We start from the raw sequence: 144,179 nt of genomic DNA, 5'->3' as shown, positions 1-144,179 counted from the left end.
CTGGGCAGCCCATTCCAATGGCTGAGCACCCTCTCTGGAAAGAAATTCTTTCTAATATCCGACCTAAACCTCCCCTGGCACAGCTGAAGACCCAGCCCTCTTGTCTTGCTGATGGTTGCCTGGGAAAAGAGACCAACCCCCCCCTGGCTCCCCCCTCCTGTCAGGGAGTTGCAGAGAGTGAGGAGGTCTCCCCTGAGCCTCCTCTTCTCCAGGCTGAGCCCCCCCAGCTCCCTCAGCCTCTCCTCACAGCACTTGTGCTCCAGACCCTTCCCCAGCCTTGTTGCTCTCCTCTGGACCTGCTCCAGCCCCTCCATGTCCTTCCTGAACTGAGGGGCCCAGAATTGGACACAGTACAAACACTCTGGACTGATAGGATCGTTTTCCCAACATCCCTGCCCTTTTTGGTACCTCATGTAAATGTATTAATTAGCTCTGCTGCTACTGTTGCCGTGTTCTAAAATAACAGAACGCACAGCTTTGTGCAAGCTGAGGCTGTAACACATCCCAGCCAAGCTGACACATTGGGGTGTCAGCTTTCAGACTGTTCAGTTATCTCCTGTTCTTGTGATAGCAAATTTTGTGGGATTTTGACACCTTGTCTTTCAGTCTCTCTCTCACTCTCATTCTTTTTTGCCTTTTGGGAATGAAGAAGAAACTTTGCATCCTGTGTCTCTGAGCAGATCAGAGCAGATCTCTGAGTGATCCCCTCAAGACAGCTCATGAGTTCTCTGACAAAGGAGGAATGAATTTATGTGGATTTTTTTTCCTGGTTTAATATTAAAGGGGCAATAACACATTTATTTATATATCATCAGCAAAATTCGTTGACTTCATCCAGATTTTCTATGTCTTTTCACTGAACACAGCTGCTAACCCCAAATAGTATTTGATAAATCTGTTCTTTTAGGAGATGGTATTGTCTCCTAAAAAGGATATTTATGTGCTGTCTTTGGCTCTCATTATGGACTTGAGAACCTGATAAGGGTAAAGATCATCAAGCGTCAGAGCTGCAATAAATCTGTTATTTTTTTTCACCAAGGAAATTTTTGGGAGATTTGTAAAAATGCAGGGTGAGCTCTGGCCTCTGGATCATAGAACAGTTGAGGTGGGCAGGGATGCTCCTCTGGAGATCATCTGGCACAAACAGCTGCCCAAAGCAGGGTCAGTGAGAACATGCTGCTCAGGGTGTGGTTGGGTGGATTTTGAATGTCTACGTGGATAGAGACTCTCAACCTCTCTGGGCAACCTGTTCCTGCTTTTGATCATCTGCACAAAAGAAAAAAAAAAAAGAGAATTTTCTTAGATTTCAATCAAATTTTCAGTTTTTCAGTTCATACCCATCATCTCTTGTCCTGTCATTGAGCACCATGAAGAGGAGTCTGACTACACCTTCTTTACTCCCTCCCATCAGGTATTTTTACATACTGGTGAGATCCCTCTGAACCATCTGTTCTCCAGGCTGAAGAGTCCAAATGTCTCTTCATGCAGCAGATGCCCCAGTCCATCCATCCTCTTCATGGCTTCTTGCTGAAATAGGTTAATTCCAGGGATCTCTGGGACACCAAATCAGACACGAGCTAAGGTCACACCCCAGGCAAGCTCATGTCTTTCTCTGGAGGGAAAGGGACATCCTTGGAGTTTTTTAGATTGCAGGGGAAGGAATTTCTGCATTGGAATAGTTAAGCTTTTTCTGCTAATGGTTTCCAGGTAAATGCTGTTCTCAGAAAACAGTGATTTATAATCTGATAGATGACTTTACCCATGTTTTCCCCAGAATAAGGAGGCACAGATTTGGTAGCATTTTTACTAATACCATATCTGATTGTATTTTAGAAGAATGTAAGCAATTTTCCCTCCACACAGTAGAAGAACAAGAGATGAGTGGCAAAGCTGGCTTGCAGGGGTGAAATATGCTTCAGCTGACAAATGAGTTGGTTTGCAGTGTTCCCAACTAAGTCATGTATTGATGGCAATAATGATCTGTCACAACATACATCTTCAGAGTCACTTCCCCATACTCATTCAGGTGTCAGAAACCTAACACAGAAAGAGAAGGGATGAGTAGAACAGTAGACGACAGAATCCCTTACACAGCCCAAGCTTTCTGACCCTTAGTCTTCCACATGAACACTGTTCTCTTGTAGGCGTTCTTTGAATTATTTTTTCATAAATAATGTTAGTTAGATGCTTCCTGAATACCCAATTGCGTTTTCCCAGCTCCTGGGCTGCAGTAAAGAATATTCCTTCTCCCAGGCAAGGCTGATAAAGAATGCAAAAAGGAGGCACATCTCAATTCTCTGTCACTGCTGGCTCCTTGAGCAGGAGCTGACACACACCATGGACTTTGAAGATACAGTGATTGAGTCTGTGCAGAGTGGAGGGAAAAAACATTGGGATTCTATAACCTAACATTGTCCTTAGCAGTGACTAACACAGGACATTGAAATTCACCACGGATGAGAACCCACCATTAAATGTGCTGAAGTTGTTTTGTCTCTAAAATGTGTTTTATAGGATTTTTTTATAAATAATAACAGGATACAGCATAAAATAATGTTGCAAGCCAGTGTCACTGTACAGTGGGAAGTATAATTGATGCACTGTGACAGAGAAGGCAAAAAGTACGCCCAAGGATAAATTTCTCACTAAATTGACTAAAGGACAGCAAAAGCCATGGAAAAAAAGCTGGAAATACTGTTTATCAGAAATATTTTATTTATATTCAAATATGCTCCCACTTTTGTACTTTCACTAAGCTGAAAACGCACAATATTTGCAAAACCATCTGTTTCTCCCAAACTTCAGCTCAATATTCTTTATTGCTATTTTCTTGTCCTCCACACAATCAGTAATTTTCATTATTTCTATTATCATGTACTCAGCTAAGAGTTTAGTTTCAGTAGATTAGACTGAATCCAGTTTGCTTTCACTATTTTCTTTTTGTTCCACTTACTCCAATTTTTTCTCTTTGGTAGTCATTATTTTTCATTAAGATCTTTGAATCCTTACCCAGCAGTGCACATATTTAAACTAAGTCTGTTTTCAAAAGTTATTTTATTCCTTTAGTTTTCACTGCAAAAAAACAGAGACAAAATGTCAACAAGGTTTAATTCCTCTGTTCTAAAACCTAACACCGGGTATCACTGGGGGAAGGGAGTCATCTTCCCTCTTCATGCAACTGTTCCACCATAATCATCTTTTTTTTCTTCTCCTCTGCCACAGTATGATTTTTTAGTATTGGAGATACTTGCCAATCTTATAAAAAATTAAAATTCCCAATTTAGCTGCCAGGTGTTTGGGGTTTTTTTTAGCACAACCCATTTGTTTCAGTCTGTTTTATCAAGAGTTTTACATCTACTATTTACAGCAGAATTTAAACTACATAGGTTATTTGCTTATAAAATACATTTTGCAAAGATGGATCCAGGGAGGCTTTGGTGATAAATACTGGGTTGTTGCTTATTCTCATTCTCCAAGCACTGAAACTTTCCAGAAGGTACAGAACTTATTGCCACTGAGGAGAATTGGATGGATCAGTGTGGTCTGAAGAGCCAGGCGTTGTCATTAACCTGCAAATTTCCTAAGTGAGTCAAACCAGCTTGTGATGGGCTAATTTACAAATGTGAGTTTTTGACAAGGCATCCAACTTATGTCCCATAAACTGTGACACCAGGCAAGGAGAGAAACAGATGAGAAAGGGCAGGAGGGAGTCTTTTAAGTTTCCATGACTCTTTAAAGGGGAGGAAAGGGCAATTTAACTTTGAGAGTGTGCTAAGAGGGTTAATTCAAGAGAAGTTCTGCAATTTATTCTCCTTCTCCACAACGTTGGACCTTAGGGCTTAATGTAATGGAATGTGATTTAGAGTTCTGAATGTGCTAATTTTGTAATTCAGGTGTCCTGTGGAGAGGCTGTGTTCATACCAGCTGTCTGGGGAATTAAATGCAGCTGATTTGTGTTGGGGAAAATGTGTGGTTTGCTTCAGGCCAAAATTGTTGCAAAATTTAAACCGGTGTATTTTTCTCTCTCCTTAATTTAAAGTATGGGATACAGGTGGGCCTGAGGGGAATTACCAAGGGCTCCCACATTACTTCCTGGTGTTCAGTATAGAAAATTCTCATATTGTTAAATTATAGCACTTGATAACCAGCATAAACCAGTTTTGTTTATAACACTGCTCTTCTGTGTTCCTTTCCTTCTGCCTTGCTTTGGGTTTTTCATCTTCATCAAACACTAATTACAGCAGGATTTTGAGTCTCATGCTCTCTGCAAGCATGAGTCATCAACCTAATGGCCAATTTCTTCAGAACAAACTCTGGTGTTAAGCAGCAATTTGATTTTCCTCCGTGATAGCAGGTCTGGGGTGGGAAAGTGGTTTCCCTGATGTTCTTGAGTCCAGGGGAAGATTTACCAGTATTGCTGTGCAAGGTGAATAACACAGCCCTGGGTTATTTATTTGATTATTTTAAAACATGTCCTGGGGATATTACAAAATGTGGCTCTGAGAAGAACACGAGCCCGTGGTTTTGTTGATGTAAATCAGAGTTGTTCCATTTGGTTCAGCACAACTGTGCTGGTTTCTGGCAGCTAAAGAGCTGCCCCACCCTTTCTTGGGCTACAGAAATGCTTTTTGCTTTACAAATGGCTCTGCATCTCGATGGCATTATCACAACACCTGACCTCAGAGGTGAAATTGGTTACTTTTCTTGAAATCAAAACAGTTATATTTCTGTCTTGTCTGGTTTCCTTGAGCTGCCTCGGGAAAACATTTCAGGAGAGCAGGAAGGTGAAGTTGTGTCTTCATAGGGTTTTGCAGGAGTGCTGCCTTTTGGAAATACAGCAAAGACCTCTTAAACAGAAATGATGGTGAACAGAAAATAAGAATGTGCCTGAATTGTTTTTTTCTCTATCTCCATCTTAGTCCCTTTACCATTTCTTTGTGGAGATAAGTGTGGGTAAAATCTCTTAATATTTCCAGCAAAATGCTGGGAGGACAGAAAAGTCAAAGATGCCAATAGAGAAGCACAGTGAGTAAAAGGTCTACCCAAACCAGCTTATGGAATTGTGGCAATCCAGCCATTCAACACATAATAATACTTATGTCCATCAGACACAACATTTTATGACGTGCTTTTGGGTAGCAATATTCTGTATTTGTGGATTTTGCCAGAGGGGAGATGGAGTTTGCAGCAAATACGAAGGAAGCAGTGTGCAGAAGAGACATATGTGCTTTGAAGTAACATTAAAAACAATTTCTGTTATACACAGAATATCTACAATATCTAACTTTCTTCTGTTTAAGCATGACTTAAAATATCTCCTTCACAAAACCATTTTGAGATGCCAGTGTGTGTGTGGTGTGAGAATGTGGGCACATAATAATATTCCACTGATATCTGACAGATAAAATTTCATTTCTAGAAGGCCAAAGCCTGACACCGTGATACAAACACCTTATTTCAGGGTGGATAAAATAGAAGATGAAAGTTGCCCTTAATGAAAATCAAAATTATTTCAAATTGCAAAACGATGACACTCTGACTTGACCATGCTTCAAAGCTTTGCATGTTGATGCATTTAGTTCCTGCCCTTATTTTTATTCAAAGTTCAAGAAATTTGTGATGATTCATTCACTTCCTCCTATACTGCCTGTGACTGTTGGACTTGGTATTGGTTTCAGGTAATCTGTGTGTAATCCTCTGGTTGTCAGTTCCTAGTTAAATTATCCAGTTAATAGCTAAAAGAGGTTTCTTCACGTGTCACATTTGTAAAGAACACCTTTCCCTGTTTCTAAAATGTCCTTGTAACCCTTTCCAAGAAGTGAGAAGTCAATCAGCCCCTATTGAATAAGAACTTATCTACATGATTACCAGAAAATTAATCTGAATTAGCCATTTAAATAGAGGAGCTAAATCACTTTAAGACCTTATTGTGGACACTTGTATTCAGAATTAAATTAGTGTTAATTTGATTTGATTTCATTCACTTCACAACATGATAACACTTTTTTACACCACTTTCTACTGTAATCCTATCAGGCTTTCTAAATGGGCAGAGAAATAAGCTGCAGGAAGTGGCACCAGTTATTCAGTGAGCATCATTTCAGTATCTAATTGTAATTAAATTAAAGATACAGGAAAGTATTTTGGGGTAATGGGCTATTGAATATGAAAATGCAAAATGAGAAATTGAAGTCTTGACCACTTTGCACAAAGGTATGTCCAGACTACATGTCTTAGGTTCTATTGTTGTTTCCACTGGAGAATAGTCTTGCCACCTTATTAAACTTTGGTGGATTGTTTCTGAGTGTCATACCAGTTTTATTTCAGTTTGTTATTATCCATTCTTCCTTGTTTGAATGGGTGAAATAACATTTGTAAGTCATTCTTGTGTCTTCAGAAAAAAACAGCTACAGAAGTACAAACTCTTACTTGGCTTCTTCCAAGGTGGACACTGGAAAAATAATCTGGTAAAGGAAAAGACAGCCTGTTTCTGACATGTGAGTTCATCACAATGTAATTGTGTCACATGCTTCATCTGCAAATCAGATCAGAATTTAATCCAAGCCTTTTTATACCAGCTAACACATTTTGCCTTCAGTCAGAAATTTGCTGTTGCTCCCACTGGTTATGCCCAAGGATTATTAATATTTGGCATCAAGTTCGATTTCATTCGGTGACTCTAACAGAGATCAACCTTGTTTGATCCCTTGCTTTTTCTTTGGGGAAATTAATTCCAAATGATGCAGCTGAATTGAAGAACTGAGAATTTAAATTTATCTTCTCTGCTGGGTGAATGAGGATACATATTTATAACATGAATAGTAAACTCTACCTCTTGGCTTCCCATATTTTATTACTTCCTACCAGTAGGAAAACTTCATACTCTGAGCAACAGCATTTCTAGTAGGTTTTTGGAGTATTTTTTTTTAACTCTCATATTCAAGAGTTAATGGTTCAATGACAGAATTTGATAAAGGAATAGTCTCTTGTTTTTAATAAATTAATTTTATCTTGAATGTTGTTATAGATGGTTGAAAAAGAAATGTGTCTTCTGTTCCCCATTATTTCTATCTGTTCTTCCTGGCTTTTTCTTTGAGTGTCTGGGCTCTTCAAGTGTAGTTCATGTTCTGTTTCTTTGCTTTGTCTATGTGCCAGATACTGATACAGAATTCCTTCATAAACTTTTTAAAAGCCACTAATGAAAAAAAGACAACAATGAAAATGATTTGACAGTACTAATATCGCTGGCTGGAAATATCAAGGCTGATTTGTTCAAGGCTTTCTACCCGGAAAACCAGAGAACTTTGTCTTCTTGTGAGCTGCACCAATTGCCTTTGGGTTGGAGACTGATGGGGTCTTCCACTCATTGCCTTGCTCAGCCCCAGAGAGCCACCCCCTTTTCTCTTGCCTGTTAGACTGAGTGACACAGAACAGCCTCAGTCTCTACTCAAGCTAATTAACTTCCTTACTTGCTTTTTGTGACTCTTAGAACAAATAAATGCCTTCACCTTCATCCCCTACTCCACGGTTAGGCACATAGTAAGCACTGATGTTCTAACTTCATGTCACTTCTCCAACACAGCTTCTGGAAATGTCCTGGAAATGTGCCTAGTGAGGAAAATATGCCTAGTCAGAAGATCTCTTCCTTCTAATCTATCTAGACACATATTTTCTTTCCCACAAGTTAGGATTAGCCATAGGAGTGTACAGTAGAAGGCAAAGTTCCTGAGCACAGTGGGACAGGAGTGCCTAGAACAACTCCCAGGCATGATGGTTCTCCACAGGTCCCCTGCCCATGGGTGTAGCTGGAAGAGAGAGGATATAATTCCTACAAGAAAGTTTATCCATGCAGAAAGAGGAAAGCCAGCACCCTGGTGTGTGCTAGGTGTTACTAAAGGAATTGTGTTTATTTCCAGCTCCCTTAGCACATTCCCTTTTCTTCTCATCCTAAATTCAGTAAGCACAACATTCTGTCCTGTGCTGACTCACCATAATTAGCTGCACCAGAAATGGAAATCAGCAATGCATTTAGAGAAAAAGTTGTTACTAATGATTAGAATACTTTCTGCCACCTCCTGGCAACATCATGGGGGGAAATGTAGGGTTATTTCAGCGCCTTTGACATGGGGCTTCTGCAAGAAACTCAAGCATTCTGAGCAACTGAACCCAAGAGTCCTTTTTTTTCTGCTTCCTGGGCACGTTTTGGTCATAACTCCAAAACATTTAAAATGTCTATAAAATTGATGGGACATTAAAATGACATGTTTCCAGGGTGTTTTTTACTACTGTGCTGTGTCTACCATGGCCATGCCCACCGTGTCGTAGAACTGTTCAGCAGATCTGCCCAGATGATGATGATGCTGCTTTTTCAAAAAGCACTTTGGATTTGGAATAATAACCACAATCTGCTACAAGACAAATGTTGATGAAAAGGGGAAGCCAGCACCAGAAAATGTGGCAGAGCTGGAATTCCTGACAGCAAAGCTGTGTGTGCAGCAGTGTTATTCACACTTGGAAATGGGATCTCCCTCGGACAGCTCTGCCTTCTGATGTGCAACGTGGGCCTGATCCAAAGCCTGTTGAAGTCAGTGGACTGATTCCCAATGACTTTTATGGGCTTTGGATTACACTCTAATTGCACTGATGTTCCTTTTAGTAAAGCTCTTAGTTATAATGAAGCTCAACAATGCTGTTTGTTTTTCCCTCCTTTCCAGGTGTTAATATTTTCTCTCTCTCCAGCTAAGCAAAGCCTCAGTTCTGAGGATGTAGAGCCTCAGAAAAAAGCCCAAATTTTTCCCCAGCTGCAGTGATCTGGTGCACAGAGATCACTATTGCTCAGTGCTGAGTCACAGCAAAGAAGGTGATGTAAAGGCTGTTAATGAAAGCAAAAGTGCACTGGCATTTCAAGCCTGATTTGACAATAAATGTCTCCATGTGTGAACGACCCCCTCCAGTGAGAGAACCCAAAGCACCAATGAAATAGGAAGTGACCGAATGTGAAATGGGAGCAGAGTTCAGAGAGAGGAAAGATCTTCACAGAATCTGGGAGGGAATTTCTTTTCTGCTGTAAAAACAAAAAGAAAACAACTCATAGTTCATGGGGGCACTGAGGCTTTCTAGAACTTTTCCCACAAAAGTATAAACAACAAAAAACCTGCCCTGGAGTGCCTGTTTTGAGCAGGTCTAGAAAATGCTGGGGTAAATTGCCCTTCCCCTCCCTGGGGGACAGATCCCACAAGGACAGGACTGTCTGTCCTTCCACTACAAGCCAAGGGTAGATACAACGTCCTCTGCCTACTGCCATGATGGAAAGCAGGATTTGTGGCAAAATACCAACATTTACACCACTAAATTCTCATCTTACCTGACAACATCTCAGTGCAATGTTCCTATAAAATCCCACCTATAACTCATCTTGGCACCTTAAATTAAGATTATTTACCTACTTGTGTGTGCCACACCCTTTATGCACCCAACCCTTCAAATATTAAGACAACCTTGCAATGTTGTCACTCATTTTAGGTGTCACTTTGGTATATGATGCAGGACAGGAATTAAACTGTGGGCCCTAACCTAACTAAAGGCTTCAAGACAAATCTATAGTTCAATTTTTGTTGCAGACTTTATAATTTCCAGATGTTTCCATCAAAAAAAAAATTAAATTTACTTACCATGAAAATATTTGTTCCTAGTCCTGGGTCTAAATATTCACTTCTTCAGTTGCCTCCTACTTAGCCTATAGTGCATCACCAGATTTTTTTTCTGACAGTCACTTGCTTTCCCATCCATGACCTGCAGCACTTTATTGTCATTTGTGCTCACATAAAGTGCACCAGTGGTGTCTCTTGCAGCTTCTGAATAGATAATTTACTTTGGTCTACGCTTGGCCTGGCAGCTTTTCTCTTTAAATGCTTCTGTACCAGTGGAAGCTATGACAAATAATCAAAGGCTTTCTACATCAGAGATTACCCAAATCTTAAAATTATTTTAAAAGCATGAAAATATTTAGTTTGGTTAACATCGATAAGCTACATTTCCAGCAACACTGAAATGAGTAAAGGGGCTGTGGTGAATCATACACTGTTGGTATGGTTTTTGTTTGATCTTGGTCATGGAAGTATTATTTTCTTCTGAAGTCTGACTGTAATTTATTTGTCAGGTTGAATGGTCAGAGAGAAAGTTGTTCATTGACCCAGAGAAATGTATGGTGTCTTCATGATGATGGAGAACATAAAAGAGTCTCCTTCTTGGGAAATATTAGAGTTGATAGGGAGTGTTTGAAGAAGAAAGTGTCAAAGAGACTGACAGCAACACGGACAAAAGGAGGAAGGGAAATAGATGATGAGAGGCTGAATTTGTTCTCTTTGGGATTTCACATTTAGGAATTTTAACAAAGGAAGGGTCATTATCTGGGCAGCATAACTTCCTGCTCCCATCCTCTATCTCTTCTTGTCCTTTCATGTAACTGGAAAAAAGCATCTTTCACACAGACAAACAGTAGAGGAAGTGGAAGAAACACAGTGGACAGAGGAGAAAATCCCTCTGGCACCCAGCTTTTCAGTGCTCCCCGTGGGGTGGGATGTGGCAACCTCTCACTTGCACCCTGGGTTCACTGCTCTTTGGAGTCTCCCTGTCCCTCTGAAGCTGGGAATTGTTGGTTGTGCTCCTTTAGTGTTCTTTGGTTTTATTTTGGTTTTTTTACTAGTTGCTAGGCTTCTCGAGAACTGTATTAATTCTTTTCACAAGCTATTTGGTCTGAGGCTACTCATTTACCAACCCAGCCCTACTTAATCAAAGAGAAATTCCACCTTTTATTCATAATCCAATCGTAATATTATACATTAAACCAAATATTTGCTGTAGTGTATGAAGTCCATACAGGTTTGCTGTTTGCTTTCTTTTCCATGGATGGGGTTATTGGATTGTACATCCCAGTAATACAAGCTGTGAAAGGCAAATAAGCTCTGAAGTTACATAATATTCTGCTGGCATTTGATTTATTATTTCTCTCCTTGGCCTCATCCTTAACCCTACCCACCTTAAACCTCAGATTCTTAACCTGGTCTAATTCAAATCCTCACCTCTTGCCTGGCTTCAGTCTGGTGAATCCCTTCTGACTTAGCACAAAAGAAACAGCTCACATTAGACCCCTGGGAGTGGGGCTGTCCTTAAGCAGGGAACTTGGCCATTGGAATAAAAAAAAAAAGGAGGAGGTGAAGGAGTTATGAGGCTAACAGGAGGTCTCCAATGAAAATATTCAGAGCAGGAATGATGAACTACATAATTAACTCAGGTTCTATCCAATTTCACAACTCACTTTTGCAGTCCTTATGATTAGCTGTGGGTCAGTTGTCTAATTCTGCCACCTTGTTGTGCATCTCTACAACAAAACAGAGTGGGGGTTTTTTCCATGACCCTCACGATTGTGCCATTTTTATGGAGCAAAGTATACACTCATAAAAATCCACAATTGTAACAGCAAGCTTTAATAGAAAAATAATGATATTATAAATGTGATGAGCTGCCCTGGAAGCCACTGGAAAAAGGGACTGGTGAATCCAAGAGACAGGGGACTTATCTTCATCAGAACAAGAGCCTGGGTGAAGGGTCTCCTCTAAAAACAGCTCCTGTAGGTTGGTTGGTTGGCTTAGAAAACAGCAGTTTGTGCTTCATTTAGAATTTCTGGAGTGTCTACCTTGGCAGGAAGTTACCAGGAGAAAAATACATGAACAGATGTAAGGTGTGTACATATATATGCAATTAGGTATTTGTGAAGTTTGCTGTACTTAAGGATTGTAAAAGCCAAGAAAATGAGACACAAAAGAAAGGCTGTTTCCCTTGCAACTTTCCTTTGCAAATATTTAATAACTGTGTAATAAATCTTTACTAAAGAAAACAACAAGCAAAACCCTACTCTGAAGTTTACTGTGCCAAATTTAGAGACTGCTCAGCCATTAAAGTGTGAAACAAGGGTATTTCAGCCTTGATTTAATTGCAAATCTCAGCCCAATCTTAACTAGGGAGTCATTAGCAATACACCATTATAAAAGAAATAATTCAGTGTATTTACAGTGCCTCAGTTTTCATGCCATCCTCCCACCCTCAATTGTACCATTCAGCAGGAAGGAGAGTTTTCTACTTGATAAGGCTCTGGATAAAAGATGTTACTGGCCAAAATCCAATCCTACCATTTATAGAGGTTATAGATGAAATTCTCCTGTTTCTTCCAGGTATATTTTTAACTGCTATATATATAATTCATGCTGGCAAGTATGTAGCATTTATACCTACTGTGTACCCTTAGAATGACCAATATTTATGCAAAAAGTAATACAATTTCTTTGAGTGTGTGTGTGAAATGCAGGCTGGCTTTGCTACAACAAGTTAACAATTCAGAAATGCCAGTGACAGGCAGATGTTCAGTTCTCTTTTTGTCTAAGGTTTTGGCAGATTGTTTTAGGGCAGTATTTGATTTTGCTGCATCTTTAAATTTAGCTCCCCAGAGCTGAGGAATTCAGGCATTTTAGTTTCTGGTCCAGGTAAACAAGATGTGTGAGAACTCCCCTGACTTCCAGAATTGCACTTACAGATCTTTTCCTCATCTTAGCTGATCAATGAAGTGCAAACTCTTCTGATTGACTGCAAGTTTCCATTTATACAATGGTCCATCATACCCTTTGTGAGGGTCTTGACTGTTTGTATAGGTCAGTCCAGATGGAAAGCCAGCTTGCATGAGGGCAAGACTTAAAACATAGATTTTTTAGTTTAATGCCCAATAAATTTCATATGAAGCCTTAATTGGCTCTGCTATAGTTCTCAGTGGATTGAGGAGCAGTTTCAAGGACTGTTCATGAAATAAAAAAGAAATACTTTGATGTTATGAGAGAGAGGGTCTTGATCAGCAATCTGCACGTTCCAGCCCTGATCTGATGTACATGAACGCTCAAAGGTCTTCCATGAAAGTGCTTTTGGGGCTTAATTATCTCTTACAAGGAGCTAAATATGGTATCAAAGCAGGATGGTCCCAGGCAAGGCAGGTGTAAGCACTTAACCTCACTCTCAGTTCAATTCCTGGGATTCAGCTCTTGTGAGCACAGAAATACCATTCTTGGAAAACACTGGGATGAGGTAATTCAGTCTCCCAGGCTGCAGGGTTGAGCTCTGAATCAAAGTTTACAGAAGAAATGTCAGTACTAGTATCTATTTCCCATAATACATATATATATATAAATATAAATATAAATATATATATATATGTATAAGGGAAAGCGACTGAAAGGTGTGTTATCATTATTTCAGTGTTACTGAGAAGAGCTGTGAGTAGAATTAAATAGAAACTTAAGGTAAACATGTTGTGTTCCTGCACTGGAATGTAGATTTTGGCTTCTTTTATAGTCAGGTTCATTATTTGAACGTATTTATTCATTTTTAATCAGTGTGCTTCATTTTCAAATAGCTTTGTACTTTCCCTGCGTGCCAACACTTTATGCTTTATTTAAAATTGCATGATAGAAGTGAATATCTGATTATGGAAGCCCACTGCAAAAAACACTGTCTGCTTACTCATTGTAAAAACAAATCAAACATCCAAACATGATTTTTAATACAAGCCTGAGATCAAAGGAGAAAGTTGCTATGTTCTTCAGAAAACAGCAAAGAATCCTTATTTTAATGTATTTGAGCAGGGCAGGTGGCACTAGCAAATTACATTACAGTCCTTCACTAATGCAACAAGGAAAATAAGCAATAAAAGACACTTTATTTGAACTCAGGGCTGCAGTGAATAGTTGGATTTGTTTTCAAAAGCTCTGTCCTTGTCAGGGTACTGTCATTACAGACAAAACATTTTTGGTGCTTCCTCACACCTTATAACCTTTTCTTTTCAAATAAGGATCCTGTGCAGCTGCATCATATTTATTTATTTATCAGATTTATTTATTAGCAAGGCTTCCAGGTAGTCAGTGGATCACAGGCAGTGGTTTCTTACAGGCCCCTGAACTGATTCAGGGAGTGAATTTTGACACGTGACAAGGAAGGAAATTCTGTTCATTTTGTTACAGGCAGAGCTCTGTTGGGAGACTGAAGGAAAAGACTAAATTCCTGTGCCAGGAATCAAAACTCTTCATGTATTGGAGAGGCAATGGGTCCAAATAACTGCAAGAAATTAGTGTTGGGTTTGTGGGGGTTTTTTTGGGGGGCAGGGAGAAAGTGGGGAAGGATAAGAAGGCATGTCAGAGTTTCATGGCATTCCTACAGTTTTTTTTACTGGAAATATTAATGCATATTCCTTCATTACTGATCTAAAATTCACCCACATATGCAAGATGTGCTGCAAAATAGTGAACCATAAAAATAAATAAATAAATAAATAAATGAATAGAAGTCAGTAACATTGCACTTGATAAAAATGAACTAAATCCAGAAAAATTTAACTTGACTCAGAGCCAAAACACTTCTTTTCTTTGGAAATAGCTCCTAATTGAAGATGAAAATAAACCAGATGCTAGAAATGTCAATTAAACACGTTTATTCAGTCTGGGTTTTATAGTTTTTAGCTCTTCATACATAGACAGACTTCTGCTTTCAAATCATTACTAGTCTTTATTTTTAATTTTTAGGGAAAGGAATTATTTTTCTCTCATGGAGCATGACAGTGTATGTATGATTAGTATGTTCTTAAAGGCTGTTTTGCATGTCATTTTCCAGCATTCAATAATTTCTTTTATTTAGTCGTAAAAGTACATTAGAGATATCATTTTTAAAAATTTCTACAGTGGCTAATGCATATTACTGCTACCTTTACTGATCACCTGCTTGCTGCTGCACTATAAATACAAATTATAGAGTTAGACCCTGTGATAGCCTCTATGAAGACTCATTGTAAGATGAGAACCTGAAGTAGTTACACCTGAGAGACTTCAAAAATTTCATCTACTTTTCAGTGCTTATTCTGTCTGTTTTCAGTTTTCTTGAACTAAACAATATGACCTGGGAAGTCTGGTTTATTGTTCACTTCCCTGTTACATGCGTCCTGTGAGAAAGGTTTGCCAGAGTTTTCTCAGGAATTAATATACGTCAAAACCTTGAAAATATATACAAATTGCTCTCTCTTTTTGTTGTTGATGTTGTTTTGTTTGTTGTTTGGTTTTTTTTCTAAAGAAAAGGACTCTTGCAAAATGTCACTCAGGAACTGTATTTGATCTTTTCATCTGTCTTCAGCCGTGCCAGGGAAGGTTTAGGTTGGATATCAGGAAGAAATTTTTTACAGAGGGAGTGCTCAGCCATTGGAATGGGCTGCCCAGGGAGGGGTGAATTCTCCATCCCTGGAGGTGTTTAAGGACAGACTGGATGTGGCATCAGTGCCATGGGCTGGGAACCACAGCGGGGTTGGATCAAGGGTTGGACTTGATGATCTCGGAGGTCCCTTCAACCCAGCTGATCCTGTGATTCTATTATTTTCCTTAAGGAATGGTTTCACTTCTTTGATGGAATGCTTTGAAAGGTTTGATAATCAAAATTTTTACATTTTGGCAGCTGATTGTGTAAAGATGCAGCTGAATTTGGTGCTTACTTGTCACAGGATGGGAACTGTGTGTGGTCTGGGGTGCTACAGGGAGGGCAGGAGCGACTGCACGTCCTTCGTAGAATCATAGAATCAGCTGGGTTGGAAGGGACCTCTGAGATCATCCAGTCCAACCCTTGATCCAACCCCGCTGTGGTTCCCAGCCCATGGCACTGATGCCACATCCAGTCTGTCCTTAAAAACCTCCAGGGATGGAGAATCCACCACTTCCCTGGGCAGCCCATTCCAATGGCTGAGCACCCTCTCTGCAAAGAAATTCCTTCTAATATCCAACCTAAACCTCCCCTGGCACAGCTTTAGACCCAGCCCTCTTGTCCTACTGCTGGTTCCTGGGAGAAGAGACCAACCCCCCCCGGCTCCCCCTCCTGTCAGGGAGTTGCAGAGAGTGAGGAGGTCTCCCCTGAGCCTCCTCTTCTCCAGGCTGAGCCCCCCCAGCTCCCTCAGCCTCTCCTCACAGCACTTGTGCTCCAGTCCCTTCCCCAGCCTTGTTGTTCTTCTCTGGACCTGCTCCAGCCCCTCAATGTCCTTTCTGAACTGAGAGGCCCAGAACTGGACACAGCACTCCAGGGGTGGCCTCACCAGTGCTGAGTCCAGGGCAAGATTCCTGATTCTGATCCTGCTGCCACACTGTTCCTTCCACCACTCCTGTGGGGAAAATGCATCGTGCTCACACAGTCCACTACAACACTCTGCAGCTCAGGAGAACTGTCCTGGAACCTCAAACCATTATTTGCAACTTGATTGTTCACAGCTGGAACAGCCACGGGTTTGTTGTTCATAAAACCCCCACGAATTTCACCCCGAGCCTCTCTCGCAGCAGTGAAACATCTGTGAGTCCAACTGTTCCCCAGCCGTTCACTCCCTACCTGCAGCCACAAGGATTCCCAACAACAGGGAACAAACAGGCTGCTGCTTCCAATAAAACCTTCTCACCAGTGGCTGGAGTCAGTGTTCAGTGGCAGCTATCGATATTTTAAATTTCAGTTGTTTCTTTGCAGACCACTCAGAAACACAAGAGGTGTTTTTCTTACCTTAAAAAACTAAGAAAAAGGAAAAAAAAAATTTCCATTAGGAAGGGGGAAAATGAACTAGAGGCTGTGGAGAATTGAATGAATATCCAACAAAAGTTGTTCGAAGCTTATCTTCAAATGAGCAAATCAGCTCAGAAGTCCTTAATAAATGGCCTTATCAATAAACCTCAGAAACTATAATTTCTTTTTACAATGTGGATATATTTTAGGTTTTATTTAAAAGCTTTTACTGATAACCAAATCTTCACAATCAGTTACTTATTTTTAAGGAACACATCACATTTACAGATTGGTGAAAACTATTTGCAGCTTTATTTGGTTGGTTCTCTGTTAGACAAGGACAACAGAAAAAGAGAACAGAGACTAACCAGTGACTTCACACCTGGAGAGAATTCCTTGGCTTTTCAAGAGTACATTTTGTTAGTTTAAACTACTAGCACAGGATATCTGAAGATTGTCATGTTCAGATAAGAATTCTGAGACTTAGGACCTTTCCCAGGTTTCATCCCAATCTGCCCAAGGTCAAATCTTATTGCAAAATGCCCATGACTTTTTCACGTTTCATCCTGTAAGACACAGGGAAGTACTTCTGTTTTAGAAAGCTTAGGCAAAATTAATTGATCTGTGCTGTTTTGGTCAGAGAAATACGTGATTTGCCTCTATGTAATAGAGAACTTCTAGTCCCTCCATGCCTTGGAACAGAAAGTTGTAATTTTATGATGAGAACTGCCATGCCTCAAGTGTGATGGGTTCTTACTGACTTTAAGGGGGGTGCATTTGACAATGATGGAGTCATCATTTTCTCTATTTTCAAGAGATCTGGAGATTTTATCCAAGGGAGGAGCTCACACTCTAAATGTTAATTCATGATTTGAGCTCCTCTAAATTTCTCAGGTGGCAGCGACAGTGTAAAAGCAATTAGTGCATGGAAAGGTGGAAAAAAAATCCACTGTGACACAGTTTTGGAACTCCATTCCCAGTGACAGCATATGATCCAAGAAGAGGTTTCAGCCCTTAAAAAAATGACCAGCTGAGTAAAATCTACCATGGTGTCATTTTAGTTTGAATTTAAAAAACAAAATCAAACAGAAACCCTCAGTGTTTTTTATTTTATTCTAGCTTTGCTGTAATTTGCCTTTGGTATTAGATTGATCTGATCACCTCAGATCATCTAACAGTGAAATGGACCTATTTATTTACTTTGAATTGATCATTTATTTCCTTTTCTTTTCCATTCTTCGGGTTTATGTTCTAACCACCCCCAGCTAAAGGTGCTGGATGGTTTGGCTTAAGTCCTCTCAGGAAGTTTTTAGATCAGCTTTTGTATCAAAGGCAATACAGACAATTCAAATCACTTTTGTTTCAAAGGCTTCTCAGCTAGCTAAAATATTACATTGGGTATATAAGAACACTTGGCATTCATGTGTTTCATTTTTCCCAATGAATTAATGAGCATTTCTGTCCCCTCCATTTAGAAGGTGAGGATTAAGAGGAACATCATACTGCAGGTGTTATTAGACAAAAACAATGGATATTAAGCCATTATTTGTGCATTAGCAAGTTTTCCCCAAGTAGGTTTTATCATTTCAAGACATTTTGTTTTGTGTTGTTCTTCTTTTTTCTGTCTAATCACCTCTAAAATTATGAACACTCCAAGAATAAAACATCCTGAATAGCAAAGCAGCTTGAAATATTCATAACTAAGAATGCAACTGGTAATGCTCATAAACAAAGTTGTTTGGAGACCCCTTTATTAATTTTTAATTTATTTTCAGTCAATTCCTTATTAGTTCCAAATTCCTGTAGGGGATTCTGTTAATTAGTCATGTGTAAAATATTCATTAAAAACAGCTTCCTATTTTCTTGTTTTATTGCAAATTTACATTTCTAATCTTATAACCAAAATAAATGCCATTGGGTAGAGAGACCACATTAATTTTGATCAAACCCTTGAAATAGAAACCCAGAGAATAAAAGATATGGTAATAAAATCATAGTTACATTGTGCTTCCAACTCACTAGAAACAGGTATGCATATTTCAAACTGTTGTCTACTTCAGATATAAAAAAGAGATATTTTAGGAATTATTGCTAGGGGAGGAAAAAAACCCCAACAAGCAAAAGGAAAACCACAGTCTTCCACTGGGGCTTTCCGTGGGCATTTCCCCTTCAGAATTTGATGGGTCTGGTTATAAAATAAAGACACTGCTTTTGAAATCTGCCCCAAAATGGAGGAAAAAAATGTTCCCAAACAAAGTTTTTCTCCAATCACACCTTTTATCTAATGATTAAACAGAGGAAATGTGATTTCCTGTGCTTTAGCTGGATGACTGGATCTCAGAGGTCTGAACTCAGCTTTGCTCCTGATATCCAGTCACCTCCTGGCAATTCAATCCCTCTGGACCTCAGTTCTCTCCGGGTAAACCCTGACTCGTATTTCTGGCCCTGTGAGTTCTTTGGTCTTGTCCTCAACTTTAAATGTGTGATGAGGCCACTGGAAAGTTTTGATTACTGTTAGAAGTAGAAGTTAAACGTGCACAAATATTTCTGGAGGCAGAATCTTTGGATTGTCTGTTCCAATGTGTAGCAAAAGGAGAGGCTTCTGTCTTTCAACTGTGCCAAGAACTGCAGAACATTACTGTGTTTGGACCATAACCTTGTAATATTATGTTTATATTATGTTATTCCATTTATATTATGCTATGCTATGCTATAGCTCACTTCTATGGAGGTAGGGATATACCAGTATTTCTTCTTTTTCTCATCTACTTTGGTAATTATCAGCATAAGCATAGAGGAATAGTTCCAACAAATGTAAGCATTGATGAAAGTTCTGTGTGCAGATCAGAAGTCAAGCCCATAGCTTGGCATAGATCTCCATAAAACCAGGGACTATTATTTTCTCTCAATGGGGCACATCTCCCACTGATGTCAGGCATATGGTTAATTTGCTAAAATAAAGCCAGCTTGGTTTCTTTCTCTTTTGTTGTCAGGATGGCTGATACTCAAAAAAAAAAAAAAAAAAGGATATTATTTTTCTTCATTTTTTCTGGAGAAAAGACACTAAAAAAGCAGGGGAGAAATACTCTGGAAATGGTACCTACTGTTGAGAAGCAAACTGTGAATATAAGTCATGGCAAAATATTGTCCAAAGTCACAGTCTTGACTCTTTAATCTCTTTTTACACTAAATACAGAGAGGCTGATACAGTTCCCTGCCAGGAAGACAAGACAGGAAAAAGTAAAAACACGTCCTGTTAGAGGGATGGGAATGCAAAAATTTGTATATACAGAGGAAAAATCTAGAAAACATTGGACAAGAAAAACTAGTATTCCAGTCCCAGCAGATCTGGACTGGAAGTGGGATGACTGATTTCTGAGTGAGCACACTGAGGCAAATCAGCATAACTTTGCTACTGTCAGCATTTCTGGTTTGAGACATTTCTTCCCCCATCAAACCAATCCAGCTGAAGGAAAGTAGGGCTGGTAGGCTCAATGGCATCTCAACTAGGGCAATCTGCATTTCATGTTGAATTTCCATTTCATGAACCGCTTCTCCCTTTGTGATACCATTTACAAAAAAAAATCCACTGGACATGAAATGCATAGTTTGTGGGATTCTAAATGTCACCAGGCAATTTAGAATTGCTTTGAAGCTTCTCTCTGAATTGGGAATGTTGCTGACCCGGATTCTCCCACTCAGTATTGCAAGCAGTCTGTCACGCTCCTGGAATTAGTGAGACACTGCAAGTGCTTCTGCTTGGTAGTGTTTTCTACTCAGCTCAAGCCAAGTACACATCACTATGCAGTAAGCATAGCTTATGTCCCCCTGTATTCATCCCAGGAGTAACTTGGCTTTTCAATGGCCATTTTATGTGTACTCTTCCCCTACTCCATCCACTTTATCCCCATCACCGCGTTTGTAATAATTTTCTAAGTAACACTTAAAAAATTGTTTTATAAATTGTGACTCATCATCTCTTCCCTTCCTTGACGTGAGAGCTCAAAACTGCTGCTCCATCAATACCCAGAGTCCTCCTCAGATGCATTTAACGTGTGTAACATTTTATATTGTATTTCTAAGGCAATAATTATATATTGCTGCTCCAAATTCCAATAGCAGATTTGATCAAGACCAAATTAATCACTGCCTTAAAATCATTGGAGATTATGTAGCACGGTGCTGGCTGAGCTGAACCATGACTCAGCCTGGTAATACTCTATCTGAAAACTAATCACCATCCACCATATCATCATCTTGAGCCAGCAATTCATCTCCATTATCTCAGTGGCTCTTCTGATTGCAACTAGATCAAAACATCTTGCTGAAGTCCAGATTAATTTTACCTCATCTTTTTTTTTGCTCAGCTCAGTCTGTGGAAAAAGTCGATTGGTGATGTTAGCCTGAGTTCAGCAAACGCCAGCCAACTCTGCTGAGATGTTTTCCACTCCATCAGTTCTCATAAATTAATTCCTCTGTGATCCTCTCAAGTTCTTCACCTGGAACAAAAGCCAGGTTAAAAGTTTACATGTCCCGGTCACTCATCCTTTCCACTCTGCTTAAACTCGAGCACCACATTTTGTTTAACACTTGGGGAGTGGAGCCTGGTCTGCAAAATCTGTCACATGCCCCCAGTTATCATCTCTGCCAGTCCCTTATCCCCAGGCAGCAAAGACCTTCAGATCCTGAAGTCTTCTTTGGTTAACTTAAGTGTATGTTTACATTCCCTTCACTGAAGATCAGTTTTATGTTTTCCCTTTGTTTTCTTGGATTTTGCATCCAGTGCATCTCTGCTTCTGATTCATTCCTATTAAAAGTGTGAAGAGAAGTGTTTACACAGTAATTTTGCCATGCTTTAGACCTTGGTGGATATTTCCCCTTCTCTGTCATTCAGAAATCTTCCTTAGCCTTTTGTTTTCCTTTCCCCTGGACATTTTTGAAAATTCTGTTCTTTTTTTTCTTTAATATTTCAGCATAGAGGAGTTCATTATATTTTGAAGCATCTCATTTTCCTCCTTCAGTTCTTGACTGCTAGAATGCATTTCAAGTGTGTTAGGAGCATTTTTAATCGTGCTCTCTCTCTCTCTCTCTCTTAAGAAGTGTTATGCAAATCTGTTCTGTACTTAATACACTTCTGTTCTGAAGGAGAAGGGTTTTAATGTTTCAGTTGAAATTCTTCAAATACAAAATCCACAATACTGAAATGTTAAATAATAAAAAGTGTGACTTTCCATCAGAGCAAAAGTTTTAACAAGGGACTTCCACAGGTCTCAATGAAATAATTAGGAAAGGAACAGTGAAATATATTATTCCTATGGCAAAGTTACAAAGTACATCTCTTTGGAGACATTGTGTATGTATTTGTACAGAAACTGAGACAATTTCCAATTAGGCTCATGTTTTGATTCTTTTGCCCTGTTAATCCAGTCAGCCAGTACAGGGGCAAGTTGGTAGGGTTGAGTGCAGGAATGGCTGCCTTAATTCTCTCTTTGGGGTTTGGTGAAGATTCTCAATTTTTAATGTTTTCTGTGTATTGCTGATTCCTTTTACCTACCTCTTTATTTATTCTTGATTTCACACTAGTGTACTAGGAGGATAATTGTGCTAGGAATTTTATGCAACACACATGTTAATTTTTTTTCAAGGATATTGTGCGTTTGCTGTAGGCTATAATTGTTTTGGAAGATTGCACTGAATTAGAGAGAGCACTTTGGTTCAAAATGAGATGATATTGTGCCCTCTAGGACTCTCAAGATGTATATTTAGATCCTGCCTTGACAAAGACTCTCTACATAACCTTGGCATGTCCCCTCATCTCTCTGTTCTTCATGTTTCCAGCTACCCAGCCAAGACAGAAATACTCCCCACCTCTCATCTTTTTGGGGTAGATTGGAGCATGCCTTGGTGTTTTGCCTGATTTTTCCCCAGAACTTGATTTTAGTGGGATAACTCCAGTGCACAAAAACTCTGCAAAAGGCAATCTTTTCATCAGATGTTTAAGAGGTTTATAAAGCTTTAGCCAAAATAATTTTAATGCTGTGTGACATATGTCATGTCCAAGAAAACACTAGACAATTTTCTAACCAGTATGTCCTAATTAAAAGCTGTAGTTGAATGATGTCATGCTCTGAAACGAAAACTATCTGACAATTTTCTTATGAAAAGGTGTAACTTTTGAGCTTTTCCCCCTGTAAGTTTAATTCTCTTCCTTCAGCCCATAAGATCACTGCCTAGCTGTTTTCTTTCAAAAGTGTATTTCCCTGTTAGGAGAAGACATGTTATTTCTATCTGAAGTGCTTAATATCCCATATTGTAAAAACTTTCCCCAAGAGAATCAATCTTCAGCCTTAAAGGTTATTTCACTTTAGTTCGCAGCAAACCACAATTTCTGCCGTTTGATCCCTTCGAGCCGGGGAGTTGGGAAGATTATACATGGTTTATACTGCATGGATTTTTAATGTTTCACACATTAGCTTTTAAAAATTGCCTTCGCATTCCCTGTATTGATTTTCCGTGGCTCCCAACGTACGGCACCCGCTGAGTGGCTTTACCAAACCCTCCCAGTGAAAAGATGAGACAGGAATCCTCAGCAGGGGCAAAGACAACCACGGATTAAAAAACCCAACATCCAGTTGACCGTTTTTCTTAAACCTCATTGTGAGCTTTTTTTTTCTGTTTTGGGGTTTTTTTTTATTTTCTTTTTATGATGGCATGCACAGTATAACTGCCTAAGGGCACGCTTATTATAGACTGTATTTTAAAGCTGATTAAAAATAAATTCTCCATGCCTGTCTGAAACTTATTCCACAGAGAATCTTGTTTCATATCAGACGAGTAAAAGGATCTGTTGCTTATGTTCACCTTTTACCTCAGCCTGCATTTAAAAACTCGTATCAAATTTCCATTCCACCCCGTTCATTATCCAGTCTTTCTGCTTTCATCAGAGAAAGCATTATAATGACTGTGACTTTGAAAAGTTTTATAATTAATGTGTGCATGGGCGCATATATATTTATATATTATTTTATTTTATTTATACTCCACATAAGAATTAGGCTATCAAGGCTGACAGAACGATCCTGGTACCATAATAAACACACTTCTCCTGGCAATCATTCTTCAGCACACAGGACTTGGCAAACTGTCAGATGGCAGAAGGAAGAGGTAAAGCACAGAATCTGCAAATTCTGGCCATGCACGTGGGAATAGGTTCTGGACTTTCCAAGAAACTTGTGGAGCAAATGAAACCTGGCAGGATCCATGCGGAAATTCGTTTCATCTGTTTTCATTTTGCACTGTCTGTCATCTAGTTTTTGATCACTAAATGGAAAAGAAAAATGAAGTTCTGCCATATGCATTCTATAAATTTCAATTTAGCTATCAGGTGTCACACCTGCCACAATTCTGCTTTTTTTTTGCTGCGTTTCAGACAACAGACATAATCATTTGTTTGTGTTACCGACTCTGGCTTGGGAAAGTTTATTTATGGTAGTGTTTGCAGTAAATCTGCTCATTTCCAACCATTGCTGTATAAACCTACCCCTTGAAATATAGACAGATATGTCAGCTTGTGGAGGAAACATATTGTACAATGTTAATTAAATGGCAATATTTATAATCTCTGCTCCTCCACTGCAATGCCCTGAACCCTGAAACTGGTTGCTGTGACATTATGAACAAAGCTTCACACTGACCCCACACCCACAAAGCTTCAATGCATCTGCTTTTTAACAACTCACTCACTGTTTATTTAATATATCCAGACCTGACTGTTCATACCTCAGAAGAAGGACCCTGTGCAGGGTAAATTTATGCTGTTATTAGCCAGCAGGATTAATAGCAGCAAGTTATCTCTCCATGAGCTGTCAAATATATTTATGCTGGAACCTCTTCTTCCCCAGTTGTGGTTGTTTTGGGTTTTTTTAGTAGAAAAACATAAAAAAATAAACTTGAAAAATTCATAAATAAATTAATCTCCTTGCCAAGTCTCAGGAGAAAGCTAGGTCAAATTTTGTTGGGAAACACTGATTGGGTGGCAATGAATTTTTCCTTGGCTCCATTTCAATTTCTCTGAATTGTTTTTGTCAAGAAGAGATTGATGGAAATTTAAATAAAAACCGAAAGAGAAGTTAAAGTGCTTTGCTCTGATTCAATATCTTGATATTTCAGTATTTCAATTTGAAAGGATTTTTCTACTTGAAGATTTTTTTTCTTTGCAATTTTAATTTTTCAACTGCTATCTTATGTTTTCAGGTAGTTCATGCTTTCTCATTTTGACTCAGGTGTTTTGGAACTGTTTCAGGGGGTTTTGGAATTGCTGGAAAATCAAAAAAGGTTCATGAGGTTCTACACAAAGTAGAAACATAAGTCTATTGATTCAACTTTTTTATTTCCTCTTTTCATATTATCTCCTTTAAAGAATAAATCTCTGAGCTATAATGCGAGACCAGGTATGCAATGCAAAATGAAAGACCAATCTATTAAATATTATTCCAGTAATAAAACACAAGCCATATAGCAGTAATATTAATGAAACAGTATGATACCATGAATCATGATATATACCTGAGTATTGTTATTTTGGATTATAGGATCATGAAGTCTTTTTTTTTTTCAGTTGGGGGTAGGAGGAAAGATTGACAAATGCATTCCAGTTCAGCTTTAATTTATACCATAATTTTTAATGACACTTCATTGCAAGATTTTATACTTGCCCTTGGATAGATGAGGAGTTGACAGGCTTTCAATTAATTACAGTAATTTTGAAAAGTTCAGATTTAGACTCTGATAAATGTTGGTCCAGGATCTGAGAAAAAAAACAATTCACTTTGAGAAAATAAGCAAGAGGATTCATAGGGGGACAGAGAATATCTGTAGGGTGACTTACTGGATATGTAATTTTAAAACTAACTGTTGGACGTATCTCTGGCTTTTTTAGAAGCTGGCAGACTTAATCAATTAAACTCCCATGCTCTATTCGTGGGTCAGGTCTCTTATGGTACAAAGATTTGTGTTCCAATTAGTGCTTGCAAAAAAGTTTTCATCTTAACCTGGTCAGTGATGTTCCCCCCTCCCTGGTGTCTGTCCTATTCCATGGAGACTGCAGCCATGTGTCAGCAACAGCATCTCTGGGACCTTCTAATTGAACCAAACTCTCTTAGGCTTCCTTGGAAATCTTGAGGGTTAGATTTAGGCTTAGGGTTAGGCTTAGTTTGAGGCTTAGGTTTAGGTTTGAGAGAGTGAAAGAGCCCAGAGCCCCAGGATACTGGGGCTGGAAAATGCACGCCAGGAGGATCAAGGTGGGCCCCAACATTGCTGTCTCCACACTTCCTAGTCTGGCTTTGTGTTAGGGTTAGGTTTGGGTTTCAGAGAGTGAAAGAGCCCAGAGCCTAGAACCTCTGGTGGCAGGGGGATCAGTTTCTTACTGTTTTCGGAATATATTTACAAAAAAAACCTCTGATATTTTCGTTTTGTGCTGTATAAAGTGCTTATTTTCTTGCAACACTTGCTTATTTATGTAGGCATATTGTGTTGAATTAACTTCAGCTTCTTTGACTTAAAGTGCCTTGAATCCACACACAACTTTCTAAAGAGAATTAATTGGCATCATAGGTCCTTTGTAATTAATCCTCCTTAAGGCTGAGGTAATGCAGCTTTGCAGCAGGTCTATCACTTACCCAATTACACACTGATTGCTGTGCTCTCTAGTCCTCCATCTGGACATCTGTAGAGCTCTGGGACTCAAAGAGCTGCATGCTCAGTCCCATCTGGAGGGGTGTCACAAAAGCAAATGTCTACAAGATGTTGTTGTAGTAAATAAAGCCGAGATGGTAATTCCTGCTCCTGCTCCCCGTGCCAAGTCCAAGGAAAAATGTTCTGTGATAGTGACTGAAGACAAGACAGGACCGAGCCTCAGTCAGTGCTCCCAACACCTGCCTGTTTCCTTGGAAAATGGAGAGCACTTTGGCAAGGCATTCTGCAGTGCACACATACAGTGTGCTTCCAACACACAGGAAAGTTTCTCAAAAATCATTGTATATAACCAAACAGGAACACAAGAAAAGCTGACAGATTCCCAAGATACCATAACGAGAGGAAAACACCCTTTCTGCATAAATGCTGAGATCCGACCAGGTGGAGACTCTTCACAGTGATCATAAATTCTATGACCTGGCAGAAATTCTATGACCTGGCAGACGAGTGAGAGCTCTTCACACGGTCATTTCTGTGTCTGTGTTGTGAAGCTTGGAAAAGTCAGGACTGGAATCTGGAGCTGTGGGTCAGTGCTATGGTGCAGAGACAGAGCAGGGGGACCGAAACGCTGTGTGGCATCCTCAGAGCAGAACGTGTAGCTGTGGGCATTGATGGGCTAATGTGTGAACCAGGAGCACTTCTAAGAAGTTTCAGTAATTCTTAAAACATTGTTTATGCTGCAAAGTGAGATGTGTGGGTGTTACAAAGGACAGCCCATGGCAAGGCAGCCAGCTTGTTTTAGTGTGCCCAATTTCAAGACAGACTTTATTTTGTGAGTTGTCTAGGATTTCTTCCATTTGTGGGCCATTCATTTCTCACCCAGGGGCAGACAGTGTATTACAGACCCAGCTTAATTTCCTTAATGCCTGTACAGAACATCCATGCTACCAAGTACACTCCCTGCTTCTGGTTGCTGCCTTTCAAGTTTTTCCCTCTTGGGTATTTTTGGCAACGAGGGTATCCCACTGCTTGAAATTATAGGGAGGAAAAGGTTTTCATGTGGATATTCTGTAGCTTTAAAAGAGGACCAAACATCTTAGTAGGATCATCACCTTCTCCAGCATAAAATTCTTCAGTGCTTTTCCTCCCAGGATTTCATCCTACCAGGCATTGACAGCTCGCCAAGGAAAGCACTTTCTGAACACATTTGCAGAGAGAAGCCTCCAAGAAAAGAAAAAAAAAAAAAAAAAGAAAAAAAACCACCAAAACACAACAAACCACACACTGCTTTTTTACTTCATCCTCCAGATTTCCTGCTCCTGAAACCATAATGTTGCTCCTCCAAAGCTACAAAGCCAAATCCATCCGACCGTGTGAGTGCCAATACACGACGTTATCCTGTTTATATTAAAGGCTGCTGCAAGTGAGCAGTGTGTCTTCCAGGCTGCTCTCATGGCAGTTTAGAAATAGAGCTGGCAAAATACAGCTAAGTTATGGCAGTTTAACACAGCCAGTCTCAGGCCTCCTGCCAGTTGTAGGAGGCGTCTCGTAAAGAACGGCGAGAAAAATCACGGGGCTGAAGTGCAAAAGTTTGCAGGGGGGAGTTCCTTGCCAAAATTGCCAGCTACGAAATCAAACAAATAGAACCTGTAAATGAAATGGTTAACATGGGAATTTCTGTAAATCAGCTTTAGGAAGTGGAGTGGAAGCCCCTGCTTCCGTTTGACGTAGCCCAGCACTCACTTCTTTGCCTCCTTTTAAAATTCCCATGTAAGCAAGCCTAGTATGCTAATAAAATACCAAGAAAACTTAAAGTTTAGAAGGCATTATTTTTATCCAGAGTAGCTTAAATCAGTTTCTTTTGGCCTTGTATACCTTACATCAGAGGGCAAGAAATATCAGACATTCGTTATTTCATCCAGGGTCTTGAACACACACATAATTATGTATTTTAAAGAAATGCTTAAAACATCTTTTTCTTGTAATGTAGACCAGTGGGAGAACCCAGAGAAAAGAATAAATTACAAGCATGCATAGCAACCACATGTCAGTTTAAAAACCATGAAATAACCAAGCATGAAAGGGGGAGTTATGGGATTACATGTGGAAGAAGTAACTCTAAAAATTGTATTATTTTAGGTTTTAGTCCCACCATTATCATTATTTTTAATGGTGATTTTATATGCTGTTGAGTAATAGTTTGTCCACATCCTGGCTTTTATCGAAGGAACTGCTTGCACAGCAATTGTGCTGGCAATAATCTCTAATACAGTTATGGTCACTTAATTAAACAATTTGGAAGTTTACTTTAGGTGACATTTCAAATTGAAATCTCAAGTACGTTATTCTATCATGTTCTCTCTTAGTATTGTTCAGTAAAATACTGTATTCAAGGAAATCCATGAAATTACAATTCAAAGGCTGTGATAAGAATGGATTATTTTTCTGGCGTTTTTAGCTCTCATTACAACGTTTGTTGCAAGACTAAGTCTACAGATTGAGTATAAAGTATATCAAGCTTTAAATTCAGGGATAAGTCATTGTTAGGACGGAGAATTTTGTGATAACACAGGCAGTAGATTAATCCACTCTGATGACAGCCTTGCAAGTCTATAAGGAACAGAACACAGAGCAAGATTTATCCATTGCACTGACAAGGACAGTGAGGGGAATGGGAAATGGAACAAAATTAGTCCATTTGCATGACAGCCTAAGACTATAATCATATGGTTCCACTCAAATCCTACAGTAATGGAACATAAAGAAAAAAGCATGAACAAGGCACATCATTTAAAATTACATTGTGCTCATCAACCTTTCCAGTGCCTGCAGAAAACATAATCAGGGAAGAAAAATTAATTTCAGTCTGCTAAATTACACTGTAAATACAGAGAGGATACAGCAGAATTGTTCAAGCAAACTTATTCATGCAGCTTTCAGAAGTTTGGATAAATTCATGCTGCTCTGTATTCACTAAGATGAGACTATCAAACTAGATCCTCAGCTTGCATAAAGCAGCAGAGTTCCCTCGACTTCAGTCAACTCAAAATCTTAAAATCTCCAAGGAAACCTTCTCCTTGATAGGGAGGCTTTGAAAATACTGAAACAAAAGATAACTCCAGATACCTGGGGGAGAATTTTAAAGAATGAAGGTTGGCAAACAATGTGAAATATAGAATAGCAAATGTATATATCCCTCTAGTTCCCTGAAACACACTGCATCCATTTGTGTGCCCAGATATTTCTAGGATCATGGCTGTGAGGCTGTGGGGAAGGGATTAGTGAGCTGAAGTCCAGCATATCTCCATTTGAATTAGTTAAAGCAGCTGTGATAAGTGTAAGGGTTATAACACATGTAATATATCAAACATATACTATAAATCTATAGTTGGTATATTCTTTAAATAATGCAAACTAAGGCGTGGGCACCAAGTAAATATGATGTCACTATTGGAAAGCTCTTAAACGCTTTGTCTAAGGGTCAAAGTCAGAATTGCATTAATTTAGTCATGAACCTTTGCACTTTCTCATCTAAACAATAGAATCTCATTTTAATTTCCTTTCTTTTTCCACGTTAAATACAGGCATTTCTGCGAAGGAAGTTGCATATGAGTATCTGCACGTCTCCTTTCCTGCAATCTTATGAAAAAAGCTCTGTCATAGGGTATAATCAGCACTGGCTGTGCCACACACATATAGCAGCAGCGTGTTCTGAGAATATTTTAAATATTTAATCTGAAAACATCTGAATTAGTAAGTGAAGACTTCAATGTAACAGTCCAACCAGTACATAAATAGACTCATTGTATTTTAGTTCTTTTAAAGAGCAAACCCTATAGCTGTGCATAAGCAAAGTTTCCACCAACTTTAGCTTGCAGGCAGGAGTTGCCTGCCACACCTGGGGGTTCACATAGACAGCTATGTCTGACTGAGGCAAACACGGATTTCTTGCTGCTTTTTGAGCATTGCAAATTATATTCTGTTCTGTTTTCGTTGTTATACCTACAAGCAGACCTTAAAACAATTCAGGCTAATCTCCCAAAAGGCCAAATGGTCCTCTGTGAGTGTGTGTGAGAACTCTGACGTTGTGTTCACATGGAGCTTGATGTGGAGCATAGATCTGAATTTACTGAAACAGCTGACAGGGCTCTTTTTCTTATATGCACACTTAACATAGTATTGATGCCATTTAAAATTAATATGGAATAAAGGATGGGGGCAATCAAACCAAACTGCTCACCAGCTACCTCTGTTCAATCTTTTGGCATTAGGAAGACAAATCAATTTAGTCACTCTGCTACAACAATGTTTCTTATGCATTTTTGCATTTTTGCAGATTCCCTGCCTCATTCACAGGCTTTGCTTCTGTTTTCCCTTCCCAGCATCTACATGGATTCCCAAGACAACCTTGATCTGGGTTAGCACTGCTGTGCAATGCAGAACATTAGAATTTCTAAGGGACTGGATGGATTCTTAGCTGCTCTCATAAAAATAGCTCCTTCTTTTGTGATGGTGATTTATGACACATCTCATTATGTTGTTTCAGAAACACACAGGGCAGTGTTTAAAATGCAGTTGTGAGCAGTGCAGTCCCTGCTGTGTGGGTAAGGGACACTCTTGATTCTTGAATTGGCCGAGGTGGTCAGGGACCCGTGGTGTCACATGCAGGTGGAAATTCTTGGAGGGATTATTTGTAAATGGGAATAAGATGTGAATATCCTGGATGCATTTCCACCAGTAAATCTTTGGCACTCAGTTGTTTGCAGAAAGTGAACGAGGGCTGGTCACGAGTGCTGTGAAAATGGAATTTGCTTTTAACTTCAAATGAATATTCATGAATAATTTCCTCCGCTATTTGCCTACCACTCATATTTAATGATATGGGAAATGGAATGAATAACAAGGTGCTGAAATTTGCTGACAATACACAATTATTTAAGTTAATATAAACCAAGGAGCAAAGTAAGGAATTTCAGGAGGAGCTAATAAAACCTGGGTGACTGACTAACAAGATACCAGATGAAGTTCAATGCAGATAAGTACAAGATAATGAACATTGCAAGAAATAATTTAAACTACTTGTGTGTTTTGGAGGGGTGTGAATTAGCTCTAACCTCTGGGTTAGGAAGGATGTACTATGCTGCAGAAGTGAGGGAGGAAAAGTGCTGCAAGCCAGGGGCAGGATAAGCCCAGATCAGAAAGACATCTTCAGTCCTACTGCAGCTGTAAGCAGGGCTAATGTAAGATAGAAATAGGGACCTCTAGAACTGTGTGCAGGAGTGCAAGCTGGGGGGAAAAAATCACTAGATTTATTTATTTATAATTAATTTCTCTTATTGGAAGTGGAATTTCATCAATTTAAACTAAAAGGCAACTCTGAAAGGACATAATTAAACAACTCAGGAGAAAAGGGTGAAAAGTGGTCTGGAGGATGCAAGATAAACTTGTAAGTCTACTTTCTAAGTCGAGAGAGCATCAGCATCACACAAAACATGCAACTCTGTAGTGGGCATATTTTAAGCTTCAAGACATGCTGAAGTCCAGCATCAAGCATTAGAGAATACACAGAAAGGTTTAGCAATGGGTTATTAGGCTTACATTAAGATGTTAACAATTTCATTGAAGCAATTGAGATCAATTGCTGTGGTGGTCTCCAGCAGAGGGTCAAACCAGCAAACTACTGGCTTTAATTTTAAACCACAGCAACAGGACTCGCCAGAACTCAGCCATCAGTGCTCCAACACCACAGAAACATGAGCCTCTAGCCTGAAGTGGGTGAGAACATGGCTCTAGGTCAGTGTTCTTCTAGCATGAAGTGGGTGAGAACATAGCTCCAGGTCAGTGTTCCATGCAGCAACAAAGCCTGAACTTTTCTGTAGCTGCTACAAACTCTCTGCCGTGCACTATCAGAGTCCAGAGGAAGCTCTTTGTGGAGTCAATCCCCGTGAGCAATGCACTTTACCAAGTGACTGGGATGATAGAAAAGCAATTAGATAATAGCAGGTTTGCCTGAGGACCTGTCCCTCCTGTTCCTCCTCTCTGTCAAGGCATTATCTGTGCTGTCACTGAGTGGAGAGACTTCACTTGTGCTCTGTGAGGTACTGCCAGCTTTCCTCCAAACTTTACAACTACCATGTTCCTGAAACCTTAAATGGAGGAGATGATATCACAGAGGAAGAATATTACAGAATAATTCAGTTCTTGGCCCATGCATCTCAGAGAACTTTCTGCCTAGGAGGGGATAATGCAAAAAGACAGGTTTTGTATGGTTGTTGTTTGTAATGCAGGTGTTTGGGTTTGACTTACAGCACTCTTGGCAGTTCATATGATGAACTTTCCACTCTAAGTTCTAAATGATCATTCATTATTTTCTTCTTCTGGGTATTATTTTGTTCCCCGCCCTGGTCCTCAAGCATTTTTCCTTCTGCAGGAGCTCTCGGATAGGAAATGCACACATTCCTGAGGAGTCACTGGGAGAAAGGATAAAGGGATGCAGCTGGGGGAAGATGGTAAGGAAGGAAAGAGGGCAGGGGCAAGAGAGCTCTGGCCATGGCAGGACAGTGAGAAGAGGGGCAGAGCACAAAAGCAGCAGAGCACCACCAGTTTTCTGAGCTGTGATTCAGGGCATTGCTGACTGTGAGGGACTGAGAGGATGGAAAAGAGCATCTTCTCTTCCAGCACTGTGTACACCTCATCTGACCACAGTCCTCTCTGTCCCTGTGGCCACATCTAGCTGGTCACTCCTCTTACTCTGCTCCCTTTGACCTGCATCTCTGCAAGATACAACCCCAAGGTTCCTGAGAAGTGCAGGACCAAATCCTGAGATCCTTGCTTAGGATCTAGTCACCCCTCAATAGATACGGAATTTAATTCGATAAGAACCCAAACCCATATCATAATTTAACCATTTTTTTAGAGTGTTTCCTGAGGAGAAAAAAATCAGAGTGGTTTTTGTGGAACATTTTCCTGCTGGAAGACTGACTGTAATGTTGTGAGGGTAGGCACCTGGACAGGTCAGGCCAGCACTGTGTGGTAGGCAAACAAGAAGTGTCAGAATTCTTCTCCCATGTGGAAAAAAAGAAAAAAAAAAAAAAGATGTAGTTGTGGTCTTGTAGGAGCCAGTCTGGTTGTCTCGTGGTTCACATATTAGCACTGCACTGTAAGAGCACTTTGCTTCTGATGCCCTGCTGTAAAATGAGTGTACTAAAAGCAACTGGTAGTCTGGCATTTCATTGGTGTAATTATTCATGGAGTTCACTCTATTCCTTCTGCAGAGATGTGACTACTGTTACAATTCCACCATAGCATGACCAGTCCCAGGAGAACACAAACAGACATGGAAACTGAATTACTTTATCCCTTTTAGCTGTGGGGATCTTTATTCTCGGTCTGTGCATCTCTGCTGTATTAGAGCAGAGGCGGAAACAGAGCAGAATTTCAGGGTGGTTAATCTGGCTTTCAGAAACATTGCATTCACTTTAAATTCCCTCATTTCATGACTTCATCCAGGGCAAAACAAAGAGCAGAAAGAAAGTGGCTCTGAGCACTGAAATGTGCCATTTCCTTGAGATGGACACAGCCACGCAGATTTAGGAGGATGTGTGCATGCATATGTTTATGTGAGCTGCTGTGTTTATTGCTTCAGAATTGCCTGAAGTTACATCATCCCAAGAGGTATATTCAGCCCTGTATGCTCAGGTGGAATATGATGTTTGCACATAAAATGATAAGGATTTGTGAAGCTCTCAGACAGGAAGGTGAGGTGACACAGTTATAAAACAGACACTGGCACTACTTTTGGGCTGGAGTCCTCTGAGGTAGGCTGCCCTGTGAGAGACTAGTCTGTGTTTGAAAGATATTTTCAAATTTTAACCAATCGTGGAAATTCATTATTTTATCTGACATTTAAGTACATTTTCAATTTTATCCAGATTTTAAGGACTAGACAATAAAACCTCAAACTATACTGGCTCTAGCAACAAGGATAAATGAAACATTTCTGAAGTATTATAAAGACCATATGAATTCTTGAAGAGATAGGATTTGGTTTGAAACCAATAAATAAATTTGATACATTAATAAAACAGCAAACATCATAGAAAAAGCTTTATCCAATGCATTTGTGCATCCTCTGTTTTGTATCACACGTTCCTTTTGGCAGCAAACTTGGTGACTCAAGAGAACAGTCATTAGTCAAAAAAAAAAGCAAAGGCTGACAGATCTTGACCATATTTTTATTATTGGCATTAAGTATTTATCATCCCAATTCAGCCACTGATACTTTTACATGCCTATGTGATAGAGATAAATGTGTGTGTGCATGCACATGCGTGTGGCTGTTCGCACATGCAGAGGGGATTATATTGGAGCACCAAATTTGGTGAGATTCTTTGTTATATATTGTGCAAGCAGTTCAAATTCTCACCAAAGGAATTAATATCTTTAATACAGTAGACCATTCATTTAAAAGAAACACACCTCATACCAGCTCTATTCAGGTTTTGCTCCTTTGTTGGCATCATAGGCAGTGTCTGGAATGAAACCTGTTGCTCCATATTTATCTGTATTTATTTTTTGAAAGCTACTAAGACTGAGCTCTAGGAAGTCATCAGCTGTGGGTGTTAGCTTCATAGCACTGTCTGCACAATCAGCATCCCACTTACCTTTAAAATCATCACGAATAAACACATTTTTTCATGATGCAAAGCTTGGAAATATCCAATAATTTATAAAAGCAGGATGATGTCTTCCTATCAGTTCACCAGCAAAAAAAACAACTTTAGAATTCTATAGTCACACGTAAGATACTGTAATCACAGTGATCAGTAACCAAAAATATGTGGTTTGAAGTCAAGCATGTTAGTCTGTGTATATTCATTTACTTATGCCCTCCTGACTCAGTCATGCAAAGATAAATGAGCCCATTTATAAAATGAACAACACATTTAAGTATAGAACTGGGGCTTTGCTTCCCATGTAAGAATGGAAAGACTGTCTTTTGAAGTGTTTCCACAAACCATTTATTTTTAATGTTTCTTTATTTCAAGGCAAGCAGACATGGATTCTGCAGTACTGACTTTCCACATTCTTGTAGCCATTTTATTTAGACTTATTCTCCAGTCTTCCAGGAATATGTATGTTTGTCCATGTCCCTCTTCTCTGCCTACAAAGACAGACACCCATCAATACTTCAGTTTTGTGACACCTCAATATTTTTTTCTCAGCATATTTTGAAAATTGTGACAGCACAAATTTGAAAGTGTCTGCTTTCTCATGTGTTCACCTGCTCATCTCCACTTGTTTAAATCCTATCCCTGTGTGCCAATAGATATTATCAGTAAATCCTCCTGGTTTAATCTCCAAAATGTCTCAGAAATCTCTCCTTTCCTCTTCATTCTCCCCATAAAATCTTTTTCAAGTCCATCCTTCTCCACATCCATGTCTACTGCGACCTTGCTGTCCTCAGCCTCTAAATGACACTCACATTAGCCAGTTTTTAAAGTAGTGTAATGCAAAAGTAATCCACTGCTCCCAGTATTGAGATCTCATTAAGATATTTGTAAATCCCTCTTCTTCTCTGTCTCCCTATTGCCTTCTAAATCTGATCGAAGCTCCTTTTATCACCCAGAGTTCCTCCTGACCTCGCCTACCTTCTGCTGTCCTTGCTCTGTTCTTCCACATCTTTCTTCTTCATGTGCTCCCTGCTCCATTGCCAGTCACAGTGTAAACCATTTGCCAATTAGACCTGTGCACTGCCCTCGATGCCATCCATGATATCTGGGAGTGGAGTCACTATTCCAGATGGAAAGTATTCCCATATCATTGGCATAGTCCCCTTTATAAGTCACCTTTATAAGTTTGAATCACTGACTACTAAAAAAGCAAGTTATCACGTGTTTTCCTAAAAAAAGGAAAGGAGATATTTGTCTTCTAATAGTAAGAATATTGTTTTTTTCTGAGTAATCCACAATTTCTCTTTAGGCCTTGAATCAGAAAATGAATTAAAGTTTTTACTCTAAATTTACTATCACTGTGATTATGAATTTGCTCTCCAAACAGTCTATCCAAACACCCCTTGCAGAAAACTGATGTCTAAACCATATTGAAATATTCATCTCTTACTTTTCAAAAATACGTTTCCAGCTCTTCAGACCTGAATTTTAGGTTGTAACTTCCTGCTCTCTCCTCTTGCTTACTATTAAAACCTTTTAGCCTGGGGAATAAAAAGCCACAGGGCGATAAGATATAATTTCTGCATTATGGGTTTCACAGCCCTTATTAGTGCACTGAAGTTTAGCAGCAGGATCTGTCAGTTAGTTCAGTCCAGCCAAGTTTACAACACAGCACAAGGGACAGGACGTACAGATCAAAGCTCTGCTCAGGTCATCTGATTTTCTGTTCCTCTGTCTCCGTGCGTTAGATTACGGGAAAACTTAACAAAACAAACTAATTCCTAGTCCCTTCCTCTCTTACCCTTTAAGTCCTGTCCCCCTCACAAAGTCTTCCTACACCTGCACCCTTTGTTCGTTTTTCTGCCGTTCATCAAAAATTAACATCCGGTTCCTGGAGCTTCCTCTCTCTTTGCCAAAGTGCTCCAGGGGTACCTTGTGCCAACCAGACCCCTACATGCTGTTCCTGCACCTCACACCTCCCTGACCTGAGCAGAGTTTAACCCACTGAACTCCAACCAGCACTGATCACGAAGCTGGAAAATGACGGAAAGCAAATTGTTCCTAAAAAGTTTAGAAAAAATGTTACCACATCCACCTCCAGAGATAATTCCTAAGATTGGGCTAATAATGCTTTCCCACCAGGTACCTGCCAAAGTCCCAGCCTCAAAACTCTCCAGTCAGACATGGCATATTTTGCCACAGTGACATCCCACAGCCTCAAGTCTGTTTTATTTAGTTTAGAGAGATTCTCCACTCTTCCAGCAGTGTGCCTGCTTCACCAAATTGGTTATATTGAATATATAATAATAATAAATATAATGAATATATAATAATAAATATACAACTATATGAATATGTATATATTAAAAATATATAAATATATAAAAATAATAATAAATTGGCTATACTGAATATGTCCTATTACACAACACCCTATTTCAGTCCCACGAACTCATAGAAATTTGGTTCTTCTTGGGCTCCTGAGATTTCTGGCCATACAATTGTCTTCCTGCCTCTTTCCTCCCTGCCTATATGTCTTTGTTTTCCTCCTGAAGTGGAGTTCAGTGATTTCCTGTACCTCCCTTACAGCCCATGACCCTTAAAGCAACACTGCTTAGCTGCACTAAGGATCCATCTCAAAACTGAGGAAAGCCATGGGAAGAACAACTGCAGTCAGTCAAGACTGAACCAAAAAAAGGAGTCCTGGGGCTCACTCATACTCCTCTCACCAGGAAAAGGTGGAAGGAAGCTTGTAGACCGTTACCTCTGAGGTCATAAACTCTGAGCAAGTTACTAATCTCCTCCACCTCTTCCTCACCCTCCCTCATCTGCTGCTCCATTCTGCTGCTGCTCCTGTACTTCTCCTGCCAGCAGGCTGCTGTCACCCCCTCACCCCAGCTTCATCCTCCCCCTGTTCCAGACCCGCTCTCCCAAACAGCTCCTTTACCCCGTGCTCCTCTAACCTCCTCAACCCGAATCTTCCCTGACATCCTCTGCAGGCTCCTGTTTCCCTTTGGCTTTCTCATTGCTTTCCTACTTGCCAGAAGAGCAGGTCCTCAGCCCCTCCTGACCCTTCCTGTCCTGCCTGTTGAGCCTCAGGAGCTTCTGGAAGTGTGAAGCCTGGGACAAAGGGCAGTGTTGGGGCTGCGCCTGCACCGGGACATCGCTCTCCTGACGGGCATATGTGTGTATTTTGCACATGGTCAGATATTTTAAGGCAGGGAGGTTTTTTCTGTGACACAGAGGCTCTGCACCAGGCACTGCACAGCAACAGCATCACCAATGAAACTGCTTCCATTCCTAGGTAGGTGAAATCCCTGTCCCCGGGGAGCGAGTGGCAGATGAGAAGGGAGTGGGATCTGGCAAGGGGAAATCAGTCTATTGGGGATGGTGGAAACTTGGGGGATACACAGGACTGAAAGTCCCCATAGCTTTGATCAGTGTTGCTACTGCGTTCAGCAATTGCATGGTTAGCATCATCCCAAAAACCAAATCCCACAAATGCCTGTCTTTATCTCACTGTGGGTTTTGTACTGTAAAAAAAAAAAAAAAAGAAAAAAAAATTGTGGGTTTCTGTGGGTTTGGTTTAGTTTGGGGTTTTTTTCCTTCTCTCTCTCCATCTGCTTGGGAGATTTTTAGATTTCACGTGCTATAAACAGTAAAATGACAACAGAATCCCACAGGTTTCTGTTTTAATCTCTGTAAAATGTTCTCTCAAAAACACAGGGAAAAGATGAAATTGGGTGATACCTGAATTTTGTGTGTATTTTATAGTCTCTTGAATTCTCCATGAAATTGTAATTTGTCCAAGAAAACAATACCTAAGTGAGATTTCATGAAGCAATTGATCATGCAATTGTAATACTAGGCTAGCAAATATCCAGAATAGTATTCAGGTAGGGAAAAGCAGAACTGCAGGGAAACTCAGCATCCAAAAGGATCTTTGTGTTCTCCAACTTTCATTATGTCCTGCTAACAATTTATAAAGTACAAAGTAAAAAACTTACTTTCCCTTCTGAGCTAAATGACTTGTTTGTAACCTATTACAGGGTGTGTATAATAATTGTGTATAATAACACAGTAAGCCATTAGTTTTCTCAAAAGGAAAGATTCCTTTTTTTTCTTTGTGTTGAAAATCATATGCATTCGTACAATTGAAAAGTACTTATGTCATTTAGGAATCATCTAGGGGGTGGAAAAAAAAAGAAGACAATGCTTTAATAACAAGGAAATGGCACTTTAAGGGATTAAATTTAAATAATTTGGATAAGTTTTTAAACCACGCTGTCATAATGCTGTAAATATGCAACATATCATCCTAATCTCTCAGACCACGCCTATGTGTTAGCTATAAAACTGCTTAGAAACATAAAAAGTCTGATCAGGGGAACCCTCCTTGATGTTTTTTCCCTTGGATGTGTAGGGCAGTTTGGATTATACTCGATACATAATTCAGAGTGCAAATAAATGCTGTGTTTTACCGGAAAGGACCAGAGAGCTTTGAAAGCCATCCAAGTGTTTTCCCCAGATCACTGAGTAACTTCTGTGTTGTTTACCAATTTTATACCGGTTGAGAACACACACAAATTCTCAATCTATGGTGTCTGCTGCTTTACCAAAGAAGCTCCTGTAGTGGTGGCCCTTGGCCCATCCTGCAGCAGAGCTGAGTCTGCGATGACAAGTTCACAGGAATACACCCATTTCGTGCAAATCTGTGGCCCAGATCTTGTTTTAGAGCTCATGAGAATTATGTTTTTAGAGAATGAAACAAGCCTGATTTTCCTTTTGTTGCAGTTCTGGTTTCCAGTCTGCTGGACTATGGCTGCAGCTCTGCCAGCTGTAACATGACATGCCACAAAGATGCCAGGTGTGAAGTCCAGGGTGGCACAACGGGCTGCTACTGCTCCCAGGGATACACAGGCAATGGAATAACATTCTGCTACGGTAAACAGACTTTACCTATATGTATTTTTGTTATGTGCTCGTTTGAAAACCTGATTTAAGAGCCCCTTAGCTCAAGGGTTAAACTTTATGTCACGACAGCATGCACTAACATGTTTTCAAAGCCGAAATCTTCAAGGTTTTCTGAGAAATTCTACAATTTCCTCTCAGCATACCACACACCTCAGCTGAGTATGACCCGTTTTCCAGCTCTCCTTTCCCGTGACAGTTGCTAGTGCCATCTTTGCTGATTTATCTGCAGCAATTTCACTTGTGACTCAGGACTTCTGAAGCTTGGAGGTGGCCCAGTGGCTGCTTCCCAGCCCTCACCTCCCTTTCCCACACATGTAGCACTCAGCCACTCTTCCCAGTAGCTGATCATAATCCAATAACACAGTTCCTGGGCTGCTCCAGGAGGCTGAGGAGCTCTGTGTGTGCCACAGAGACGTGCCAGTGATGATTTTTCCACTACAGCTGTTTGCAAGAGAAATATGCCAGAAATCCCGTGAAGAGGTCTGCTTTTGGATGCCTCTGTCTTCCATCCAAAGAGAATGATATTTTTCCTGCCTTCATTTTTGAGTTGTTCTCTGCTATGAATAGCTCTAATGTTTATTTCCACTGTCAGGTATAGCTGTGTCCAGATGCAGACAGGCTGAAATTCATATGAATCCTGTCAGTTTTCAGTATCCTGAGAAGTACTTATGAATAGTAACCATCTATTTGCTCAGTTTCTGCGTTTCAAGCATCTTTGGAAATTTAGCAGTCAGTGCTTAGCAGGTTTGCTATGAGCACAGGTGAGCAGCCCACGTGTAGTTTGGATTTTTATAGCTCATTTACCACAGTGTACTTGGAAGTGTGCTTGTTTAGCAAAATACAGAATGCCTTTTTCCTAAGAGAGCTGTCTATCCTTTAAAGAAATATAGCTGGCTAAACCAATAAAGAATAAGGAATCACAAAATCACAGAATAACTTATTTTAAGAGATTTCTGAAGGTCATTTGGTCCAGCTCCCCACTCGGAGCAGGTTCAACTTAGAGAAGGTGGTTTGGGGCCTCATCCAGCTGAGCTTTGAGTATCTCCAAGGATGAAACCTGTGCCTCTCTGGGCCCTTGCTCCAGTGTCTGATCATCATTATTTTGAAATTTTTTTTTTCTGATATCAGTTTGATGTTTCTCTTGTTGCAGCCTGTAACTTTTGCCTCCCATGTGCACTTACTACTGAACATTTCTAATAATAGTTCAGCTTCATCTCCTCTATAATCCCTGCTGACCTACCATTAGGTAGCTGTAGGCAGCTATAGTATTTCCCTTTTGCCTTCCCATCTTAAGTCTGAGCAAACACTGTTCTCTCAATCTCATCTTTGCATCGAGTGTCATGTAGTTTCTAAATATATTTCTTGAATTTAGGGCTCACCTTGCCCTAAATATAGGTTAATCATTATTTGCCTATCGAAAATAATCTATCTCTGGTCAAAAGAGAATAAGAAGAAATGGCCTTCAAAACACTAATATGGCATTTGCACTGGTTCAATTTTACTACCAAAAAAAGTTGGCTGATTTGAAAGACAAGTGCACATTATGTTTGCAGAGTCAAGGGCCTATACTTGTGAAAAATACAGAAAAAAGCAAAAACCAAGCCAATTTTAGCAATACTTCCTGGAACAAATCAAACCAGCACTTACTTATCTAGCATCATAAGGTACCCACTACATTATCTGTACTTTTCTAGAAAGCTGTGATTATGAATCATCATTTAAATTTTCAGTAAAGATACCTATTGTTCTCACTGACGTGACTGATGTTCTTAAATCCATCCATTATATAGGTACCCGTTATAATATTATGAAATCCACTTGGGTGAGGACAGATTTATCTTACCTTCCATGGCTTTTTGTCTCATACAGCACCTTTTCCTCACTTTCTCTTTTACCTGTATTTTCTTAGGGAAACCTGCATTCAAAATCCAAAAAAAAAAACATTTTTGAGCACTTAAAGAAAATTCAGCGCAGTGAAAAATGCATTCACAAATCTTGTGATTAAATTAATTGTTTATTAATAATTATACTCAGCGTTTGGAAACTCAGTCTTCAAAATAACATTTCCACTATCGGTCCAGGCAAACAAGATACCAGATGTACTTGTGGTGCTTTGCAGTTGAGTGGCAATGGTCTGAAGCAAGCCTCGTGTCAGGAGACCAACTTTTTCTCTGGTAAAATACCTCAACAACCACCAAAGTCACTTACCCTGCAGCTAAGCAGCAAAGCTCGTGTCAGAACTGTGTGGCTGCTGGCCCTGGAAGAGGGAGGATGTTTCTCTAGGGCAGCGTGTTACACGGTGCATTATTAATATTGTGCAGCAGCCCTCTAATAGCATAAAAAAGTAACCTGAATTTTAATTGGGTGGGCTCCATAAAGGATTAGAAATATAGGCTACACCCCATCATAAATAGTTTAAAGCTATGAAAACGTAAGGCAAAGCCTGGGGTGTTTAATGATGTATGAGATCGTGCTGTTCTGTGTGGAGAAAGCAGCAGGTGTATCTGCTGTTCTGGAGATAGCTACCCATTTTTATTCTGTTAATAATCTTGGGCTTTTACAATGATAGTGCAGTCACCTTCAAAAGTGATCATCAATTATGTGCTAATACAGGCATTTTCTAAAGAGTGTATATAGCACATTGTGTTTATGTGTTTGCCCTCTTGGTTATTTAGACAGGTTGTGAAAGTCGTGGGTACTGTCAACAACATCAGTAATTTTGCAAAATGTGGAACCAACTTCTTCATTGTGCTTATCCTGGTAGACAATTAAACCAGAGCAGTCATTGTTTTGAGGCTTTACTCTGGAACAAGCAATTCAAATTCTTTCTCCTCGTAAAAATGTTGAACAAGAAATGCTAGTTTTCAGGTTAGTCCTCTTAAGCTTTTATAGATTAGAAACTCTTCCTTTTTATTTATAGGTACATTCTCACTGTTTTTGAAAGGTTTACATCCGCTTCTCCACTTTCACTTGCCTGTAACACCTCTTAAATACTTGTAAATGTTATTTCTTTGCTAGCCCTGTCTTTTCAATGTGACACACTTAGACATTTTCCCCTGAGTTTACTGTGCTGCAAGAGGCAATAATGTCCTGTTACATTTATTTCCTAGCACCATTATTGATGAATCATGAATCACTGATGTCAGCATACCTTAGGAATGGGGTTTGTTAGTTTTGACTTTGCTCCCTTTGCCAGCTGGCTAAGTGACTGCAGAGAGCTCAAGATTATTGGATTTGCTGTGTATAGATAAAGACACATAGATATGAATTTAATTTCCTGGTGTCAAAGTCATGGCTTTTAAAATAATTATCCTCTTACAATCTTTCCCACAAGATTTCAACCACTTTAAATTAGGTCATGTTTTGGACTTTCTGAAGGCATACTTTGGCCAGTCTAACAAAAAGCTAATCCTCTTCATAATCTTGTTGTCTTCAGTAAGAATATGTGCAGGAATGCACATAGTCAGGAGAAAAACTGATTGTGGTATCTGGCCTCTTTTATATATTGGAATTACAACTTACATAGCAATAAATTCCTTCTACACAGTATCTTCCAGAAAGCCATAAATGAGTCACCTTGTCAAGTTTTACACCTCTGAGGTACAAAATATATAACAGTCTTCTTACTCATTCTTTTGTATTTATATTTCTTGTTTTGTGTAGTATTAGATGAGAAAGAAAGACCTCTGATAACAGAACTATTTTCTTTTTAGGTACTCTGTTCTTGGGCAGATGTGAATTCTGTGAATATAATCAGTGAGGTTTTAGCTTCACATTATCATACACCTAATTGAAGCAACATGGGCTAAAGCTCTTGGCATAAAAATAAAACATAAAAATATATCCAGATAAGACTGATTTATGGACAAGTTAACTTCCTTTTATGCAAAAATACCGTGGATTTTTTGCAGTTAAATAGCACTACATTTGCCACTTTTGTAAATGCATTGATATAAAAAGAGTCGGACATATCAATTGGGTGTTGCTCACAATCCCAGCTTTCTTCCAAAAGAAAATTAAAGGAAACAAACAAAATATCAGATCTTTTAGAGAAGATTGGGGTGGAAGTAAAACTTCGCTGAAGCCAACATTTTATTTTTAAAAAACAAAGGGGAAAATGAGTTGGCATCAGTGATGCTTTCCTAAGCAGCTCTGCTGTTTCAATACTGGCTGCTTCTTGATTGCTGCCTGCCAATTTGCTGCTTTGCTGGCACACTGCAGGAAATTAAAGTAAACAGCGTGATCACAGTGTTTACTTTAACTTTCTAAAATACGGAAGGAAAATGAAGCAGTGCTGTTTGTTCCAGGAGGGTAGGCAGGCAAGCAGGAAAAAGCCTGAACACAATATCCCTCCCAGATATCCCTACACAATATTCCCTTGTAAATGTCACTCGCAAATTATACTGCAAGACTAATCAGTCTGACCTGTAAAATAGTTACAGCTCTTCCAGAAATACTGAGCAGGGACTTAGGCTGTCAGGGAAACTTTGTGCTGAAGCTCTATTCCTAAAGTGAAATGTAGGAAGATTTGTCGTTTTCCAGAGATAAAAAAATACATCAGTGTAAAGTGGTATTTTATATCAAAATACAGAATCCTTCTTGGAACACAGGCCAAGTGGTGTAAACTCTGCTGAAACAAATTGAAAGCCTACTCAATATCTGAACACAAACACATTTTCTTGTTTTACTGAGGGTCAAATGACCAACTCTCTGGCTTTTGCCTATATAAAAAGGAGCTTGTCTGTGAGAACTCAGTTCCTTGCTCTAACATGATGTCACTGTGTCTCACCACTGGCTTTTATTGCAGTCACTGAATTTGGTTTGATTCAGTGGTGTCACTGTTGCCATTCTGTAGCACCCAACTGGTGTATAATTTTGAGGGAATTTTTACTTTCAAATTAACATGCTACTGCATACAATCATTTTATTCTATCCAGAAGTGTTCATCAATAGAAAATGATCTAATCCAAATGCTGGTTCACCAGAGGAGAATTTTTTATTATTATTTTTTTGGTACCAGCAGGCATACATCACTGCATGTCACTTCTGTGTTTACCAAATAGTCTGAAATCACTGATACGGAAGATCCAATCCACACACTTCCTAAATTCATTTCATTGCTATCAGTTACCACAAGCTATAAAAAGGCAGATTGCAGCTGTTCTAGCATAGCACAGCAGGAGAAAGATATGCCTTAGCCAAACACTAATAACAGGGCTCCACTCAGTGTTTGACAGCTTTAAAACCTCGGGATGTGCTATGCAGGAGGCCAAAGCAGACCAGCAGTTCCCAGCCCTTTTGCTCCTATGCTCCTCATAGCCTCTGGGTTCATCTCACTCTTCCTTACCCTTTCTACTTTTCCCTTCTCCTCCTGTATCTCCCAGTCTCTGCTGGTTTGCCTCTAAATTCTGCTGGAGCATTTGCATGGTTTCAGGGTGGAACATGGTAAAAGCAGAGCATGAGAGGGCAGGAATCATCTTCAAACTCAGAACTCCTACTGCAGGTTTAGGTGTCTGCTTTTCAGTGAGCCCAAGAATTGCTAGGAAGGCACCATCCTGTTTGTTGCATATATAGGTATTATATTTAATTAAATCTATGCCTTCAAGCTTCCTCTCCAGGGGACAGAAAGTTTTCTTCCCTCACATGACTTCTTTGTTCATAAGGTAGCGGAATGTTTTTCTACTTTTCTTGAAGTGCAGAGATCGACTGCTGAGCTGGGAGATGTTACCCAGCTGAGGTATCTTGATCCCATATTCCAGGTTAAACCTGTAGGCAGATCATGGAATTGAAAAGTCTGGACAAAATAGCTGGGAGGATTTGACATTCTGGTGCATGACAGGCCATTAGCCTGGGAAAAAGCGTGGGTGTTAACGTCAACAGAGCGGGTTCCTGCTCCTTTGGGGACCTACAGCTTTATGTATGGCTTTTACCTTTTCATGTGCAAGATGTCACACTTTGCTGTGAATCTGGGAAGGGCTTGATGGCTGTGATGTGTGCAGACTGCTGGGGACTAACCAGCTGCTCTATGGTTGCCTTCCAGTGGCAAAGGACAGAGCCACGTTTCTGCTCCCGAAAACAGCCATGCGCTTGGCTAACAGTGTTAGTCAAAACAGCTTCTGTAGGCTTGAATTTAATTTTTAAAGCTGAAATTGCCTATTATAACTAGCTACTTTTGAAATTTTATGTTTCAGTTGAAACATTTAAGAGCAGAAAGGGGACAGAGTGCTACAGCAGTGCCTGGTGATGCATGAGAACATGAGTCAGGCAGAAAACAGTGCAGGATGTTTGCAGCAGCAATACAATCCTGCTGAATAAGACACAGCAGAGGCTGTCTCATTCCAATTCTCTTACCTCTGTAAATGGCTGGGTCCATAAAATTTGGACTCAAAGTGTTTTATGCATCCAAAGTGCCAAATCCAGTTTCCTCACACATATGAAAAAAATCCCTCCCACCTTCTCACTTGAATGAGATAAAAGGAATCTTCAGAGGGTCAGCTCTTCTCCTCACTGCCAGAAAACACAGTTTGCTTGAGCCGAAGATATAGCCCCCAATAACCATTTGTAAGATTGACCCTGACTTTAAGAAGCATTGGACAAAGTCCATTTTAGGGACTTTTTAGATAGAGTCATTACATTCACAGATTTGAGAAAAAAAAAAAAAAAAGTCATTTCTATTCTCTATCTTTTTTTATGGGTTTTGTTTACGTTTTCTTGAAACGATACTTGGAGCATGACTAAAATGCAGTAATGCATTTTTTGAAAGGACCAGAAACAAACAAACTTCCCCTTGTTATATCTTTAATCATATCCAGTCTCTCTTTTAAATCAGTCCTGTTTGTGTCTAAAAAGAGTTTTTAAAAAGTGTGTAGATGATGTGGTAGAAAAGAGTTATTTGTCTCTCTCAAAAATGTACCCAAACTTTCAGGCTGATCAGCTGTACACGGATGGTTTCTTACTTGTTTAATTCAAAATGTGTTTTAACCCTTGCCAAATAATGCTAATTTCCTTTCTTGAGAAAATACTCCTTTCATCCTGTTTTATGCTACTAAGAATCAATATGTTACATGTCTAGAGGATGTGGGAAAATTCATTTAAGGAGCTTTAAACTTATAATTTCAGAGTCTGCTTACTTTGTGTTTACCAGAGATATGATTCCCTTCCTGTGTCTCTAACATCTGAAGTGGTCCCAGAAGGTCCAACAGTAACAATACAGTCTTTTTACTTGCTGGTCTGAAGTAAAAGGATGGAAAGTATTTCCAGAACATGTATACTCATATAGGTATATTAAATGCACACAATTGGGTACACATGGACCTATGTATAAGAAGGCATGTGAATAAAAAGCAGAATATTCTATTTAAAAAAGTGTAATCCAATCTCAAAATTGTCAGTTTTACTCATTCTGTGGTCATATAGTTGAAATTAGCTTTGTTAAGGAAAGACCAGGATTTATTGGAAAGAAATTGCTTCCACACATTCCAGTTTCTTGAGACTTGCACATGGCAGAGACCACTGCACCCATCAGACTCTGCAGCTGCCTTTGGGGCTATGAAGTCAGTGCTACCCACGTAACAAGGGAAGTATCATCAGGAATTGCACACATAAGAGATGATGTCATTTCTGCACATATAATATCCCAGCAATCTGCTATAGTCATTTTACTTTTGTCTCTGTAACTCTATATCGAATTCACAGAGTTCAAGAGCAGAAAAGTGTTCTCTTTGGGGCCTTTTTAATTTTTTTTTCCTTATTTTAATTGCTGGTTTTTTTGTTTTCCTCAGCCAGAATAAACTAGCCAGGAGTGGTGAGGTTGTATGTTACCACATCTGAAATGTGTAATTTATCTGGGATGATATGCTGGTGCACAATTTTTCAGTGTATGACTGAAAAATTGCCAACTGAGCTGTTGGCAGAGAGAATATCAAACCCAGCTCAGCCCTGTGTGTAAGAAAGAGTTTAAGAAGGTAATTGACACTTTGGGCCTCTATTTGCCAAAGAAAGAGATAATGACGTTCTCCAAGAAGATTAGAATCTAACCAAACATTGTGCTCTAAATATAGAGCACAAAGCCAGGTGATGTTTGTGAAAATGCTGCCGGGCTGCCGGAGAAGGAGGGGGCTGAAGGACTGCAATTTTCGCACTGTATATTTTTTTAGGTACACAGATTTAATTTAGAGATTGTGGCTCGAAAATGAAATTTACAGTAGGTGTGTTTTTCGGCGATAAGAGATTGATTTTGTGACCCCGGTGCGCGCTAATTGAAATATCTGGCACCGCGTGTTGCTGAGGTTAAAGGAAGCCCCGCGCGCCTGGAACCGCGCTCTTCCTTCACCTTGAACCGCGCCGTTAATCACGGCCGCAATCACGGGCAGGAAGGAAGCTGCCGTTCCGCTGGGGTACAAGGAAGCTGAACAATCTCTGCTCATTGTCTAAGGGATGGGTTGTTGTGTGATTAGTCCAGGCCGAGTTTAGGAGATGCACGATTAGTTTAAAATGGAGATTTGAGGTTGGAGTTAAGGTTTCGGCGAGCACCAGAGGCCGGAGCCTCAACTGCTGTGGTGTGGCCAGAGCAAATGCAGGGGGTTATTTCATCTGCTCACCACAACTGTGGCTGCTGCTTTGTGCCTTGTGCCAGTAGATGCAGAGGGACCTGGAGAGGTTGGAGAGCTGGGCTGATTCCAACAGGATGAGGTTCAACAAGGCCAAGTGCCGGGTCCTGCACTTTGGCCACCACAACCCCCGGCAGCCCCACAAGCTGGGGACAGAGTGGCTGGAGAGCAGCCAGGCAGAGAGGGACCTGGGAGTGTGGATGGACAGGAAGCTGAACAGGAGCCAGAGTGTGCCCAGGTGGCCAAGAAGGCCGATGGATCCTGGTCTGGATCAGGAACAGTGTGGTCAACAGGTCCAGGGAAGGGATTCTTCCCCTGGACTCAGCACTGGTGAGGCCACCCCTGGAGTGCTGTGTCCAGTTCTGGGCCCCTCAGTTCAGGACGGATATTGAGGGGCTGGAGCAGGTCCAGAGGAGAGCAACAAGGCTGGGGAAGGGACTGGAGCACAAGTGCTGTGAGGAGAGGCTGAGGGAGCTGGGGCTGTTCAGCCTGGACAAGAGGAGGCTCAGGGGAGACCTCCTCACTCTCTGCAACTCCCTGACAGGAGGGGGGAGCCAGGGGGGGTTGGTCTCTTTTCCCAGGCAACCATCAGCAAGACAAGAGGGCTGGGTCTTAAGGTGTGCCAGGGGAGGTTTAGGTTGGAGATTAGAAAGAATTTCTTTGCAGAGAGGGTGCTCAGCCATTGGAATGGGCTGCCCAGGGAGGGGGTGGATTCTCCATCCCTGGAGGTGTTTAAGGACAGACTGGATGTGGCATCAGTGCCATGGGCTGGGAACCACAGCGGGGTTGGATCAAGGGTTGGACCTGATGATCTCAGAGGTCCCTTCCAACCCAGCTGATCCTATGATTCTATGATTCTCTAAGAAAACCGCTAAGTTTTAACAAAAGCCTTGGGCTGACAGAGAAAAAACCTCCATCTAGAGTCCAGACAAGGATCCATTGATGTCACGGGTTTGGAATGTCCTGCCCAAGCCCGGAGAAACCATGCCCTGATCTCATCAAACCTGTGCAGAAAACCTTTTGTGTTTTATCTCTCCCTTTGTGTTACCTGTTCCACCCTGTAAAATCCTCTGAGATAAAATGGGTTTTTCCCTATGAGGTAATTCCTAAGACCCCAAGATGTGTTTTGAGGGTTTTCCACTTACCTCATCTTTGGAAGGTCCCCAATTGTAATAGAATGAACATGCAAGCCCCCTGCTGAATATGCAAACCACGAACCTTTTAAATATGAAGTCGTGAATCCAATAAATGATCCCAGTTTTCTGTCTCCCCTGGGATCATCTTAGCTTCATTGGCCTCCTCAGGACTCTCCTGGTGGGGTTTTGATTTACTGTGTCTGCTTTATTTAGCTAGGTTTGTCTTAGCTTGGACTTGCACAACTGCGACAGTCTGAGTTGTCTATAAACTTGTGTGTCAGGGTGTCCCATTCTTTAGCTTATTACTTAATCTTACACATTTGTTAGGTTGGCACGGGATCTTGTTTTTCAAAAAAGGAAAATGAAAGCTCCTGAAAAGCCTTGACAATAAATGGTTATTTGTTCAAAACAGCCGAGTCTAATCTTTGTTTATGTTACTAGGCTTCATGTAATGGTGTGGCAATAGAGAAAAATAGCTCTTCGGGATATGCACTGGCTTTTATGTTTTATTTGTAATGAAAGCCATGCACATAGGCAGCAATCTACATAAGTTACAGTGAGGGAGAACATAAGCAGAGATGGTGACTTGCATGTTTATATATTTACTTTTTTTTGTGGCAAAGTATCTGAATGTCAATTTTTAAAAATGTTAAATTAGGCCGAGGTTTTCATTGGCAGAAATTTACCAGTGGAAGACTAAGAGAAAAGGTGAATTCAACCTCCACCAGGAGAGCACCACAGTTTCTCTCCTGCCCCATCTGTGCAGAGGAGCCACTTCCACAACAATTGTCCTATCTTCTTGTGTTCAGTCCCCAACTGGGACAGAGTACAGTGATCTTCACTGCTCTCTTAATGTTATAATGGGTTTTGAGCAACCCCAAAGCTCAAAAGGGCTGAGGGCAACAGAGCCTTTGCTCATAGGTTGCATCAGCAGTGTCATGGAGGGCAGGGAGTTATTGCAGCAGTGATCTGTGCGTCATATGATGGTCTTCATCGCTGATCTCTGGAACATCAGAGGCCCCAAAGAAACCCCAGAGAAACTTTAGGTTGTTGGCATGGACTGAAAGAGAAGTCCAGTTAAGCTCTGTGGGCCTAAATAGGAGCTCTGAGCCCTGCTTTGTTCTTTGTGGTGATGGGAAAGGAGTAGGTGGAAAAATGTATTACAGTAAAGGCTGTGCCTTACTTTTTCTCTTTAATAAATCATTTTAGTGGGTAGCATTGATCCTGAGGAAGCTCCACCCTTTCCAAAATCAGGCTGCAAGAAGTTCAGAAGGGAGAGGAAGCTGGAGGCACTCAGATGAACAGTTTCAGACCCTTTGTTCCTATCCAAAATATTCCATTATTTAGAGCTATGATGAAGCATGCATCAATTCATAAATCTGACCCACTGTGCAATATAAAAATGTCAATATTTCTCTCCCATTGTGTAAGAGATATCTGGTGCATACAGAAAGAGTTCCATCTCCTTAGCTACCACAGAGAAAATGGGAAAGGCAAATAGCCTTCAAAAGTGACTTGAAAGCAGAGATGAGGAGAAGTTTCTAAAACTTAACACAGCTTTTCATCTGGGCAGATCAAAATAGAAACTATGCAGGATTTGCAGTTGTAAATGATGCAGAGCTATGATTTGGCTTCTTTTTTTTAATGTTGTCATGCAAATCTTGGTGCGGTGATTCCACAAAACTTTTAATCATTCTCAGCTCCGTTGTTAAAACCTGGGAAACCATAGAAAAACTGTCTTCAGAAAACAAGGTCGCTTCAGGGATGCATCATGCAGCATCACTGGTCTCAAATAAGTAAAATATTTGGTCCTTCAGGTGTCAGGATGCAGCAGAGGGTCACAGAAGTGTTGAGCTCTGTTTGTATCATTTTGCACGTGAGGTCTGAGGTTTAGGCGGATGTCAAAGGAGAGGCTGGGATAATATTTACACAGCTGTAGGCTGCAGAGAAAGGAACTGTTAGCTGAACTTTTTGTATTTCCTCTTGAAGAAACGGGTGCTATGCTAATGCCACCAAAAGCTTCTTGCTGGAGCGGAGAGACGTGCTAAAAAACCTCTGGGCTTTATTCTCTATTCTCAGAGAAAGCTATTGCAGCTTTTATTGGCTGTAAAGTGCACTTGAATTATTACTCACATTTTGGCCCTAGACTGATGAACATTCAGGAAACTTTTAACCTGACAATGCCACATTACCCTCAAGGAATGCCACGCAGACAGGAACATTCCATTTTGAGCTTGATGTTCAATCTAGTCAGGGGTCTGTGCTGCAATATGGACACCTGGCTTTGAGTGCTGCAAGAGAAATCCAGAGCAGGGCTAGTGCTGCTTTCACTGTCACTGTGGTAAAAATAGACCTGCTGCCTCTGTTCTTGTAGCAGTAAGCAATGACACGAGCACGGAGGAGTACAGTGAGGTATTTTATTATAGTTTCCTGCAGGAGGGGTGATGCTGATGACATTCCTCCGACAGGGAGGTGGGTGACTTACGAGTGAGTCTGGCAAGCCACAATGGCTGTAGGACAAAAAGCCACAGTTAGGGGTGGATTTTCCAAAGAAATATGTGTTCAGCACTGTTGAACTGTCTGGCTCTATCCTAGGTGCCTAAAGGAGGACTGAGCTGTTTCAAAAGAATGCTCCCAGTTGCGGACGCCGAGCAATTGAAAATCTGAAGTGCTTTTTATTTTCCTATCATCTGTTGTCAGTTTGGGCTTTTGATTGATTTATTTCTTTATTTTTAACTCTAAAGACCCTTTAATTAGGGAGAGGAACTATGTGAATGAGCTGGAGCTGCTGGTGGTAGCAGCTCCTTGCCATCAGAGATTCGGTAATTAAATAAGTAGATAATATCCTCCTTATTGAGAAGATTTAGAAAATCATAAGGACTTTGCATTATTACAGTGTTTAACATCCACAAATGGAGTAAAAAAACCCATAGTGGCAATTTTCATTAGTTGCAATGCATGTGGAGGGCTCTTTTCTTCCTTCAAACAGCCAAACACTAAACAATTCCTAAATCCCTCCTTGTTACTTATGTTTTCTTCTTGGTGGTTAAAAACCTCATAAAGCAGAAATTGAAGACTTGCTATTAAAATACTTGCTGACAGCTCCATTCAAAACATCCTTCCAAATAGTGCTATATCCCATCACGATTCATTTGCTATTCTGATATAGCTGCTTTAACAAGTACCTTCCTTCTTGGTTAGGGCCCATCTCTTTTTACCGGAAAATTCTTCTTTTAAACACCTTATTGAATCTCTGCTATGAACAAGTCCTTCTCTGGTGTGGTACTGTTTGTGTTACAGAACACATGTAACCCCTAAAAAAAGCACAGTGACAGGCTTATCAGGGGTGCAAAATGAGAAAACAGCCAGAAAAAGAAACCCTGGCCTTTGTCACCTCCTCACGTGCGGTGTCGGGGTGCGACCGCCCCGTGCAATTAGAGCAAATCGGGATTTCTGGCTCAACATATTGTCCCCACATCCCTCTGTGCCCAGGAGGGCACACTGCCCTGCAGAGTTGGCACACACCAGGGCACTGCTGGGCACGACTCTGCCAGGGCAGAGGGTGTAAAGCAGCACAGCTCCATCGGCACCAGAATTCCGCTTCCACCAGCCCGAGGCCAAACCCAGGAACATCCTGGGGATTAAGTGGTCCCCAGTGAAGCAGGGTGAATTCGCTGTTGAAGCTTGAAGTTAGAATTATTTACAGTCACTTTAACAGGACAACAGCTGCTCTTTACCTAGAGATGAGCCAAGAGCACTGAAAGAATTTGGATCTGAATTGCAGATGGATGGATTTCAATTTGATTCAAGTAGCTGGACTGCCGTGATTCTGTACTGTGAGCTCTCAAAGTCAGAGCTGGAGAGAAAAATCATTAATTTGGAAGCTGATACTCCGAAAGACTTTTATGAAGCAATATATTTTCATAGCAGACACAGATCAATTTAAAAGTAGTAATCAAGAGCCATGTGCTACGTGTTCACGGACAGAAAATGTAGGGAATCCAGCCAGAGCCAGACACTTAACATTCCGAGCATTCAGACTAGCACTGAAGATATTGCCTCTATGGAAAATGGTATAATTCAGAATTAAAGTTATTGTGAATTTGTGAGATAATGACAATGCTGTGCAGATACAAAGATGCTGCCAGATTGCTACCAGAAACTAGCTCAACATAACTTTTCTAGGCAAATTTGGGTTTAACTTCTGTAGAAATTTTGGTGGAAGGAAAAGTCTCTGCAGATATGTTACAGAAAAGATGTGTTCAATTCTTGAGACAAGAGAGAAAATTGTAATATAATAGAACACCTTCAAAACACCTTTTACCATATTTGAAAGACATTCTCTAAATTCAAAGTAACTATACCATCTTTCGTCAAATGCAAATGAGATTCAGGCCCAAGGGTTTTTTTCCTTACCAGTCCTAAAAATTTTGAGATGCAACGTTCCCTCAAAAAAATAAAGCAGTCACACACTACTGTTTTGTATCATGCAAGTAATAGCATTGCACAAAACCAAAATTTGTATTTACTTGGATACCACTACAACCAAATCCCTCCTGGAAATTTTTAACCTTGCTCCCTAAGTAGTCCCTTTGGGAATACTTAAATGACAGAGTTGTAGTCACCAGCAGTGGTAGGTATTTCAAAAGGTTGATTCATTTCCTCTCTTATGGCAATCATTGACAGACTCTGCTCTGTGCCATGGCGTGTTTGAAATCAGATCCTCAGACAGTCAGGATTTGTACTTGGAGCAGACATGGTTTTCACTCCTGTGCTGAAGTCATCCTCTGTCATGACTTGAAGTAACCTGAAGACACCTCCATGTGTGCTATGTACAAACTCTTAAGTTGATTTTTCTCCAGTTTTCCATGTCAGTCTTTACCAGTCAGGAAAGAAAGCAGGGAATAATGAAGCCTTCTACCTGATAGGGTTTTCTCTGTGTCATGGTTCAACTCCAGCCAGCAACTCAGCCCCACACAGCTGCTAGTTTACCTTCCTCAGTGGGATACGGAAGAGAATCAGAAGGGTAAAAGTAAGAAAACTTACTTGATCAAGCAAAAGGCAGTTTTATAAGTAAAGCAAAAGCCGTGCACACAAGCAAAGCAAAGCAAGGCCTTCATTCACTACCCATGGGCATGCAGGTACTCAGCCATCCTCAGGACAGCAAGGCTCCACTGTGTGTGACTTGGGAAGACAAAAGCCATCACTCTGAATGCTCCCCCTTCCTTCTTCTTGCCCCAGCTTTATATGCTGAGCATGATGCCATGTGGCACAGAACATCCCTGTGGGCAGTCAGGGTCAGATGTCCAAGCTGTGTCCCCTCACAACTTCTTGGGCACCCCCAGGGGGGTGTGAGAAGCAGAAAAGGCTTTGACTCTGTGCAAGCCCTGCTCAGCAATAACTGAAACATCCCTGTGTTATCAACACAGTTTTCAGGACAAATCCAAAACATAAATCCCCATACTAGCTACCATGAAGAAATGAACTCTATTCCAGCACACCGTGGGAGTGACATCAAGGTGTGATGATCCTCAGTACCTTTTGAACTCTGCTGTCTTCCATTAAAATTAAATAAATAAATAAATAAATAAACCCTCAAATATACTGAAGAATCCATATGGAAGGGTAATTCTGCTTTTGATAGAGCCATGAAAATAACTTAACCTTGGCCTTGCATTTCCCCAGCCACTAAAATCAAACAAACACAAGACATAAAATGGTGGGAAGCCAGGTTTCAGGCATTACAGGACTTGTGGAATGTTCTGTTTGCTGCTAGTATTCAGAAGCATTTTTTATGTGAGTTGTTCCTTTCTATTTTGCTTGGCTTAATTTTGAGAAATATAGAGTCGAAGTTTTATTTGAACTGAAGAGTCTGAGTAGACTTACAGTCTATTTAGATTTTTCTGCTCCTTGGGCTATACAGTAGTAGAAAAACACTCTTTATAAATACACACATATATATAGACCATACTGTCTATGTACATTGAAACTATCTGAATTTATTTAATCTGTATAAAAGTTCCAAAACCTTGATTCACAAAATTTATATCCATAGCCAATTCGTCATCTACAATGGATGAGAAATAAATAAAAGTATGCTGTATTTAAACACTCTGCACATGGTATCACTAAAATGGATTAGGACAATGGCATACCTTCACAGGTGTTTCCATAGCACACAGTGCATAGTGCTCAGAAAAAAATCTTATTTTTCATGAGCAGCCTGATTTAATGAAGTGTCCCTGCCCAGAGCTGAGGGGTTAGAACCAGATCTTTAAGGTCCCTTCAGTCCCAAACCGTTCTCTGATGATTCTATGATTCTGTAACACAGGATCCATCAGGCAGCTGCAGAACCTATTTTTACTTTTACACCTCTAAGCAGATTCCATTTGGGTGGATTGGGCTGCTCGTGGAGAGTGAAATTCCTGAAAGAGCTTAGTGACTCCGTGTTAGTTTTTACTAATTCTGTTCTCTTTGTGTTAATAGTATACAGGTACAAGGCATACAGTGAAAATGGTGAGATTTTTACCACTGATTTCTCCTCAGAAATGAGACATAATATATTGCTGTGAAGACAGATGGCTTTGTATTACATTGTTGTCTGCTACTCTGTAGCATGAAACTTCATGTATTTTGTGAAAAACCCCAAACATAGAAATTTATTGAGACCAGAAAATGAGAATTAAGATGTGGGATCTTTGGGGGAAATGTTATCATTAATAATTATCTCCTAGCTGGTTTTGCTGTCATTTCTCTGCTCCAGCCTTTGACAGAGCAGATTTAAATGGCTTTTGTCTGGTGTGTCAGTGGCCTCCCATTATTATCAGCTGAGACATAAAACCCTTCCTCACATATTTGTATAAGTAAATCTGGTCACTGACTCTTACCATTCCCATCCTCTCTGCTTTCCCTCTGTCCAATATCTCTGTCCTCATTGGTGTTACCAACATCATAGTAACTTAGTATCATCCACGAATTTCAGTCTCAGAATGCTCATCTCTTTTTCCAGAGCATTAATAAACGCAGAAAATAAAACTGGGCTTAATATCAGCTCCTGGGGAAACCCAACTGGATGTCTCTTCACAGCTCAGTGCAGTGCTGCTTGTCACGACCCATTATCCTTTGTTTACATTCCTTCAGCCAGTTTTCAATCCACATGGCAGCACTCTTACCCAAGACATTACAAATTATTTTTCTAATAAGATTTTATGAGCCATTGTATCAAATGCTGTGCTACAGCCTGCATATATTGTATTACCAGCAGTTGCTGGTATTCACACCTAAAGTTTTAAGGCAAAGGGGGTAGGAAATTCCAACTTTCAGCAGTGGGACATCTCACATGAGCAGTGCCACCAGAAGACAAGGAGTGGTGGAGACATGGGACCAGCTACAGTTTGGGAGATACAGTCAGAAGGAAGGGACAGAAAGGCCTGGCGTGGTGGATAGCAGGGGGAGGAGGGCTGCCATCATGGTCTGAACAGAAGAAAGGAGCAGGAGAAGTCAAAGAGAGTCTCAAAACTGGGAGTCACTTTGACAGGGGAGTTCTGCAGCTGGCAGTTCTAGGGGAGGATCTCTAAGCTGTCATTCATTCAGTGAGTTTGTCTGGTGCTGTTCAAACCAGGAGCCATGCCTTGCTTTCTTTCACAGTAATTCCTGTGGTGCTGTTTGCATCACACACCACTTGGGGCTTTGGAAAATAATTAGAAAATAATCCGAAAATAATCCAGTTTCTCTGAATAAATTCAGATGTAGGCATCATGGGTGTGCACTGTGCAGTTTAAATCTGTAGCCCATCTCTTCTCATGCCATTTGGGCCACGTAGATTAGTGAGGATAGGAGATTTTGCTCTCATAACCCCATGTCTGGGGCTTGTCCCTTACTCAAACAGAAATACATGGACAGACCTTGCACTGGCTTTACCAAGAGCTGTTCCTGCCTGAGAATGGCAAGATCACACCGAGGATCAAATCCTCTTTGTGAAGGGATTACATTTCCTGCCAAATATGTGACATAGTTCAGTTTCAAGCACACACAAAATAAATCTGTGTCAAGACAGACATTTAGCAATGGCTTAGTATCCAGGACTGTCATGGGAGACAGCTCTCAGTATCCAGTCTAGCAAGATCTTCTGCCCAATATCTGCATGACCTTGGGATCTATCTCTCTTAAATAATTTCTAGGGATGGTATCTAATGAAGCTTTGGTACTAATTTACATATAATGCACAAGTGTGGATTCAGACATTTAAATTATATTGGGAGACAACCTCTGAGAAGCCATTTCTAAAGAAACTGGTTTTCCTTCCTGTCAACTCTTGTCACTGCTTGCAAATCTTCTCTGTCTTTGTGTTGCTCACCCATGCTTATCCTTGGACTTTAAAAGGCATTCATCAAAGAGATAACAGATTTCATTTTGTGCATCACCAAGGATTATCCTGTGAAAACAATGCTACCCAAAGTACGTGATGGCTGATTTGTAAGGAACGTGGGGACACTGTACATATCACAAAAATGTCAGTCCAGCTCCTGGAAAAAATAAGTAATGTGAATTTGCTCAAGAGATTCCTGGTTTTGGCAGTGCTGGGTGCTCGCTTTGAGAGCTCCCAACAGTCATACTTCCTGTGCTGGGACAATCAGAGGCAGATGCTGTTACTTCCACCCTGGAAATTAACTGCTAATGCAGTTAATACCCTGTTCAGCCTACTCACTTAGGAAACTATGGGTAATAGTGTAATGAGATTAATTTTTCTTATGTAAAAATAAAAGAAGAAAGAAACGAAAATAGAAGGATGTTTTAAACCAAATATGACAGCCTTAAAGATTTTGCACCAGCTTTGTCCTCTGGAATTAAAGAATGTTTGAAGCAGACTAACTTGAGGGGTGTTGGCATGGCTATATGACCCCAAGATCCAATCCATAGCTCAAGATTGCACCAATTGGAACAATACTCTCATCAATAAAACCATGCAGGATAAAGGGTTATTTATGATTTCTTTTCTCAGTAGATTCTATCTATCTTGTAACACAGGCTGGCTCTCTGGAATATCAAGCACTTCAAGGAACCTGTTAGAAAATTAATTACGTCATCCAGCCAAAGCAATATGAGAAATGTCCTGGAGTCTACACTATCCTAATGTTGACTTAAAATCATATATTCATATTACCTTTTTATGTCTAGTAAAGCAATGCGATAGAGACTTTTTTTTTTTTTTGCCAAAGTTGTATTATCTCATTTCTCTGAGTTAGGTAAACTGTAATGTGTCTGCTTTACAGATGGGTAGACTTAGCATAAAGAGAAGGAAGCCACAGTTTTCAGTCAAGAGTGCCTAACTGTAAGCACTTCCATCTATACTGGTCAGCCACAGTGACGGTGGCTCCTAAAATGAGCCTTTTTCCATTCATTTATATGACAGATTATTTTACTTTAAACAATTCTTGGATAAAATACATTAGGCATCCCTAGGGCAGGAACCTGAAATCAAGATTATGGCATGAGACATTACCTGCCTGGCTGGAGAGATGTGCTCGTGGGCTCAGGGTGATTGAATTGCTCTTGCCAACTGAAGCAGCTTCAGTAGGAAGGATGGGGTGCAGTTCTGCTCAGGTACTGGGTGACTAAGGTGCTTTCCAGGTTTGTTTGGGACTGCCCCTAAACTCCTGCATACTAAAACAGTGCTAATGAAGAGGGCATTGCCACTACCTCCTTGTCTTTCTCTTCTTCTTCTTCCTGTGTTTGAAGAAAAGTGGCTGCAGCTGCACTGATCATAGCACAGGTTCCCGTTGGTGTTTGTAGGACCCCAACCCCTTGGCAAAGAGTTCCCAGTGGAATTGAGGCACCACTGAAAAATAGAGACTGGTCTGCTTATTGCTGGCAGGGTCAAGACAGCCCGGGGCATATCAAGGAGCACAGCACAGGAATTTGTCAAAGTGCTTTTGGTGCCAAAATCTTTTTGTCATGTGATTAAAGAAGTGGCCACAGAGCAAGTCAGTAGCCAGTCTTTTCCAGCCAGCATTTTGAGAAACGTCCTATGAATTATAGTATAGCATAAATTATAGGCATATAAATTGCAACTAGTAGTATAGAATATTGGACCTGCTGGGGGTCCTAGCCTGCATGTATGGAATAGTCAACATACTGTTTCCATCATTTTAATAACCTTTATAGAGCAGGTGGCTGATGCAGTTAATGCTGGTATCATTTTTCTTTCCCTATGTGATTTGCTGTGATGACAGGTCTGTCGTTTCATTTTGAGTATTTAAGGATATTGGGAAGCATTTTTAGGCAATCATCTAGTATAGGTATTTTCAAGCATGCCTAAAGCATTATAGGGAGTCACACCTTTCACACTGCATATTTCTAAGTAAGTATATGATGTGTTCTGTGTTAATCTGTGGAAAAACTATGGACAAGATCACCAGCTGTGATAAACTGTCTAGCTTAATTTAGTTAGGTGGAGTTATGCTCTTTTGTTCCAGATGGAGATCAAGTGCAACATCTTACAATTGCAAAGATTTCAAAGATGTGAGACATTCCTAACATCACTGAAATGTATATTTTGCATTTCAAAGATAAAATACAGAAACCAATATGTCATCAAACCATTTAATTTTCTTCCAAGTTTGAGAGTGAATTGACAAGAGATCAGCAATTGGCAGGAGAACAAATGAAACATATTGAAAGAGGCAATTTGGGAGTGTCGAGGGAGGCAGATGTGTCAGTTTTACATCTGCTCAAGCAAAGTCCTTGTTGCTGTTTTTTTCCCCCTCCACCTTTCAAAAAATATTTCATTATCTAAAGGTTTCATTATTAGATAATTGAATAATCCTTTATAAATGGCCAAGGAGAACTCTGTTCATTGAAGGGCCTCTTTCATTGCCCTGCTGTGTTTCTGGCAGTTGCAGCTCGTTTGGGGAAGTTTCTGATTTTTTTTTTTCCTCAGAACTCGTCACACCTGACACACACACAGGATTTCAACTGCAGCTGAGTAGTTTCCTGGGCCCCAATGCTCCTGATGCCAATCTACTACCCCTCTCTTGAACTAGCTATTAAAAGGGAAGGAAGTGGAAACAGCATTGAGGTTCCCACTGACAGTCTGTTTTGGGGTGTAGGCAGGCATCATGGCAATGAGCTGCAGCAGCAGGAGGAAAAAAAAAAGCAGGAAGGGTAAGTGCTTCCGTGTTTTTAAATGCAGAGAGCAAGGTGGGACCGTCACACAGTTATTTTCTCCCTGGAGCAGGTAGGCAGGTATGAGCTGAGTCTGTCAGTAGGTGTTAGTCAGAGCTGCAAGTCTGAAGTGTGGCAGCAGCTGTTGTTTGAAGAAATATGGACAGATAATGAAATGAGTATTTTTCTGCCCTTGACTTTCCCTTGACTGTTTGCTGGTCTCTGTTTTCTTTATTGTTAGTTTATCATATGTCAAATCCTTGTGAGGGGGTTTTCAGAAGTGAATTGGAGGCAGAATTATTTAACTCTTAATATTTTATTAATTTTCAAGAGATCTGATAGGTGGTATGCCCAGGGTATGTCTGCAAAACTGGAAAACCAAAGAATTTCACGAGAGAAGTGGTAGGACCACTGGATTTGCAGAAGCTTCTTTTGCCAAGTTATTTATCTGTGAATCAGATCTCATGTGTGCATGTACCCTGCAAACAGAGAAAGTGGAAACATGAAAATATGTGATTTTCTTTTATTTGAAATATATGCTTTCTGTTGCTAGGAGTCTGATGCTTGGGGTTTGGTTTGGTTTGTATAAGCTTGAAGTATTATAGTTGTTAATGTGATTTCAGGAGTTAAAGCTTTAAGTAAAAAAAAATACTGAATATTGTAAAAGCATTCATTTCATACACTGGAGGAATTTCTAAAGACTGAGCACTGTAGCCTTGAGGTGCATAAAAATAACAAACAATTCTGCTCAAAATGCACTATTACAACCCTCTTTTTGTCTGCAATTTTTACCTTAAATTCTATGCTATAAAAATTTTTCCATAGGAGAGGAAACTTTGCTTTAAGTAAGGGTTCAATCTGCCTGGGAAGGTTCCTGCAAGGAGGGCTGGGCTGACTGGGCTGGAGGAGCTCCCCTCTGTGTCTCCAGATCCTCTCCAGTGCTCAACAGGGGAAACAACAACACAGGGCTTAGAGACAAGTACAAGCAATGTGTAACTTCTCTGCAATATCAAAAGGATATTCAAGGTTAAATCTCCCAACCACTTGAATCCACGACAGAATTTCCTTTTTAACTCTGCTTTTTAATGGGGAAATAAGGTACCTTTCTAACTGTGCAACTTAATCTTGCACCATCCTTCGCTCAAAGTAAAAACATTCCGGAGAGCAGCGTTTGAAAGGAAGTTTCAGTTTGTTTCATTTCTTAAGATTCATTATGTGGTTTAAGCTCACCCCAAACAAGATCAAGGTGCCAAATGAGTTCATATTGCTATCAAAGCAAATGTGACCTTTTGGGGTTTGAGCCTGTTTTGTTTAAATCAAAACAGACAAGGTAAACGAAAGGGTTTTGTAGATGGGGAACCGAGACAAAGGCAGGCTAAGTGTTTCTACAGGCTTCCACCCATGGTCTATGGGAATGTCAATAAATGAAAATGAAATCTGTAAGTCTCTCAAGGTCACATATTCAAGGGTGCATCCAGCTCACAACCTCCAGTTGTGGAGGTGGCTTGAGGAGCATGGATGAAGGTGGAAAATGAGGAAAGGAGACTGCTGCGTAAAGGAAGGGACCAACCTTTTGTATCTGGGAGTTACCTGGGCACAGGGAGGCACAGCAGGGAGAGGTGTCATGTCCAGGCTGATTCAACATCAGTGAAAATGCCTTGACTCTCTAGAGACACATCGCATCTGTAGAACTGTGAAGGTCAACAGAGATGCCACTATTTGCCAGAAGAGTTTACACTTGCTTACTTTGCTTTTTGTTATCAGGGGCAACCCCTTGCTGAGCAGCCACCAAAGATGAGATTTCCTGTTGGGCTGATGACTTCTAATTGCGCTGTTCCCGTTATCACCCCGACAACATCCCTCAGCAGAAAGTGCTGTGCTAGAGCCACGAAAGATAGGGACAGTGTTTGTCATGCAGTCCACTGGAGAGCCCAGAGCACTTCCCCACGTTTAGTATAGATGGGAAGTCTTCAGTAGCAGCTGGTAAATGTTGAATTATTAAATTATGTCTACAGCACTTCATATAATTATTGCCCAAGTGATAGTACAGCGAGATAAGCCCGGTGTCGACAAGCAGACTTTTCCACCTTCGCAGTTTGGTTAACAGCCTTGCTTTTTTGAAATTCAAGAAAAGTCCACTCTGTCAGGAGGAATTTAAATAGAAAATTAAATGGGTTTGCATATTGCTCTGCTTGAGAGATTTTTTTTTTTGTTAGCCTTCAAAGTCTGCATGATCTAACCAAGCATGTGGAAGCCAGATACAATATTTCTGATCTCTATAATAGTTGTTATTGTGGAGAATCATTAAATACAAGCAGTTACCCCAAATGTTATTTTAGTTCACTAAATATTCTGTGGATTAATAGTACTGTTGTGGAGGCAGAACAGGAATAGCTGAAATCATTTTTGGGTGCCTTCTCAGCTGGCTGCTTTCAGAGGGAATTCACTCTGGTGATCTTTTCTTCCTCAAGGAAAAGAATTTAAACAAGGGATGGCTCCACAATTTTGCCTTGACCAGAAATAACTGCAGAGGAAACTTTGTTGGCTCTTCCCATTTCTTTCTGATAAAGTGCAACTGGTCCAGCCCTTGCCTGGCTCTGTGAGGTGTTGGGAGGCAGGGGTGTTGTGGGGGAACACAAGCTGCCACCACAGCCCTTCTCTAAACACGCGGTGGAACACGACAGCTCTGCCCTGGTGACAGAAAACATCAAAGCAACAAAACACAGTTTTATCTGATGGGGGTAACAATATCTCAGCTAATAAAATGGCTGTCATCCCTGCCCATTGTACAGATAAGGAAGCTGAGGACGTTTGGATGCTCTTTGTTGGTACGCCAAGTTGCAATTATCCTACGACAGAGCCCTCCTGGTTGATTGATGAAATATTTTGAGGGGGAAAGTGCTTCAATAAGTGAATTTCATTGGATTTGATGATGACATTGCTTGCACAATGGTTGGCAAAAACAAAAACATTTTGAGTGGAACTAGGAAAACATGGCCTTATTTAATCTGCCTGGGATGTCCTTGCCACATTCATTTATTTGTATTTTATGTTGGATGTAAACAAGTCTAATTCTGAAGTTCTTATGTTGACCTTTTCTGGCACTGAGATCAAAGTACTGTCTGCAGTAAAGATGAGAAGACTTTAAAGACTTCAGTGGCTTGTCAGAGTAGAGTATGTTTAAACATAAAATATCACAACAGAGCAGCCTTTGGCTAAAATGAAGTTCTAAAGAGATTTGTTGCTCCTCAAGAAACCCATCATTATCTTGCAGCTTAATGGCCTAAAAGTAGAGCCTGCTTAGAAAACAATTTTTCCTTCTTTCCTGAGCTTTAACTCACAGGGTGACTCTGCCACTTGCCTCTAACAGATGTAACATGGATGTCGCCAGAAAAGAGGAAAGACATGCCTTTTCTTTACTCAAATTCCTAGGTAGATTTGAGGACTGGTAAAACCCTCCTCCAAACAACAGTCAGACCTCTGTAAAATATCAGCCTTTCCAAAGCATGGCATGCTGTTCCATCCCCAACATGCCCTTTTCCCTGGCTCCAGCTGTTTCTTATCCCAGATCTTTCAGTGGGTCTCTGGAGGAGGTCCTGGAGGTCAACTTTGCAGTGCCTGATCTGGAGCCAAGGCAGCTGGAGTAAGAATTTGAGCTCTAATTCGTTATTTTCTTATTTAACATCTTGACCATTTGAAAACAAATGTCTTTTTAAACACTGCTTTTCTGTGTCCATAGTCTGAACTTAGATTTGAGAAGTAAACCTACTCCAAATGAAATGTTTAATGCTTGCTATAACGTAAAGTTTCCAACCAATCCAAGCACAGAGAACCTTTCCCAACAAAGAGAAACTGGAATTTTTTAGTGCTCTGACTGAACTAGGACTCTCAGAGCAAAACTGAGGATATCCTATAGAACTGCCTGTGCTGGCACGTTCAGAGACGGGTGCAGAGGACAAAAGGCAATGACTTCTTTTGATGAACAATACGTGATGTAATAGTTTTCCTGGATTAAAAACAAAGTAACCATCTTTACTGCAGCTTGCAGCACTTTTCCACTTTCCTAATAAACAGCCCAAATTTCAGGGATACTTAAAATGCTGTGGAAATCTGCCCAATGTTTCTACAAGTTCAGTCTGTTTGATAATCAAACTATTTATCTTGATTGTGTTTTCTTGAACTTAGTTTTAGTCGCTTGCTTTGAGAGGTTTATTTCAATAGATGAAGGGAAGTTTATTTTTTGTGGGTTTGAGTGATTTTTCTCAGGAAGCAAGTTTATGCATTTCCAGTTGAGACTTTTGCAGCTGAATAATGCTCAGCAAACAACACTAATGGAAGTTTGTGCAGTGCCTCCCTCTCTGACAGATCCTCAGCATGGCACTCTGTGGAAATCTGTTGTGTTTTATATGCCTTTATTCAGCACCTTATGACAATCCTCCTTTTCTGTGGCTTCTCTCATCTTAGTATCTCCAGTTGCTGAAAGATACACAGCATTTATACAACATATCTACACCCTCCCACCTGTCAGTACTCCCAGGCATAAAATGCACATAATAACACTTTATGTGGCAGGTTGTATTATGGCAGACAAACTTGAAAGTGTTTTCAGGCCTGACTTGTGCCACATTTCAACCTTATTCCCTGTTATAAGTATTACTTCTGTCCAAACTCTAGATATGTTTTTAATGGAACTTTTATATTTTTGCCTACTAAGTGCGTTTTGTATCTTTGGGATAATAAAGTCCTTAGCCCCTGTACCTAAGAATAAAAACCTTCACTGGAAAATGACAAATTTGTGTAGACAACAGTGATTATGAATAAACAGAATATTTCAACCTAGGATGTAATAACTATTGAACAGGGGAGTTGTTAGTGTAGTCAGCAAGGGAAAAGTCACTTTAAATTGGTTTGGGATGCTTTGTACTCCCCTCACTCTCAGAATTCATTAAGGGACCTGAGTAGGTTAACTCATTCTGCCATTTGACATGAAACTAAAGTTTTCCAGATTGTATGTCTTAGAAATAAAGGTCCAGAAAGAGCTATCAAGACCATTTGGCCTGAGGAGACCACAATTTCCATCACTTCAAAGCTGCAGGTTTCAGGAGGGAGAGATGAAAGAGGAAGTGTAGCCTTAAGAGCACTCTGGTTTTTGGAAGACATTTCTACAGAAAGGAGGAGGGCTAGATGGTTTCCAAATTAACAAATTCCACTAAGATGATATTTGGTTATTATACAGGAAAATTATTATTATCGCCCAAAAATCTGCAGCCTTTTACCTGAGCAGAGCAGTAGCACAGACCTAACTTCTCCTGAGTTTTATAACCCCTAGTTCCACTTGCATCATTACATTTAGCTTTAATTCACATCAGAAGGAGGAAAAAAGAGGGAGGATGAGGGGGAGTATATGACACTAAACCCTGTATGATTTTATAGTGATTTTTTTTTTCCAGGAATGATCCACTGGGGTAAGTCCCTGACAATATCATTGTCAGTAGTTAAGATGTTTTCACCATGGAGTTAAATACTTGCAGCATTGACAGTAGCTGGAAATACTTCAGTGGTTATTGTTGTAGTCATTATTCTAGCTGAAGTAATGCTGGCATGTTTTCCCTCTGGGTAGAATTCCTCAGCCTAATTGTCTCCTCCTTGCCAGACCATATTTGATATCTTCAGGTTTGGAGACTGGATATTTTCCAGCAATTAATGGCTTTTCTCAGTTATAGATTGAAATTATTTCCTTTTGTGATTTGGTCTCCTCTCCAGCAGTGAAGCTATTGAATTCCAGAACATTTAAATGGGATAACTTACAAATAGGCCTAATATGAAAAGCACAGTCAACAAGCTACATGGAAGCTCTGTGGTCCACTGTAGAAGATGGATAGTTCACATGTAATTTTTGACACGAATGAAACAGTATTGACTTTAAAAATAAAATAAATAAATCCACTATTTACTATTGTGCTATCTTCTTCTAATGAACTAACCTTAATATTAGCTTAAGGCAACATAAGTCCATGTGTCTCACAGAGCAGCATCAGGTAACCTCATCTAACCTCCTGAAGAGTGCTGGCAATCAAATTTCATCAAGCTACTCCTGCCTTTAGTCCTTTAACTTGGGTTTGACCAAAGTACAAAGTGAACTCTTTATCTCTGATGCCCAGACTGGACTCCTTAAGGTACTTTGTCCACTCAGAGCATAATTAGCCTGTGGTTTCAGAAATCAATGAATACTGTTCTACAATGGAAAAAGCTTCTGTAGCCACTGTTTTATGGCCTCCCATGTTATTTGAGCTATTACTTCTCTCAAAGCAATTTTACCACATCTTTTATGGTATTCTGCTTTTTAAATCCAAAATGGAACGTAGTACACAGATCCCAAAAGCAAGAATTATTTTTTTAATACTGCTTCAGATATGTACAGGAAATTATCTTCAATAAACTTTGTCCTTTGAAAACTAATGTGGTAGAATGGCAGCTGCACTTCATAATGTACCACCTATTTTTAGGTAGCAGATTCAAAAGCATAAAGAGGGACTTCTAGTTGAACACTGATGAGCCCATTTGTCCTTTCTACATATGGATCTGCCCTTCTTGACCAAATGAAGACATGAAGTCTTTATTTTGAGCTATTTATTTGGGAGCTAAGGCTCTCAAATCATGATTTAGCAAAACGTTTTCAGTAGAGTTCAGTTCTTCTTTTCCCTTCCAAAAATGCTACTAAATTGGTAAATGTAAATGTCTGTAGGAGACATGTATCTGGTAGCTGTTGGGATTTAGATATGGACAGAGTAATCCTGATATGCTTATATTTTCTTTCTTAAGATGCATTTAACATCTGTTGGATGCAGGTCAGATGGATCACAAGATGTGGTCCGTGGAAATGTACAGTTTCTTTACAAAAGAAAGGTTCTCCTGCTGGAGAATTATGTCCTCTATGAGAAGAGTGTTTATGGTTCTGGTTTAACATGCAAAAAAAATGTGTCATACTGAGTCTGTGTATTTTAGAAAGTTCTGCAAACAGTTTTGAGAAGTTAGTGTTAGAAATAACAAGAACCAGGTGCATTGGGAATTGAAAAACTTTGAGTCTTATTTTCCTGAATACCATTATACAATGTCTAGTAGAGTATTGGAGGGATATGTGTACACAGCATAAATAAATATGCATTATTTAGATGAACCCTCATGTTCTGATACACCTACTTTTATGGATGGTGCTGATTCTATGCCAGCAGTATGGTAAACAGAAAATGTAATGGGAAGTCTGCAAGAATTTACAGTGCAGATATTGTCTGGCTATAATTTGGTTTGATTTTGGTTGGATTTCGGTTGGATTTCTGGTTTTGTTTGTTGGTTGTTTTGGGGTTTTCTTTAATTCAGTTCCATTTGCAGTGTCAAAACAGAACTTCTTACTTGGGCTGCCCATTCAGTTCTGCAGGGAGCATAGTTACCTACTGGCAAAGCTCTCTCAGCAGGGAAGTGCTGTGTTACTTACTTTCCTTTAAGCAAAAATATTCTGATTGTACATGTGCTGTCTTACTTTTCAGTTCAAGGGTGATTTTCAGTGAAAACAAACAAGTGAGCAGCAAAAAGGAAAGCTGAATTGGGAATTATGTAATTTAATAATGGGGAAGTTTCTAAAAGCCTTCTACTGGTAGCATTGAGAGAAACACTGACACCTGCACACTGCCAGGAGCTTGAATCCAGCATATCCCCATTCAGCTGCACTTCACCTCCTATTAATTCTGTGTTTTTGAAGGAGGCAAACCAAGAAACTAATGATGTGTCTCAATTACATTCTGTCTAATCCTCGAGTGGCAAACCTGACACAGAGCGTCTGCCAGAATGTTGAGGTCAGGTTTTTGTAATTTGATCAGCGTGGGGTAAAGAAAGGAAGAGCAATGTGATCTTCGTTCTTGACTTCTGCTTGTTTCCATGCCTTTAACAACTAGTTCTGCGCCTGAAAAGTTATTTTACGAGCCATGACAGAGTTCCAAGTACTCACCCATTGGTGAGCATTGCTGTGTGCTCCCTGTGCAATGGGCTCTCTCCTCCCAGTGCCACTGACATTAAATATGTGACCCTGCCCTTCGTGCTTTGCAGGGGCTCCCAGAGCAGCACGAGTGCATCTGGGTGCTTCCAGCCCTGGCTGTGGGAACACAGTGCTGCTGCTGCCATGTGACATTTAAGACCCCAGGGTGTAGTTCTGTTTAACTGAAGGATGACGAGCCCATATCCTGACACAGAACAGCACCATTTCTTATCACAGCCTTTGCTGCATGTGTGCAGTGGGTTTGATAAAGCTGATCAGATCATGCTCAATGTTCCTCTGCCTCCTTCAAGCTGTGTTGTCTCTCACTTGCACCCTTCTTCACATCTTGTTTACTCACACCATGATGGCACCATGGTGGGTTTCATGTATAAGCTGTAAAGTGGTGATGTGTTTCCTGTCTGTGTTTTCTGAATAAATATCTTTCTTTTCTTTTTGTTTTGTGATTTGGGAAAGTGTTGCCAGGAAGTTTTTCTTCCCTCTTAATCAAACTGTTTGCTAAGGTGTTTTCCTTCTGTCTAATCTCTTGCATGGGACCAAAATGTTTAGATTTGAGTGGTGACGTCTTACTCATTCCCATCCTGTCGGCTGGGAGCGTTGTGTTGTTTGAGTTCACAGCATATCCAACTGGGAGCTGTGTGCCACTGGGATTATTTTTCTATCCCATCCTATTCAGTATCTACTTGCCAGTTTTCCAGAGAATTCATCCAGTCGTGACTTTTCACCTCCAAAGCCAGTCTTGGAACTCCAGAACACCATCTTCAACCTGTTGGGTTGGGGTTTTTTTCCATTTTTCTGTCTCTGACATTACTTTGCTGCAGTCTCTCTCCTTCTTCAGCCTTGCATTTTAACAGCTCATCAGGCCAGGTGCTCAGCTGATGAATTAGTGCCATGTTCTTGGGAGAAAGCAGCAATAAGGCCTCCTTGGGGGAAGTGATGGGAGTGTTGATTCTCTCTGCACTGCACACAATCCCCTGCTCTCCAGAGGTACCAGGGAAGCAGTGCTGGGGAAAAACTGGGACAGGGCCACTCAATATTTATTCCCCCCTTCAATTATTTATTCCCCCTTTTCCTTCTGTTTCACTAATTTGAGCACCTTACAGATGCTGCTCTGGGTAAATGGTTTGTTTCCAATCAAGGACTAGTACTTTCAATGATACATTCCCCACCACAACCCCATTCTTCATATGAGTGATCCCAAATTATAGATTTTCTTTTTTTGATATTTCACAAGTGTTGAAAAGGCAGGTTGTTCTGTATGGCTAAACAAATGAGAGTTTCATCACTGGACTTACCCAATAATAAATTCTTTTCATGTTTAATTTATAATGTCTGGAAACACCAGCAAGAGATGAGAGAAATAGTTTAGATAATATATTAACCTGTCTAAACCTTGTCCAGTCTCTGAAACTCAACCTGAGTGTGATTTTAATACGTAGGGAAATTTCCTTTCCTCCTTCTTTTACACTGTTCTGCCCTGTTCCTTAACCTGGGACTAAGGGATTTTTCTTTTGTGAGGACCTGTAGTTCATCCAGACATGAAAGAACTGCTGATCCAAAATCATCTCTGCATATCCACATAGCCTATGAAGACTGTGAGAGAAAATAATTGTTTGCTCTACTAATAACTTCTAGGAGACTACCTAGCTGCAGACCCACCAAGTTCAAACCAGTTAAAAACTCCTGACAAACTATGAAAACATCCTGAGAAGGCAATGTGAAAAGCTCTTGCAATGGGGTAGGGAATTGTGAAATCTTAGCCAGACAGGGCTTGCAGTGGCAAGATTTCCTATGCAGCAACTGCATGGTTCCCTGCCCTGGTGTAGGACTAAGATGAATCAGGCCCATTATGAAAGAAATTCATATTTAAATGAGATTTCCAGCCCAGTTCTACAGCCTCAAGTGGTTATTCTAAGCGTCTGCTCTTTCATGCTGATTTAGACCAAGCTCAAATGCTGAATCTTTAGAGAATCATAAATAAATTGTGTTAAATTGCCATTAATGGAAACAAATCACAAGAAAGGAGAGGCAAGGTTGTTAATGGTATGGCTGTTCCTAACTCGGCCTTTGATGGCTGGGGATGCACAGTCCTGCAGCACAGCAGTGCTGTGTGTGAGCTCACCCACTGCTCTGAGGCCTCCAGACAAGCTCAGCACAGCAGGGTGAGCAGCACTGGAATTTGTTTTACAGGAAGCCTTTCATTTCCTCGCTTTTGAGGGGTTAAGTGAGGCACTTCAAGCACTGTTCTCCCACGAGGGTTGCACTAGGGAAGGGTAGTTCTCCTTTCCCCCAGGGGCTTCATCTCAGCTTTGGCAGCAGAGGCTGCTGTCAGAGGAGAGCAGTCGGATGCGTTGAATCCTTGTATTCCCCAGCCACTCTGGATGCATTTCCTTCCCACCCACTGCTGCCCACTTTTCAGGTTCCTGTGTCCTGAGCTGCCACCACTGATCCTGGCAGACGGTGAACCCAAAAAATCCGGTATAAAGAACTGCCCAGAGGCTTTTGGTCTTTGAGCAGCAAAGGTATTTATTGACAGCACTGGGAGCAAGCCAGCTATTGCTGGAAAACCTTGCTCGAAGGCTTCACACAAAATCAGCAGTTTTTATACAATTTTTGTGTATGATTAAATGCATATTCAAGTGATTACATCTGTCTATACATATTAATAACAGGTGGAGTATAGGTGGAGCTCAGGTGGGGCTTGGGGCGGTGCTTCTCTTGGCCCTCAATCTTGGGGGTAGTTCTGTCCTTCCTCCATGGGTCTGGGGGCTTAAACTCATCTTCCTCAGCTTGACCTCCCTTCTCTTCTATTGTTCTCAACCAGCTCACTGAAGCTTGGAGGAGGCCTTGGCTCCCAGCCTGTTTCTTCTATTCAAATGTCTACTTTATCTTACTGCATCTTAATTTATTACTTCTAGGCCTATTCTGTGTTTCTTTTACCATTCTCTTAAGTTTTGGTCCAACAGGTAGAACAGAGCTACAGATCATTTGGATGTTCACAGCTTGTTAGCAGGCCCAGATTTCTTAGTTAACTCTTTTGGGCCTGGCCTCCTGTTTGAACAGGTCTGCCCCAGAGGCAACCCTGGTTTCCACAGATCCAGATTAGGGCAAAATTAATCATTAATGTTTTAATTGCATTGTCTTATGTCATGAGGGGAATGCACTGAGTAGAATTATATAAGGGCTGCTTCTAGTCCTTATACTGTAACATCAAGTTTCATTAAACTTATGAAAATCACACCCCTATGTGTGTTCCTGCTTGGTTTTGGGGAAACTCAGGTGACCAACCTCCAAATTCAGTGTTGTTAGTTTTCTCATCGGGTTGTTTACCAATTAATTTAGGCCATCAACCTGTCTGATTGATTTCATTCCATGCCAGAGATCCCAAAATATATTCTCTACTCACTATTCACATCTACCAAAATCTCATTTTGCATGGACTGGGGAGGGCTGGAAACGCACAAATCATTCTGTTTAACTTTGGGGGTTTCAGCCTTGTTTGTTTGTTACTTGAAGTCGAGGGAGAAACAATTCACTTTGAAATTTATAAAGAGGAAAAACTTCTGTGTGGTTGTGAATCAATATGACAAGTTTCACCCCAAAACTAACTCTTCATATTATATGTCATACCATCAAAAGTCTATCACAGATATGTGCCCAGTGCAATAAGAATCTTTCATAGCTCTTTGATAAATCCACTACCATAGGACTTCATATTTTTCATGCAAAATATGCAAATGGCATTACAAAAATCTTATATCTAAAATTGAAAACTCAAAGCATTTTCTCGTGCTTGTCACAATAATGACATGTTATGTAATTTTGTAGCTGTAGCTGCCTTGGTGTTTTCCTACTGTAGGTTATAATTTTATAACCATCCCATATTAAAATACAATATATGAGAGGGTAAAATTTGTACTTTATTAGGATATGGAATACAACAAAAGAAATTTCCTGTTTGGTTGGTTTGGGGGGTTTTTTCTGCCTAAAAGCTTATCAGATTCCTGTAGCTTCCAACTGCATCATGGCCCTAAAATCCTCAAATGATTCTTCCATTTTGTGTTGGTATATTTTAAAATATCTAAAATACTTTAATGCTCTCTATGCAAAAATGTACTGTATCAATGCTAAACAAAATTCATTCACATTTTACTTAATATTAGCTGATTACTAACGTTACCTGATGTGTAAAAGAGTGATTGTTCAAACACTGGATCAAATTTATAGTCTTCTGTGACCAGGGAAGTCTTCCATCAATGCCCAAGCTTCTTAGTAATCCTGCTCAATCCTAAACCAATGGTATTCTCAGGTGTGCAAGTGTTTTAACACAGAATTACGAGCTCAAATCAAAATGGAGTTTGAAAGGGGTATATCAGCCTTTCACGTTTTTCTTGCTTTTGATAATCCTTAATACATTTTCAAGAGACCAGCAGAGGCAGATGACATGCAGCTGACAGTCGATTCCATCTAACCACAAATGCATTTATGTACAGTAAAATCCATGCCAGCTGTATTTTTAAAGTAAGAATGGAAAATTGAATTTATTCTACAATTGTACCATGTAAGCACCCTACCAATATTTAGGTACATGTTCCCGTGTGTACAAAAAAACCAACACCAACCAAAAAAAAATGAAAAAAAAAAATCATGCAAACCCACCATCCCAAAAACCTGCTTCCCACATCCCCACTGACATTTCTTAAGACAGTGCAGCTATTCAGGAAATGCCTTCTATGTCAAACTTGAATGCAGCATTACCATTTAGCCATAATAATTAACTTTGTTGTTTGGCTATCTTGTCTCTAAAGTCTCCAAATTTTTCATCATTTACTGGAGAGGAAAGAAAAAAAGAAAACATATTTAAAGGAATGTGTATTCCTGAGATATTGCCTGCAGTATTCAATGAGTGCCTGTGCACCAGTGAATGCACATGGCACAGTTAAATTAGGTAGCAACAAAGCAGGTGGATTATATGAGTGCTGTCATTTAAAGTATCCTTTCTTAATAGGCAGAACATTTTGCTTAAAAAAAAAAAGACATTTTTTCATCTATAAATCCCATTATTTTTTTCCTGACATCCTTTAAATTGCAAATCCAATAATATTATAAATCATGCAAAATTTGGAAAATTACTTTAAGCCCCTGGGCTTTACATTGGAGTGCTGTCTGAATAAAAAATTCGAGTTGTTTACACAGAGAACTCGATGATATTTTTGCCATCATTTTTGATCTTGTGTAATATTTTGTGTGGAAAAAAAAATTTAGACTGTATATGAAACTCCCTTTTTTTTTTTTTAAATTTCTTCTTCACTTGCCTTTCTCATTAACCCAGTAGTTTTCCACAGCCTCCTGACGTCAGTGACTTTTATGTCATTAATTTCACTGGAAACAGGATGTGGTCCAGTAAATTATGCCCCAGCAGGGTCTGCTGAGTATTACATTAGACCATGGGAACAGTGAAAAGAGAGCTTCATATGAACTTAACTCTTTAAAATATTCATTCCTGTGTTTGCAGTGTAAGTTACTGCTGTTCCTTCAATGTTCAAAAGGTTTCTCAAATTATCTGAAAGGCTCTCTCAATAAACAAGCTTACTAAGGGAATATAGTCACCATTAAACCCCTTACAGCCATCATAAATATTGAGCAAAAACACCAATCATCCAGTGAAGTTATTTAGGCATAATTGTAGTAAATTTATTGATAACCACTGTATGAGTCATTTTAATATTGCTTATAAATCCTTTGGACCACCTGAAAAAAGGTAATATTGTTAGATATTGAGGACTACAGCTGAACTCCTAGGAAAAAAATCCAAAAGAAAAGTTCTTGCATGTCACAAGTAGCCTCCTTAACCCTGTTATTCCTCTACTTTGAATCAAGTCCTGCCATAATTGGTGTCCTTCTACTTCTCATCTTCCATGGCTCCTATCCCCTGAGCTTTCCAAAGTCAGTACATATTGTTTTCTAGAATATGTAATATTTCCCAAGACCAAGTTGACTTGGCAGCTATAACAGGGTAGTCCACTTTTCTTTGTCATTAAATGCTGGGGTCTGGGAGCAAACTTGGGTTGCAAGGGAGTCAAACAGACACACACAAATTATATTAGAAGTGGACCTTGTTGTCAAGGTTTGTAAAGTGTTCTGGGACCTGGTCTCAGATTTTTTTCAATTTCTTATGCCTTTTTTTTTTGAATTTGGATCAACACCACACTTTTTCCTCCCTATCATAATTCCACTTAAGATAATTTGGTTTTACTTTGGCATTCTTTAAGATCCAAATTATACATGTTCTCTGCTGTATTCTCATGAATACCAAAGCTGTAGAATAAATATTGTTGACGTGTGTTGGCAAAGCGCTTTTATACTTGGATTCCTCATTAAATTACATTCAATTTTAGTTTTAATGAGCATAATCCATTTGATACCGTTGACCCGAATTCCCCCGAGGAAAACTGCAGTTCTGAATTGATATTTGCATGTCTGAGTCGACTGAGTCACATTCAAAATCATGTCAGACTTCAAATCTCAAAAAAAGTCCTGTTCCAGAATTGTGCTGGGGGTTGTGACTATGTTCCAGAAATGTATTCCTGCAATGCTTTGTGCCTCTTGCTGTACTTTAATCTTGTCACTGCCCTGGCTTATGTGACATTTTGCTTATCTGCACACTGTCTCTGTAAAGATCTTGTGAGAACACTGACCATCAGGAAGCAGGAGCACCTTTCTAAAACTCATCCTCGGGTGCCTTTTCTGAAATCATATTTCTTCTCCCTGTCATGCTCCTTAATCATTTCTCTTCTGCAATAAATCGTTATTTCTCTCCCTGTTAGAATTCTTTCCTGTCATTCATCATGTTATGAGTACCTTTTTCTTGAGAACAGGAAAAAAATCCCAGTAGATTTCAGGAAGCTTTTAACTCTTTTCCTTTCTCACAATGTAGAAAATAGAGAATTCCACCCAGAGTGCTTCTTTGGGAGAGTTTCATTGATTTGTTTGTTTCGAAGTTTTGGGGTGCCTTAAGAGAAATGGGCTATTGGAAAAATGGAATTGTCAGTGCTGTGAGTGTTTCAGTTTGATATATAGAGTGCCTGGATAAGAAAGCTTTTGAAACTTTTCTTGAATTTGGTCTGAAAACTATTCAATAGACAACAGGGACCTTGGAAGATTTCTGGAGAGGAAGTGGTTTTATTGAGTCATTGCAGAAGATCAACTCTGTGGTTCAGAGCAGGAGTTTATGATTTTGTTTGACCCTTGGTCAAGCTCTCTGGGTCCTGTGCTCACAGTGACAGCACATGCTGAGGCTCTGCAGAGATGACATAGTCTTCAAACCTGTGTCTATTGTTCCTTTGTGGTGTACCACTGGGGGCATGGGATTAGCCACATAAAATAGGTGATGCAAGTTTGCAGTTACAAAAATGATTACTTACACAGCAATTGCTGAGAGGGAAGGATCAAGCCCTGAATCTTCCTCATTTCTTTGGTCTTTCACAAAGACCTTAGTCTTTGTGATAACTGAGTAAAAACAATATACTTGAGGACTCAGGTCAGTCAGTAGGATGAATTTGTAAGTTTGTTGTCTGGTACTGCTGAGAAATACCACAAAAGGTCTTTAAAAACAGGCCATAAAAATGTGCATTTAGATATATTGATTCTGCTTTGACGTTAGTGAATGAAGGGGGGGCTTCTTTATATCCTTCTGAGCTCTGCTTTCTGTGATTCTAAATTCCCAGGTGCATCCTCAGAGTGACTCTCTACCTGTAGATTCTTGGATAGGAAAAAATGTTATCAAGTACAACCATGGCAGAACATGTACTTGTCTCAATCCTCTATTCCAAGTGTATATCCAATTAAACCATTCGCTTCAGTATCCCACTGATTTCCTCATTTGTTGATTCACGCAGGAAGAGTGCTGCTGAACACCTGATTACACCCTTGGCAATGGGAAAACTGTATAGACAAACACCAAGAGTGCCAGCTCAGCATTCAAAACTTACCACAAATAAAAGACCAGAGCCAAATTTAGCTTATTCGACGCCGCTCTCTTCAATCGTCAAATGCAAATATATTTCTCTGTAATTTATGTCTTGACAGATGATAATGAGTGTGAAAATGCTACTCAGCCTTGTGGAGAGCATGCCAACTGCACAAACACGGTGGGAAGTTATTTCTGCATGTGCATGCCTGGTTTCAAATCCAGCAATGGTCAAGAAACTTTTGTACCTAATGATGGAACCTCCTGCGTGGGTAAGTTGTTACTGTCTGCCAGCTCCCTTTACATTGTCACTCTTATTGCTTCTGTTAATTATAGAAATCTAGCAAAATGCTTTCATGTTTGGGAACTTTGGAGTCTGGGTATAAAATTCCTATAATTTACACTGGTACAGACTTAATATTCCAGTTCAGGCCCATACTTCTCACTGACAACACAGCAGCTGTTTTCAGTAACACTTCCATCTTGACTCTGCTTGCAATGTATTTAAATCCACATCACAGTTTTAGACAATGAATGTAGAGTTAATACAATACAAAAATTCACCCATTTATGCCACTGTTTCACTGATCTGTGAGCAAGCTGATCATATTCTTGAAACAAAGCCGAGTGACAAAATATTCTGCATTCAGGTCACTCTGGACCAGCAAAATTCTCTATACATTTGACCTACTATACTTCAAATATCTTTTGCTTGGAAACTTTGATTGGGATATTTTTGGTAATTTTTCGAGTCTGATCAAAAGCAATGAGCGAGATCAATAGTTATCCTACCTCGAGTGCCTCTGTTTCTGTAGCATTGGATGGAACATGTTCAAAACTAAAGAGGAGGAAAAGTTCTCTGGAAAAATGTTATTTCTGAACAACTATGCAATCCTTTAGGATTTCCTTTGAATGGAAGAACTGTAACTATTTCTCTGTTTTCGAACTCCTGGTAATTTTCTCTGTATGTTGCAAGAGTCCTCAGGGAATGAGAGAATGAGAAATAAATCTATTGCCCTTTACACCTTTATGCTGACTGTGTCTCCTTCTAGGTATGTCTCCTGTGAGCTTGTGAGTGCTGACAACCTCTCTTCTTACTGCTCTTAATATCAGCAGAATGGTTGCATATTAAGCCAGAAAGTGATCTAATCGACCTTTCTTGCCCATTGCTCACATCCATCTAAAAGTGCTCTGCTTTATCCAGCTGCTATGAATCCTTCTTAAATTAGCCTGGATGGAGACTGTTAGCACACTGAGCTGTAAATATTCTCACCATTTCTGGTCCAGGTTTTGATTTTTGCATTACAACCTTTCCTCAGCTTCAGTAGTTTGTCCTCCAAGTTATTTCTCTGACTGTTTTTGTCTCGCTTTAACTTTTTACCATTAGTGTGATAACTTCTTTTTTTTCACCTCTCTTTTCTTTAGTGAGTAGATTGATCTTTTTTTATCCTCTGCTGGGATTTAGTTTAGCACTGTTGTTCTTCCTTTTGAAAATCCATATGGAGGAACCAAGAGCTTCCAAACTCACACTGAAATAAAAAAATTACCTGTGGGCACCTTTTCTGATTAAACAAGTGTACCAATTACTTTACCAAGATGTGAGTCCTAAAGACAACCTTATGATCCACAATTAATTTCCTCCTTTATCCTTTATCATGGAAACAATAATAGGATATTTTTTACCCAATGGATCAGCTACAGGTAGTAGATATGCCTTGCACACAAACTGCTGAGAGTTGTGCATTCAGGGTGTACTACACACAGCTGGAGCAAACATCAAAGTTGTCACTGTAAATACAGTGCAAGCTATCCAGTACAAATTGCAGAGGTCAATAAAGCTAAGATGATCCCAGGGAGGCAAGAAGCTGGAAAGCTTTATTGGACTTACAAGTTCATGGGGTTTAAAGGGTTTAGGGTCTACATATTCAACAGGGGGGTTGCATATTCATTCTATTAAAATCGAGGGGGTTCACAAGGATAACATCAGGGAAAAACCCAGATTAACAAATTTTTGGGGTCTTAACAATTACTTCATGGGGAAAAAAACCATCTTATCTTAGGGCATTTTACAGAGGGGAACAGGTAACACAAGGGGAGAGATAAAACACAAAAGGTTTTCTGCACAGGTTTGTTGAGATAAGGGTATGGTTTCTCCAGGCTTGGGCAGGACATTCCAAACCCGTGACATCAATGGATCTTTGCCTGGACTCTGGATGGAGGTTTTTTCCCAGTCTCTGTCAGCCCAAGGCTTTTGTTTAAACCTAAAATTTTGCTTTTTCTCATATCCAAAATTTGGAATCCAACACAAATCACAGCACAGAGCTCCCAGATATGCATCCTTCCCAAGTTTATAGGGCCCCAATATATTTCCAGATTCTTCAAAGTCTTAAATCTTGTTTTAATGTATGTATATATGTATATGTACCTGGCAGTAACTTTTTAAAAATACAGTCGTTGAATTTTGGAGAGTATGCCATTATAGAGCCTGTTTGTTTATGCCATCAAAGCTGTCTGGACTTCCCAGCAGTGCAAGTCTGGTACATCACTGTGTCTGTGCAAAGCCCATTTCAAAGCCCATCTGAACACACTTGTGTTCCTCTCCCTCTCTGGAAACTACAATGAGCTTCTAAGTACAAAGTGATTATCCCTCTCAAAGCAGTAGATAGAAAGAAAGCTTGGGACAGCTGCTTTGAGAAGTGTCACTTCACCCTTAATCCAACCAGAATGCTGAGTTTGGAGTTGAGGGTCAGCAGTTTTTCATCCATGTTATCAGGTAGAATTGGTGAAGAGATGACAAAGAAACATGCAGTTAGAGGAGGAACTGGAGGGTAGGAGGGGAAAGGGAGGAAAATAGAAGAAAGGAAATGGAGAAGGAAAAAATAAGAATGCAGAGACGTGGTATCTCTGAAGATGATATTTTTCTGATGTCACGAAAGCGAGCTATTAAAATCCATTTTTTGATTTGTGTAAAAGCCATGCTTTCCCTTAGACTTCACATTTTATGGAATGTTCGGCTGCAGACAAAAAAGTGAAATACAAACCTGCTTTTTTCACCCCAGCCAGCACACTAAAAACATGAAAATGGCCCTCTGTGAAGTGAAAGTGCCATCCACACCACTCTGCCTGTTCCAGGAACGTGCTCTTAGTTTCCTTCAGGTATTTCTGAGAGCATTGGAAGGCACCCATTCTCCATCCCATCCTCTGCTGTGACGAGGGAGCCGTGCAGAGGATGGGATCTGGCATTGTGCCACACTGCTGCCTTTTGCTTTTAGCTGTGCCATTCACAGCCTTTTTCATTCCTACTTTGTGTGTGCCTCTGCCTTCCACAGTGTGGAGACGCGGGGAGGGAACATCCAGTCCTTTGCAACTGGACTTTTCAATCACTTGCAAGCTACTAATAAGCAGAAGGTATAATGCAGACATCAAGCTGTCTTGACTGACTGGTGAAGAATCAAAGCCATGTAGGTACAATCCTGTAATTGGCAAGACTGAACATAATAACTGTTCTCAGTACTTTTAATTTAATTGGAATTTCCTTGCCTGCTGCAGTAAATGAGGAGTGACAAAGCACAGAAATAAAATAAAAGGTTATAAATCTATTTTCACACTAGCCTAAGTGGTGTTGGTGATAATATTTTTCTGACTGGAACTGTTATAAAAGCTTCAAAGTTCAGCTCCAGGATTTGTTTTGAATATTTACTGAAAGGCCAGGGCTTTTTTTTTACAGTGCTGTGGCAAATGCTCCTCTGTTTAAAAAGCTGCCGGTCCTCAACCTTTCCTCAGGAATGCTGCTTGTGAAGGCTGCTCCTGCAAGCCTTGGCAGCCCCACTCCTGCTCCCACAGCAGATCAAGGAGGACCGTTTGAGATCCTCGCCCCAAAGCCCCACCAAAATCGGGTTGCTGAAAGCACTGACAAGCTGTTTGTCTGCGTGTGGTCCAATTGCCTGTTTGGTTAAAAAGGCACAACTACAAAATGCAAAGGAACAAAAGCCTTACAGCTCCTGCACACAGCATTTCAAAGCGGGATCTTAAAAGCTGCATTCTTGTAACTGTCACGAGTTGTTGGCTGCCCCTGACAATCTCATTGATTTAAAAGGGACACGAAGCTGATTAGTACCTTGCAAGATCAGGCATATTGCCTTTTAATTTTGTCATCCAGGAGTTGTTTTTTTTCTTCTGGAAACAGTAAATTAGATAGGCGTGATATGGACTTGTTCCATATGGGCAACTCAACTGCAGAAAGTCTATTTGCATATATTCAACAGAGTGTCTCTATCAGACTTTAAAGAGCTGTCCCACTGCCAGAGATGTGCCATGGTACTTGAGTTTCTGCTGCTGTTTTGGATGATCTTGACTTCTCTCTAAAATCTCCATTACACTTAATGTCTGACATAATTACAAAAAAAAAATTGTAATTCGTGTGACTGCCCACTACTGACAGATAAGTTTTTTACTGAACTAAAGATTTATGAAAAGCAAAAAATATTGCCATAACTTTGAAACATTTGCATCAGTAAAATCCCATAGAAACCTGATGTTTAGCAAACGGTGTTCTGAAAAGCATTCACATAGTTATCCATTTATTTTTAAGTTATTGTAAGTTTTAGCAGGGATTGTTATGAATTGCTAGTGGTTTTGCACTGCATTATATGCTGAATGCATTGTTAAGATGTACGTGTCCTCCCTTGAGCTGACAAGGCCAGAGAAACCTTTGGTATGAGGCTGATGAGTGTCCTCCCTATACAAACTGGCATTGTTGTGATTGTCACCTTTGCCACTTCAATTCATTCAAAGTTTCTCTGTCTTGCACAGAGTCACACACCGAGGAACGGACAGGCACCCACTTGTTTCAAACAAAGCTTTATAATGTACTGATGTGAGAGGTTATTTAAATGCCAAGAGTAAGAACTTCAGCCTTATGGCTTTAAATGACAGCATTTAATTATGAGGTATCCTGTGTGTAGCACTGTATCAGGCTTTTTTCCTTCCCATTTGCCGGATTGGTTCATGTATAACGTGGTTAGTTCCATGATTATGAATGCTGAGGTCACAAAAACCATACCAATATGGATAATGCAAAACTAGGTGGTTTAAAGAGAAACATTTGCAGTTTGGGGTATTAAATATGGAAACAAACTATTGCCCTGATGCAAATAATCGTAATTTAATCTCATACTTTAAAATTCCACGCTGGCACCAAACCATTCCAACACACAGGTTCCTTGCTGGCTGTCCCTGCAGAGCAGTGGTGGTTGTGCCAGGGAGGGCAAATGAACCTCCAGCCCCACAAATCCTTCCTGGCCCTGCAGGAGTTTGAATGGCTTCTCCACGGCAGCTTCTGGAGCTCAGGCTTAAAACACAGCTCGTTGGGAAACAGGAATATATGAAAGTGAGGTGGGACCTCAACCATCACCTTGAATCCCAGGAAGAGCCCTAGAATTGTGAGCAGAAGGAATGTTGGGATACTCTATTAAAAGTTTATATGCATTTAACTGTTGCCCTGTATCAATGAAACAAAGCCCTAAAACAAAACCAAAAACAAACATCAAACCACACAACTGTTAGTAAAGAATGTTCTACAAAGTTACAAAAAGTGCTGTCCAAACAGGCAGGTGGCCCCCACATATCCTTCAGGTATTTTTTTGCATTCCCTAGATATACCCATAGACATACACTTCATTTTTCCATTTTTCAATAATATGCTTATTTCATGAGCGTTATTGCTCCTTTTTGTTCTACTCCTTTTTGAAAACCACCAAGATCCTTGGTATCAAAAGCAGAGTGTGAAACTAGTTCCTACACACCAATGGTGCATTCCCAGCCACCCCATATCTGCTTTCTGTCTGTCTATTCCTAACACCCATCTGGGGCAGAGGCTTCCTATCAATCCAAGCAGCTCTTCTCCTCCACTGATCCATTAATCACTTCTCCTTTTTTCACCAATTCCTTCCCAAAATTAAGAGTCATACCAGTTCTTAACTTGGGTTGTCATCCTCTCTGGTTAATCCATTCCCCACACCACCTTTACTTTCCCTCAGTTCAGTTCTCAGGTTGTAACTTTAAACCTGCTCATGTATCACTTCTTCATTTTTCAGCTCTTTTCATCAGATATATGTTTCCCAGAGCTGTTCACTTTTTTCTCCTTTCCAGCACAGCACTTCACAGTCCATTACTTCATTCTTCAGAATTATTTGGTGTTGTTCCCAGTTTACTTTCTCCATTGAGTTATTTGATCTTTATCCTCAGCCAACCAAATAATGCAAAATAATCTGTATTCTGGCCAGGGAGTTAGTGCCCAGCTCCCTTAAATTGATCAATTCATGGATTCCCTTACTGGAATTAATTGGTTTTACTCTTGGACTGTGCCCCACCCAGTTAATGAACCTGTCTGCCTAATAGCAAACTATTTAGAAGCACAAAATACAGTTTAGGCAAATGTAATTTAAACATGGATTTAAAAAAAAAAAAAAAAGAAAAGACATGCCAAGCACTTTAAAGGGCACAGAGTTTAATTCTTAGATTAACGAGATAGAGTGATCTTTTGCAGCATCTTTTCAAAGCTGCAACTTAAAAGAAAAGTCTGTAGGTTTAGGGTTTTTTTCTTTTCCTAACTGAATCATAAAGCTGAGAAAATCTATTTAATCTAATCTCTGAAAAATGGGTTTCAGATGATTTGCATCATGCCAACTACCTTTTTTCTGATAGAATTAATATGGTTTTAAAACATGAGCAATGTAGTATTATATAGTAATAAAAGTGGTGGTATAAAAATATGATCAATTATGATTTATCCTTATAATCTGTAAGTATTATAATTGGCAGGGGGGGTTGCCATTATTAGCACATTTTTAGCTTCTGCTTTTTTTATTACCTGAAATTTTATCATGAAACTGCTTGTAGTGTGTGGTGCTATTATCAACAAAGCAGCAAGGTGTTAGTCTGTAAATACTTAATAAAAAATTCCATTTCTCATGGTATTTGCAGATGTAGATGAGTGCAGCAACGGAGGAACTGTTGCCTGTGGAGATCATGCAAAATGTGAAAACGTGGATGGAGGGTTTAGCTGCTCCTGTAAGGAAGGTTATCAACCATCTACAGGAAAATTGCAGTTTAAGCCAAATGATGGCACTTCCTGCCAAGGTACATGGTATTATAAAGGTTTATGTGTTATTATAGAGATACATCTTCTGAGAAACCCACCAGTGCCTATTTATCTTCAGTTAGATTAATCAGCAAGACATGAAAAAGAGGCGAGGCATCTTTTTTTTGCATCTACAATTCCTGAGAATAGAATAATTTTGTAAATGTATTTTTGCTAAACAGTGTAATGAAACTCATTTGAAATAACAGTTACCTCCTCACAGTCGTCAGATCTGTGTCCCTTTCTGTAAATTTGAGCTGTCTCTTAACTCCATCTGTCCAAGTCCCCTGGAAGGGGACAGTCCAATCCAGTGCTGTAACTTTGGCCAAAATAAAGTCCTTGTAACTGAAGTTTGAGAATGGGCTGCTGTGTCTTATGTGCATAAATTCAGGAATGCTGGTGGCTTGGGGAATGACCTAAACAAGAGCTTTTACAATTAGATTGTATTGAATATTGCATGGACTGTGATGTATAATTAATTTTTTTTTTATTTCTACAGAAAATCCAAAGGCCAAGTGTGAGTTATTCAAAGACTGTGTAACTGAACATATTAATAGAACTTTAGCCAGAGTAAGTAGCATTGGTTTACAGATTAATTTCCAAATCTTTTAATTGTTTCTGTTTGAAACTGCTATTTCAAATACAATTGTTCTTAAACAGCTTTTAACAAGGACTTGGAGCATACAATTGAACTTAAGCATGTTTACAGAAGTCTTTTTAATAACTTCAAATTATTTGAACGGGGTTGTATGTTCAAATCATGATAATAACTTGCTGGGAATCTGCATGTTCTGTTTCCAGCAAAGTGAATCATGATGCATGAAAAATTCACAAGTGTGGTAATCACTCAGCTGTTTCTGTAATTTCTGAAGTTACACACTGCTGCATTTACTGATGTGCAATTATTTGCTTGTTCAGAAGGAAAGGCAGCAAGATAGCTTGCAAAAGTAATGTCAACAAGTGACTAAATAGAAAAGGGAGCCATAACATCTTGGTGTGCTGGTTTATTTACTCCTCAAAGCATACTGTGTAAAGTGAGACAGAACTTGTAGAAACAGAGACTTCAGGCTCATTTTTTTTCACAGAAACAGAGATTCCTGATGCAAATTAAAAAATATATTAATTAATGCACTACTCATTAGTCTACAGCTACACTAGTGTATATTTTTAAAGGATAAATGAAGCACAAGCATAAATAATTTAAAACCAATTGTATATGTTTGAATTTGATATTAAGCAGCTTGCTGAAGTTACTGGGTTCAGAAAGATATTAATTTAAAGGCTTTTATTAACCTAGTGTTATATATACATTGTGTTAACATGTCTTCTATGTTTGCCTGCGATGTAGTACTTATATCAAATATAATATATGCTTATCACACTTAGGTGCAAAGGCATGGTAAATGCCACAGTAGGATCTTAGAGTGAGATTTTTTTTTAAGTGTATCACTAAACTAAATAAGTCAAAACACTTTAATTTCATGTAAATAACTGTCAGATTTTTAGCCTGGTTTTTAACCTGTGTTCTAGTTCTATTCAGTTGCAGTTAAAGACAAAGCAAGGTCTCTAAAAGCTGCTCAGCAGCAGAGATTATGGATCATACAAAATCAGATGTTGGGGGTTTTTTTATTAGATTTCAGTATTCTGAAGTAAGAATTTTCTTATTCAGCCATGAGACTGAAACCTGCAATCTTAATCTTCATCTCACCCTCTCTTGCCTATACTTTTAAACTACTTGTTTGATGTAAGTGCATTTAGCATTTCATAAACTGAATCAGTGAAGGTGAAATAGGCAGTACAGTCCACTCAACTACCTCTTTATAATTTGCACTTGAAAAAAAAAAAGCACTAAAAATATACAAATACTGCACATCTGCTCCCACCTCTTCAGTTAAAATTTAATAAAAAAGTCAACAGAATGATCGTATCGCTGATATTTAGTTATTTTTGCAGAACATTTACTAATTCACTTTGGGACATCAGGATAAATAAAAGTGAGCTGCAGTGGGGAAAAAGAAGTGTAATGACAGCACATGGCTTGTTAGGGTTATACTAGATATGTGTAACACCAGTACTTTATAGGTCAACCTGCTGATTCGAGTAGTGGGGGGTTTTATGCACAAGTGCCTTAAAAACCAGCGTGATAATTCACAGAAATCAGTCGTTTGCACCGGGTCTATTTTCAACCGCAGAAATACGACTTTACTTGCTTCGTTAATATGTGAGCTCTGGCATTTTGCAGATCAGTCACTTAAAAACACCTCTGGAGATGCTGCAGGAAATTAATAAAAGCACTTTGGGCCCACTTTCCCCCGTGGATGTGGTTTCCTACGTGGAAGCACTGTCCTACCCCCCGTGGGAGGTCACCCGCGACTCCGGCAGCGAAGCTCTTCCTAACACCACCATCAACGTGAGTGGCTGGAGCCTTGGGTCTGGGGCTTTGTCCTTGCTCCACAGGTAGTGCCTGACTCTTCTCAAACACACACTTTTATTTACAGGTTTTGGTCAACACTGTGAACAATTTTTTACAAAAAGACAAACTTACAGTCTGGGAAGCCCTTCCTGCGGACAACCAAAGGAGGAGCCTGACCAAGCTGCTGCACACTGCAGAGCAAGCAACGCTCCTCGTGTCACAGAGCTTCAAAAAGACAACACAGCTAGATGCTAATGCAAGTGACATAGGTAAGATAAAGAAAATTAATCCCAGGTATACTTTAGATGTGGGTTACGCCGAGGAGTTTCTCAGCACAATTATGAAGATTAGAGATGGTGTCGTGTGAAAGACACGGGTGTTAATTTGTATGATTTTCATAACTAACACCTGACTTTCAGTGTAGGTATCACAGTTTTTGAAGGCTGAACATTTGAGTCCACAGCCCAGAAAAAAAATGGAAGTCTGTGGGAAGTTGTTTTCAGATTCTCTTTCAGTCTCTCATTATGGCCACACTCACAGTGAATCTGGATCCTTTTCCTAAGCACAGAATTAACCTATGCATAAAAAACACCAATGAAATGAAAATTGGACTTGTTCTATAAAGATTTTTTTACTCTTTTTAGTTCAGTGAAGGTATTATAAGTGAACTTTGAATAAGGACTTTACCTAGTGAGTTCAACCTTGAGTGGCTTTCTGTCAACAGAAATTTCTCATTTTAAGAGGAATTCCACAGGAGGAGAACTGCTTGGTCTCAGCTGCACCATTTTGCTCTCCTACCTTCTACCTGTGAGCTGGTGTCTTCCCACCAGTGCCTGCTGGCTTTCCTGTGGCAATAATGGTTTAACATTCCTTCTCTGGGAGCAGAGTAAGGCTAACACCAGCCACTGTTCAAAATCCTAATAAAGCATTGCTGATTCCTTTGTCAATGGCCACTCTTTCATCTTTATTTTTCTGAATGTCCCCAAACTGCATGTGATCTGATTTCTTACTTCAGATTTAGCACAGTCCTTCAGTGCCTCTTACTGGCTTGCTGTTTTATAAAATGAGTTCATGAGAAAGATTCCTCCTGTGGCCCCGAGACAGGTCAAACCACCTGTTCTTCCCTCACCCCTCTGAAAATAAATTACACAGAGTGATGAAAAAATAGGGGGAATGGGATTTTTTCTGTGGAACAGGCTCTGTGGAATCAGACTTAAGTCTGATTCTGTGCCAGGTGCTGCCTGTGAAGGTCCCCTGCTCCTCACCCCACCTCCCTTGCTTGGAAGCTGAGGCTGGGAAGGTCGGGAGGAGAGGATTCAGGTGCAGGTTCTGGTGGCACTGTGGGTATCAGTCACCAATGTGATAGAAAGAGTTGATAAAGAGAAAGGGGAGGAATTTCCATATTAAAAGGTTAATGATTTTTTCAGTTTATTTTTGTTCTAAAATGGTAAACTGTGTGTGAGCTCATTTCCAAATTGGACCCAAACACTAACATTTTTTGTTGTTGTCTTTCACCATGAATAAATTTTCCACAGGTCTCATGTGCCACACTATTTTGGGACAAGACCTACAACGTTATGTCTGTCTCTCTCTCTCCACTGCTTTTTATGGTGCAAGCCCCTGAACTATGAGCTTTTCAAAACTCCAGCCAAATAAAACTATTTCTTATGCCCTGACAAACATTTTCTGACAGCTGGTCTATTGAATAGCTCATATTATTTTTGTGTGCTGTGCTATAAGCAATGCAGATGGTCTAGCTTAGTGATATTCCTCCATCAGTCAAGTTTTGGATTTGTTTGTTGTTGGGTTTTTTTGTTTTGTTTTAAAAAAGGAAAAGGCCTGATTGACTTTTTTTTTTTGTTCCCATCCCGGGTGATTGAAACTCAGCACTGTAATGAAGCAAGTAAAGAGCTCAATGGCCTCTAATGTAGTTTTTGTCCTGAGGGGTGATGCTTGTTTGTTTGCTTTCTGACAAGACACATCATTAGTTCATGGTGCAATGTGCATTTGGTAGCGTGGATAGATAACTATAAAATATATACTCTTCAAAAATTGGCTTTTATCAAATGTTAGTATTCAGTGGAGAATTTTATGCTTTGCTTTTTATAATTGTGATTTGTGGCTGCTTTCAGAAATGCATTTTTAATAAAGCAATAGCTCTTCCAAAAGTAACCTACATTGTTTTTTTCCAGTACCTAATTTAAGGCAAGGTAAATAAGAGACCATATTTTTCATGGAAAGAGTAAAAAGTATGAGAGCAAAATGTATGCATGAAAATAAAAAAAACACAGACGTTTAAACAAACATGTTATACTAATAGCATTTTTCTTGAGATATTTTGCACAATGATATATTCTTCAAATTCAGAGTAATTATGCAATCCAATAACACATTTATTAACCCAACTGTAAATTATGGTAGACCATAATGGAGCTGTGATTTGTACTGCATTTTTCTTCTTTTACAGCACTCAAGGTTTTTGCTTTTGATTCACACCACATGAAACACATTCACCCTCACGTTTACACAGGGGGAGATTACATAAAGATCTCGCCAAAGAAGAGAAAGGAACCTCATCCTAATGGTAAGAAACAAAGGTTAGAGAGCAGGGGGGTTAATAAACACCTTGGATAGACTTGTACCCTCTAGCAATAAACGTGCAGTTTACCAAGACTGAGGTTCAGCACTGCTTAACCACAGGGGAGACAAGGTGTTTTTATCACAATTTCTCCTGCCCCTTTATTGTCTCAAGACTCTGATATTTCCAACATTTCCAGTGGCACAGTGAGTATCCAGTGAGTTTTCACACTGGTACCTGAGCTTTATCCTTCACTCAGCCATAGATCTGCTCTATGACTTTGGAGTGGCCCCTTCAACCCTCTCTGCTACTTCTCCTCCAAAAATTGGTGCATCTTTTCCATTTAGAGAGTAGCTCACTGGGGCAAAAACATGCAATCTTCAGCACCAAAACCAGCAGGACCCAGGTTTGACTTGGACCTCAGAGTGCTACAGAAAGGGCTTACAACCACTGTCAGCACTAAAGATAAATAAATGTGTTTGAACAGCTCTGGAATTAAACCACCTAACAATAAACACAGAAAGGATTTTTTAAATCTTCACCTTCTATCTAATCTCTATCTCACTACCTATCAGTATCTAAAATTGTGGTTTACTTTGATACCAGGGAGAAAGTCACTACATTTTTTAAGATCAGCAGTGCATCCTAAAATACCTTTCTCCTTAGTTGTCTTCCATACTGGGTTCATTGTAATGGGAGTCAAAGCAAGCCAGGTACTTCAGAAAGGTCCAGTATTTACCTCAGATCTGAGACATTTTAGTTTGTAAGCCCTGACACCATATGTGTAACCAGTTGCTGAACAGCAGCAAGCATATATTATTCTAGGAAAAATATATATGCATATCTCCAATCAGTATTTCCAGTGCAAACACAGTTTTATTTCTAATGGCAGTTACATTGTTTTAAATAAAGCTATATTTCATTGTCCCTAAAACATTTTTATAAGTATTCCACATTCCATCTGCTTTGCATGTTTTATGCCACAGCAGCAATAATGTCTATTGTTTATTGTTTCCTTAATGTCTTCAATTTTGTTCCTCTATAAAAAAACCCACAAACTACTGAGCATGGTGTGTTTGATTGATTGATAGGCACGGTCGCAGTTGTCTTTCTGCGGTACAGCAACATTGGTTCCTTGCTTTCTTCACCTCAAAACCACTCCTCAAAAGATCCTTCAGAGCAGAGACAGACAGTGAGCTCATCAGTCATAGCTGTTGCAATTAGCTCAAACCCACCCACGCTCTATGAGCTGGAGAAAATAACATTTACCTTAAAGTATGCCAAGGTAAGGGTTGGTTTGTTTGTTTTATTTTTATTGTCAGCTTCCAATAAAACAAAGCATTAGCTAATCATTTTATGTGATGTAACCACACCTGCAGCGTGTGATAAACTGAGACATGATTCTGTTGTTTGCTGGTGTGAGGTTGCCATTTATTACTCTAATAACATTAATCTCAAATGTGACGTGCTAAGCACAATATATACTAAATATGATACAGAGGAAAATTGCTCTGAGACTAAAACAAGGGCAACAATATCATCTTTGTGGGGCTGTAGTACGGATAAAATGTAGATGCCTGAGTCAGAGAACATTAGAGGATCTTGACTGTTCTGTATTTAGGTGGGGTTTTTCCTGAAAGTTTATCAGACATTTAAGCATGTATACCAAAAAAAGGGAAGAAATGCTTCAAAGTTAACACAAAAAGTTAACCTGCAGTTAATAGCAGAACCCATGGTTTTGAAACTTTGTTATTTCTGAACACATTTATTTAGAACTGAGAGGTTTACTTCCAGCAAATAAAGATTTTTGCTGGTTTCACTAATATGTGAAGAATCACTTTACATGGCACAAGGAATTATCAGAAACTTAACAAGAAAACAACTCTGTAGGGAGGTGAGCAGAGAGACAAGGTTCTGACCTTGGTTACACAGCTTTTAAATTTGTTACTTGCCTTCTGAGTTAGAAATCACCCGTATATAAATTTACATATATTTGTAAAGCCCATAGTACAGTTGGGACCTTATCTTTGACTGGATTTAGTGAGCACTAACTGTACTAAATAATACAAATGGTCTTGCTCATCACTGTTGTATGGCAGGTGACACAACAGGTGTGGGATGAGCCTGGCTTTATCCCAGATTACTCTGTAAAATGAACAGAATAGGTCTCAGTTTTTGGACTGCTCATTTGGAATGGACCACGAGTAGGACAAGCAATGTGACTGTAACCTTGCAGTCTAGTCCATGTTCAGCAGGTGCAAGTGTATATTTAACAATGTTTTCTGTAGGTAAAAATTTGGTCATCTTTGCCAGTGCCAGAAGAGTTCAGTAATCTGATTAGACTGTGTGTTTGGTGGGGGTTTAGCTGCGTGGATAAAATGTTTCCATCCCCGGCCATGTTTTAATTGCTTGGAACAGGCCTTGCAGAACGGGCCTTTTGTTTCCCAACCTTCCAATGGCAACAAACAATTTTTAATGAATTGCTCTGGCTAGCATAAGAAAGGTCTCTTGATGGGAAATATCCCGCCTTTTGCCATCAGTAAAACATCTTGTTTCTGTTCCAGACTGCAGATAAAGACATTAAATGTGCATTTTGGAACTACTCAGCGGACACAATGAATGGCAACTGGGCTACAGAAGGCTGTGAGCTGACACATTCCAACTCCACTCATATCTCATGCAAATGTAATCATCTGACTCATTTTGCTGTTTTGATGTCCTCAGGTGGCTCTGTTGTAAGTGCTATTTTAATTTAGTGTTTTACCTGATACTTTTCCCTGTTTTCATCCCTTATGTTTTTGTTTTGGTGCAACCCACGTAGTTTCCCCCTTTAGGTTGTCTCTTGGTTTTATTCAGCAAACACGCAATTTATTGTGCACAGAGCAAACAAAATTCCTCCCATATGTGTTTGAATTTCCTTATGTCCTTTCTGCAGTATTACAGAGCAGTGATGCAGCAAAGTATCTTGTTCCAAATACACAGTCTGTTGTGCTTATTTTTGGAGCATTGCTTTTCATTTTAAATCCCACTTTAAGACTGCTGTGGGATTTATCTGCCATTCATTGGTGGTCAGCAACCATATGGCCTTGAATTTCTCTCTCACAAAACTTTTGCTACCCATTTGCCTAACTTTGGCATCTAAAAACCTGCTTTAAAGTCTCTCCTGAGAGTTTGCAGCAGCATAATCAATTTGAAGTTTATGACTATTAAACGTGAAACTCACAACCAGCACAAAATCAGGAGAATGACCACTCAATTTATGTCCTTCTTATATTAAGAAGCCCCACAGATTTCCAGGATCTCAGTGGGGATCTGCAGGAGCTTAGGTCCTGCCTCAGGAGGTAGCTTTTTAACAGAACTGACAGCAAGCAGAATATTAGCATGAATATACTCTATTGAGGCAGTTCTCTCACACTGTGAATCTCATGCTGATAGAGGCTGTTTCCTGCTTGCTAAATAGCATCCTAAGTCTCCAGTTCAAATTTAAAACCTTTGCAGGTACTTATATAGTTATTTTGAAAAGAAAGGCTGGGAGGTGAATAATCTCTGATCTTTTATTTAAGAAAAAAATACTTAGAGACATTTTATGGCCAGCTGAATGCTCTCCTTTTGCTGATGTACAGTCACGTATTTCAGATGTTCTTTGTGACAATAGCAAGAGGCAAAAGAAACTGTATTCTTACACAGAAAATACTCACATCCCCTATTAAAATACCCTGTGTTTCTTTGGAGAATGTTCACGTTGTGTATGTGGAATAGCATTTGCTTGAAGTGATTGTTATTTCAGAGTCTTGTTTTGATCATGTTGCAAATTCAGTGAGACAGTTATTCAGTTTTGCTTATCTAAGTCACTGCTGTGATAAGTCCTTTTATATTAGAAAATGTTCATGTCATATTAATATATGTCCCACTGCCAGTGTATTTGTCATTCACTAAAATGATCTGATTTTGAAAATCTTATTAGGAGATACTGATGTTAATAAAAAGTTTTGTTAAGAAATATCAGAAAATGCAAGAGCAGAATATATACAGTTTATTACTAATTTCCCCTAGAATTATATCTGTCTCACCAAACCCCAGTACTTTTTGGATTATCCAAAGTGTTCATTTCCAGCGAAACTCTACAAACAATTTTGATTAATATTTTGTAGAAAAGAATAAAAGAGCTGTATTATAGAATGAGGTCTTTTCTTGAGAAGGTATAAAGCTGTTCTTTTAAATACTATATTATAATTTTCCCCCAGGGTGTTACAAATTATAACATTCTTACAAGAATCACTCAGCTAGGAATAATTATTTCGTTGATTTGCCTCTCCATGTGCATTTTTACATTCTGGTTCTTCAGTGAAATTCAAAGCACTAGAACGACAATCCACAAAAACCTCTGCTGCAGCCTTTTCCTGGCGGAACTTATTTTTCTGATTGGAATTAATATGAACAATAACAAGGTGGGTAGTTTCCACTCGTGTCTTGATTTTGTATTGCACAGGAAATATACAGTATAAGATATGATCTTCTGTCTACTCCCCATATTTCCTACCTACAGCAGTGACCCCAACTTCCCAGCACAGTAACAGGAAATAAAAAATGGTCCTTTAAAGCAGCAGGGCCTTCGTCTGAGCTTTTCAGAAAGCCGAGCTGTTGATTTTTGCATCGCAGATTGGTCTTAGGAAATAAAGTTGTGCATAAATTATCAAAATACCCCTACTATAAGTGGCTGAATCGGATTTAAAAGTACTTGAAAAAAATATGAGCTGCTGTCCCTGAGGTAGCATTCCAGTACTGATTGATCGAAAAATATCATTTTACAAATGCTCTTTTATAACAAAAGTTATTTCAGAAATAACTCCTTGCGATGCAATTACAAGGTGATAACAATGTGACTGTTATCAAAATCTTAAAAATGGGCTTTGTATAGATCAGCATGTAGACTACTCAGCCATAACTATAGGATAAACCTTGTCAAATCATTTATACAGTTTTTCTGGGGAGACATATACCAGTTTTAGAAGTTGAATGTAGTCACTTTATTTTCCAGGTTGCTACAGACAACACTAATGACCGAGTGTGCTCATGGGTGTAGGCCCAGATCTTGTCAACCATTACAAATGGTCTGCTAAGTCACCACTTCAGAGTCACTCAGTTGCTGTGTGTGTACTATTATAATATCTTGACAAAGGCATATTAATAGAATTATGACTCTCGTGTCTCTGGTTGAATTTCCAGCTCTTCTGTTCAATTACTGCTGGATTGCTCCATTATTTCCTCCTAGCTGCTTTTGCGTGGATGTGCATTGAAGGCATTCACCTCTACCTTATAGTGGTGGGAGTCATCTACAACAAGGGCTTTCTGCACAAGAATTTCTATGTCTTTGGCTATGTCAGCCCAGCCGTGGTGGTCGGAATTTCAGCTGCACTGGGATACAAGTACTACGGCACCACGGAAGTGTGAGTCGCTGTTTCTGTGTCCAAGTCATCCTGCTTGGCCCCAGATAACCAAAATAGCACGTTTCAAGGCATTTTCTGCTGTTTAATTTTTCAGATGTTGGCTCAGCACTAAGAATAACTTTATATGGAGTTTTATAGGACCGGCATGTCTAATAATTCTTGTAAGTATAATTTTAATTTTTTTATTGTAGTGCATAAAACCGATAATAAAAGGTGTTTAATAATCACCCACCCATTGCCAGCATAGCTGTGAGTGCTAATTATAGGGCAGAACTGACTAATTTAGTCCCTTTTATAGTGCCTCTAAATTATTTATACGCTGTACATCTAAATACTTTACTAGTCTGAAAAATGGATGTTTGACAAAAAAAGCTCAGTGTAATATCAGAGGGGTTTTTTTCTTGCTCACTTTCTTTCTTTTATCCCAATGGCTTGAGAAATTCTCTGAAGCATTTCTGGTTTTTACGGAGAAGCATCTTTGTATGTTGCTGGCATCTCAGCATGGCTCAGCAGGAGGTCTGCACAGGCACTATCCTAGCAGACAGATAATCTGGTTTTTCAAATGTTGTGTGACTTAATCTCTTATCAGTGATCGGTCATCTTTGTAAGATTAGACTGTCATCTCTGTGGTTTTATCATTGGCATGTACCCTGTCATCATCAAAGCCATTTTGAACTAAATTGCGACGTCAGAGAAAAGAACCCACTATTTCACATGGGCAGACAAGTCAAGTATTGATAGCCCTATTTCAGCTGTGAAGAGGGCCTTTTTAATTCTTATTGGAAGTGGTTTCAAACCTGCGAATTTGGCAGGTATTATATGTTCAATTCTGAATCGAGACATTTTTGGGGCCTTGGGAGCATTTTTAAGTGCTGTAAAGTTTAAGGAACCATTCCAGCTGTAATGGGGCATTATTGTGTATGACTTTGTTGACAGTGATCTGGCAATAGCTGGAGATAACAGAAGGAGAAGGTACAATGGTGAGGCTTCATGACATCTGTGGTCAAGTCAGTTATAACCCTTTGTTGCTTTTTAAGCTATTTGGTGAGAATGTGAGGATTTGTAAAAAAGAGAAGTGGCAATGCCTAACACGTACAGCTTTGTAGTAAAACAGTTTTCTTTCAAGGCATTAGACATTTCAAAGCTTGATAAAGTATCAGGTATAATTCTGGTAGAATTCCCCCCCAGATTCCTACTGCAGACTGGGGACAGCTGGGAACAGCCTACCAGGTGCAAGTGCAAGGTGATGCCTCCCCATCTCACCCTCCTGGTGAGCACAGCAAATTTGGAGAGGGGTGAAGCACTGTGACCTCCCTTGGCTCAGTGCTTCTGGGTTCAGATAGCCCTGGTGGCCAGCAGGTTACCACAGTAAAACAAAATCATGGGGAGGCATCATCCTTTATCAGGAAGTTCTTAGGATTCTTAGATTTAAGTTTACGGTTTCCTATTTCCTCCCTGGACCTTATCTCTTCATTCCACGGAGGCAGCAGGGCAGGGATTTTTCTGTTGTTTCTCTCATTCCTGTTCCTCATCTACCTTCAAGTGAAGATTTATGCACTGTGATGTATCCCTGCACGGTTAGCACAAGAAAACTGCATTATCAGAGCACATAGAATGCCCCAAGTGTGTGCATCTGTAACCCTGTTTACAGCTCCAGCTGAGCTGTGCCCAGTGGGGATCTCAGGGACACAGCGCAGAGGCAGAGCAGCTCTGCAGTGGCTTTGCTCTAAGTCTGGCTGGCTGCAGAAGCAAATCCTGCAAGCTGGGCTCTGAGGCCTGTAGCTGTTCTTTGAGCACTCCAGATCTTCCAGCAATCCCTGAAAATTAAAAGGAAAAGGGGAGGTGATAGGAGCTGATACAGGCCTGTGTGCCAGTGCACCCTATGGATGAGGAGAGCAGCCAGGCAGTTTCTTCTTTTTCCCTCACTCCTTTGCCTGAGCAAAGCCACACAGAAGAGCTGTAGCTGGACAGCAAAGAATCCTGTGGTTGTTCAGCTACTTTTTGCATGTTATAGAAATATTTTGTGCAAACTTGTTTTCCCAGTATTCTCATACCTTTATTATTGTCTCTTCCTAATCACGCACCACTAGACCCGGGGGGAAAGGCAACCTGCTTTCAGCAAGCTGCTTCAGCTGCTCTGGGGGGGGGTTGAGGGTTTGGACAGCTTGTTTTGATGGAGTGATAGCAAACTGAAGCCTGAAACGCAAGAGGAGTGTTTTCAAAGACTGCAGGGAGCTGGGTAATTTGCCCACGCTCTATCCAAGTAATCGTCTAGGTAAAATATGGAAAACCCTATGAAAATAGGCACTGATGCTGGAAGATGAAGTTGGTGTGAGATCTCTTCTCTGTGGAAGGCACATTGCTGTGGTGATTCTGTTTCCATTGTCCAGTCCTGCTGAGCAGACTGCACGGGCACCACCATGACAAAGATTAAACTCCTTCCAAAGTAGTGCCACTCAGGAAGTCCTTTTAATTCCAGGAGCTGATATTTTTCCTATATTTTCATTCTGCCCACAGCTAATTAAAGAAAAAGAAGAAAAACGAATACTAATTAAGGACTCTGAAATGAAAATGTCATTTTTGTTCTGGGATAACCAGATAGGACACTGCAACCCTCATATTGAAAGCTGAAAAATCTGGCAGCTTCAAGCTTGCCTTTAATCCTGAGCTTCATTTACCAATAGCATTGAATTTGCAGGTTTTCCAAGACAGCCTGGAGAGTGTGGATACCAAATCTCTGGAGGGCTCCTCACCACAAATCTGATTCTTGCACAAAAATATTAAACTCATTGTCAGGACAGATGCCCTTGTACCCAAATGGTATTCTCCATTTCTGTGAGTAGGGGCCCAGGAGATTTGTGGTTTGGATTATACTGTAATATGCCTTTGAGACAGCATGTAAATGATGAAGAACAGAACCAGTCCTGTACCAATGGGTTATCTGTCTCAGGGCACATTGCTTCAAACACGCTCTTGCACTGTAAATCTGCAGCAATAATGAAGCACAGGGAGCTTAAGTGTTTATCAGGAGTACAAATTAAGTTCTCCTCTGATTGCCTAAGCAGAAACACTACTTCTGAAGGTGTTTGCTTATTAATATTAAGGTTCTATTAGAAGTCTTAAGTGCAAAGCAACGGCCTTATTGATCCCATCTAAAAATTATTATTATTGTTATAAGATTGGTGACTGTACATGAAAAGGAGTGGGTCAAAAGCTCTTTAGATGGAGTTAGCAAAGAAAGGGCATTTTAAACCTTTATAAAGCAAGCTGCAAGCTGAAGATAATTTCTACAACTTATTTCTTCCTCCTAATATTTGTAATCTTTAGAACCACAACCATTTTACCTAAAACTATGCAGTAGATTAGATCAAAGCATACAAGTATGGAGAAATTATTTATAACAAGTATTTAAACTTTTTAATAGAAAAGTGAGTTTATCTCAAGCTTTAAGGGACAAACATTCACACATAGCACAACCCATGTCTGATTCAGGCAAAGACAAATATAAACTCCAGAGATAAAAGGTACAGAAAAAAAAGAAAAAAAAAAAGGAGAATAAAAAGAAGCCATAGAACACTTTCCTTTCTATTGTTACAATAATAATCTCCCTGTAATAAGAAGTGTGTAGAATGGAAATAACTATTTGCTGCCAGGGTAACGTGGCTGCAGTTTCGATGAGCATGTAATGTGAGTCAATAATAAACCCCGTGGCTGTCCCCACCTCTGGTATCAGAGCTTGTTGAGTGGAAGCAGACCTATGTAAGGGCTTTATTCTGCACCACTGGTGTTTTGGAAACTTCATCTCTTAAACTCTGTGGACACAGCGTAAGTCCTTCCGCTTAGAATCACAGAGTCACAGAATCAACTGGGTTGGAAGGGACCTTCGAGATCATCAAGGCCAACCCTTGATCCAACCCCGCTGTGGTTCCCAGCCCATGGCACTGATGCCACATCCAGTCTGTCCTTAAACACCTCCAGGGATGGAGGATCCACCACTTCCCTGGGCAGCCCATTCCAATGGCTGAGCACCCTCTCTGCAAAGAAATTCTTCCTAATATCCAACCTAAACCTCCCCTGGCACAGCTGCAGACCCAGCCCTCTTGTCTTGCTGATGGTTGCCTGGGAAAAGAGACCAACCCCCCCCGGCTCCCCCCTCCTGTCAGGGAGTTGCAGCGAGTGAGGAGGTCTCCCCTGAGCCTCCTCTTCTCCAGGCTGAACACCCCCAGCTCCCTCAGCCTCTCCTCACAGCACTTGTGCTCCAGTCCCTTCCCCAGCCTCGTTGCTCTCCTCTGGACCTGCTCCAGCCCCTCAATATCCTTCCTGAACTGAGGACCCAGAACTGGACACAGCACTCCAGGGGTGGCCTCACCAGTGCTGAGTCCAGAGGAAGAATCACTTCCTTGGACCTGTTGGCCAATTTGTACCTATGTACCTATTTGAGGGACAGTTATATATTAGTTATCCCACTGGCAGTAGAAATGATGGTGTTTGGAAGGGTTGGTGAAAGACTCTTAACGGTGCAGTTATGAAAATTTGGAAAAGAACCACTGCAACTCCAAGTGCAGTCATGGCCAACCCTTCTAACATACCTGTCTCCTACAACTTTCTCCCATCAAATCTGTTCAGCTGAGACTTGGGCAGCAAGTTCCAGCTCAGCCATGAAAACACGATTTGCACCTTTGCAGCTCTGCTGCTGCACCCACTGCCACTGTCACAATAAATTGGCATATCCCTGTGAGGAGCCAGCCCTCAGAGCTGTGACATGCTGTAACATTGATAGGTGCAATTTGCCATTTGACAGTGTAAATCCATCAGTATCATTTGCTGGGATCACCTCTGTAATGACAAAATACAGACTCGCTCTTTGAGGTTGGAGCGTTTCCAAAATAGAACATCATCCAAATAATCCTCTGGATGGCTTTTATCCAAACATCCCAGTGCTGAGCAGTGAGAAGAGAGCTCCTTTACCCTGTTCCTTGTTTTACTCCCCTAATGAGTGTTTTCAGGGACTTTGAAGGTGTCTGGCTTGGCTTCAAGTCCCAGTTTTCTTGAAACAATTGGTAATTGTAGTGTTTGCAACTATAAAAATGGCTTACAAATGAACCCTGCAATTTTCAGAGCATTCTTGTGCACTTGACTTGGAACATACAAGCCAAGAATAATTCTTGGGAGTGCTGTCCTCAGAAAATCCAGGCCCTTTTTAATAAATGTAATGAATAATCAACTGTAAAGCAAAAATATTCTAAAAACTGCAATGATTGATTAACCATACTGTTTTGAACCTTTCTTGTATAAATGAATGGGTAAATGAATAAAATATACAGATTGCAGTTGCAAAATACAAAAAAAAGTGACATATGAGTGATGAAAGCAGGCTAACAGTAGAGTAATGCTTTTCATTAAGGAACTGCCTGCATATTCATTAGAGCCAGTCGATTACTTAAAAAATACATTCATCAGATAATTTATTTGATGAATTTTACCATTATTTGTCAAATAATTTATTCAACAAAAAAAGGTAAAATTAATGGAATCGTGCATTTATCAAATCTTATTGGACAGCTCCAATACTTATTCAGTTCTGTACATTTAGGTTGATTCAGGATTAGTAATACTGCTGCAATGAATGCAGAAAAATTTCCTGGCAAATCCATTACTCTGCTGTTTTCTCATACACTCACAGATTTCATGGACTTAATATAGGCTATTCAAACTGAACATCTCTCTTATTGAGAAATAAATATTCAAAAATTTAAGATTTTACATTTTCCCAAGCTTCAATATTGAACGTGGTCTGACAGACCATTGTTACCACTTAAAAAAAAAACCAAATTAAAATAAAAAATATAATTTTGAAAAAAGCAGCCTGTCTGAGGTCAGTCACATCACACTGGTGCAATCAAATCCACTGTGTCTTTGGGCTTCCTCACTTTGTCATCCCCATTCTTCAGTGAAACATCTTGTATTTGTTACTCTTGCTATTTCTGGATATGCTAAAAATTACTAACAAAAATTTGCTTGACCTCTGACTGCCATCACAACAAAATATAACACCATCTCACATTTTTTTACTGAATATTTATGCTTTGAAAATTCTGTGGGTTTTTTTTCCAAAGGGTTATTTGTGATAAATGCCTAGTTATATTTCTTAGATAGATGAGAAAAATATACTCTACCATTTACTGTAGGTTTTTCGGAAAATAGCTGTTTTAAACATTTTTTTATATCCACTGCTGTTCCTCAGTCTGCCTTTTTAGTGGAAATAAATTTCCTACAGGGACTAGCAATGGCTTTATTCTTCTTTATTAAAGAGTAATAGCCCCCTTTTCATTAGCCCCTCTGTGGCTTCAGTTAAAGGTGTCTCCATTGCATTTCCCATGCCATTGTGGATAAAGTGGAGATAATGAATTATATAGTGGCACTAAAGACTGAGTCTGCAACTTTGTTAGAAACAGATTAGTTCAAACCACAGTGCTGTTCAGCAACAACAATACCTGCTGTGCTAAATAATAACTGAGTCAGAAAATGCTTGTCCTGCTCAGTGGACAGGATCAGCTAAAATCTCCAAACCACAGCTTCCATATTTCCACACCCAGTGGATGCAGTTTATCACCAAGACCAGGGCCTGAATTAAGGTTTTTTATTTCCTTCCCTCTGCCACTAAAGCCCCCGTTCTAAGGTTCCTGGAAATACTTGGAAAAAAGAGGCTGTGGCCATTAGTTTATAACACGAAAATTACTTGATCCTGTGCCATTACATAGGAACAAATTTATCACGTGAGGGTGAAAGATCCTCGGAGGGTGTTCAAAGTAAAAGTGTTTTTTTAAAAAATCAGCTTAGTGGTGTTATAAGGAAAAGTACATTAAGTCTTCCAAATAAAAGTGTTTTTTTAAAAAATCAGCTTAGTAATGTTATAAGGAAAATTACATTAAATTGTCCCTCATGTCCATTGAAAGGACATCAGACTTGAGCCTCGAGCATGTCCTCTGTCACCAGGAGTGAAGCAACCAGACCCAGCAGGTGAGGGAATACAGGTGGATGCCAAGGGGAAAGGGAAGAGCACCTGCAGGTGCCAGCTGGCTGTGCAGCTTTCCTGAGACATTCCACAGCTCAGTGCAGGGTAATGTCTCTCTTCCCTTCAATCCAGGAAGATAAACTGTGCCCACACTTTTAATGGATCCATGTATAATGAGCCACAGTGAATTTTTGTTTTGGGAAAGCCACATCAAGAGTCTGAAATAGGTTGGCTTTTTTGGGTTTTGTTTCTTGGGTTTTTTTTTTTATTGCTTAATATCCTCTTGGGTGATTCTTTACATTGCCTTGCTATAAGCACAATTGCTATAAACATATATGCTTACCCCAAATTGTTCATTGAAAGGACACTCTAGGTTTGCTTTAGATAGTTAGTATAGACTGATGATGTCTTTAGGACTTTCTTAGTAATTAAGTAATGACTGCATCCACATGACATTTTCTCACTCAAATCAGATTTTTCTTCCGCTATTCTACTGCCCCTTTGATTTATCACTGGCAGGTACTTAGAGAAGTGAATTTAAATTCACAGTGGGAATTGCACGTGAATACTCTGCTTGGAAATCTCACTTGGTCACTGAAAGAAGTTTTTGTGTCTTTGAATAAGGCACAGCATGGGATTTTGGGACCACATTCACAGCAGAATCATGGATACTTCTGAAAAAGCAAAAGGCCAAATCCTCTGGAGGATTTGGCAAACTGTGGAAGGCATGGACAGCTTTCTGCCAACTACTGACACCTCCAAAATGGCAAATATAGGTTGTTTTCAGACCTGACTTCTCAGTCATGCTCCTGATGCTGCCTCCCTCCCAGTAGCTCCTCCATTCACTGAAGAAAGTTGTGCTAAAATATAATATACAACTATTTCACTCCTCTTTGCCAGGTAAAAATCCTGCATAAGGCTCCAAATGCAGCATAACAAAGGTTTCTGTGTATGCAAAGAAACCATAGGAGGGAGGAATGTGTAGTCTGAAGTCTTTGATGCACCTTGAATCAGTTCATTAAACAGCCTGATTTATGTCACTACCAACTCACGAGAAAATGCACCTTCTCAAAAGTTTCTTGGAAAAGGAGAAGAGTAAATCTAGTAATTAATTACACTGTGAGCAAGATAGAGCCCAGTCCTACCACCAGATCTAACTGGGCTGATGTTTATAGCTAAGCTCAGGTACAGCTCTGTTGGTTCATCCCTCCTGCCCTTGGCTGTGAATTGAGGGTAAATAAAAATATTTAGGTCAGTATGTGTTTAGCTTTGCAATCCAATGAGAAATAACATGGAATGTACAAGTCTGAGAAGCTGTTTACACTGATGAAAAGCATAGGAAGTTATTTATTTATTTATTTATTTATTTATTTACAGCTTGTTGTAAGTGTTCTAAAAATATAAAGGAACTACTTAATTGAGTCTAAATCTATAGCTCGAGGTATGTAAAAGAAAACTTTGAAGTACTCATATGCAATCCTATGTGAAAATCTTATATTTCCTGACAGGGTTGGAAATAAACTCGTTTAGTTATGTTTTAACTTTTAAAACAAGCAAAATCATTAAAATCTTAGAACCATAACATTCTAACCCTGCATAATTGAAACTATTTCCCCAAAATATAGCCTAAAGGGGGTTCATCAATGTTTTTGTTACATTTTCTACTCCCAGAGAAGACTGCTGTTGTATACTTAAAGCATTTGAGGAGATATATTCACCGGGGACATGGTAATGAGATAAATCAGTCAGGAGACAAACCCAGACTGTTTGACTGCCAGCTTGTGTCCAATTTTATGCAATTAATATAGCATACATTTCCATTTTGAAGCTTAAACTGTTGTATTGTTAAATAGCTTAATTCCATCCTCCCCTGACTGAAATAACGATGACCCACTGGATGTTGTCATTTTACCCAGCCATTAGCCACAGAGCCAGGAAGACAGAAATGTATTGCTCTCCGTGGCAGAACTCAGACCATCACAAGCTCATTAATTCAAACACTCATAATGAGGGTCATTGTACAGACTGATACAGATACAGCTGCTCTGAACTTCAGACATTTTTTGAAAGAGCCAAATTCAATATGATATATGTAAAAAATTCAAGTATATGCCTAAGAGAGCAGCAGGGGAAATTTTCTCATTCTTTTTTGTGAGATCTGACATCAGCATATAGATGGTTTCATCAATTATTGAGACGGAGACCAAGAAAGGGAAAGGGAATGATTTGGGGGTTTCGTTTTTGAAGTTTGAATGTAAAGTGCTCAGACTGAATCAGAACTAGTATGTCTGAGTCTTTAGAATTAGCTGCCTTTTTCTTATACCTTCTCTTCTTTGTTAACACTAGAGAGCCTTTAAAGGCTGGTATTTGAAATGTTTTAATAACTTTTGAAAGGCTGGGGTGTATCTTTGACACAGGGATACCATATATGAAATTACTTATTCCTTTTTCATTCTATAAATAATGTGTCTTGGAAGTACCCTCAAAAAACTCAGTCTCATATTGAACAATTACATCGGTGTGAAAAAACAAACCTGTCTTTAGATAATCCTGGAGGAGGAACTGGGGGATGAGGGAAATCCAGGTCTCCCTGCTCCAGTGAATATTTAATTATTTATATGGCATGGAATAGATGCAGCAGTAGCAGTGAATAACCTGTAGAGAGCCTGGAGAAACCAAGGGTCATAGCCCAGTCTGAATATTAAGTAGAACAGAAAATTGTGCCCGTGTATCCAACATCCCTTATAAATGCCCTGTCCACAGGGATTTTCATTGTTCAGGAGAGTCCTTTCTGGTTTTATTCAGAAAAGCTGTCCTAGTCGGGGAGCCTTTCTTGGTGAAAGCACAGTCTAAAACAGTAAATGTCTTTCAGTGCTAATGAACTGACATTTTTCAACCAAAAAAAAGTGTTGGACAAATCTTTTTTGAATGCCCCATCCTGATCCCTTTCCTTTCACCAGGTGCCCAGGTGCTAACTGAGCTACCACCATGAAAGATGGACCATTCCCCTCTGAGCTTTCAAGTGCTCTTTTGTCTTTCTTGGAAATAAGAAAGGGGAAAAGAAGGAAAAAAGATGTCTTGTTGTCAAATTTGACAGCTGTCAGCTATCTTGAAGGGGCAAAATGATGATATATCACTTCACTCAGTAGCTTACAATTTAATTGTAATTAATTATGAAAGAAACTACAGCTCTTCAACATGAGTGCAAATATTTTTATTTGCAGGCAGATGTTTTGCATGTTTTATTAAATCTTGTGTAGTTCATACTATTCAGTGCTCAACTAAAAATAACTATCATTTTGAACCTACACAGAGAGAGCTTCATGCAGTGTGAAGCACTAACATCATATTTACTTGAGGACAGAACATTATGTTACCCTTCCAGTATGTAAAATACGTACATTTAACACTGGAATTAAGGACCTATTTTAAATATAGCAGTTGCTAAGCAATGGGCTATTAGCAGAACTCCAACGGCTTGGAACATTTAGGAGCTACATGCTCGTTTTTATATTATTACTTGGTTTCCAGAACACAGTTAGCAATCAACAGAGAAGTTTGTAATTCTCTTAGACAACAGATGAGATTGTTCCTCAGTGCTCTCTGCTGTGGCAGCCCCAGGCCTGCCAGGAGCAGAAGCCAGAGCAGCAGCATCCTGGTCCACCCATGCCCACTGTTGGGGTACAATAAAATCCAGCTCATAGAGATTTGTGTCTCCTTAGAGACTATCTGGAGTTATACAATACATAAATGCAGGATTCTACAGAATCCTGATTCCATGGGATCCTAATACTTGCCCTTATTCAATGCCTATTTCACATAAATATATTCTAAGTTTTCCATTTGTTCATAAATACACCACAACAGTTCTCCTTCCCTGCAGGAGCCTGTGCAGGATCACTCTGTTCAGGTAGCCGTGGCAGCAGGAGATCAGAGGGAGGGATGCAAACCTGCAAACAGATTCCCAGAGCCATCCTAGCTGTAGGTGGAGGCAGGTTAACTCCACACAGAGCTTTGCCCATCCTATCCTAAAATACGTATGATTGATTGAACAGAGCTAATTCTTTTGGCAAAGCCTCCTTGTTATTGACAAGGTGATTAGGAAATCTCTTTGAATTTTCAGTTGCTTTTTCTCTCCTACAAGAGGAAATTATGCAGAGCGATGCTGTGGGTCAGATCTGACCCTGGGGCTTGTACCACTCCAGGTAGCTCTGAGCTCTTCCTTCTGCGCCTGCCGGATCTTCCTCATCAACATCACAGTTCTGAACATGGGAACTGCACCATGGGGGTCCCCAAAACAGCTGTGGGAAAATTTCCCTGGCCTGTTCTGTGCCCCAGTGTGCACCCATGACACATGCCATTGCTAACCTGCAGAGTGAACCTGCAGCAGTGTCCAGTTGCCAGTGAATCCCTTGAGACTGGCATTTTCTGTGGCGTGTACTGGTAAAGCTTTGACAATGCTGGTGGCAGTGGAAGTTTTACTATTTAACTGGAGTTCTACCATGGGCTTAATGGGGCCAGAAGTCACTCCAAAGTCCTAAATCTTTCTGACCCTTCACACAGGTGACGTCCCTGAGAGAGATGTACCGAACACTTACAGTCCTCCCTTTAAACTCAGTCACGGGGGTACAATAAAATCCAGCTCATAGAGATTTGTGTCTCCTTAGAGACTATCTGGGGTTATGCAATACATAAATGCAGTTTCCCAGGATTCTACAGAATCCTGATTCATGGGATCCTAATAATTGCCCTTATTCAATGCCTATTTCACATAAATACATTTTAAGTTTCCCATTTGTTCATAAATATACCACAGCATTTCTAGAATTTAAGAAAGCTAAAAATACTTTTACAAATACCTTTAAGGAGACTTGATTCCCCTGAAGATGCTGTGAGTGGAGGCTGTTTCTGTATCAGCCCTTGTCTTTGATTAACCACTTAAAAAAAAGAAAAAAAGGAATAGATTAATTATTAAAATTAGTCCTGTAGTGCACCTGAGCATGAAGAGTGAAACATGATTCCCACTGAATTACAGGGAGGCAGAGCTGAGGATGCTCAGCACTTCACAGAATTGGGCTGGCAGGGAGAAAGCCAGAGGTTTCCTTTGTGAAATAGTAAGGACTGAGGGCACTGATTGCCCACTAGCAGTTTGGAGTGGTTTATTAAAGAAATAAAATTTTTAAAAAATTCAGTTCTGGGCTTGGAATCAACACAATTCCCCTTTAGTCTATTAGGCTTGCCGAGGAGCCCCTCTCAGGACACGCAGCAGTTTCTGTGACTGCTCAGCCGTGTAATAACACCGCAAACAAAGACACGAGGGCTGGCGGTGTCGCACTGTAACATCGTTATTCACTCCATCAAACTGCGGCCACCGCGGGGTTTGCCCAGAGCTGCAGAGCAACTCTGCTCATTACACAGGTACCTGGGCCCCGCAGCTGTCCCCAGGCTGGCCCCTCTCCAGCCCCGGGCCCTGCCTGTCCTGAGCTCGCTTCCTTCCACACTTCCCTGCACATCCCGCTCCGCTCCAGCTCGCTCCCTCTCCGGAGACAGCACGCCTTATGTTTGCCATTTCATTCTCATTCACCTTGCCTGTCACCTCGAGGCAGCCTTAATTATAATGTCATTGAAGGTTTATTCAACGAGATCTGAAGATTGTGCTTTAATTATAAAAATGAAAACACACGATTACAACCGAAGTAAGTATAAAACAATATTTGGCGGCAAGTGGCAGCTGAAACCTTTTTAGATGTTTCAGTGTCTCTCATCCAGAAGTCACTCAGCTTGTTCCAGACGGAAGGTTTGGGGATCTAGGATTCCTTGTGTCTTTTTCTATATTTTGGATGACTTTTACAGCCTGCTACTTCAATTTCTGCTCACTTGAAACTCAGTTTTGAGTACAAATTCAAATGTCTCAAGCGCTTGTACCTTTGGCCAGGCATTTTAGGTGATTTGACTTCCCATTACATTTGTTGGAATACGTATGACTCTTTGGGGATATCAGTTATATTTCCCCTTTAGTCCTTCCAAGTCCAGCTTCTCAGTGTTCCTACTCAGCCCAGCCATGCAATATGAACTTTTTACTTTACATTTCCCAGAACTAGTTGAGGCTACTGGTATGTTCATGGCAAAGAACATGCAGAGTATCGGGTTGAAGCAGAATACATTAAGTTTAGAATACCTTTTGGATTACCAGTTTTCTCTAAAGGCCACAATTGACACATTATTTACATTAGCTAGTTTTTTTCTCCTGGATGATTTACCCATGAGTTCATGTTGTTGTTTTCCCTCAAGTTTTGCTGCATCTCTGTGTGATGGGACAGTTGCAACTACTTTTTTGCATCATGTTTTGTCCCCCCCTCAAAGAACAAAATGCAGTTGCCCAGGCCTCTAGCTAGGGTTGAAAAGGGGTGGGGGGGAAGAGAAAAAAAGAGGAAAAAATGCTGTGTTGCCTAAAACTCCTGGTTTGAGACACCAAACATTGCGTAAAGGCAGTCTGGGCACTTTCACTTTGCTATAGGTATTTTTTTATTAATGGAGTGCTTCAAAACGGGGCAAAGACCGACTTGAGGTTTTAATAAATCTTGGAAATGACCTGGTGCTTCAGAAGTTAAGCTCACCCTCATTACCCTGTAACACTGCCTCCTGCAAGGCTACCTGAGACATGTGGTGCAGCAGTTGTGCTCTGGCAGCTGGCTCCAGGAGCCCGTGCTAACCTCTCCTGTTCCCCTGAGATGGACAGATTATTCCCATTAGAAGGGATTGATGAATGAAAAGATCGTGGTTAATGGGTATTACTTTAATGCAGAGGGCCAAATCCTATTATCCTGTGCAGTGGACAGTGCAAACAGTGTTTGTGTAAAGGAGCCCCGCTGGGACAGAGAGAAATGGAGCCCAAGTGCTGCCCCAGCCTTGCTCAGCAAAACCTGCCTGGTTCTGCAGCTGCTCATGTGGCTGAAAAATAAGGGGGGTTGGCCCAGGAGCTTCTCCCAGAACCTATTCCTGGCAATAGTTTGACATCAGTGGTCGTGGTGAGGGGCTGGCAGAGGGGAAGGTGGGCCACGTTGGTTTGTGCTGTGAGCTCCATCTCAGCTCCTGAAGAAGTAGCAGTGTGTGTTCTCCTTGCTCGTGGTACTTTGATTTCCAGCTACCTTTTTCAGCTTAATAAGTACATTAGGTGGGTTATGCAGATTACAGTGTGTGCACTGAGTTATTTGATATATTATTCACCAACAAATATAAGATAAAAAGTAAGTCTGCATATAATTACCCACAACTGCTGACTGACTTATAATTAACTTTGAAAAATTGCTGGTTTAGGAGATATCATAGATTACAATTTTAAATATAAGGAGCTTCAGAATAGCTCTCATGATCAGCGCTAGTACAAGGTATTCAGTGAAGGATTAATTCCCTAAACTGCTAATCAGCTCTATCTCCTGTCTTATCAAATTGTAAATATATTATGCTGTATTAAAGTATGAGCATGCAGCTAATTAAAGCAGAGCCTGCTTTAATATCAGATGCTCCCCCCTTGACACAACAAAAATGTTCTAAGGACATAGCTAACGAGTGTTAACAAATGAAAGTGATACCTTTTACAATGATGCTGTGTCCAGACAGCAGCTTTTTGTTTTCTTTTCAGAGGTGAGGGGTTTTGTTGTTTTGTGTTTTTATTTAAAGAAAAAGAAGGGGGGAAAATCATACAGTTTTTCTGGAGAAACAAGTTGGGAAGGGCATTAATTCTATTTAGCCTACAGCTAGAAGCCCACGGGAACCAACCAAGAGATTATAACCAAGGATTTACAAATACTATCTGAATGACATCCAGTGAAGTTTTGGTTCATTTACTAACATTTTAAATAGATTCTGATGTTAAATGCTGAAAAGCAAAATACAATACTTTTTTAAAAAGCAAGAAAGCAACCATCCACATTTTTAAAGGAATGCAGCATAAATTTAAATGAAAGATCAGTGAAGCCTAGCCAAGCAAAGAGAGGATCAGAACTATAATTGAGCATCATTTGCAAAACTGCTTCTTTTAGTTGCTTTTCTCTGTTTCAAACTCAAATAAAGCGATGCCATTATACAGGCAGCAGGGGAAAAAAATATCAAAATTATTCATCTATGAAACAAACACGAAAAATAAGAGAGAATACACAGCAAGAAGCCTCTCAATTAGTTAGATTTTTTTAAAAATTCTTTGTGCAAACCTCAAAGTTTTTTTGTACCACTTGAAAGTTTTCACACCCTAAAGACCTCAGAATGTATGATGTTATTAATATTATTCGGCAACAAAAAACACATATTTGTCAAGATCAACGTGATAGAGAAGAGAAAACCCATGGGATGGGGAGTGTTTGGTGATTTTTCTCCCTTTCCCTTTCCTTTCCCTTTCCCTTTCCTTTCCTTTTCCCTTTCCTTTCTTTTCCTTCCCTTCCCAAACCTTCCCAAACCTTCCCAAACCTTCCCAAACCTTCCCTTCCCTTTTTCTTTCCTTTTTCTTTCCTTCCCTTCCCTTTTTCTTTCCTTTTCCTCTCCTTTCCTTTCTTTGCCTTGCCTCCCTTTCCTTCCTTTCTCTCTGCCTTTCCCTCTTCCCTACATCTGTGCTTAGGGAAAATAATCTCAGCAGGAAATCAAAGAGTTTTACCAATAAAATCAATGGACATTTGCAGACTGTTAGTAGTGATAAAGTTGAGATAAGGTGGAATTCCATCCCTGTGTGATCAATGTTTATTGCAGGGCCCATATTTTTTAATGGAAGTGGATCAAAACACTTTTTTTCCCCTCCTGGCCCTGGATTCTGGAGGTTTCAGAGACACAGAAACTTTATCTGACTTGTTTCATTAAAATGTTTAACAGTTATTGACATTCAAAAGCGTCCTGGTTTGAACTAAAAGTTCCTTTCTTCATTCCCCACAGGTTAATTTGTTGGCTTTTGGAGTGATTATTTATAAAGTGTTTCGACACACTGCAATGTTAAAGCCAGAAGTTAGTTGCTACGAAAATATAAGGTAAGTTTGCCATTTAACACAAATTCTCCCTTCTGTAAGTTTGAATGCAGGCAGAGGTGATAGTGAGTATTCAAAAATAACAGTTTAATCTCCTGAAAGATTTGTAGAAAAAAAAGGATCTTTTTTTTCCTGTTATCCCCTTATATATAGTTGGAAGTACATTTTGCAATCATGATTCCCATCCAGCTCTACCTTGTACAGTAACACTGGGGGGGTGTCAGAAGTGAATGAGGAATCCCAGCAGCCCACATCAACCAGAGGGTAAAGGCTGATGGCAAGGTTAAAGAAGGAATTGTCCTTTTTTTTTCTTTCCATAGCTTCTATACAAGCCAAAACAGATCTCAAAACTTATGCCTGAAATGGGACCAAAATATTTACCTGGAAGTAACAAGTAATTCAGAGATAAGAGACTCAGAGCCATTCATGTTCCTTGGAAAAGTCTGCAGTGAGACACTGTGCTCCTGTGGTGTTGGGGGGATGGGGCAGATCCTCTCCAGGATTTTACTTTGCATGCTGCTATGATTTTTCCATCAACTCACTCTCCTTAAAACTGATTTATAGGGACCTTGAAAACCGTTTGTGCAGGAAAAGCTGAAGTGTACTACAGGGAACATTGAAAACAACTCACTGTTTGTGTTGCTTAGGAACACTCCTGCAGTTTCAATGCATTGCACTAGATTTATAGTTAGGATTTAGCAATTGTTTGATTGATTACTTTCTCTTATTCCTCACCCTTCATAGCTTCGTGTGGTGACCTGGTTCTAATGAAGTTGAAAATTATTCATTTTCAGGGGAACAGTGCTAAAAATGTCTGCTGTTCAAAGGAAGTCCTGCAATGACTGAGCTGAGAATGAATAAGAAAGTAATCAGTGGCTTCATTTCCAAGACAACATGCTGTAATTTGCTCAAGTCTGTGAACAGTGCTCTACAGCATCTTGGAACAAAAAAAAAAGACATAGCCAATCAGTTCCTACAATTTTAAAGCATCAATATGCTGACCCAGGAGCTATTTGAGAGTATTTGTGTTCTAAAAACAAAAAATAAATTTTTTTCTTTTTTTTTTTTAAAGAGAAAGAATGAAAGAAAGAAAGTCTGGTTTTACAACTGGCACCTCTGCAGTGAACCTGAGAGGCAGCCAGGGAATCTTTTGATGTCATGCACATGCACTGACCTCAGAGCATACTGTACATTTTTTCTGGGTTATTTTTTGGAGGAAGATAAGGGGGAGGAGGAAAAGTGGGGGGAATGCTTCATAACAGGCATATGTTTTTCCTTGGGGAATTACACTAACAGTAGATTTAAATCAAATCATATGGTGCTGCAGTACACCAGAGAGAACACATCTGAAGATTAAAGCAGCCAGTGTTTTAAGGCCCTCCAGTTTTACTCCTTTGCTGTTCCCAAGGGGTCCCGTGAGCCCATCCGTGCCACGGTGCTGCAGCACACCCTGAAGAGCAGCCCGTGCACTTGCACTTCTCAGGTTCTCAGGCCTTTGCAGCTGCCAACGAATTGCTGACCCGAGGTGGAGACAGAAGGGAAGTGGTTTGTGCCTGCACGTTGCTCACGATGTTTCTCTCCTGCCCAGGTCCTGTGCCCGAGGTGCCCTCGCCCTCCTCTTCCTCCTCGGGGCCACCTGGATCTTCGGGGTGCTGCACGTGGTCCAGGGATCCGTGGTTACTGCCTACCTTTTTACAATCTTCAATGCATTCCAGGGGATGTTCATCTTCATTTTCCTTTGTGTACTGTCCAGGAAGGTGAGTGTTGCAGTCCCTGTGGGAAGGGACTCAGGCAGTCTCATGTACCCACACAGTCAGGTGCCAGCCCAGAAATTGAGCTTTTGTCTCCAGCAGAGACAGAACCTCTGTCTAGTTTTTACCTGCTCACATATTTCCTCCCAGCTTTAAAACTAATGTGTTAAACATGGGAAAATGGGGTTTTTTAATTGTAAGACTGGTTATAGTGCCATTAACCTGATGAAATAATCCAATGTGTCCCCACACTTACCCCGGGACGATGCTTTCTTCACTGTTCCGTCCTAAGGTCAAAACCAGCCCCACCTTAAAACATCTAGAGGCAGGAGCAGTACAAAATGAGTTTAAAGACATCTACACCTAGCAATAAACCTATTTCATATTTGAATTCAATATTTTTATTTCAGATTCAGGAAGAGTATTACAGGTTGTTCAAAAATGTTCCTTGCTGCTTCGGCTGCTTGAGATAAACGGAAGGAAAACACCCATAAGCATCTCAGTGGAAGAAGGGAGCAACCCACATGTTGTTGTTATGGGTATTACAGCAAAATATGGTATTGTGAAAGCATGAAATGACCCAGTGAGCAGGCATATCTCTTAACTGAATTACTGACTGGTTTTGTACATATGTGTGCATTCCTGCAGAACATTTATATTATTCTGTATACAAACAGTATACAAAAAAAAAATGGATTATTGCAAAACAAGTATTAATAAAGACCAGGGAAAGAAGCTAATTTCTAAAGGAGCTCAACAATTCAACAATATTAAAAATATCTGCAATTCTTGAAAGCAAAATATCAAAACCCAACTGGCACGGCAGATTTTAGGAATTGCTTTGCTAGTGGAAACATGTTTCACTGTCCTTTTGTAGTAATGAGCTTCTTACATTAAGTTGCATGTGACCATCTGCAGGGAATGGGTTCCATTAAAGAGTCAATAGATAAAGATCTGCTTCAGCCTAGACTTTTGAAAACATTTCTTTTAATTTAAAGTAGATTAAAAAAGGAATTTGTTTAATATTATTCTCTTATCACTCTGAAATATATATTTGTATATTAATCAATGCTTTATTTTTATAACTTCTAAAGAACTGTTTAGATCTAAAGAGCTGAGGTCAGATCTGATACAAGAATGGTGGGACAGCCATTTTATAAGTGAAAGATTATTTTGTGAATACTTTGAAAAAGATCTGGTTCCTGTTTTATTTAATTGCCAAAAAGGCTGAGATCTGCTAAACTGGCACTATGATTTTGGAGGCTGTGGGAAGAAGATCCTTTCACAGGTTTGTCACTTCAAAGAGATACTTGAAATCCAGACTTTGCAGGACCAAATTAAAAATAAAGTGGCAGAAATCAGCCTTGCAAAAGAATACAGATTTAAATTCAAGGTATGTGCCCCTGTAAAATTGCAGTTACAGCAGCTTTCTCTACTCAGAGCACCTTTGAGTCAAGCAGTTGTCTTCCTCTGAGGCTCCTGGGTTTGGAACAATCCTGCACTCAACCTCAGGAGTACCCACAGATCTGCTGAAAGCAAAGGGAGCACTCGAAGTGCTCTTTGGCAGATCAGAGCATGAACATGATGCATCAACAGTTCCACCCATGGCATCTTATTTATTTTAAGAGCAGGCTTTAATTTCACCCTCCTAGCACCCAGTTTATGTGAAGTGCTCAGCAATCTCCTGCCCACATTGCCTTCTCAGGAAGTGTCTGGGATCTCAGGCGAAGCCCAGTGTTTTTACCAGTGAGGCACTGTAAATATGTAGTTGTTAATAAATCCCACTGCTGTGTTGTCTGTTAAAATAAAGCACCACGCTGAATTTTATTTATATTAAAAGGAACTCTTTTTTTAGTAACGGTCAATTTTGTTTGGTTTTCTTTTTCTTTTTTCCGTATACACAAGGTTTTCATTGTATGCATTGCAGTGACAGGCTTCATTAAGTATATTCCATGTCTCTGTCAAATTTTTTGAAACCACAACAGGAGTCTATTTTTCTGAAAAACTAAAAATCTGCTGGTCCTTTGAATGTAAAATATGTGAATAAACCGAAGTGCTTTGCTTTCACATTTTGACATTTCCATTCATTTAAATAAATACAGCAGTAAAAGTTCTCATTGTTATATATCATTTGCCCTCAATTATTTGCTAAGTTTCCTTTGCTGTTGTATATGTTCTTCTAGGTTTGGGAAGATGAAGATACATGTTACTTAAAAGAGTATTTTTAGAAGGATATCTACTAATACATCATTTTTAATCTCCTGCAGAACTGTAACCTACAGTAAGACTGTCTGGACAAAGCATCTCTAGTAACCATATAATGACTTCAGCATGCTCAGTGAGATTGAAAAAAGTTCCTTGGAAAGAAAATACATCATAAAATGTTTAGGCTACAATAGTCTTTGTAATGAAAGAACATCTTTCATAGGGAAACTGGTCTCCTGTCTCTGGGTCAGATCGTCACTGAAACGCTGTTTTCCTTACATACAAGGATGAGTTTTCATCTTTTAATACAGCACATAAAGAGCAGAAGAATTTTGTTTAGATTCACTGCCTTAGACCCTGAAGGATATTGCAATTGTCCTCCCTAATGCATGCAGACATGCCGACAAGAAATTAAAGGGTTTATTTGTCACAGCCCCTCGGTTACACGAGCCCAAAGCCACGAGAGAGAGGAGAGACAATGGGCATAAACTGAAAAAAGAGAGGTTTCAGCAAGACATGAGGAGAAACCTTTTCACCATGAGGACAGTAAAGTGTTGGAAAGGATCTCCCAGAGAGAGCTTGTGCAGTTGTGTTAAAATCTTTGCAGGTTTTTAAGACTGGACAAAGCCCTCAGCAACCTGATCTCACACCTGACCCTGCTTTGAGCAGGAAGGTGGGTGAGGTGACCCCCCGAGATCCCTTCCAGCCTGAATTGTTCTATGAGCCTATGGTGTGAAATATCAAATCAGAAAAATAATAATCGGGCATGAGTTATGATTTTGTTACACAAACTTGCACCCCAAGTGCTAAGGATCAGCTGAACAAACTGTTTTTACAAAAGCAAATTCATCTAATCTATTTATCAGATCAACTAATAACTAGTTGACTGGTTTGGAAAATAAAAATTTGGTTCAACATTTTTTTAATGTAATTATATGTATTAAGAGGCATGTGACATGTCCAGTAGGGCCAACAGGAAAAATTAAAAAAAAAATAAAAACAAATCAGTGATGGACCAGACAGATAAAAAGAAAAATGTTAAGGTTTCACTCTGAAAGTAAATGCTTGATGAAGAACTGTTTCCATGAAACCAGTCAAACAGAAATTTGTGTTCACTGTTGCATGTCAAGGTGGGCTTCAGTATATAATAAATAAGGTAAGGACTTGTTTATTCTGAAATAAATATTCCCTCAAAGAATTAAAACATTTAGAAGTTTTAGAAGTATTTAGAAGAATCTGCAACATTATCATCACATCCTTTGGGAGGTTTAAGCTGCTAGAGCTGTGCTGATAAACAGATCTTCTGTGCTCTTTACCTGTTGGAATGAAGCAGGTAGGCATTTAAAACAAGATAAATACTGTGCAAATTTATTTCAGGCTTTCCTTCACTCTCCAGGTGTCACAGACCTTCAGCTCAGGTCATGGTGGTACTCTGAAGCCAGGAATTTGCAGACTTGTGCATCTTATTGACCAACCACGTGAAACAATGTTGCACATTTTGACATTAAGCAGAATGAAAAAATATTTTCAGATCTGATTCCTCCAGCTGCTACACCTCCAGCATCGCTCTTCTCACCAATAATACCATTTTTTATGTCTTTATCATGATAGTTCGTTAAAGGCCAGTTCATAATCGCACTCAGTTAATCACAGAATCATAGAATCATAGAATCAGTGGGGTTGGAAAAGCCCTCTGAGACCATCAAGTCCAACCCTTGATCCAGCCCTGCCGTGGTTCCCAGACCGTGGCACTGATGCCACATCCAATCTCAGTCCCACCTTCTTCTTTGAAATCGATACAGGTGAGACAAAAAAGTCAAAACTTAACCCATGAAGAAAGTTTAAACCTTCTTTCCTTTGGGATAAGAGGTGGTGGGAGGAGGGCTCCTGGACAAGACCCTGGTCCAGCTTGTGTTACTCTTTTCACTTTGTGCTCATACATTCAGTGCTGTGAGATTACAGAAGGGAAGATGCTCCCTCACCAGAGTCACACCCCACCCCCGTGCTATTTTTACATAAAATCAAGCCTTTAAGATGGATGCAGACTGGCAAACAGCTGATCACCAAAGCACCCGTGCTCCAGTTAAACCCGACCCAAACGCCGAGTGCCACCGTGCTGAAGCATTTTCACGAGCTGCCTGGTTCCCTGCCAGCCCAGCCCTCACTGCCCTGGCCGTGGGCAGCCTGTCCACACACACCCCGCTCCCAGACTCTCCATCTCCATGACAACCCTCCCGAACAAACCCCATGGAGAACCAAGAGCCCTTGGCACAGCCAGGCTTTGCCAGGACGAGGGGCCCCGGAGCTGCCGCTTCAAAACGAGCTGCAAGGTGTGACTAACACAAAGCACAGTAATTACATCGGCTTTGCTGCTGCACAGCCAAACTGACAGCAGGGATGCTGCTGGGTGAGAAGGACAGAAAGTATGAGAAAAAGATCCCTACACACCAAAAAGTAGCAGTAAAAGTGACAGCTGAGAATGTACTCATTTTTTTCAAAGTGTAACCAAGAAAATGCTTAAAAAGCACACAGAAATTATCATGAAACATAAACATGAATTTTGACTGATTCTGTTTGTGATAACAACTATGTTTTGTAGAGGCCTTGTTTTACATCTCCCCAGTGCTGGGTTGCACTTTTCCCAGAATTCCTTTTCCTGAACTATCCCTTTAAATTTGGCAGGAGCTTTACTTCTACAGATGTTGTTTTACAGCTCTTTGTTTTTTCTTGTCTTGCTGGTAAGTACTCAAATTTTATTGTGTTTCCTCCGTTAGATTCCCAAGGAAAAAGCATCTTTTCATCAAATTTCCTAACATAAGGGAGCTCTTCTGTTTTCTGAAGCATTACCAAATATTCTAATTAAAATTAACTCCAAGACTGACCATCAGTCTTCACTGCAGTGCAATAGGCACCTCCCTCCAATGTAAGCCTTTGTATTTATTGTAACTATTTATATAAATGCTGCAGTCAGCTCTGAATCCACATAAACCCAACACCATTTAAATTAATTTTGTAAGACTTTTGTGAGACACTGCTGAATAATTTAGTCAAATCCAAGTTGATTATAAACAGCTCTTCTTTACAATAACTAAGTTTTAAAACTATGTTTTTAAGAGACAATGCAGTTTATTTTGTAAAATCAGTTATATTTGCATCTAAGCAGGGATATTTTCCTGGCCCACCATTATTTTATCTAATGGATTGAGTTAAAGGCAGCAATTTTCAAGTCCCACTCCTCTCTCTCTTTGAATGTTTCTGCTCTATGCAGACTTCTGGCACCACCTTGGCTTCTGATGGGTTTCAGAAATAATTGTTGATGATACAGTAAATTTGTTTTCTTTCCCTTGTGTTTAAATCCCAGTCTTACAAACACTCATGTATTTGCTCAGTTTTATGCACGACTAAGTCTCTGGCATTAATGAGGCTGCTCATGTGCATAAAGTTAAGCATATGTGCAAGTGTTGTATGATCAGGGTCTTAGGATGCCAATTTGCAGTAATAACAGATTTGCATAAACTCATGATCCCAAGCACTGGGCTTCCTGCTCATTATCAATGGTGGAATTCGTTCAGCTGTTTTTCATTCAGTCGTGTTTATGAGCCTTTTCTTCTTTTTAAAGTGAACTTCAAACTGTTTTTCTTGCCACTCCTCAGCTATTGCTGATTTTGTCTCTGCCACTTAATGTATGGGGGTTTCCACCCCACTTACAAATGCCCACCTTAACCATGTGGGTAGCAGCTCATTTATGTTGGAGAGGAAAGATCAGATCACACTCCTCAAACTGAAAATGTGCTCCTCCCTGTGTAAGAGAGCTGCAGAAATACCAATTGCAAATGCCCAGCTAGGACTCATCCAAATCCTGTGCACAAGTCATGTGCTCTGTTGTCAAGGGGTTAGGCCCTAAATGAAAATAGTAGCAGCTGTAACCCATGCAGTGCAGATGCCAGCTAAGGGAGAGGCAGCTTGTACCCCTCCTTGGCAGGTGGGTCTCATTGAAGCAGATAAAAGCCAAATATATCCTCATTGAAATTACAGTGCATGTCTTAGTGAAGGATAATCTTCCCTCTGATGCTTAGCTCTGCTTTGGTGCCTATAACACAACTCTTAAGGACTTTGGGGGTTGACTCCTTGTTCTCAGAAGCAGTTCCTGTGCCTGCACTCCCTCTGGAAATAGATGAGGCAGGAATATGTGTCCTCTGGCAGGTACTGATGAGGACATAAATACCCAAAAACCTTCCCTCTGTGGTGCATCCACACCCTGTCTGCAGTTGCCTTCCAGTCCCCATCCAACCCCCAGCCCAGCTGAGAAGACTGGAGCACAACATTTGGATTTGGAGTGAGGGACATCAGTGCTGCAACAAGGATACAAAGGTAAAAACAGGGATGCTTGGTGGGTAACCAAACAAAGGCATGAATGTGTCCTAATTCTAATATGTAAAGTTTTCAAAAAGGGGGAAAAACAGAAAAAAAAAATAAATTCTGGGGCAAAAAAGATAGCTGAGTGATGTTGTCTAGAGAACCACATGTTTCCCTACCTGAATAACTGAATTTGTCAAAAGAAAAGGGAAATACTGCTGGAGAAGAGGAGGGTTGGGGTCTGGAGAAAACACAAATAGATTATGGATTATTGGGAAAATGAGAGAAGCATCAAATGGTAAATTTGCAAGGATATCTCCCCTGCAAGTAAACAAAAGTGAAAAAAAAAATCAACTGAATTTTAAAGCAACTCCCATTTATATCCTGTAAGTTATCTTTTTAATGAATGATTTGTATGCAACGTTTCTAGACTAAAAGCATAACAGATTAGTGAATCAGTATAATCTTGCAGGAATAGCAGGAAAAAGAGAGAAAAAGGGAAAGACCCTGTGGCTGGGCACAGCTTTCATGAAACCACGTGAGCCTGTGAGATCTGCTTTTACTGTTGCATGACTTGAATGGTCTTGTTTAGTCTGGTTTTGTCCCTGTTTGGTTGGGGTTTTTTCTCCTTTAAAATTATTGTTTTCTCCAGAAAGACTGTGTGCATGGAATACATGGGCTGTGAGCTACAAATGAATAGATAGCATCCTTCTGGATCTGCCAACCTCAGCCTGCATCCATTTCTGAGGTATTTTCTCTGTGCATGTTGTGTGTCTGTGCAGAGAAGGATGAGCAGAAATGTGCTCTGTGGTCATAGGTAGTGTACAACAGCTACATAAACCCATGCTTTAAAGTAAGCCATCCTTTCAAGGGGTCAGTGTAATTTAACAAATTGAATGAGCAGAAAGATCCTCCCTACTATGTGCCATCTACTCCAAGCCCATTCAGAAATGATCCCATGTTTCATGGCTACTTTAGGCCTCCCCAGATCAAAATTGAAGCAATACTAATGGAGGATGGTTAAAATGTCAGTTCTATGCACAAGAGCTGCTGGTCAAGGGCTGTATGTAATGACAATGAAGCAATAATCTGTTCTCCCAGCCCTGTGTGGTGCCAGTGCCAGCTGACCTCAGAGGCTTTGCTTGTCAGGTTCTGCTTGTGAGTGTTCCAGTCTGCTTAACAAAGCAAGTGCCCTCTCCAGGGCTGCAGCCACCTCACAGATCTCCTCTTTCTACATCAGGAAAAGAGGAACAGAACTTGGAACAAAGGCATGCTCTGGAGGTAGCTCTCAAGCATGGAGGTGATGAAAAATTGTGTCCAACTGTCATGACAAAAGCAGTGATTGAGATGTGTTCTGGTTCAGGTCACTTTAGGTGTCAGCTGAAATAAATGTGCTGGAATAGCAGGGCTGATTCCAGGGCAGAATTAGCCCGTGGCTCTGGCTGAGGCAGGCTGTGCCCTCGGGATGGTGGTGCCATGTGGGATGCAGCTCAGGAGACGGTGCTGCCAGGCCTGTAAGCAGTGTGCCCACTGCAGTGAGGTGCCAGGCTGAGGGGCTCTGGGGGAGCAGCAAAAGCCAAGCAGGGGGCTCCAAGGGAAGGCTGCACTGGAACTCTGAGATAAAGTGGTGGGGGAGAAGGGAAGTGATGTGGTTGGTATTAAAGCCTCATGTTCAGCACTATGTGAGAGCGTGTTTCCCATGATCTGTACCACTGGCACAGTTGGGAGTGCTTCTGGGGGTTCCTGAGACTTCTTTATGCTTTAGGGACCCCAAATTTCAAACTGTAAGTCCCACATCTGTCACCAACGAGGGCAGCAAAACTTTGGAGATTTCTGAAAGCCATCTGGAGCCACAGAGGGCAGTATCTCTGGAGGCCAGCCCAGGAGGAAGGCATTAACCCTCTTAGTGCTGGTGGAGAAGCAGGAAAGCCAGTTAGTAGTACTAAATAAATGAGCCTGTGTGTGTCTCAAAGCCTTACTGCAATTATTTGCAGTACAGCACCCTTTCTTTACCAGCACAGGGCTCTTGGACACGTAATCACAAAGGGAGTGCACAGAGAGACTTTGGTGTCTCCTTGCAGGTGTTGCAGGCTGGAGGGTCTGGAGATCATGTCTGTGAGGGGCAGAAACAGCAGCAGGGAACATCCCATCGTGTCCTGCCTTTTGCAAGGCAGGACCTCCTCTTTCTTAAGCAGCTCTGTTCCCCTACCAGGGGCTGTTCTCAGAGGCTGCATCTGATCGTAGCTTCCAAGCTCTGGCTTGGCTCTTGCAGGCACTGTTCCTGTCACAGATAAGGCTGCTCCTCTGCCACTTATTTGTTTAAACGGGTTCAAAAGTTCACGGCTTCCGGACAACTTCCCCCCCCCCCCCCTTTTGTTTTATACCAATCAGTTAATTTGCTAACATCACCCTCCGTATCTTCTGATCTTGGGCAAGCCGGGTTTGCTGGTGCCTTTATCGCCCCGTTCCAGCCATCAGTGAGGAATGCAGGTCAGGAGGGAAATAAGAAGGGACGGCTCTTTTGAAACGGGGAGGAGCAAGGTCAGGGTTGTGGGGCAAACAGGAGAGGGTGGAAGTGCAGAAAAGGGATGTACTTTAAAAACAAACCCATGCTGCACTAATCCAACTGCTATTCAGCTTTATCCCCCCTGCTTATACATTGCTCCAAATCTCTTTTTATCTTCCTTTGTCTCTTTTTCTTATTCTGTCTATTATAAAGTCTTCAGGAAACCACCCTATTTTTCTTATACATTTTATAAAATGCTCTGCATATTTCACAACACACTTCTATTAACTTCTGATCAAGGAGCCTGTTTCAAATGAAAACATTAGAACCAGTCAGAAATGGGAACATTTTTCACAATAGGTGATGAGTTTTGTCTTGAGAACATATAACTTTTTAGTCAGAATTTTGTCCTAGCCAACAAAGAGCTTTTTTAGCTCTTTTCCTGTTACTCCAGATTTGCAAGTGTGAGAATGAAAAGAGACTGTGTAATTTTTGTTATCATTACAAAAGGGACAGAGATTTAGAAGGAAAAGTTTCATTGAAGAGTTATATTAGAATAAAATTATGCTGTTTGACTCTGGTAGCTTTATGCTTGTTTATCTCAGTGGAATGATAAGAGATTCGTATCTGTTCTTTTACACTGCTCTACATGTCCTTGGTGAACAGGACAGTCCTGCTTTACCTCTCACAATGTTCTTCCAGGTCATGGTTGAGCACAGAGGCATGACCATGAGGAAACTTGCCTTTACTTCTGCCAACCACATACCAGTCGATAAAGAGAAATCCATTTTCTTTCTGCCTAGCACTGAAGTGGAAGAAGAAAGAGTCTCTATTCTTTTTTATTTTTTCTTTTTGTGTGTGTGTGTGTGTGTGTGCATGCAGCAAAGCAAACAAAAGTTTAAAGTAAACTTTTTCAAATAACTCTTTTTCCTGGCAGAACTTTCTCTGCCTTCTGCTGGCTGAAGGGCATTGTAATTCATGCAATAAAAGGGGAAAAGATCCGCTGGTAGAGATTGTTTACTTTAAACTTCTGTTTGTTTTGCCTCCACTCTAGGAAAGAATGCAATATTTCTATGAGGCTCTGTTAATTTTTTTCTTCCTTTGACTGACTTGAGCAGTGGAGAAAGCACCCGATCAACAAAGAGGAAACCAAAGGACTTTCAATCCCTGTAGGACTAGGATAGCATGAGCTGTTGCACTGCAAGCTGCTTTTAACTGATCCTCTTTGTGACTCAGTGGATGTTACCTGGGAATAACCCATGCACTTGAGTCAACATTTTCAAACCAGTCTCCTAAGCTCAAACACTCCCACTGAAATCTATGGTGGAGTTACTGAACTGCTTCAGATACTAACCTTAAAATAAAATAAGGTGCAGGAGTGCCAAGCTGTGGGTGTCAACAGTTGGTCACCACTCCTGGAAATATTGCCACTTTGAAGAGCTGGGTTTCAGGTCCAGTTTCCACACTGACAGAGCAGATGTGCAGAGCTGGGGGCTGGTCCTCACGTGGGGACAGAGGCTCATCACAGGTCGAAGTCCCACAGTTGTCCTGGGCAAACAGCCCTGGGTTGTGGTGCCTCATCCCTTTCTGGGCAGCAGCTCATGAATTGCCCACCCTAAAGCAGCTGGAAACTGAGTTTCCAACCCAGGGCTTCCCGTGTCACCTCTGTGGACTCTCTGTGTGTGTGTTGTGTTTTCCTCCTTACTCAAAGAGATTGAGCATGAGAATGTGCAAAGGGTCACATGGATAAAATGCCCGGTCCAGAGAGATGTTTTCAGGGTGGTGTTCTACCTGATATTTTGTATTATTTTTCTCATTTACACAACCTAGATAGGAAATGGAGGAGCACAGGGATACTCTGAGCTCTCCATGCAGATGTGAATGCTAGGAAGGTCATGTGTGCTGGATCCAGCGTTTCTGGGAGATATAACCTACATCCAGTTGCTTCATAACAGAGCAAGGGTTGGTTTTTACACTTTTAATTCATAGCCGACAGCAGTGGTGACACTGATCCACTCATTCTGAAGTGCCTTGTAGCCAGGAGCAGTGGGTCCAGGGAGCTGGACATGCTCCAGCTGCTGTAAGGGTTCAAAGCTACACTTCTTACTTCCTGGGAGTGATTGCCAGACACCAGCCCATGAGCTGGTACTCAGCACAGTTGGGATATGTTTTCCTGACAGATCTCAGCTGCTGAAGCAAAAAATCGTGGGGCCAAGAGGGGCCCAAACATCTCTCCCTTTGGAAATGCAGTGAGGCAGTAGGTGGAAGCCTGTGCTCTGGCAGCTCCTTCCAAAACTTCCCCCCACTCCCATTTGTCACAGCTATGGGTGAGCAGGAAAAGAGCAGGAAGAGTGACAGGACAAAAATAGCCCTGAGACCAGAAGTCAGGGCTCCTTCTTGCTGCTGTCTCAACTGTTCAGCTTTACTGACAGAGTCAGGTGCTCCAGCTTTCTTACCCACAAAGATGTGTCAGGGAAGGGACAAGAAATTCTTCTCTCTCCCTTTCTCTTTTGTAGGTGTTCCCTGGCCTCCCCCTTCAAACAGTGCCAGGCAAAGGACTTGAGAGCTCCTCAGGCACTGCCTCGCCACAGATCCCCGTGTGCAAAGGCACAGGCAGAGCTCGAGATGCCTACACAGCCTGGGTTCAGGCAGGGAGAGTTTGCAAGAAAGATGCTGAGAGCAGATTTGGGGGTCCTGATTTTGGTGGTTGGCCTTTAAAAACCTCTTGATTTGCCTTGAGCTTCTGTAAGATCTGACCCTAGATATTAATCTAGAAAGCATTAGTTTTGTTTCAGCAATGTGAGCTCCATCCCCAGGATGTTCAGGAACATAGATCTTCAGAGCCAGAAAGGATTAAAAATTTCACCTCCTGTGTAATGAAAAACTAAGAACCTTATCTGAAAATGTCTGCCCTGAGCTTGCAGCTTGAGAAAAGATATTGCAAGACCCTCAAAATTCCAGGATCTCAAGATCCCTTGCCCATTCAGCCTCTTTCCTCAGTCTGCTACAGTTCTTGAATAAAAAGCTCCTGAAAATATGTATGTAAGTGCAGGGCATTTTATAACATGCTTGCAAGGCAGTCAAATGGGTCAGGCCTTTGAGGAAGCACAAGTGGGTTAGGATTATAATTCATCGTAATGTCATGGCAAGCTGGAATTTTAAAGGCCTAAGTCCTCCATTTTTTTTTAGCCAATAAAAAATTTAAAGGGACAAAGACCCAATTTGCCTTGTAATCAATAAGATGTACAACTTTATCTTATTAGAAGAGGCTGTTGGATGCAGTCAACCATTGTCAACAGGCCGTTTGCTCTATCAGTAAAACAAATCATCACAAGGAACACAGAGCTGCTGCTGTGGCTTTTGTGGTGTTTTTAATGAGGACAGGCCATACTTCTATTCCATTATGGGATTTGAAAGTGAATTTGTTGGAGTCACACCCAGGCTTAAGGTAGGAGAGTGGAGTTTAAAAATAATTAACTGTGCTGTTCCAAATGACTCAATAGATTAAGGGTTCATTCAGAATAAAGCAACTCGTGGTCTCTGTGATTGGTATTTAAATCTAGGGTGGCATTACATGCTGCTCTGCTTCAGCCTGACCTTGGGACTGTGCAGGATTAAAGGGCACACGAGGCTGCTCTCCTGTGGGGTAGCTCAGAGGAATGAAGAGCCTGAGCACTGATACAAAAAGAGACAAGAAGGAGGAGAAAATATGACAGAACTGGAGGGGGCAAGGGGCTGTTTGGCAATTGTTTCCAACCATGGTTGTGGCAGTCTCTGTACACAGTGGTCCTGAAGCTCCTGCTGGTACCCAGCATCATTGCATCCCTGTGGCATGTAAGCTGGAAAGGGGACCCCTCCCTGCCATGAGTGCACTGCTGCCTCGGGTCCTCCACAGCTGTCCTCTATGCTTTCATCCCCTTGGGTGCTGGGCCATATAAGGTGATAAAGGTAACCTAGGGCAGGCTGAAGCCATAGATGTGGCTTCTTTGGATGTATTTCCCCATTAGGAACCCTCCAGCCCCATGGCATCTCTCCTGCAGCACTGTGGCTGCTCACCAAATCCAGCTGCTGGCACGTGAGGGTCAGGACAGGGTTTCCTTCCTTCCAAACATGAGGGAAAATGTGCAGCCTTGAGAGAAGAGATACCCTGGGATTAAATCTGATCTGAGATTGAGACGATAAATGTGGGAAAAAAGCTCCTGTGAAAGGCATCTTCCCCATTCAAAGGTGATGCTAATGGAAGTTATACCCTTAGGTCACATAATTCCTGAAATAAACTACAGAGGAGCCCAGTAAGTCAAGGAGAACTGATTTGCAGCTTGTCCTCCATCTCAGACTGGTTTTTAGGCATTTAGCTCATAAGAAAAAAATCTCATCCACCTGGCAAAATACATAGAGTTGGAGACATCAGCACCTCTGCTGAGTCTCACCTGTATTCTTTGCTTTGGTCTGGGAGCGCACTTGGCAGAACAGGCAACTCTGCCCCTGGGAAAGGGTTGTCCTGTTGACTGGGACAGTCAGACGTGTCCTGGCCACGTCTTACTGCAGAGCTGGGTTTTGGAGTCCCCTCTGTGACCTTTGGAGATGTTTCAGTAGCTGCTTGAAGCTGGATGGAACCCAGAATTGTCAACAAGCCGAGTAGCCTCTCACAGCCCTGCTGTGAACTGATTATCACATCTAACAAAATAATGTGCTGGAACAAATAACACTTCAGGCTCTGTTGTTTCAGGTGAAACTTAGTCCTAGTAAGTATAAATCTATAACAAGTGCCGCAGCATTATGAGTTTCCCAGCAGTCGGGTTTAATTCAAATGCATAATTCAGACCCTTATGGGGACACTCTCATCTTTGTACGCTGGAATTTGGGGATTTACACACATAACTCCCATTAGCACTAGTAGGACTTACAGAATGCATATATATATATATATGCATATATATATATATATATGCATTCCCCTATATATAGGGGAATATATATATATATTCCCCTCTCGATGTAGAGATTTCCCCCTGAGGATAATAAGCTGTGCTTTAAATTCTGCTTCCACGAGGGTTTGCAGGGATGTGTGCTGAGCCACGAGCCTCCCCTGGCTGTAGGAAGGGTGCTGCCGGCCCTGGGGCTGGGACCTCCCCCCGCCGAGCGCTCGAGGCAGAGATGCTGATGCTGCTGAGGACGATTTAAGCCCAGGATTTCAGCCTCTCTGCCCCGTCCCGGCGCTGCAGGGCGCGATCGCAGAGGCCCCGAGGCGCGGAGCCCGAGTGCCACCTGCCGGGAATGCCGCAGCTGGAAACCGCTGGGCACAGCTGGAAACCGCTGGGCACTGAGCGGTCTGGGGGAAACCCATCCCCAGGCGGAGGGGGCATAAGATTTGGGTCTGGAGGCACAAGAGGCTGCCCAAGGCGGTGGAGGTGGGGCAGCACCGCGGGGATGCTTGTTGTGCGAGAGGGAGAAGGAAACACGTATTTGCCTCTTAAGTCCACACGGAACTCATGTGTGTGAAAAAAAAATCGGGAATTAGGTTTGTTAGAGTGGTTAGCTGAAAAAGGGGAAGAAAATGAGAACTGACTTCGCTCTCTTTCCTGACAGGTTTTTTTGCAGTCATTAAGTGCACTGCTGCAAAACTTCTATAAGGCACTCCATTTAAAAAGGATTTAACCTGATGTTTAAACAAGCTGCCCAATCAAGGCCTGGAGGGTACTAGAATATCCTCTCTGGAAGTGTACTCATTATACTCTGCTGCATTTGTAATGTTTTGCAAACGCCTGCTTGTCTAACGAGATCTACTCACATAAAGTGCATTTGTAGCATAACTGTAGTGGGGAAGAAATATTGTACCGTGCCTGACCAAAATATATTCACTGTGTTCTGTTCCCTTTTTAGTAAGTGGGAAGTTGACTCCGTGGAGTTTAATAGGTTGATATTTTCACAAAACACGTGTGACAGACAAACTGGATTGTGTGGAAGTTGACAAGGCAGTTGCTTTTGAGAGAGTTTTTTGGGGTTGTTTTTTGATGCTGATAGCTTCGATGTTATTCAGTGCACTGGTGGCTGCAGTGCTCCTCTCACAGGCCCACTGTGCTGTTGGAGCTGCAGCAGGCTGGTCCTTGGCTTACACAGCACAGAAGAGCTCAGGGCAGAGTCTCAGTGCTCCAGACAGCCCCATGTTGTGCCTGGAGCTGAGATGCTGACATACCCCCTGAAGCACTCTGATTGCTGAACTACTCTCAGCCACAATTCTTCCATGAACTCAGAACTGCAACACTGTTGTATGTATGGATTACTAATAAGAATTTGCCCTCACTCTGTATGTAAAAGGCATGACCCAAATTTTTCTAGCAACAGAATGTGGAATGCCCATATCACCTCTTCTAGCAGTCATGTTTTAACCAAAACTGGACTGTAAACCCACAGCCATTGTGTCAGGTTTTTCCAGCTCCTTCAGAGACCTATCCTCTTAGAACTACCAGGGAGCACATGGAAAAGGTATGTCCCCATGTGCATGCAGAGTTCACCCCTTCTTCTACACTACACTTCACCACTCCATGGAAGCTAAAAATTTGGCCTTCTATATAATTCTCTATCTGCAAACAGAAAATCTTTGATAATAAATCTCCTCTATATGCTGTGAAACACTGGAGGATCTCACAGCTCATTGCACTTATGTGTATTTTAGATCAGAGAAGTGATGGCTTATACTTGGAGGCTCTGCAGAGAGTGTTACATGTTATGCCAGCGACAAAGCTTTGGCTACAGGCCCTGATCCAGAGCCAGTTGCAATCAAATAGTCAAAGGTCATGTCTCCACAACATAAAGAAATTGTAATTGTAGCTTGTCCCAGAACTACCCTTGGTAGTTTAAGCCTGCCAGCGTGAGAAGTAATAACACGAGCAAATGTGTAGTTGAGAGCTACCAGAATACAAAGGTCTGTGATGTGGGTTGGTGGTGCCTCCTGGAATCCACCTCCCTGCACACACAGACACAGTCCAAGCCTGTGACCAGTGCTGGGCCATCAGTGCACCCTGACACCTCCATTCCCCACGTGGCAGCCCTGCTCAGAGGGGCACCAGGACTTCCAGCCACTACCCTGCTCCCAGGCCCTGCCTTCTCCCTGCCCCAGCTCCCACTGCAATCCCCGGGAATCACACGAGGTCCTGAGTGCCAGGACAGGTGTCCCAAGTGCCCTTTGTCCCAACTGTCCACATACCAGCTAAAAGAGGGCAGGAGCTTGGAAGTGATGATTGGTGCCAGCTGCCATTAGAGGGGAGAAAAGTCTAATCTTCATATCATGGGGGAGGGCCAAAGCTTGAGAACGTTAATGAATTTCCAGAAAAAGAGACAGGAGGTCCTTAAAAAGAAGTTTAAAATATATTATTCATATAGAGATAGATATATATGTAATATATTTAGATTTCTCTATAAATACTTTGCAGTACTTGCATGTTTTTTCAAGCTCAATATTTTAGGGCTCTGAATTATAATTTCAAACGTGCACCTTGTTTTAACTGGATGGGATCTCTCCTTGCAATATTGAGAAGTAGAAAGCAAAAGTTGGTGAACTGAACTACTCTCATTCCAGTGTCCAGACTTTTCCTATTGGAATAAAGTTTCTAACTGTCATATCTCTAAGCAGTTACTGTTCAGAGTATATTTTATTGTAATATTTTAATTAAATGGCAATGGCTCTTTATATCATTATGCAAAAGCAAGGGGATCTCATACTACTACTTGAAAAAATACAGAAAAGATTACATATTTCTGCAGTATCTACCTTAGAAGTGGTTTGCTGTGAACAAAGTCACTGACTCTTTTAGCTCAATATCTGTGAATACTGTGGGGTCACCCTGAAATTTCGGAGGGGGAGAGGGAAGGAAAGAAAACAAAGGTAGAAGAAAAGAAAAGAAAAAAGAAAGAAGCTTTGCATTGCCAACCTTCCTTGAAGGTAGATTTTCAGCAGATCACTTTGACCTGTCTCCTGTCTACCTGTCAAAATGATTATTTGTTCTTTCACAGTGCCTAGAACAATTGCAGGGTAAGGGTTTGTTTACTCTTTTGCATCATATTGAAATCATTTACTTTTATAATTGTGGACAGCTGGAAAAGGAGTTAGGGAGTAAAACAGGAGCAAAAGGTAAGAGAACTGGAGAGAAGATGAAGGATGTTTAGGCAGGGAACCAACCAATTTTAATGCTTGAGACAGGTTAACAAACTTATTGAGCACCAAAGACTAGCATGTAACTTCTGTAGCTGGAAAGCCTGACTGTCTTAGTCAAATGTCTTTCTCTCAGTAGAACAATACTAAATATGAGCAGATGTGTTTATTTTACCCAAACCCTTAATAGAATCAAAAACTCGGAGCAAGGAAAGTTACTATCATTTCTCCCTGACATAAGACATGTATCTATTTACCAAACATCTGAATAGCTCATTAAGTGCTCTTGTCTCTGCTCTTGGACATTTCGTGTCTTCAGTCCCACGTAATCCCTTGCAAAGCAAAACAAGAGCTCTTTTGCAAAACCTCCTCTCCATTTCCCAGAGTTGTTTTTTTTTCTAAAGCCATTGTTTTTTCTCCTGAGTGTACTACCATTGGTTTTATCTTGCTGCGTGTTTTGTAGCAGAAGAATGTTTTAAGAACAATAATGTAACATTTAGGAATAATAACCCCCCTGTCTCACACTGGCACTGCTATTCTTACAAAGCCACACATCCTGTCTGTAACTGAAAGACAATACCTAAGAATGAACTTCAGACAATAAGCATTTATTGTATTTTCTCAGTGTTGCCACCAGGGGCACTTGATCTTTTTTAGGTCCAAGTGGGATAGCTCTGTATCAGCCTCAGCGGCAATTTCTTTCAGTAGTTTTTCAATTAGTCACAGAAATTTTTCAGTAGCCAGGGCACATTGTGCTTAATGACACATTGAATACAGGGGAATCTCCTTTTGCTTTGAAACTACTTGCACTTTCCTTTGATTCTTATTAGATTACAAAGTGAGCCATTATTTCTACTCCATACTTAATCTTTCCATAATTAAAACATAATCAGACTGGTTTATGGTTTTGCTTTTTAAAGGAAAAACCAAAATTCCTCCATAAAATACTTATAATTATCATGCCCAGAGAACTTTTTTTCACAAATTCCTATGCAAATATAGATATAGCTGGGATATATGCTTATATTTGAACAGCTGTCTATAATGTTTCTTTATTTTAATCAGAATTACACGCTCATTAGGGTCCAGCATCAGAGAGTGCAACACTGAATTATGCCAAATTAATCTTTCAAGATTTTTTTTTTCTAAGTGCTTATTCATATTTCAGTTGATTTTCCTTTTCCTCTGCCCAGAAGGGAGGACTTTGCAGTTCCTGTGCAGGCAATGATGCTTGTCAGCAGCCCCCTCCTTAGAGCTCCTGACACGTTCCAATTCCTGGTCAGGCCTTTAAAAAAAAAAAAAAAAAATCCCCAAAGTCTGCACAAATATTTCATTTGCTTTATTCAGGGAGCAGGTATATGAGAACACCAAAGCTACATGCCCTTATCGATTGGGGTTTAGTGAAATCAGAGTAAAAATTCACATCCCAGATGATTTTCAGACAGCCCCTACCACGGAGCATTTCACTGATGGATGTCACCAAGCAGGAGGTCACCCCCCAGCACAGGCACCGGGCTGCGCTGAGCAGTGACTTCATTTGTATGCAGCAAGGACAGCGAGCCACGGGGCTGCCTCTGGAGGGAACAGTCAATTCTGCAAACATTTATGACACTGCAGAGCAGTCCAGGGAAGTTTACCTTGCCCTTGCCCATGTAAAATGTTTTGTCAATCAAGGTTATCTGGTCAGAGCTTTCCCGGGGTCTCAGCACAACCGGCTGCAGGAGCAGAGGGGTGGAGGGACATCAGAGAGAGTCTTTGTGGTGTTTCTTATGGAATGTTTTTCAGAAAAGCCACTGAACCAAGGCTTGGGATTTCTGACCCCGCTTTCCAGGGATTGCTTTGGACAAACAAGAAACCTTTAGTCTTTCTGTGTATGGCCACAGGATGCAGATCTTCTCTCTCCACCGCGTGCAGTGAGATCATCTCACTGATGCTCTCTGGTGTACGTGGGACCCTGAGCTCAGCTGGGGTCTACAGACATTGTTTTGTAACGTGTTGAAAAGTGAACATGTGAACAAACCCTTATTGAATGTTTGTCTGAATAAATTACGTGAGGATAGGAAAGGAGAAATAGATTAATGTCTGCACTGCAGCTTTGGGAGAGGTGGAATCTAAGCCTGAATTTTCCACATCCCAGACCTTGTTCCTGCTCTGTTTTGTGAAAGGTGCCATCATTACTTGTTCTCCTCTTTCTTCAATTTTAGTTGTGATGCTTAAGTCCCTATTAGTCAATCCTTTTATTTTCAAGTGCTTCTTATTTTAATTTTTAATGTCTTTTTTTTGAGGAAATATCTCAAATCAAAGTTTAAAAAATAATTCCGATAAAATTAAACACTTTTATTTTTTTAATATTTGTTTAAATTGGGTATAGTTCCAGGAAAAGAGAATTAGGTTCAGATGGACATGAAATTCCTCAGGAACTTCTAAGAAATGTCAGTGGTGAATCAGAAAAATCAATTATTTTCCACAGGACTTTTCTTAGCGTTTTATTCATACAACCTGCACGTCTTTCATTCCTTTCTCTACCTCTTTCATTTTTTATTTTTTTTTCTTTTCTGGTACCTGTTCCTCTTCTTCTAAGATCATTTGTAAGAAGTCATTTCAGATTTGCATTTTCAGATACTCTGCTTGTTATCTTACGAAAGATTATTTGTTTGCAGATTGTATCTCTTCTATGCCATTGAGGTCAAAAGAACTGAAGCCACAGCAGCTAGTCTTAAATACTGTTTCAATGGCAAAGGGGGATCTACCTATTTGCATCTTCATTTACTGTTTTCCTGAAAACAATGAGTAACTGTTCATTTTTTTGGGGGAGGGGGTGTAAACCAGCAGTATTAATATTTTTTTTGCTGTACAAAGTGCTATTTTGGGCATTTGGATGTCTGCCTGCTCAATGTTGTGCGTTTATTCCTCATCTGGGAATGGAAGCACCGGGTTTGCTCATGGAAAGAAGTGAATGAACTCATTTGCAGGTGCAATCTTAGTGTACCCTTAAAGTGCTGGCCTCTTTGCCTTTCTCAGTTCAGTTTTATAGTGCCGGGTTGGGGTTGGGTTATTTTAAAAATTAAGTGGTCCAAAATGTCCCCTAACTGAGATCTCTTTCATCTCCCAGAATCTCTTTAACTGGACTGGCCCAATGCTTAACAGTGCCTGAGAGAGGAGCAGAGCAGAGAAGAAAGGTGCTCAAGGATCACTTGACCTTTGGCATTTGGTTCTGAACCTCACAGTAAGTGTCTATGTTCTTTCTAACAACGTAACTTTCCGATCCTGTAAAGTAGAGCACAGCAGAAAACTTTGTAACAGTTCATTCATTTTTGTGGAGTTCCCCACTGCCAGAAGTCAAGGGAGCAAACAAGAACACAGTGTAAGCCACAGTTCACATGGTTGTGCTGCAGATCACCGAGACAGCTGATGGATGCAGTGTGAGTTTACCCTCCAGGATACAGCTGAGGTTATTGGTGGGACAAGCAACCCAAGATTGTGTTGCAGCTATTGGCTTCATTCATGAATTGTTAATGTAGAAGAATAAAAGAATTCACTCAAGGCAATCAACTTCCCCTTAAAAATACAACTATTCACCCCAAAAGCATGAAAGAAGGCTTAAGTGATAAATTGCAGGAATATTACTTTCACATTTGACACCCATTAGCCCTGTTTTATATTGGGAAAGTAGTATCATTAAGCAAAGTAGACAGTGCTTTACAACTATTAGCTTATGAAAAGATCCAGCTACTACATAAAGATAACTGTTTTTAAATAAGAACATTTTGCAAACCTTTAAAGGATAAGAAGCAAGAAAAGTTGTCTTTGGTAGTATGGGTCTTTTCCTACAGGCTTTCACAAAAGGAAGCACACACCACATCTTTAAGACAGAACAATCAGAGCTATTTGAGTTGAGAGGCACTTAATGGAAAGCTCCATTCCCTTAGCAATAAATGCATGTGCCTGTATAAACCGAAGGAAGTTGCTGTCCTCCTCCAAAAACATCAGAGTGAAATAATTACTGTGTGTTGAATTCCTGCTGTGAAATGGCAGCGACTTCTCTTCCGCCCCAGGAGGAGCCACAGAGCAGATGTAGAGTGGTCAGTGTCCAGTTCTCCAGGGTTAAGGGCCAAACTAAAGAGTGCCTCCTTCATCCTTGCCAGCTTTTCAGGCATAAGTTGAAAACATTCAGCAGCAACTTTCATCCCGTAGTCCTTTTCCAACACAGATCATAAACACTCACTCAATCTTACAATACACTATCTTGTAAGCTGTTAAACAAAAAATATGTGACCGAGTTTCAAAACCCCTGCCAAGTAAACCTTACTCCTAATGTCCAGAAACTGCTGTCCTTTCTGTCTCCATGTCTAATTTGAGGCAGATAAAACCAACTTCTCACCATGCTTTATCCATCTGTAACACGTCTTCCCACCACATTATACCCCAAATGTCCCTCAGAGAAGTGAGAGTAGAACACTGACAGAGAGGGGGCAGTTCCTTTTCTAACCTAGGCCACCTCCCTTCAGAACAAAAAGCAGATATGTCCACTGAAACCATTAGCCCTCATCCCACGTCCCAGGTTATGCCCAGAAGCAAGGCACAGCAATATTGCAGGAGCAGGGATTTTTGAAAGGAAAGGATGTGAGAAGTAGGATGGTGAGGACTGCATGAAGCATCAAACACAGGAACAAGGTGAAAGGAATTCAGAGCAAGGGTTAATTTTTTCACTGAGTGCTGGCTAGAAAAAAGAGACTTAGAGCTCTCATCCTTGCTGTTTCTTATGCTTTCTACTTGCTTTCTGAACTCTGGATACTTGACTACATAATCAGGTTTTTCCCCCTTAATCATTAGCCCTATATTTGGATTATTTTGGAGATGAAAACAACATTTTCTAGTTCCCTGAGAACTTTCTCTTCTAACTAGTGCTAGATGGTGAAGTGGAAATTGCTTGGGATAAGCCCTTCACCATCTGCAGACCAGAATATCTTCACCAGCTCATTTTCTTCCATCAGCTCCTCCTTCCTTCTGTTTTCCCTCACATCTCTGGTTCATTTTCTTCTTTGCCAGCCTTCTTGATCTTGATCAGCAATCAGGAGCTGTCTGCCTCCAGCATCACAACAAAGCTAAGTGCAGGAGAAAATCTGTGTACCCAATCTCACATCCAAGATAAGCTCCAGCAACCAGGGGAGGCTGGGAAAAGACAGCAATATTTGTTTTTGTTATTGATCAGTATTTCTAATACAGAAATACCTCAGCCTTTCAGTCAAGACAGATATTTCTTTGAGGCAGATGCTGAGGCTTCACCTAGTGAGAGGTTTTCCCTGCCTTGAAACATTTATAGTCCAACAGGCATGACATACTATCCACAATTTGTATTAAGTGTGATTTGCTCCAAGACCAGCATGGATCCATAAATTGAAACCAGTTCTTCTCAGGCTTAACCCACTGCCTCAACCACAAAACTAAGTTTTAGGACTCCTGCAGGTCATTTAGTACTTGAAACTCAGAAATATTTCACAGTTTCTTTTTCTTAGTAGCTGTAAATTGGGCCTTCCTGAAGCCAAGGTGGTTTCATTCTAGTGTATTCATTCATTTTGTAACTTTGCAGTGTTTTGCCATGTTTGAATTAAAATTTATATACCACTACAGCTTTTCTGTGCTAAATAAGAGGGCCATTTTTCATCAGTACTAAGCTATTAAAAATGTTTAAAAAATCAGGTCCAGAAGTGCACTCCTTAAAGTGTACTGTGCCAAGTAACTCCAACATACTTTGTCACCTCTTCAAATCTACATCAGAAAAATTGGTGTATTGCACATTATGATTGCTGACAGGTATTTTCAAGCATGTCCCTGTTTTGTACGAAGCTTTTTACTGGAGCTTCTGGGTAATCAGGAAAGGTGCTACTTGGACTTTCAGATGCCTGTCATATGTATATCTAAGTGACCCAAATTGCACCTCTGTATACTACAATTATGCTTAATGTCACCATTCTACCCCACATATTTCATTCTGCTCTGAAGTGAATGAGCAGCACTTTTTCCCCAGCCAAGCATTCCCGTAGCTGTGCTGTAAATTTGAACTCATACCTGTGCCATTCTCTTCCACACCTTGCCCAGGTTTTATTCAAGTTATCCATCGTTCTCTTTTTCCCATATCAAGGGCATATATTATATTTGCAGTTGCCATTTGACTGACAGCAAGGGTACTATTATGTGTTGAGCAATCTGCAAAAGTAGGTCACATAAATTTGCAGAGTGTAGTTTGCTGAAAACCTGGGGAGATTTACATAGAGCACATTGTATGGATTTCCTGTGAGCATCCTTTGCCCATGTTGTGCTTTAGAATGATGTGGTGGGTGGGAATGTTCTCCCAGCCAAACACCCTTCATACTTTCTGTAGGATTATCCTGAGGTGGAACTAGTGAGCCCTGACATTTGAGAGTAAGTATAAATGGAATAAAGTAATTTGAGGGCCAATAATATAATAAATGGAATTAAATAAATAATTATGGAAATATATACCAAAAAAGCAGGGATTTCAGACTTAATTTATGCAAATTTTTAACAAATATAATTAAATGGAAGTCAAGAGAAAACTCATCCTCTAAATACTTCTGTGGCTCTCAAAGAGCATCAGTGTGACCAATATAGAGCTTATATATATGTGAGTAATGTAGGGCCTTAGCCTTACCCCATTGATGTAACTCTGAATTATCAGGGTAGATAGAGGCAAAATTGTGCAAAAATCTATAGCCTGTGTTATTGAGGCCTCCAGTTTAGGTACCATAATGATTTCTTTTGGCCTGTGAACCTTTGAAATCATCATCCTGCTTTTTAAAGAAGACTCTTAAGCATCTAGAGGTCGTTGCACTGGGTTACAATTGCAGCTATGAAATGACCAGTAACAAACCAAACACATTTCTTTTCTCTTTTCTGAAGCATCCTTCTTATGCTGCAGACACTGCTTCTCTCACTCATTATAGTGAGATCCCTTATTGCCCAGCATTGTACTAACTCTGTCTGGTCTATTGTATTGTGATGACACTCCTTTGCCCATTGTATTAGGTTAGCACCTCCTTGGCTATAATAAGTATGAAAAAAAAATTCAAGGTTTGACTTGTCAAATGGAACTTTTCAGTGACTTATTAAAAGAACCCCTGCGGTATTTCAAAATGCAGGTTTTCTGTCATCTAACTAAAAGATCCCTTTAGAAACCTTCATTTTTTTTTATGTGTGCAAAGACAATTTCTTCTGGTGAAACTCTTTGATTCTTCCCTGAATGAAATCAAGTGTTTTAAAACTTTTTGAGGTGCCCCAAAGGCTCCCTTCTATACTGTGGAACGTGAAAGACTGTGTGAACCTCTCACATAATCGTCACACAGACATTTTGCAGTGTGCTCCTGGCAGCAATCCTTCATTACATACTGAGGGCTTTCATAAAAAAAAAAAAAAAAAAAAAAAAAACACCAACAAACAGAAGAAAATCAGGGAAGAGAAAACTGTGAACTGCCTCTTTCTTGACTGTGAGAACTGAGGGAAAGCAAAGCTGGAGAAAAAGCAGTTGTCAGAGATTGCTAATGAGGTTGTGATAAATTGTTGCTGGACAGTTTTTACCTGGTGAAATAGTCAGAAACAGAACTGTGAAGAGAGATGGCATCCCTGTTAACCTCCTTCAAGCAGATACACCTGAAGTGTTGTTGTCTCTTGTACTTTACAAGCAAGCAGTATCATGTATTTGTAGGATTTGCTGTCCCACCACAGCACGGGAATTGCTGCCAGCAAACTCAGTTGCTGCAAGTGAATCAGGTCCTTGGACTGTCTTCTTACATATTTGTTGTTCCTCCCTTTCCCTTTATGCCTTGTGCTGTAATGCTGAGGTGAAGTTGGGTTTTTTTTACCTTTTAGCATCCCTGTGGCAGCCATTACTATCTCTGCTAATCAACAGAGCATCCACGCAAGGAAGGTAGCTCTGCTTTTTGGGGTCTTTTGGGGGGTTCTTCAGCTGGGTTTTTTGGGTTTGGTTTTGAGGGGGGTTGTTGGTTAGGGTTTTTTTGCTTATTTGTTTATCAGCAATGCCTGTGGGGAACACAAGACCAGTTCTGTGAGCAGTCTGGGAAGTCAGTGGCTCCCACATCTTGTGTGGGTCCCAAAGGAGGGAAGGGAAGCAGCGAGGTCAGTGACCAACTGTGTCACAGTGGCATAGTCAGAGCACCACAGGAGGAGGCAGCAGCACCTAAGGGTGGCTTAAATGGAGCTCCCCTTCCATTCTGGAAAGGTAACAGGAATACTCATCTCTCTCCAGTTTTACTCAGTCTTCCTTGAAGGCCCCGTGAAACAATGTAAATTAGTGAGAGGTTTAGAGAACTGCATTTCGGGCTGTTTAAGAGATCAAAAAGCCATCTGAGGGATGTTGTTGCTCTCTTTCGACTGTGAGTGGGAGACAGTCACTGTGTCTATAATGCCACAAAACAAGGGACAGACTAAAAATGGTGAGAGATGTTAGAATAAATTTTCTAGATAAGAAAGAAAAGCCAACTGGGAAAAACAGAATATGTGAAATTCAAAGGTCTTCCAGAAGTGCAACACTAAGAGAAAGAAAATGTCTGAAGCTCTCTTATATTGTCCTGAAGGATCCGTGAACGGATCAAAGAGAAAAATAAAGGGGTTTTTTTGGTTCCTTTTTTTTCAGCATTGTACACTTGCTCCTGGCTTCAGATAAGAGACTGAAGTAGACACCTTTTCCCAGCCTTCTAAATGGACTTCAAAATGAAAAAGTAGAATTTTTTCTATATCTCTGGTTTTTTATTATGTAGCTTCAAATCATTCTCATTTGTTTCCAGAGTAATTTTTACTATGTATTTATTTAAACCATTTAAAATTTAACTATCTTCTTTTATTTAAAAGGACAAATCCAAATCATTTTTCCCCAAGACAGAGAGACAAAAATAAACTACTTAATGCTGAGGTAATAACATGGACAAAATGTCACCCATGTCTTTCAGTTTAAATCCCTTTTTCCCTCACGTTATTTCGATCCGCCTATTGAGGAGAACTAAGAGTCTCTCTGTAAAAACAAAAGGTTTCCAATTAAGTGTCATTAGTGGGACAAAACCACCTGTTTTGGGTTAAAGATCTTCTGAGGCTCCAGAGCAGAATGAGTGACAGGGAGGGCAAAGTGCTCTGACGAGAAATCGAACAGCTCCTTCCCTGGGAAGTCCGTCGGCTCTTCCCGCTCTCCCGATCAATCTGAAGCTGTTGGCAGCATCTTGCTGTGTCTTCTGCTTTTTAGCAAGGTACACTCCCCTTATCTCACAGGGCTGGGGAACACTCTTTCAAAAATCCTGGCTGCTTCTCCGAACCTGCACTTTTATACAGTTGTCAAAAGCCTTCTCCTCACCCCTTGCGCCGCCTTCCACGGCAGGCAGTCCAAGCCTGCTTCAGGGATTATTCTTCCCACTGTTTCTGAAGGACACTGCCTCACTTTGCCTTTGGTTGTGGTCCTTGGCACCTTATTTCTCACAGCTGGAGGTTCATGGGTTCAGCCCAGGTCCATGGTGAAGGCCTGCCCACAGGTCTGACTGTGCTCGCGAGAAAGAGGAAATTTGCCCATTAAATGGCAATGAACTCTTGTTTGCCCTAACTTCGGGATGGAAAGACAGAGTGTTTCAAACCCATTACTGAGCTGCTCATTGGAGTCAGAAAAATGCCTCTAGAAATGACTATAAAGGTCTTCATTTCAATATACTTTGAACCTCCTGCTCCAGTAATCTGTTGTTCCACGTGTGGCGTAGACAATTCTATCATTTTAGAGGCTATTAACCACTAACTTACTGGTCTGTGGTAGTTTTAGAGGCTTAGGCTGATAGCCTATTTTCTTGGTTTGCCTTTTTTCTTGTTTCCCAGGTGACTGGCCTGGCTTTTCAAGCTGTACTGTGAGATTGGTTTCCTTTCCATGCTTCACTAAAACAGAGCATTTGTTACCACCTTGTCAGATGTTACCTAAGTCTTGTTACTTGCACTGTTGTCACTCCCTTTTATCTTTTTCTGTACATGTTCCAACGTGTTGAGTGAGTGAAAATTTACAGATGGAGCTGTTGATGTGCTTTCATGTAGAGCATATATTTTCTTTTACAGCTGTATGTCTCTTATTTTAATTTTCCTTTGTCGATACCAGCAGTTACTTTTATGCCTGGAAGATAAGCCATTCCCACACTCCTCCATGGTTTCTCCTAGCAACATTTCTTTGTAGATTGGTTGGTGAGGAGAACTGAAAGGTTATAGGGCTGCTACCTTCCAGAAAGACACTGAATTATTTAGCATCAACACTTCTACCTAAAACAATAGCATCTCTTGACTCCAAGTTCAACAGTGGCACTGCCATCATCTGCTGGAGCACAGTGCTGCTACAGAAAGCCCAGGAGCTGCCTGGAGAGCCATAACATGGGCACATTTCAAAAACATCTTTAGTGCTTATAAACAATAGTTACCCTGAGAAAGATATTTGAGCTTTATAAACACAAAAATGCTGTGTAAAGGGTCTTGGCTGTGTTAACAGGCAGTTCTGCTGGGACTCTGGGTGAGGTGGCAGCCACCAGCACCTGCACTGAAGAGTAGAAGCCTGTGGTGGCTAGACCAAGAACACAAGAGGTATAGAATGTTTGTATAACTAGTTAGGAGGTAAAATGAATATATGTGTTTAAATGCACGCATTTATTACACCTCATAGTGGTATATGCTGCATATATTTAGAAGTGCACAAGTGCAGACTAGAGTGGTAAAGTTGACATTCATTTCAGAAAATAGATTTATTTGCTGTAGGAAAGACCTTAAATCAATCTTTAAATCAAGGGGAAGACAAATTTCGATTTACTTTTACTTCCAGTCTTCATTTTAATTGTCGCAGTCTCTAGAAATTCTGGGAAGATGAATAGGAATGCCTGGATCATGTAGTGGAACTTATGGTTCTTTGAGTTTTGCAGTATAAGTCCTCAGAGAGGGTTTAGGCACTAACAATCAGTTCAAAGGAACTTAGTTTGTTGTTAGAAAGTCTCTAGGAAAAGAAGAAGTTGGCATCAAGCAACATGTTCCTATGTTAAAAAGTGTAAAATACCAAATACACAGCTGGAGTAAACTGACCCAATTCCATGTAATTTGACTGAGCTAGAGGAGATTATTCCAGAAGAAATTCAGCCAGTGAATTAATTACAACTAAATTGTCAGAGGGGAAAGGAAAGCCAACAAGACAAGACTGCAGAAAATGTTGATGGAATCTCTCTGGCTTCATTCCATTACCTTCTCTGAAGAACTGAAAAATGGATAACTATGTCAACACTGTTTGTTGATCAGCACAAGCATTCCTTGAAAATTAAATTCAGAATTCACTTTCCCAGTCATTTGCTTTCAAAAACCAAGAAAATAACAATCTTCCTAATGTTTACACAGAATCACAGAATATGCTGAGTTGGAAGGGACCCCCAAGGATCATCCAGTCCAACCCTCAGCCCTGCACCCCAAGAGGCACACCATGTGCCTGAGAGGATAATCCAAATATTCCTTGAGCTCTGGCAGCCTTGGTACTGTGCCCACTGCCCTGGGGAGCCTGGTCAGTGCCCAACCACCCTCTGGGGGAAGGACCTTTTTCTAATATCCAAACTAAACCTCCCCTGACACAACTCCAGGCCATTCCCTGGGGTCCTGTCCCTGGTCCCCACAGAGAAAAGATCAGTGGCTGTCCCTCTTCTTCCCCTCATAAGGAAGTTGTAGACTGCAGAGATTAACAGGAGGAAATTAATGTAGATATTATTATTAAAAAATACTTGTTACGAAATTGGATGGTTTCTGACATAAAGTATTATAGATTTTTTTTAATGTTCTGAGCAGTACCTATGTTGGAGCAGATTTTTAAGCCCTATTCATATTAAGAACTATTTTATACCTTGAGTGTTTGCACTGAAGTTATAGTGAAATCTCAAAGAGCAAATTAGTGTCAGCAGACAATAGATAGAGCTCCAGTTAAACTCCATGAACAGATACCATTAACTTCAGTGCAGGGTAGAGAGAGTACAGACCAAGGGCCTGCCTTTAACTTTCACCTATTTTTATACTAAAAAGCCTTGAAAATAGAATTTGAACGGTTACATATTAAGGCTGCACATACCACACTAGAGAACAGCATTTGTAGTGTTCTGGCCATGTTAAATTCTTCTTGCAGGAAAAGACAGTCTTTATATAAGTGTTAGAATGGTTCCCAGTCAAATGGTGAAGAGATTTTCTGCAAGATGGGAGAAAATGTGGTTGTGTAAGAGTGTGAGATATCAGTCAGCTGAAAATTGCAGGCCTGGATCTGCATCTAGATGCCACTTCTCCTGGGTGTGCAAATCTGTTCAGCCTTCATTCTTCACACTAGGGGGATAAAATTAAATCTTTATAGTCTTAGCCAAAGGTATGTTCAAGAGTTAGTTTGCCCTCTGAAGTTTCTGAGCAATGTCAAATCCTAGTGCTGCAGTACTTGATAAGCAGATATGAACATCAGTGCTCCATTTAATATTTTAAACTGTAACTGCCTTGTACAGAAGATACTATGATTAATACATATTGTAGTGGGAATAATCATGTATCAAATGTTTTTCAAAGTAATGAAACAGGGTGCCCAATTAATTACTGAACTGACTTTCACACTAAATTAAAAACAGAAGTGTGCTTTTATTTTTATGTGGTTAGGCCTTTTACACTTTGGAAGTCATAGTCATTCATTAAATACTGGTAGGTGATTTTGCCTTCTTTTCTTTTTTTGTGAGGGTAAAGTCAGTGCCTGTTGTTTGAACTGGCAGGGTATTATCTGCTCCTTCCTTAGGAATAATACACTGCTTATCTTATCTGACCCACGACCTGATGTCACAGTGACCCAGTGCTGTGAAACTAAGGTATCACACACCTCATATATCCTGTACTGAGAGTGAGTTCATACTGAGCTTCCTCCTGACACCACAAACCTACCCGATACTCTGACACCAGAGTGGGATGATCCAGATCCATCCTGTTCTTGCAGTGGTTCTGTGATATGAAGGAATAAGTTACTAAGATGAAGGTCCATGAAACCAAAAAATAATCATCATTATACCTGAGAATACTGGCTTCTAAGAAAAAAAACTCAGTCCTTTCCCCTTCATTCTTATGAACTTTGCACATTTTGGGTGGAACTACAACATAAGTAGCAGTTTTGAGAATTCATTATACATCTGTGCAACTCCACAGTTTGAAAAACAAACAAACAAAAAAAAAAACAATAAGTCCAATTCCTTTCTTAGGAGAGTCTGAAGTTTTGCAGCCCTAGTACACTTGGGCTGATGTAAAGACAAAAGACTTGAGAACTGTCTTCTTTCTAAAATTCTTCCACCAATGACTCTGGTATTATTCCTCCAAGGACAGAAAGGTATCCTCATAAAGGATGACAGGGGATCATGGGTCATTTTCTGAAGTGGTGACTGTTTTATGTGTTCACAGTGGCTCCTGAAAAAGGGTTGTGATGCTGAGTCTGCTCAACCAGGTGTGCTCACTTCCTGCCATCCCTCCTGAGGCACATGGGATGCTCTGGGATCTCCTCACCTTCCTCGCAGCAGCGCCCGAATTTTCCTCACCACAGACATTACAGGAGGATTTTTCCCTCCCAGGTAAGTTCCCAGCCATGACAGCTCTAACCAAGCATGCAATTCCAAGCAGTGCCTCAGCCTCTAAACCAAGGCCTACAGCCTATTGATGCACTGCACAGAGCTCTCCATGTCCTGTATATGTTTCATCCCCAAAGTGACTGAGCTGGAGTCATGACACTGCTAAGTTTCAGGGCTACCTGGTCTCCTGTCAGCACCAATGCCACAGCAGCTAATCACTCTGTGACCATGAAGTCGAAGTCAGGGTTAAGATAAACTTGGAGAAGTTATCTTCCAGTGCAATGGAATTACATAGCAAACACCAGTCCTCAAATATGACATGACTCAAACCTCTGATGGCAAGTTGTCTAACATTTAACCCCACTGAACGACTTGGGAAACAGTATATACTGAGAGGGGAGGGGAAATCCTGAAGCCACTTAATCAGTGTGCTGGCTGATGAGCCAATGATGTCAGGCTTCAGAATGTCTTTGTCATATTTGAATAAAAATAAAACCCTTTGAATAAAAATAAAACCCTTTGAGCTTCTTAGTAAAGCTGAGTTGCACCAAAACAATCTGTTTTCAGGTTGAGGATGTCAAAGTTAGGTTCCATGCTCCTCTACTTAATTTCATTCCTTTGTCTGGAAGTGACAGGCAAGTCCACGCCAGGCATTAGGAACAGTCCCACTGGCTAGCCCAGGAAAAGCACAAAGATGGGGCTCTATTTTAACTGCATGTGTTAGCAAAAAGGAAATCTATCAAAATAAAACTCTACAACTATTCTATAAATCTAGACCAACAGCATCTTTGAAAAATAAAAGAGGTAGAAAAGCTATTTGTGTACTGTCTAGCTTTTGGTATATGCGTGGTTTCAAAGCTTGTATCCAATTCCCACAGTTATCATTCCACTGGTGGTGCGCCAGCATCAAACTGGGAATTGGGGCCTGTTGGTTTCTCTCTAGTAAAGGGAATGGAAGTCAAAAAAAACCCAAAAAGCACCTTTTAAAGCAATCTGATGTAACAAAATCCCTTTGTGAATGTCCTAGAATCAGCATACGGCAATTTAGCCCAACCTAGAACACATTCTTATTCATTAGACA

At 40.4% G+C, this 144,179-nt stretch overlaps 1 protein-coding gene across 1 annotated transcript; it reads left to right on the top strand.

Moving 5' to 3' along the window:
* Nucleotides 1-37,627: 37,627 nt before the first annotated feature.
* On the top strand, nt 37,628-114,343 carry ADGRL4 (adhesion G protein-coupled receptor L4). Its single transcript, XM_064665578.1, has 16 exons — nt 37,628-38,283; nt 39,774-39,923; nt 76,997-77,149; nt 83,862-84,017; nt 84,518-84,588; nt 86,261-86,428; nt 86,517-86,700; nt 88,899-89,015; nt 90,101-90,294; nt 91,574-91,744; nt 93,254-93,457; nt 94,236-94,456; nt 94,551-94,617; nt 110,391-110,482; nt 112,068-112,236; nt 112,641-114,343. The coding sequence occupies exons 1-16, from the start codon at nt 38,262-38,264 to the stop codon at nt 112,701-112,703; spliced, it is 2,202 nt and encodes a 733-aa protein (XP_064521648.1). The 5' UTR covers nt 37,628-38,261; the 3' UTR covers nt 112,704-114,343.
* The last annotated feature ends 29,836 nt before the right edge of the window (nt 114,344-144,179 follow it).

Source organism: Pseudopipra pipra, chromosome 9 (assembly GCF_036250125.1).
Source record: "Pseudopipra pipra isolate bDixPip1 chromosome 9, bDixPip1.hap1, whole genome shotgun sequence".
In the NCBI taxonomy this organism is placed as follows: Eukaryota; Metazoa; Chordata; class Aves; order Passeriformes; family Pipridae; genus Pseudopipra; species Pseudopipra pipra.
The sequence above is the reverse complement of the archived record's forward strand: the minus strand, read 5'-3'. Positions and strand labels throughout refer to the sequence as shown.

Bases quoted from the DNA above. Each gene is read 5' to 3' on its own strand.
- ADGRL4 (XM_064665578.1), top strand. From the start codon at position 38,262: ATGAAACTGCTTCCATTCCTAG. The intron at 77,150-83,861 runs GTAAGTTGTTAC...TGGTATTTGCAG, and splicing joins TGATGGAACCTCCTGCGTGG to ATGTAGATGAGTGCAGCAAC. The intron at 94,618-110,390 runs GTAAGTATAATT...CATTCCCCACAG, and splicing joins CGGCATGTCTAATAATTCTT to GTTAATTTGTTGGCTTTTGG.